Below are 129,722 nucleotides of genomic sequence, written 5' to 3' on the forward strand. Positions count from 1 at the left end.
TGTCCAATATATTTAACTTAAATTTCAAAATCTGATGTGATGTAGATTTAGTTTTTTTTTCAATCGAGCAGAATGAAAACAAAACAAATGAAATTCATCCTCTATCACCCTTTAATCACAAAAAACAATACAATTTCTTTTCATTTCTTATACTACCAACATAACGTCCAGTTTCAATATAAGGGTTATGTGAAGACAAACGGATCCTTGTTATTTGAGAAAAAGTACAGGAATGCATTTCTGTAAATTAAATTGCAAAACTACATTTTTTACCACATACTTATATAAACTACACTTTGCAGAAGAGTCTAATAAAAATAAAATGTAACTCTTGTTGGGCTTGATCAAACAAACGCTGTCTTATTAAAGGTAAATATGAGCTGTCTACATTCAACATCCACTGGTTATCCAACATATTATTCATACCAAGACTATAAAACAATCTTTTTACATATGTTGTCCAAATTAATACATTTTGAACAATTTAACACAAGCTTTTTATAACAAGACCTTATTATACAATTGTCACTCACTAAAATTTTGAACCAAAATTTAAGTATTCTAATATTACACTCATACTGCAGTGGAAATCTACCTAATTCAAAGTAGACCATCACATTTCAGGTCGTTATTTTGACAATTAATAACATTTTACACTAGCCCAAATGAACCTTTTCTATCATAGGAGATATGTCTAACCCCCATATCTCACACCCATGCATTAATATACTACTAACATAAGTATCAAACAGACTAAGCATTGCACATATATTTAAACACAGTGATGAAGTAGTTCTCCTCATACTGAACATAGCTTCTCTTCCTTGTTCTGCACAATGTTTCTGTGTATTAAGAAATTTACAATTATAAGGTAGTAATACACATAAATAACAAAAATTTTCCATAACATCTATTGTTCGACCGTTATAGACCAATGTCTTATTAGGTCGTACAATTCCACCCTTCCGAAATACAACAATTTTGGTTTTCTTTGTATTAACAGACGATCCCCATTTTTCTGTGTAAATGGACAAAGTTTTCAACATTTTCCTGTAAATTCTCTGTTGTTTCAGACATCAAAATCATATCATCAGTATACATCAACAAAAATAATGTTATATCTTGAAACTCTAAGGCACATTGCCATAACCAATAAATTCAATTTTCAAAATCAATCACATAGAAAGAAAGTAAAATAGGAGAAAGACCTTCCCCTTGCATTAAACCAAGGTTGTTACAAAAGTACTGGTAATCAGAGTTTAGCCCATTGAATCTAATACAGGTTCTAACATTACTATACATAGATTTTAAAACAGTTAATAGTTTTCCCATTGATACATATTTTGTTTATATTATTCTTTAAAATATTGTCACACCTTTAATTAAGAAGTGAAATATAATTCTTTTTAAGAAAGAGAGATAATCAATTTGCCTGCCCCACCCCCTTAGAATTAAATTGTAAGCCACTAAAATAAATTACTTGGAAAATAATTTAAACATTAAATCTGCCAATTCCAAACATTTCTGTCATTATAAAGGTTCTCACCCAATTGGTCCCTTTCATTGTTTAATTTGATCATTTTGAATATATAACTTTACCATTTTCAATTTGAAACAAATAAAATCCTAACTGTATAAAAAGAATAATAAAAAAGTAAACCCCCTATCCTTTTTCTTATACTTTGGAAGTTTGATGAGAATCTACAGATTTACTTTGTTAGCTATATACATGTTCTTATAATACCTTCAAATTGTTTAAAATATAGTTGAAACATTACATCAAAAATGAATGCACAATGTAATAAAAATTAGAAAGAAAATATTTTGAAATTATATGTATCACAAACACACACTTATAAAAGATAGAATCACAGTTATAAGTATATAACAAATTATCACAAGCTATGAGTTTTTCATCAAGAAGAGCAAAAATATCATATAAAAAGGATAAATAATTTATTTTCTCAAAGTAAAATAGTATGATTTAAATAGATTTGTTAGAATTCCATTTCTAATTCCAATTTTAGTACTATTTATTGAATAAAACTTAGTGTGAGAGAGATTAATATTTACTGATCTATAGGTGCAAATGAACAACTTGTCATTGAATTGATAATCTCTTAAATTTTTGCAAAGCTGATTTTAATGTTATTGAAAATTTCCTTCCATTTTTATATTATGTTATATTAACATTTCCACAAGTATGTTGTTAAATGTAATAAGCTATCCTGCAAAATCTTGAAGGAAGGTCATAAAAATGAAAGACCCCCCTTTTGTATTTTATGTGTATCCCCTATCCAGACCCTCGTGTATTTTATGTTTATTTGTTGGTTGTCCCCCTATCCAGACCCTCGTGTATTTTATGTTTATGTGTTGGTTGTCCCCCTATCCAGACCCTCGTGTATTTTATGTTTATGTGTTGGTTGTCCCCCTATCCAGACCCTCGTGTATTTTATGTTTATGTGTTGGTTGCCCCCTATCCAGACCCTCGTGTATTTTATGTTTATGTGTTGGTTGTCCCCTATCCAGACCCTCGTGTATTTTATGTTTATGTGTTGGTTGTCCCCCTATCCAGACCCTCGTGTATTTTATGTTTTTTTGTTGGTTGTCCCCCTATCTAGACCCTCGTGTATTTTATGATTATGTGTTGGTTGTCCGCCTATCCAGACCCTCGTGTATTTTATGATTATGTGTTGGTTGTCCCCCTATCCAGACCCTCGTGTATTTTATGTTTATGTGTTGGTTGTCCCCCTATCCAGACCCTCGTGTATTTTATGTTTGTGTGTTGGTTGTCCCCCTATCCAGACCCTCGTGTATTTTATGTTGATGTGTTGGTTGTCCCCCTATCCAGACCCTCGTGTATTTTATGTTGATGTGTTGGTTGTTCCCCTATCCAGACCCTCGTGTATTTTATGTTGATGTGTTGGTTGTCCCCCTATCCAGACCCTCGCGTATTTTATGTTGATGTGTTGGTTGTCCCCCTATCCAGACCCTCGTGTATTTTATGTTGATGTGTTGGTTGTCCCCCTATTCAGACCCTCGTGTATTTTATGTTGATGTGTTGGTTGTCCCCCTATCCAGACCCTCGTGTATTTTATGTTGATGTGTTGGTTGTCCCCCTATCTAGACCCTCGTGTATTGTATGTTTATGTGTTGGTTGCCCCCTATCCAGACCCTCGTGTATTTTATGTTGATGTGTTGGTTGTCCCCCTATCCAGACCCTCGTGTATTTTATGTTGATGTGTTGGTTGTCCCCCTATCCAGACCCTCGTGTATTTTATGTTTATGTGTTGGTTGTCCCCCTATCCAGACCCTCGTGTATTTTATGTTGATGTGTTGGTTGTCCCCCTATCCAGACCCTCGTGTATTTTATGTTTATGTGTTGGTTGTCCCCCTATCCAGACCCTCGTGTATTTTATGTTGATGTGTTGGTTGTCCCCCTATCCAGACCCTCGTGTATTTTATGTTCATGTGTTGGTTGTCCCCCTATCCAGACCCTCGTGTATTTTATGTTAATGTGTTGGTTGTCCCCCTATCCAGACCCTCGTGTATTTTATGTTGATGTGTTGGTTGTCCCCCTATCCAGACCCTCGTGTATTTTATGTTTATGTGTTGGTTGTCCCCCTATCCAGACCCTCGTGTATTTTATGTTTATGTGTTGGTTGTCCCCTATCCAGACCCTCGTGTATTTTATGTTTATGTGTTGGTTGTCCCCCTATCCAGACCCTCGTGTATTTTATATTTATGTGTTGGTTGCCCCCTATCCAGACCCTCGTGTATTTTATGTTTATGTGTTGGTTGCCCCCTATCCAGACCCTCGTGTATTTTATGTTTATGTGTTGGTTGTTTTACGTTTTACTAAATATATCACATATTATTTGATTTTTACAAAAACATAAGATTTGAAAAAAAAAATAATATTTTTTCTTTTTTTTTAGGTTTTTCCGACTTCAAGGAAGATTATTTGGCTTTGTAGCAACAGATTTAGAAGGAAAGATTGGTATTCTTGATACATGGCGTCGTCGTGATACTGATAATTACAGATCCGTTCAGTCAATGATCAAATACGAAGTCGAGTATGAAATAACGACTTTCAGAGGTCGTGGGCAGTCAGGTTCAAGGACATTACTTAGATTACAAAGAGCGTTGGAATTTATATTAAGATTTATAGACGAAATTAGTATGAGTGAGGACGAAGATAAAAGTTCATATGTTGCTCACACAGTATACAAAAGAACATTAGCCAATCATCATCCGTGGATCGTTCAAAAAATGGCGGGATTTGTCACGTTCATGTTGCCAAGCAGAAAAGAACTTATAGAAACCAAGTGTCAACAAAAATATGACTAAGTACTTATATTAATGCACGAAGTGACTCAGAAAGGGAACACACTATATGACAATACACAAAGTTTATATAAAAAACACAATTTATTAAACCTGAAATAAATTTGCCTATGTACAATTTTATATGTTTGCTTTTAACCAGATTTACGAAGTAAAAATCGGTTATTGATTTAGGGATGTACGGCGGATAGGCGGCTGTTAAACAGTGTCCGTGCATTTACTCATGAACCGTCCAACCACAGCTTTTCAAATGTGTATATGTTGTTACTGATGACAAAATAGAGGTCAAGTTTAATATTGACGATTTTCATTTCACCGTTCAGGAGGTATGGTTCTTGAAAGATTAAAAATGGTGTTTCCAGTCATGTCCGTGCTGTAACTCACGAACCGTTTAACCAAAGCTTTTCAAATTAATAGTATGCCTATAAATGCTTACACCCACTTCGTTTGAATTTTAGTGGATAGTTGTGGCCTTCAACAAGCCATGCCGCATAGTAAACTATAAAGTGTCCCGAAATGACATATGTAAAATCTTCCAAACGAGAAAATTAAAATATATTCCCTTTTAACGACCATATCCAAAAATAAAATAACACTTTATATGGCTATATATTATCAAATAAAGCATTTTCCCTTGAAGTCACATCCATCTACATGTTTCGTCAATGTTCCTCCCACACTCTACTCTGTACCGTCGTTTTGATTCTTTCTTCCTTTTCTATTTCATTTTGATCTACGTAACGGGTGAAGTTAGTCATCATTTTTCGTCAGTCACCAAATGATCGTTTCTTTTCAATTTTATGTTTTTTTTTTCAAAATTGTTTGAATAAAAGCTAACATAGAACACTCTTTCAACTGCTTTGTAAAAAAAAAAAAACAACTGCCGAACTGAAAAGCTGAAAAGTTAAAGATCTTGTAGATTGTCTACTCTGAAAAAAGAAGCGTCGTTTGGTTCTTTGTCAGACTTATTTGTGTACACTTCTAGAATCAAACTAACAATTGCAAGCTAACTTGACAAGGTGGATGATTGGAATGACTCAGAAGGTTAATGCTGATTGGATATTCATAATCATTCACGTAACTAATGATTTTTTTCTCTCATCAAAATAATTGCGAACAAAGAGTATGCATTACAATTCACTCGACAGCTAAAAAAAAAACAAACTCTTAAACTGAGTTTTACTGTGCGTACTGTTGTACGTTTGTTTTTTCTACATTGGCTAGAGGTATAGGGGGAGGGTTGAGATCTCAAAAAACATGTTTAACCCCGCCGCATTTTTGCGCCTGTCCCAAGTCAGGAGCATCTGGCCTTTGTTAGTCTTGTATCATTTTTAATTTTAGTTTTTTGTGTATAATTTGGAGGTTAGTATGACGTCCATAATCACTGAACTAGTATACATATTTGTTCAGGGGCCAGCTAAAGGACGCCTCCGGGTGCGGGAGTTTCTCGCTGCATTGAAGACCCATTGGTGGCCTTCGGCTGTTGTCTGCTCTATGGTCGGGTTGTTGTCTCTTTGACACATTCCCCATTTCCATTCTCAATTTTATTCCTGATCAAAAACGATTTGAAACAATTTGCAATTATTCATTTAAAAATACTTATTCCATCCTCCAAAACTATATACAATTGGGGAAAAGTTGCTTCAAAATAAAAAAAAATAAAAGAAATACAAAAAAAAAGAACAATAGTTTATTCAATTCCCTCTAAATAATTCATCAGTTAGGAAAGGACCATTCAATTTGATTTTTTTTTCTTCTCTGGAATAGCTAGAACAAACACCAGTGAAGGCGATACACGGCTGAAAACACATATTATATTCATAATTAATTTAAATATCAGCACAACGATGTTAAATTTCGGCAAATTTTTGTTTTTCCCTCGCCGGGATTCATGCTATTGAGATATCGGACACCACCGCCTGCACAATACATATAAAATGATTTTTTCCAATTATATTATATTTAGTTGTCACTCTCTATTAACATTTTTTTTTTCAATTCTTATACAATGTTTTTTTTTCAGTAAAGTTTAAATTTTCTCTTAAAGATAAAAAAACAGGAAGACAGAGTAAAGAAGTGCTAATGATGTTTCCCGCCATGGAAGCGTCTGTCATTCATAGTTGTTAATATTATTCATTAATGTTGTCATCTTTTTGAAGCATTTACCGTCGTGTGAGAACAAAAATCTATCAGAACAATTAAAATTATAACAGGGATGCTTACTATGCAATCATTGTTTTGCTCATTGTTGAAGGCAGTACGGTGACCTATAGGTGTTAATACTCATTCTCTGTAACCACTTAAACTTTTTCGGCACACATAGTCACCGATCTTTCTGAAAATTGGCTGATATGTATATCCTATTAGCCTAGTCAGAAAAATAATGCCAACCGATATATATATTGGTTGGTTACCATGGTAACAGCGGAGAAAGTTGGGAATTTTGAGAAAAATACAATATTTGGTGTAGTGTGGTGAAATTATGCGGCTACATCTATTAAAAAGAAGCACAAAAACAATTTATTTCAGCCTTGCTTTTATCAAAAATCAAAAAAAGTTATGGGGAATCTACCTAGAAACATCTGGAATTAATTTCTAAAAAATGGTCATTGTGCAATATTCCTCACAATACGAATTATCTCCCTTTGACGGGTTACACTAATGGCTGGACCAAGACGAAAATGCTAATAACTTTTTTATTTCTTAAAAAATTTGTCAAATTTGAATTGCTATAAATTTAGTCCATTTAATACATAAATATAAGAAAAAATATAGAAAACTTTTAAATCTCCATAAAACGTGACCTGACCAACGCTGACAATGACAGGACCAAACGAAAATGCTCATTACTTTTTTATTTCTTAAAGGATTTATGTTAAATTTGAAATATAATAAAATTTGATCATTTGATATATAACTATATGAAAAAATATAGAAAAAAATATTAAAAAATTCCGAAAAATTCCGAAAACGTGACCCTTCTAACGTTGACAATGGCCTGACCAACAACAGCAATGACCTAACCGATGAAAATTTCTGTGTTATTTTATATCATTAAAACAATAGGGTGAAAATATATGTTTTTGGCTTAAAAAAAACTTGACCTGACCAACGTTGACTGTGTCCTGATCGTTGTACTACCTAATACTCATTTATATCTGATAGGATTTGCTTAAAATTTATATAAAAAAAAACCCATTAAGATTGAATGGTAAAGTCTTTATCAAATAATAAAAAAACAGGGAAAAACAGTTTAGGGTACTGTGACGGGCACCAGGTTATTTAAACTTTTTATGGTATTGAGAAGTATATTGTATTTTACTGTGTTGTAAATTATGTTGTATATAACCGGTTATAATTTGACATGTTTGATCACAAATATAAAGTAACACACAAAAGGTGTGAAGTAGGCCAAAAATACATGTAAGTTGATAAATCCAATATAATTGTTTTTTAATATTTTCATAACAGTAAATAATTATTTCCACGCACAACTTAAGGCATGCCCGAGCCTTGTGTAGGATATCCTGGTAGTTTTAAATATTTTCATAAAAAAAATAAACATTAATAATATATTAGTAAACATATTCAACGACTTAGCTTGAGGTATGCCAAATGTTCTCGAAAGTCAATACATTTATCGTTTGCTAATATGTTTGAAAAGCATTTTATATTTTCTTATTTGATAAAATTAAGGGTTCAATCTAAGTGTTTCTATAAATTTGATGCAAAGCCTATTACATATAAATAGATATAAAGTAATTTTTCCTGGTCATGATAACGGTCGGAATATAGGACAGAAAGTCACAGACAGAAAGTCACAGACAAAAAGTCAAGGACAAAAAGTCACATGTATATATGTTATAAACATTGAGTCCCGTTTCAAAGTAAAATCTAATTTTTGTTTTTGTTAAAAGAAAGACAATATACTAATTTTGAGAAACATCTTTCTGTAATGGGCTTTCAGCATGGTCAGTGAAAATAAAATTATATGTACATGTATATAATTCTTTTAAAGTTACCCTTTCACGGTAAAGAGTTATCATAATTTATGGTCAATATTTTTTAATTTGCTGCTAAAAATCCATAAAGATAATTGTTATTTTCTCAAATTTCAATAATCCAATGCCTAATACTAATGTTAAGATAGTGCTACCATAGGCGGATCCAGGGGCCCTGAGGGCCCATCCCCTCCTTATTTATTGGAAATATTTGGTTGATTACATATGGAATCACTGAAGCATAGATGTAGCGGGCCATCACTTTAGGCAGTCAGTGCGACCCCTTATATGAAAATTGTCCAGATGGTATATTTCACCCCACTGCTCGTTTTAAGACAGGTCCTCCCCGGCCAGAATGGCACACAAAAAATGTGTCGGATGGATACCAGGGACCATCGGGTCAACGGCCGACAGTACCCGCCCTTGTTGGTTACGCCCTTTGTTTGCTAAAGAACCCTTGTGTTAATTCTTTTAGGGGCACCCAAGTTGACCTATTGAAATTTCTGTCCTTGTCCAATTGATCCCGATTTCCAGTGATATTTCAAATTGTCCGCCTTCATCCCAGCCTACCCATATTGCCGGACCTTTTTGAAATTGTATATTTTTTTCAACTTCACCTAAAAAATGATCTTCATGTAGATACTCATCATCCAATAATACAATAATATTCAAAACGTATAGCTTTACATGCTTTGCCATTTCAACATTGAGTTTAATAATGAATAAGAAAAATAAACAGCTCATAATATAGGTATTTTTTTCCTTTATAGAAAGAAAGGTTAGATGGTCAATTATCATTTTACTCTTTTTGTTCTATTTTGTATTGTGTTGAAGTGTGTCAAATTATTGCCTTTGATTATTTTGGGTCAGTAGACTAGCACTGGACCAACAATGTTCTTATTAAATTTATTGATTTTGTTCTCTTCCGAAATATGCATGAGATATTTGACACTGGACACAAAGCAAACCATAACTAATCGATCATTTTATTTTTACAAAATCCTACCCTCCCCCCATCCCTCCCCCCCCCCCAACGATATTGATTATTTTCATTTGTGTTTATTTCTGTGCCTCACACAAACAATTTTAAGCTTGGCCTTTCTTGAACTGTCAATGTTCTGATTGTATCTTCTTAATATTATGTATAAATAGTTAGGAGCTAGTAGCTAGTATAGCTAAAATTCCAAACTGTCAACACCAAGTGGCACTTTGATCTTTAATCTTCACTACAGCATTTGAATACTAGTTGATGGACTGACTTGTAAAAGCCATCATTCTTTGACACTGCATTAAATTGAAAACTTACAGAAGAGAGTTTTTGTATGAGAGATTTAGTCTATTTTCAAGCGTTTTCCAAGTTTATGCATATACATGTAATTTGTTGTTTCTATGGCAACACTATCACTAATAATGCCTGGAATATTATTAATTTTTCTCAAATACAAGAAAACCTGCTTATTGGCTAGAGGTATAGGGGGATGGTTGAGATCTCAAAAAACATGTTTAACCCCGCCGCATTTTGCGCCTGTCCCAAGTCAGGAGCCTCTGGCCTTTGTTAATCTTGTATCATTTTTAATTTTAGTTTCTTGTGTATAATTTGGAGTTTAGTATGACGTCCATTATCACTGAACTAGTATACATATTTGTTTAGGGGCCAGCTGAAGGACGCCTCCGTGTGCGGGAGTTTCTCGCTGCATTGAAGACCCATTGGTGGCCTTCGGCTGTTGTCTGCTCTTTGGTCGGGTTGTTGTCTCTTTGACACATTCCCCATTTCCATTCTCAATTTTATTATGTAAGCAAAACTGTATACATTCATTGTTATATGTATCGAAGTTCATTAAAACGCATTTGTAAAAATTAGTACTTATCCGTATTTTTGCAAATGAACTACTTGTTTCCATGGCAACACATTCAATGGCAAATATTGTACAATTGAATATGTAAATTTTGAAATGATTTTGTTTGTTTTTTTCTAGATTGAGTAATTGTTTTTCTTGCATATTTTTCATGATTATGAAAACAGACTGAAATTTCTTTATAATCAGCACTTTTATCCAGAATACAGAAATTGTGTTTGTTTCCTTCAAGTGGTAACACCATTATCGAAATACTAAACTAGCAAAATCATTCATATATACACATGTGTGTATACAGTGAAACTTAATAAGTGTTTTAGTTTTCCTACTTTTGTGCACATTTAAGAAACTAACTGAAACTTTTTTCAAAATTGTTTTAAATTTGTGTATCAAAATGAAATTGTTTCCATAGCAACACAGTTAAAACTATCATACCGTTATATATGAATATGTTTAAAATTTTGATGATAACAATAATTTCTACATATTGTATATTTATTAATTTTTTTCTGACTGCAGATTTAGGTTTTAAAACATTTTTTTTCAAAATTTAAAAAAAAAAAATTTTCTGAAAAAATGAAAACTAAGCATTTTGTATCCATGGTAACAAAATATTGAGACATACTTCCCCATTACTTTTTCGCATCATTGATAAGATAAGACTATGATATTTATGAATTCATGTTTGACTTAACCTCAGGTGTCCGCAAACAATTATGTTGAGCATTCAAAAATGACATCAAAAGGGTATTTTTTACCTAATGCAAACCACATAAAAAGGGGGGTATATGTGATTATGATTGAAATGAAATATGAAAATATCAGTTATTAAATTACATTAATAAAATGCATATATATAATGAAATCATAAAACAATATTCATTCTCTTAATTATTTATTATGAAAAATTATGTTGAAAATAGCCTTTTTCAGCTTAAAATCATAGATATTCAGAAGAGGTAAAACTGGTCATCGGTTGCTATGGCAACCGATATGCTTAGCAACCAAAATTTTGCCATTTTTTGTTTGTTTCATCAAGACTAGTAAGTGTGTGAAGTTTGAAGAAAATCCATGACCATGCGTGCCACACTCCCTATATAAGAGTTTAAATTGTTACAGAGAACCAGTATTAACTTCTACGTCATTTTGTCTCTGGTGGAGAGTTCTCTAATTGGCAATCGTAACACATCTTCTTATGTTTATGTTAGTACTTCTAAACTTACTAAGTACTACAGAACGTTATTTACACTAAATAATACATGACCACGTGTATTTGTTTATAAACAATGCACTTGTTGAATGTAAACAATAGGTTAAATGGTTACATGTAAATGTTTTCATTGGTTGAGTTAGAACTGATCATGATATTTGAATAAGGCCAGTAATGTTTCGTTAGATATTTTAGTTGTGTTTTTTAAGGAATTTTCATTTGAGTTTCGTCTTCGGTGGTGCATAGTTTCCTACCCTTCAACACGACAACATGTATTTGTCTTATGTTATGTTTTATTAAGAATGTGGGTAATTTTGATTCATAATTTGTTTTTGCGTGCATAATGCAATTTTTTTTTATACTTGTAGATTTGTTTTTGTGTTTGTTACCTGCAGCAGGCTAAAGAAAGCCTCGATAAACAATTCAAAACAGAAAAACGTCTTGATTTAAGCTAATGATATTGTACTTTTGTCTAGGTGGCACACTTTCTCCCTTGTGTGGTAGGGACGAACAGCTGATACATCTAGTATTTCACTCTCTTCACATATTTTATTATTTTGAATGACAAGAATAAATATCCTATTATGTGTTTTTTTGTCAAAAAATGTACCTGTAGCTATCGTGAGTATGACATCTCGTGGATAGATTGACACTATCTGATGCATTTATATGCATCTATGAATTACATGGGTCACAATGTTTTATTTAAATTGCAGGTGTATCCATTTGTTTTGAACTCTGGTGGAAAGTTGTCTCATTGGAAATCATACCACATCTCCTTGTTTTTACAATGGTTCAGTCTGATGAAAAAAACAAGAGAAATAACATGCACAGACTATCTAAATGTGTGGAAGAATAGGGACGTCAGATGTGAGCAGATAAAAGTGGCGAAAAGAGGCGGAAGATACCGAAGGAATATTCAAACTCTTAAGTAGATACAAATCGGACGCCATTGCAAAAATCCAAAAAGAAACAAAAGAAAAACACAACATAGAGAACTAGTCACAGAGCAACAGGAACGAACGGAACAATAAATAATATAAACAGTAATTAGATAAACTGTTATCTATATTGGTGCAAATGAAATATTTAGTATGTTATTTTAGCGGAAATGAATTATGTTTTGTGGTACAAATGTAAAGCGACACAGTTTTACCAGCTGTAATTACTAGATAGTGTTTCAGCAGAACATCTTTAAATAAATTGTATGTACGGACAACGGCACCAACTATGAAAAAAGGGGCCGATAACAAAGGACAATCAAAAAACATAATCACAATAAAAAAAACCAGATAACACCATAGCATTATACAAACCCAAACAAAACAGGGGCCACACTCTGTAAGGGGTCCAGGTCCTGCACACCTTGTAACAAGAGTTTTTTTTTCTCATGTAAGTTCCATTGAATTGTTTAACTTTTTTGTCGTGCCAGGGCCTTTTATAGCTACTATACGGTATCGGATATGGTCATTGTTGAAGGCCATACAGTGATCTTTTTAATTTAATAATATCTTATTGCATTAATAAAAAAAGTCCTCTCCTTATATATATGACGACATCAAGCACATTCATAATATAACTTCAAATTATAGAAAACAAAGGAAAGAGTCCCACATTGCCATTGGCATGGCAACAAATTTAAAAATAAAAAAAAAGAAAATCGGGCAGAAAAGGAAAAAAGACCAAGCGAAAACTGCTGACTTGGAATGTTAAAGTCTTTTTGGCTGTTTAATAAAAAAAACCCGAACTTCTTCAAACATTTTACAGTTAGTTTCGTAATTATATGCATCTTTCTAAACAATGGAGTTTCAAAAGTGACCGTTAGGAATAAAACCACTAATTCATAGCCACATTGCTTTCTATGTTAAATTCTTTAATTTCAAGCGCTCATTGAAATTTTGTCTTAAAAAAAAAATGACAGTCATTTCATGTCAAAACTATAAACCTTATTCTGCAACAGGGCAAATATGCCTTCTTATTTTAATTTAACTTTTTTTTTGTTATTCAAAAGAAACTTTCTACAAAGGTTTAACAGTGATATAAAGTCATTAAGCTTCCATTTGATACCGAAATATACCAAAATATTCTACTTATTGATAAAGCTATGCACAAGAACTACTTTGATCTGGTTGAGTTTGATACATGTAGTTGTCACGTTTAGTAACACATACACCCCAACATCTGTTTATTCTTAAATTGCAGCTTTGTATCATTTTCTACTATTTTCGACATATGCTGAACTCTTAGTGATATTTTAGTGAGACTTAATTTTCAATGGTATTTTTGCGTCGTCTGTAAATCTAAAGTTTTGTTATTCACAACTAAATGTTGAAGAAACAAATTATTGTTCTCGCAATGAAGCAGTTTTAGATGTTTGCAGTTTGCCTTGAGTCATGGATAACAGCTAAGTATGTAGTAATCATTTTCTAAGGATAGAAACTGGAAGACGTGAGAGAAAATACCACTCTCTTGGAAAACTACAACCATTACTCAGATGTGAACAGCTTTGTAAGTTCTGTGAATTAAACCAAGTAGAGGACGAGGTACATTTTTTACTTCAATGTCCTAAATATAACCATAGGAGAAAAACTTTACTATCTCAGGTTGATAACCAATTTCACTATGTAAAATATGTAAGTACAAATAACTTACATGGATATGGATAATGATAAATGAAGACAAAACATTTTTATCTATATTGTGTGAGTTTTTAAAGCTTAACATTGCAGAAAGAAAACAGCATATTTGTACTCAATTATAATGATCATCTACCTGGTAAAAAGAAATGTTTATTATAACAACCAGAGTTATCTCTTTTTATTCAGAAAATGGACTTTTATGAATTATACTTTATATGCTGACTTTTATGTATGTTCTAATGTACTGTATCTAATTAACATAATCAGAGTGAGCGGAGTGAGAAAGATTGGTATTTTAAAAAGTGTGAATGATCGTTTTAAATTTTGTAATGACGGAAAGGGCCCTGTGATTAGGAAATATAAAATTTGAATTTTGAATTTGAATTTGTAGATGCGAGATAAACTTGTTGATGCTAATTATAAACAACTAAAGATAATTAAGATAATTACCACATTTTTCGATTTGTTGTCCCAGCAAACACACGACGTACTCCCGACGTCGGTTAATGGTCGTCTGAACGTCATGTCTTGAGTTTACGTCGTACCAACGTTGTGGGAACGTAAAAACCCAACGTTGGATGCAGACGTACAGACGACGTTATAAAATTACGTCGAATTTACGTAAATTTAGTACCCTGTCAGGACGTAACATTTTATTACGTTGTGACAACGTGCTCATAACTGTCATAATCCGACGTAATATTTTGTTTCGTCATATCAACATTATAATAACGTAGTGAACAAACCCTGTGAATACCAGTGACACATTTAAATCTGGTTTTACGGGACGAATTTTGTGGGTATAAGTCTTCCTGGATATATCATTCACCTTCACTAGAGTATATTCACGATTTTTTCGATTTTCAAAATATCCCCCTTTTTTTCCGCACAGACATAATTAATTTGCACCAAAATGTCGAAGAAAATATTACAAATCCAATTTTAATGTTCTAATATATATATTGTATATGAATATTTATTGTTTAATATATCATTAAATTTTTCTCATCATTTATTATTTTAATTTCATAATCGTTTTTTTTACGATTGGTTATAATAGTGGAACGTTCAGCAGTACTCGGGTTTAACCGCTGCATACTATGAAAAGTCTGAGTATGCGCACTTTCACCGCTTGATTTTTAAAAACAGTGATAAAAAATTTGCAGTGAAATTTAGCTCGATCCAAATTCCAGAACAAAGAAAAAGGTAATATAATAATTGCTCATTACGCCAAAAAGGTTCTCCATGATAAAAACAAGTATGATTGAAGATAATAAAACATCTGTTGCCGTGTTGGGCGCCTCTTTCAAGTCTGTTATCCGTGACCGTGTTGAAATATGATACTTCTTCTTTTACTGTCAATATATTACACTGATACAAGATATTTTAGACAAAATTTGTGTTATTTGAATCCATTTTTCAAATTGCCCGATTAACTTCTGTTGTTTTTTTAAGATATATGCAATTTACTGTAGAAAGTAAAAAATAAAGGGGGAGGTGGGGGGGGGGGTGCACAGCCACTTGCACTTGTTTTCTATCCATGACAAGAGCTACTATCCCTATATATTAAGGCTGCAAGTGTCTTTTGCACTGTGATTTTTTGATAATGTTGGCAGCATAAAAGTCTGATCAATATCACAAATGCGAAGCTAGACATCTGGGCACAATACAAACTCGGCCCATTACAAACTCGGCACATTACAATTGATTGATTGATTGTTGGTTGCTTAACGTCCAGTGGCAAATATTTCATGCATATTCAGGACGAGAACAAGTTCACAATAAATACAATAGGTAGGTTCTGTAATGGATTAAGGGATTAAGGTCGGAGAAATTTAGACTGCCACGGGAAATGAGGGTATATTGGATAGGGACAGAAATTTAGCCTTGCAACAGGTCACCTACGGACCCCTCAAAGAGTTGTAGCAAGGGTTCTTAACGTGCAGAGAGCGTGGCATTCTCTCTACACGAGGCATCGGATTTAACGTCCCCATTCTGACCGGACGTGGTTGCGTACTTGTACATCCCGCACAGCCAAACGGACGCCCCACTTTAGCGAGGGTTTTACCGCCGGTCGGAGGAAGACCAATGGTGACCATACTTCTATTCCCCAGTCACCCTTGGGGAATGGCACATTACAAACTTGGCGTATTACAAACTCGGCCTATTTATGATAATACTACATGTATCACTGGGGGTCATCCTGAACATGCATGAAATATTTGCCACTGGACGTTAAGCAACAAACAATCAATCAATGTGTCACTGGGTCTGACATGGGAATAGACAATTGTGCCAATAAAGACTGTCGTAGATAGGCGTCACAGAAAAAAATTAAAATAGCCTTCTAAGACGTCATAATTATTTGGGACTAGGTCGTCGTAGGAAGGCGTCACAGAAAAAAATTAAAATAGCATTCAAAGACGTCATAATTATTTAGACTAGGATCCAGTCGGGAAAAGTTGGGTAAAATTTTCCTGTTTTCATGGTAAAACCCAGTTTACTGGTGTTAAAAAAACCAGTATATATATAGGGACGTCTTTTTTGCTGTTCAATTTATGGTATGAAATCTACATGTTTACCAATGACGAGCTATAATCAACACTCACTAAATATGTGATCAGAAACAATGTCGTAATCAATCATAAAACTTATGAATTTTGGAATGCATGTTTATTTGTCACTTACCTAGTTCTCCCAAAGATTTGTTGGACTGACACGAATGCAAACAGACGTAAGAATATAGAAGATAATTGAATATATTTATATTTTTTTTTCCAGAGTCTTTTATAAAAATACACATATCCAATGTGTCTGAGGTTGATGAATGCATTGCAGTAACACTTAAGCATGCACCAGCTAGCTCAAAAAGATGGACCAAGTTATATAAAGGAAACATCAGTTGATCAGCTCTTTTTATGCCCTCATTCACCGAGTGATATAGTTTTACTCTTGTACTGTACGTACATACATTGAACTCAAAATTGGTTTCTGTTCTCTAACTTTAGTTTGCCTGAACGACATGTTATGAAATTTATACACAGTGCTTATTATCATAAAACGCAGAGTTTGAATTTGGAGAGCATCTGTTTTACTTTGCTTTAGTTATGTCCTTTAATAACATCATTTGTGGCTCATGGACATATTCTTCTTTTATTAATTTTATTTATCAAATTATAATTTGTTGATTTTATAGATTGCGTTCATTGGCATATAATATAAGGTCTTGCTGTTTTGATGTAAATTCTAAATTTATTAAGGTAAAATCCTATTAATATCTTAAATTAATTGATAAATGACAATTTTGAGAAGCCAAACTTCCTTTTTTAAATTAACTACTGGTTGTTCCAGAAAATACTATGTCCCCCCAGGGAAGGCTCTTTTTTTTAAATTTTATGTGGGGGTGGTTGTATTTGAAATACCAAAAAGCAAATGGGAGTGTTGTTCTTATTTTTTTTTAAATCTGTCGGTGCTGGGGGTTAATAAAAAGGGCCGTCCCTAGGGGGCGGACATAATATTTTCTGAAACAGCCATAATTTCATTAACACATGTTCAATTTAACAACAAATTTATTTTTTAAATAAGAACAAAAGTTAACCAAAAGTTATAAATTATTATATACTGATGAAATCATGTTAAAATTTCTAACATACATTATCAAAGTGTGTATAATTGGCAAAGATACAAACATCTCAGTAACAACACAACATAATTATGGATCTACAAGATTTATTATACGACCAGCAATAGAAAAAATATTGATTATGTTTACACACAGGATATTTTTTAAGAACTGCTGTAATTCATAAGTTGGCATCAACTTTTTTTTTTGTATTTTATAATTGATGATTTATTTTTTTTTCAGAGACCTGAAACCAACAAAGTCTAGCTGATCAGAGGGCAGAAACCAAAATTTGGAATGACATGTATACAACCAACACAAGACTAAAATTTGGAATAAAAATAAAAAAAATTCAGAAACATGTTATTTTTTTATTGGTTCATGTAGCTAAGAAAAAAGAAGTCTTAACTTTTGGATAGGTCTATCTCTAGTTGGTCAATGGAAAAAAAGCAATAGTTAGTTTGATCGAATTTCAGGTATTTTCTTCATTTGGGATATTTTTAGAAGTGTGTATAAGTTGTGTAGAATATATATTTGTAAATTAGACAGTCAGCTTTTGAGCCTTTTTCCAAACTTTTTTACCTAGCTTGTCATTGTGTAGTGAATCCAGCTGAATGAATCTACAGTATATATTAAGATATATGTGGTAGTTTCACTTTGTTGTATTTCTGAATATTTCATTAAAAAATGTTTTCCTTCGTCAAAGTGAAATCTATATTCTAGAATTTCCACCATCATAGTGAAATCTATATTCTAGAACACTGAAACCCTAAACATTAAGAAGTTGCAGCATGTACCAAGATGTCATGTTGAAGGCTGCACAGTTACCTATAATTGCTAACATCATCAATATTTGATTTTAGGATAGAGGGTTGTCTCATTGGCCATCATACACAATCTCCTTTTTTCGAATAGTATTATGTGTTAAACTTTTTAAAGAAAAGTTGCTTTTGTTAATTGAAATGTGTAAATCTTGTATTTCAGTATTGCAAAAGTTAAAAACTAAGACTAAAACAACTGTGTGAAACATGAATTGGACAAAACTACAGGTTTAATGTTAAACATAATGCAAAGTTTTTGGGAAAACGAAATATTTATACATTTGACATTGAAACCTGGCAAAAAGGTAAAAAAAAAAAACCTTGTGACTATATTATACACAGCTGGCAGTTTGGAAATAGAGTACATATCGACATTGTGTCCATCTTTCCTACATAGACAAATTACAACTTGAAACAGGTCAAAAGAATAAAATATAGACCCTGTTTACGTCTTCAATGGAATCATATTACTCCTATCAATCAAATGAGGACAAGGGACATTTACAGTTGTGTTGCGACGTTGTCACAACGTCTTATGATGGTAATAAATTACGTCACAAATTACGTTGTGCCAACGTTGTGTGGATGGTTGTCAGCACGTGCCTTGGAGTCCACAAAATTACGTTGTACCAACGTAATTTTACTACGTTATCACAACGATAGTATTACTTTGTCACAACGTAATGTCAACGTTGGATTGTTTACTGGGGTATGAAAATTTCATTTTATGAACATCTAATGCCAAGTACATTATAGATTTTTTTTTCAATTTACGTTGCGGTTTATCTTTTCGTGTATTTTTATTGCTTTTGTGTACTTGTATTTTAGCGATGAAAAAAATATGAAAGAGAAAACAGTAGCATTCAACAAACTTTGAAACGTTCATTACTAACCGAGCAAAACGAACCAAATTAATGCATTTTGTCCTTTCTTTGAGTGTTTCTTTATTATTTACTTATTTGTATATTTTTTAAATTTTCGCTTGCTAAATAAATCTGGGGTACATACGCCAATAAGGTCGCAACCCAACAGACAACAGTTATAAGGGTTATTTTCAGGTTTTTTATGGGTGTGCTTTGGGTCGATCTGATGTATAAAACTCTTATGTAGTTGTTACACCACTGCCCAAGAAAAGACGATGTTTGAGAGCCCGCAAATATGTTTATCCCTACCAATTTATGTATGTATAAAAAAAGATGATGTGGTATGATTGCCAATGAGACAACTCTCCACAAGAGACAAACTGACACAGAAAATAACAAATTAAGGTCATCGTACGGCCTTCAACAATTCCATACCTTATAGTCAGCCATTAATGGTCCAGAAATGACAAATGTAAAACAATTCAAACGAAAAAAAAATAATGCCTATCCTAGGTCAGGAGCTTGTAATTCAATGATTGTCGGTTGTTGCTGTAAATCATCATATTTTCTTTGTTTATTGTTGTGTAGATCAATCAGGCCGTTAGTTTGCTTGTTATAATTTTTTGACATTTGCCATGTCCGGACCTTTTATATGTTTTTTATATGCGGTTTGGGTTTTGCTCACTAGTGAAGGTCGAACGATGACCTATAGTTGCTGAGACTTATGTGTCATTTGGTCTCTGGCAACCATTCCACATCTCCTTATTTTTATATCAACAGTCTTCAAGATAACATGAAAACTTATCTATATAATGTGACAAGATCCAAAAAAGTGAAAAACGCGAGATAAAAAGAAGCTATCAACCATGGGCCGTCAACGCATAACTAAAATTCTATAGTAAAAACAAACAAGAACAATTAAAAATTAAATGCTGCGCTGAGAGAAACCGCCTAATGCATATATTGAAATTATTTAAAAAAAAAATAGAATAAAAGAGTATAGATGAGATAATGCGAAAAGTACAAATGGGATATTCAAACTCAAAAACAACCTGTCAAATAAAGGCAACAGTAGTATACTGGTGTTCAAAAGTCATAAATCAACCGAGGGAAAACAAATGCGGGTTACAAACTAAAACCGAGGGAAACACATCAACTATAAGAAGGAAACAAAGGAAAAACAGGAACACTGAAGTGCAACAAAAACAAACGTCAACATACATAGAAACGAACTATTTGATAACAACTGCCAATTTCCTGACAAAAAGGACAAAAAGACAAACAGTACACAACACACAAAAAAGAGTTCTAAAGTCTGAATAACACGAACCAAACCAACAACCGGGCTGATCTCATGTGCTCCGGAAGGGTAAGCAGATCCTGATCCACATGTGGCACCCGTCGTGTTTATGTTTGTTAAACGTCCACTGTTTATCGTATGCGTTTTGAAATGTTTTAAGGTCACTGGTACGTAAATTGGTGATTTCATGGAATGGTATAAAAGTTTGCATACAACTAGAGCATGAGGTATTGCACATGAACATAGAAAAAATATATATAATTTTCACATTTCTTGATCGGTGTGAGAAAAATATTTCTCCTCACTAGTGAAATATCTGTTCTCGGCAAATGATTGGTCGAAATTTAATTGTGACGTCAAATTTTCTTGGTTTCTTCTGAATTTTCCTATTGTTACGTCATAAAAAAAGGCGACCATGCATGATGACGTCACATATCAAGAACACAACTGTTTGCAAATCTTTGAAAAAGAAGGATAAACATCATTTGAGAAACAGATTCCAACACTATAACTCGTGTATTACGACATTTCTCCACTCTCAACAGTTAAATTTTAATTATTTAAAAAGCTCGACAAGCCTCGCGCTTTAAATATTAAAATTTAATTGTCTCGAGTGGAGAAATATCGCAACACACTTGTTGCAGTGGTGGAATCTATATATGACGATCTGAAAGAATGTATTTCCTTCATGAATACAGCTTTAATTACTTGTCCGGGTTTGCTTTAAATAAACCATATAGATAAATTAAAACACATTCTAAATCCTGAAACAAAAAAAACTGGAAACAAACAAATTAGGCTCTTGTTGAAAAAATAGTCACTAAGACTGAGGGCAGGGAGTCCTTGAAAATATTAGATTAACCCTCTCTCTATATATATATACAAAGAAAAACGTGATTGCTGTAAGATGTTTATGTATTGTTTATTTTCATTGTTTGTTATATATCATAATGTATCTTTGTAAGCCACTTGACCTTATCGCTCCTCGGTAAACTAGTGACGTTATAATTGGCTTTACACCGTCACGTGGTGACCCCGATGGATCATACGGATAAGTAGATTTCATTAGGAGTTCATGACGTCATGTACTAATGTTATTGTATTTCATTGGTTATTGTTACACAAAACTTGACAGGAAAAGTCCTGTTTGCGATAAATTCGTTATGAGGTTCACTTCGGCCTTAACCCCTATGGATTTAACTCACCCTTTACGGATCCGTAGGGGGTCAGTAGCAAACCATATAACTTATAATATGGGCGTTAAGTGTATTTTCAACAAAGTAAAGTTTAATGTTGGTTTATTGGTTTGATCAGTTTTTTAACATTTTTATTAGGTTTTGAATTTTCAAATATTTTAGCCTCGAACATAACCTAAAGACATTCATTGTCGAAATGCACATCTAGTGCAGTAAAACTGGTACTTATATAAGTGCATAGCTTGTTATGTGGTATGGGTTTTCCTCATTGTAGAAGGCTGCACGGTGACCTGCAGCTGCTAACTTCTACGTCATTTGGTCTCTGGTGGATAGTTATATCATTGGCAATCATACTAAATCTTCTTATTTGTATAACGATACTGTTATTTGGCTGATGAAGACTGCAAGAGATAGAGAATATGCGTTAATTTTATAGACGGCTATCCGACTTTAATTGATTGATTGTTGTTTGCTTTACGCCGCATTAGCACAGAAAGGCTATATCGCGGCGAGAGCTAATTCGAATATTATAACAATTTAAGGTATATTTTTAAAATCAGACGAAAGGTCTTTCAATAAACTAAAATTCTAGACTAAAGCAAATTGATTATTTACAAATAAAAATCAACACTAAGATAACGTGATAAAAATTAAAATCGTTTTAAATATAACAACATTTTTATATTTTATAATATATTCCAATTTCTTTTAAGAATGAAACAATATTTGTAAATGGAATATTATTAAATAAATCATACATATTATTGACATTGAAATGCTTCTTCCGAATATCAGCAAAGTCAATACAATTGATTAAAACATGTTTAATAGTATACTTGCAGTTACAAGGTATACATTGTGGTTCTACTTCATTTTTTAAAAGATATTCGTGTGTTATTCTAGTATGACCAATACGACATCTAGAAATAACACACTGATCTTTTCTGCACATAAAATTATTGAAAGGTTTACATAAATTAGGTTTAATTTCATGTAATTTATTACCATCTTTTTTACTCCATTCATTTTTCAATATATTAAAAACATATTCTCTAATATTAGATTTAAAATCGGTATATGGTATATCACAGTTAGATAAAGGGTCACCCAGGGCATTCTTTGCCTCAAGGTCTACAGCTGTGTTTCCAAGGATTCCAACATGACTCGGCACCCATAGAAATAATATTTCTTTAAGAAGAATTTTTAAATTCCTCATTACATATAAAATTTTGAGAATTGTTGGGTTTTTAATTTTAGTATTTTGTATAGCTTGTAAGCATGAAAGTGAATCAGAACATATAATAAATTTGGATTTATCTGAAGAAGCAATAAATTTCAAAGCCAAAATTATTGCTTCTGCTTCAGCAGTAAAGATCGATGCATCAGATGGCAAACGGAGAGTTGCAGCTCTGTCCCTGAAGACAGCAGCAGATGCAACTCTATCACCATCTTTTGATCCATCAGTATAGACAGTTGAAAAATCTGAATAATTGGCTTTGATTTCAGCATAGTGTTGCTGAATTAAAAGAGGGTTTGTTTTATTTTTATTGTGTTCACGGAGATCAAATATCATTTTTGGTTTGGGAAGTTCCCATGGAGGACATTTGCAAGTTTCAACTTGAGCAACAGCTTTTAAATCAAAAGAAGCTAAATGTGATTTTAAACGTATACCTAACGGAGGAATTTTATGTTCATGTTTTGCAAAAATATCTTCATAAATTGGATTAAAAACACAGCTGTAGGCAGGATTATCTGAGTAGGCTTTCAGTTTGACAGCATATTGAAGTCCAAGCTTCAAACGTCTGTTAGAGAGTGAGTGCTCATCAGCCTCTACATACAGACTCTCAACTGGTGAGGTTTTAAATGCGCCAAGACAGAGACGCAAACCCTGATGATGCACAGCATCGAGAATCTGTATGTAGGACTTCCTTGCAGAGCCATACACTATAGAGCCATAATCTAGTTTAGATCTAACTAGAGATCTATATAAATTAAGTAAAATTTTGCGATCAGCACCCCAGTCGGTGCTGCCGACAACTTTTAAAATATCTAATGCTTTTAAACATTTCGATTTTAACATTTTGATATGGGGTAGAAAGGTTAACTTTTTATCGAAAATTAACCCAAGAAATTTGGTTTCATCAACCATTTTAATTGGGTTGCCGTACAAAGTGAGTTCTGGATCAAGATGCAATTTCCTTTTGTTACAAAAATGCATCCCGACCGTTTTTGAAGTGGAAAATTTAAACCCATTTTCCGAGGCCCATTTTTCAATTCTTCCAAGACATAACTGTAATTGTCTTTCTATGTTACTTATATTTTTGCCTCTATAACATATTAAAAAGTCATCAACATACAATGAACCTTCAATATTACTTTTTAAAACTTCAACAAGGCTGTTGATTTTAAGACTAAATAATGTAACAGATAAAATACTGCCCTGAGGGACACCCATCTCTTGATTATACAGATCAGACATGGTTGAATTTACTCTAACATTAAATTGTCTGTTAGATAGAAAATTCGAAATAAAATTTGGCATATTGCCTTTCAACCCCATATCAAAGAGATCTTTTAAAATACCATACTTCCATGCAGTATCATAGGCTTTTTCTAGATCGAAAAAGACCGACACTACATGTTCATTTTTCGCAAAACCATTACGGACAAATGATTCGAATCGAACAAGATGGTCAAGAGTACTGCGACCTTGGCGGAATCCACACTGGATATTGGCTAAAAGCCAATTGGATTCCAGGAACCAAACAAGGCGATCATTGACCATCCGTTCTAGTGTTTTACAGACACAACTGGTAAGAGCAATTGGCCGATAATTAATAGGATCCGTGTGATCTTTACTTGGTTTTGGAATAGGCACGACGGTTGCAAGCTTCCAGATTGATGGTAAATCACCAGATTCCCAGATGTTATTCATAAGCTGCAAAAGAGCTTCCAGCGAGGAATCTGGCAAGTGTTTTAACAGTTGGTAGTGAATATTATCAGGCCCACAAGCTGTATCATGGGCTTTTGACAGAGATGTTTTAAGTTCTTCAAGAGAAAAGAGTTTATTATAATTTTCACCATTTTTTGATTTAAAGTTTAATTTAATTTTTTCTTTTTGTTTTTTAACTTTTTTAAAATCTTCCCTGTAGTTGTTAGAAGAAGAAGATTTCGCAAAAGTTTCACCAAGCTTGTTGGCAATATCCTTTTCAGATGTTAATAAATCATTGCCATTTTTTAAATGTTTAACTGTGGCTTTAGAATTTTTACCTTTTATCTTTTGTATCATGTTCCATACTTTTGTCATCGGAGTGCGAGATGTTATCTCCGAGACAAATTTCTTCCAAGACGTTCGTCGTGCTTGCCTGCAAGTCCACCGTGCCTTAGCGCGAAAAACACGGAAATTACTCAAGTTTTCCGTCGTTGGTTGTTGATTGAACCGTCTTTCAGATTTTTTACGGTCACCTATTGCTTGATCACAAGCATCATCAAACCATGGTTTGCTGGGATGTTTCGGATTTGCCGAGGTCTTAGGAATAGTTCTGTCAGCAATTGACGTTAAAACTGTATTAAAAGTTAAAATTGGATCTTGTACAGTCTCAAACATCTTTGACTGAAGTTCCGCTTGACAGAGATTCTCAAACAAGGACCAGTCCGCCTTGTCAAGTTTCCAACGTGGTACTCTCTGTTGGGCAGAAGTAAAAAGATGTTCAAGTACTATTGGAAAGTGATCACTTCCACATAGATCATCATGAACACGCCATGAATAATCCAGAAGAAGAGACGGATCGCAAATAGTGATATCAATAGCAGAATAAGACCCGTTTCCAGGATGAAGATAAGTATTAGATCCATCATTAAAAATGCATAATCCTTCTTGAGAGACAAAGTCCTCAATGATCTTACCTTTGATATTATGAGACTTGCTTCCCCACAAGGGGTTGTGTGCATTGAAGTCGCCCATAAGTATAAATGGTGAGGGTAATTGATCAGTGAGGTTTTTGAGTTTAGCTTTATCGATAATTGAATTGGGTGGAATATATATAGAACATAATGTAATTGTTTTATCTAATGATAAACGAATTGCAACTGCCTGCAGATCCGTGGTGAGTTGGACTGTGCTATGAATGACGTTGTCCTTCACAAAAATGGATGATCCGCCTGCAGCACGTTCATCTACCTTAGAAAATGTGCTATACATGTTGTATCCTTTTAAAGATACATTGTCACTTTCTTTTAAATGAGTTTCTTGAAGACAAAATGCAGTAGGTCAAAAAGACTGAACTAGAAGCGTTAACTCGAGAAGATTTATTTTAAGACCTCGGCAATTCCATTGGATGATATTAGTCATGTTTTGTTAATAGACGGGCGAATGCTATCGAGTTTGCCAGCATTCTTATTTCGCTCACCCTGAGATTGCAATCTTTCGGGTGGCGGAACACTTTCGATTTCCATTTCTGATTCGTCGTTAAGTGTTGAAAATCTGTTGTGTGAGGAGAGTCGTCGATCTCCAGGACCATGCGCAGCTGGTTTTACTCCGCCTCGACCCCTACCCCGCGACCTCGAATCAGAAGACTTCTGAGAGGATGTATTTGCTGGCTTCTTTGGGACATCCTTCTGTTCTGGAGAACGAAGAGGAGACGGGGCTTTAGAAGACTTTGTACTAGATGCAGATGAAGGAGGACTATTGGAGATGGAAGAATCATCAATGTCACTGGGAAGATCCCAGACAGATTCACCGCCCCAACTGTCTGATTTAACTGTATCTTTTTTATTTGATTTCTTTTTTTCATTTTTTTTAAATGATGACATTGAGCTCTGTAAGGAAGATTGAGTTGACTGAGTACTGGTTTTAGAATGTGTTGGTTTTCTTGGAATTAATATTTTATCGTTAGGTTCTGTTTCAACAGGCAGCATTGTAAATGTCTCAGCAGCATCAATTGGCCAGGTCATGCGAGTTTGTGTATGCTCGTGACTGAATGAGCGGACAACTTTGCTGGCGTACGATGGTCTGTTCGAAACAAGGAGATCATTCGAAACAGAAGCTATCTGTTAAGCTTCTGGGTAACTGATGTTTCTTTCTGTTTTAATTTTGATAATATTTTTTTTCTTTAAGGTAAACAGGGCAGTCCCTAGATGATGAAAAATGGGATTCACCACAGTTTACGCATTTAGAAGATTCAGAGCTACAGGTTGTTCCCTCGTGTCCTTCGTCAGAACACTTGAAGCATCTCTGCGTACCACGACATTGTTTGCTTCCATGACCAAACTTTTGACAAGTGAAGCATCGAATTGGGTTAGGGATAAACCTGTCAACTCTGATTCCGAAGCAACCTAAAGTAATAGATGGAGGAGGAGTTGGAGTTCTAAATGTCAAAAGATATGTATTTAATTTGATTATATTTCCATTCTTTTTAATTTGAAATCTAACAACATCAGTTACACCTTGGCTTGAAAGTTCCTCACAGATTTCTTCCACGGTAAGGTCACCAAGGTATTGACTTCTGTCTCGAATGATCCCCTTACAGCTGTTCAAACTGTTGTGAGGAGAGGCAGAAACAGGAAAGTTTGTAATTGTTGTCAGTGTAAGCAAATTTGTTGGTTGACTTTTGTTGGAACATTCAACCAACAAATTGCCTGATCTCATTTTTGAAACTTTTTTTACAGTACCAGCAACGCTTTGAATTTGTTTGTGAATCACAAAGGGAGATATTTTGGAAATTGGTTTTTCATCTGTTCCTTTTATTACAATAAATCTGGGCCAACTGTCATCTTCCTGACAGGGCACTGAATCATCACATTTTCTTTTTTTATGTATTAAAGCTGATTTAGAGGGTTGGTTTTGTTGTGCCATAGGAAATGAGAAAGATTCACCATTCTTGTCATCCACCCACCTCGGAGTGCCTACAAGGGCGATGCTGTGTTTCCGTGGCGAGCCGGGGTCAAGTGCTAATGCTGAAAACGAGCTCCAAGTATAACATGTATAACGTAGCTGGTCCCCAAAATTAGCACCCAAGATCCACTGCGGAAAGCACCAGATGTTCCAAGAATAGTATACTCAAGCAGAGCGTATCCATCAAGCGAAATAGAAAGCGTACCACTTGATTGACCCATGTGCCATCGCCTTCTTCAGTTATCCGAAATATAAATAGCTTAATTTAAAACACATGTGTATATAATGAAAATTGTTACAAGAAAGCTTATTGTTGAGGATTAACTGAAGGGCTCGACATGACCAGCCGATTGATCGAACCGGGTCCATCCGACCTCCCGTTTAGATGATATTGGAGCCAAAGCAGCTTATTGAACTATAGTCTCGTCCGTCCGGGTATTTTCCTGACCGTAAGAAGTCTGGCTACAGCCCTCATCCGCAAGGATCTCGTCAACCACCGACACGGGTAGCAACCCACGGCCAACGGGTTGGAGAGCCTATTTTATTTAAAACATCGGGCAACTCATACGATGTTCGGATCACTTTAGTCTGGTCTCTACCCTTCGACCTATCCAGCATGGGTAACCCTACCAGGAGACGAAGCTCCAACTGGCATAGCTCTTGGGGTCACTGAGACACGCAAGCCCCCCGACCACGGCAAGGATAGCGATCCACCGGGGGGTATCCGACTTTAAAAAAAAATATAAATAGATCTTCATACGACATTTCACAATAGACTAGAGTCTTTATTAAATGTGAAGCTCCATACACCTTAATCTAGCCAACTTATGCATTTGAAGTAATATTTTCTGTAATGTAGAAATTTATTATATGATAAACTTCAGAAGTATTTGAAAATTAATGTCCAACCCCATTAATACATCATTCTTTATCACAGTTGTTGATTCTTACGGACGAGACATTATCTTTGTAAACAGGTCATTGTAAGGTTAAGACATAAACAGCTATACATATCAGTTAACACAAAATCTGCGACTTAAAACACAGGTAATCTCCATACACACCAAATCAGCGGCATTGAATTTTTCAACTTTCGTTTTTTAAGCATTTTGCTCTTCAACTGTTTCGGTACTTATAGCTGCTCGGCTTTCAAATATTTGGCTTTAGGCGTTTCTGTTGAATGTTCAATATTCGATGTCAACATCGAACATTCAATTTTCAACATTTAATAATTGACTTCAATATTCAACAATCGATTTAAATATATAACAATAGTTGTCAACATTTATCATTACTGCGTGAATGCTACATCTTTTGTTGTTGTTGTATTTGTTACATCTTTTGTATTATTTGTGTCTTAGGGGTAGTTTTATGGCGTATATGCAAGATTTATTTTTTTGTTGTTGGTTGTTGTCTTAATGACGTATATACCACCTTTTTTCATTATTTACGTTGTAGGGATACTGCCTTATTTATTCTTAAGCCACCTACCTTTTTCAATGTTGTAAGGATACTGCCTTATTTATTCATAAGCCACCTTTTTTCACTTTTAACGTTGTAAGGATACTGCCTTATTTATTCATAACCACATTTTTCACTATTTACGTTGTATGGATACTGTCTTATTTATTCATTAGCCATATGTTTTCACTATTTACGTTGTAAGGATACAACCTTACTTTTTCATAAGTCACCTTTTTCACTATTCTATTTACGTTGTAAGAATATTGCCTTATTAATTCATTAGCCACCTACCTTTTTCACTATTTACGTTGTAAGGATACTGCCTTATTTATTCACAAGCCACCTTTTTCACTTTGTACGTTGTAAGGATGCTGCCTTATTTATTCATGCGCCACCTTTTTCACTATTTACGTTGTAAGGATACAACCTTATTTATTCATAAGCCGCCTTCTTACTATTTACGTTGTAAGGATATTGCCATATTTATTCATAAGCCACCTTTTAAACTATTTACGTTGTAAGGATACTGCCTTATTTACTAGTATTCATAAGCTACAATTTCCACTATTCGCGATGTTAGGATACTGCTTTATTTATACATAAGCCACCTTTTTTACTTTTTACGTTGTAAGGGTACTGCCTCGTTTATTCATAAGCCATATTTCCCATTATTCGCGATGTTAGGAAACTGCTTTATTTATTCATAACACACATTTTTCACTATTTGCTTTGTAAGAATATTTTTAATTGACGTATATGTCACAATGTAATGATTGATTGATTGTTGGTTGGTTGCTTAACGTCCAGTGGCAAATATTTCATGCATGTTCAGGACAAGAACAAATTAACAATACATACAATAGGTAGGTCCTGTAACAGAGGCCAGCCGGGATGAAGGTCGGGAAATTTAGACTACCACTGAAAAATGAGGGTAAATTGGATAGGGAAAGAAATTTAGCCTTGCAACAGGCCACCTACGGACCCCTCAAAGAGTTGTTGCAAGGGTTCTTAACGTGCTGAGAGCGTGGCACTCTCTTTACACGAAACATCGGATTTAACGTCCCCATTCTGACTGGACGTGGCTGCGTACTTGATACATCCCGGACAGCCGAACGGACGCCCCAATTTGGCAAGGGCTTTACTGCCGGTCGGAAGAAGACCTGTAGTGACCATACTTCTATTCATTACATTACTTGTGTAAAACAATTCAAGAAGGAAAACCAACGGTCTAATCTATATATTGTTTGTTTTATTATTGATGTCGTCAGTGTATTGTGTTATTGACGTATATGACAAATGCGCTCTTTTAAGATATTTGTAGTTTTGGTATGGTTTCCCTGACGTAAATGTCACATCTCTTTTGTATTCGCGTCGTAAGGGTTCTGTCTTTCTGAGGAATATGCCGTTTACATTATTTGCGTTGTTATGATACTGCCTTGATGACACACAAGACTTTTTCACAATTTGCTGTGTAAGGGTACTCTCTCATTGACGTAGATGCCACATCTTTTGTTTTATCATGGACGTTGTATGACACATTTTTTCATTATGTGTTTCGTTGGAGTTCGGTTTCCTTGTCAAATATGCCACATCTTTGATTATTATTTTTGTCCTACTTTACTGTATCCTCGACGGATATGAACATATTTATTAAACACATATATGCCACAACATTGTTTTCATTATTTGTGTCGTTTGAGTCTTATAGAAGTATATGCCACAACATTGTTTTTATCATTTGTGTCGTTTGAGTCTTATAGAAGTATATGCCACACCATTTTACTGTTGTTGGAGTTATGTCTGATTTTCGTTAATGCCACATTATTTAACTACTTGCGTCGTTAGTGTACTTTCACGTTGGCGAAAATGCCACAGCTTTTTATTATTAGTGTCGTTGGTTTACTGTCTCATTAACGTATGTGACACAATTTTTTTTCAAATTATTTGTTTCATTGGAGTTCCGTCTTACTGCGTATATGCAACCTCTTTTTATTATTTTTGTGGTTGGGGTACTCTTTCTCTAGCGTCCCCAAGGGTGACTGGGGAATAGAAGTATGGTCACCATTGGTCTTCCTCCGACCGGCAGTAAAACCCTTGCTAAAGTGGGGCGTCCGTTTGGTTGTGCGGGATGTACAAATTTGCAGCCACGTCCGGTCAGAATGGGGACGTTGAATCCGATGACTCGTGTAAAGAGAGTGCCACGCTCTTTGCACGTTAAGAACCCTTGAAACAACTCTTTGAGGGGTCCGTAGGTGACCTGTTGTAAGGCTAAATTTCTGTCCCTATCCAATATACCCTCATTTCCCGTGGCAGTCTAAATTTCTCCGACCGTAATCCCGAAAGCCCCTAATACAGAACCTACCTATTGTATTCAGTGTTAATTTGTTCTCGTCCTGAATATGCATGAAATATTTGCCACTGGACGTTAAGCAACCAACAATCAATCAATCAATCTTTCTCTAGCGTATATGCAATATTTGCTTCTCTTGTCTCATTCACTGTTTGGCTTTGTGATGATTCTGTCTTGTTGATGTACAACTTGTTCCACTATTTTTAATGTACAGATACTTTTTTATTGACGAAAATGACACACGTTTTTTTTTATTATTTGCGATGTTGGAGTATTATGTCATTAGGGTTTATGCGACATATTTCTATAATTTGTTTCGCCGGATACTGTCTCGTTAACGTCTATGTCACATATATTTTTTTAGTATTGTCGCTAGAGTACTGTTTCTTCGACATATTTGACACATTTTAATTTGTTATTTATCTACACTTTGTTTCAGTTATTTGAGTCGTTTGAGTTTTGATTCATTGACGTATATATATATTTACAGATATATTATTGTTGGGCTGTTATGTAGACGAATTACATATACAGAATGTGTTTTCAGCCTTGTATCACCATCACTGGTGATCCGATGGATAAAATCTGTCGTAGAGTTATCACTGGATCAGACATACTTATATATATATTCGAAGGAAGAGTGGGGAATAGAAATATGGACAGTACATGTTTCTTCCGACCGGCAGAAAAATACCTTGCCACAGTGGGGCGTCGTTTAACTGTGCGGGATGACAAGTACGCAGCCACGTCCGATCAGAATGGGGACGTTAAATATGATGCCTCATGTCGAGAGAGCAGCATGCTCTCTGCACGTTTAGAACCCTTGCAACATTTCTTTGAGCGGTCCGTAGGTGGCTTGTTGCAAGGCAAAATTTCTGTCCCTATTCACCCTCATTTTCCAGTGGCAGTCAATATATCCCGACTGCATAGATGCCAACTCCATTGAGTGCAATCAGTAAAAAGATATTCACATTTCCGTAATTTGTGTTTTTTTCAGTAATATTAACGTAAAATTTTATAATAATCCTATGAACAACTGGGCACACAGTGATATGATTGATTATTGATCGCTAAACGTCCAGTGGCATATATTTCATGTATATTCAGGAAGAGAACAAATTAACAGTAAATTCAAAAGGTAGGTCCTTTAATAGAGGTTGTCCGGGATGAGGGTCGGGAAAATTTACACAGCCACTGAAAAATGAGGGGATATGGGACAGACATTTCGCATTGCAACAGGCCACCTACGGTCCTATCAAAGAGTTGTTTCAACGGTTCTTATCGTAGTGTGTGTAGCACTCTTTTTTCAAGAGGTATATGAATTAACGTCCCCATTCCGACCGGACGTGGCTGCGTACTTGTACATCCACCACAGCCAAACGGACACCCAATTTGGCAAGAGTAGTACAGCCTAATGTAAGAAAACCTGCAGTGACCATATTTATATTCCTTAGTCACCCTTTTGGGTGTCATTCAGTGACAAATCGATGTCAGTTATTTATCAGATCTACGATTCAAAGTTGATTAGCAAATGACCATCGCGTTATATGGAAATATTGTTCATAATATATACAAAAGGCATAATGGTCCGGCTTTCTAGTTTTCTTTCTTTGTTTCAGAAATTTAAATTGTTACACCAGACATTGTAAAATTAAAAACAAAGACTTGTTTCGTTCATTAATTATTCAATATTAGAGTATCGTTTTTTACTGGTAGTCCCGATTGATTGTTGGTTGCTTAATGCCCAATGGCAAATATTTCATGCTTGTTCAAAACGAGAAGTTAACAATAACTTCAATAGGTAGGTATTACAATAGAGGCTGTCCGGGATGAAGGTCGGGACAATTTAGAATACCGCGGGAAAATGAGGGTATATTGAAGAGGGACAGAAATTTAGCATTGCAAAAGGCCACCTACGAACAAAGAGTTGTTGCAAGGGTTCTTAACGTTCAAAGAGCGTTGCACTCTCTCTACACTAGGCATCGGATTTAACGTCTTCATTCTGTCTGGACGTGGCTGGCTGCGTACTTGATCCATCCCTCACAGCCAAACGGACACCACATCTTTCTTTAGTACTTGTGTCGTTAAGGTTGCATCTCTAATGCCATACCTTTTTTTCATTATATGAGTCGTAAGTCTCTTTGACGTTTTTCCGCATCTTCTTTTTTTTTTTTTCGTTTGAGTACTGTGTCCTTGGCGAATATGACACACCTTTTTTGTTTCTTTGTGTCGTTTGGTTACTGTCTCATTCACACATGTCACATCTTTTGTTTTATGTCCTTGGAGAAATGCATAATGACGTAGATTTTTTTAATATAATTAGTGCCGTTAGGGTACTTTCTCATTGACGTATATTTTCACATCTTTCATTTCGTTTGCGTATGGTGTCATTGATGTATACCCCTTGGGCTTTCTTGCCCTGACCTTCATTTTCGTTAGGACGTGAAATATTAATGGTTGGTTCAATAACGTCCAGTGATAAATATTAATTGTACAGTGGCAAAACTCTCCCTCATATTAAGGACCATACGAATAAGAAATTGATGTAATACGTATATTAAAGTCTACTGGAACGGACTGGAGGTGGGGTGGGGTTGTTGTTGATCTTATTTAGGCTATAAACTGGAGAATGGAAGTGATATATGAAAATTTTAAAGTTGTTCTATTTGCTTAACATCCGTATATAATCTTTTTATTTCGAGGACAGAATAAAATAGAGGACATACATATGATTAAAATTTAACTAATAATCTTTATTGCAAAAATCAAACCCCGACGGGATAAAATGCGAACATTATATGTTCACAAGAAGCATACAACACATAACAAAGTTCTAAACGAGTCAAGTTAATAGTATGTACATAAAACTACTTTTGTCGGTTTCCAAAAGCTTCTCTGAAATATATTGTGAGTTTTCACCAACCATCACAACCTAACCGTCAAATAGAAGTAAAGAAAGAACAACAATTTTTGGGTCTAAGCAAAATTTCTCTACCATTTCATAAACATAATTGTTTTGTTGTCGTACATAAAATTTCAGCGGTGATAATATAACGCATACACATAAAAATATACTTAAATAATATCGGAATACGGAATAACTTATAAGAAAGCAAGGTAGTAATTTTGTAAAATGAATCATAATTGGTTAAATTGAATTTGTATTTGGTAGATAGCACACAAACAAATAAAATCCATTTAGAATGACTTAATGCTAAAACACATCCGAATTCGAATGAAATAATTTAAGTTCATTTATGCAAGTTTCTTTATCACGTAAATGAAAAAGATTTCCGTTATCTCTATTACAAACAAGCAGAATATTTTCTTACATGATAAAATTAATTCCAAACGGCGAATTCAATGCATTTAATTACGTAAGAATTTTTTATCTAGATGAAAACGCCTGATAACATTTTTCTGGATAACATCCTTCTCATAAGAGTGTGAATTATATATAAAAGATAAAGAGCATGTACATTCATGACATTGTTTCTTACTCGGAAATTTTTTTTGATTTTCCATATTGAATTATATAGAACAATTGAATGTTCAAATGTTTTAAAAATGCGGAAACCATAATATTCGAACCACATTATTCAAATACAACAGCCTAGATGATCCAAGTTACATTTTCAAAATTAATCATAATCTTTCCGTAATTTTGTTTTCAATGGAAATTTAACTTGTTGTAGGATACAAAGTTATTGGAACACAGTCATATCAGTCTGTATGGTTGTTAGACCATATGTTATTTGTACTCGATTAACATCAATTTAAACCAAAAAAAAACTGTCATCAAATTAAGAAATAAACACATTGATAAACTTAAAAAATGTTATATAGTTTGGTATGAATAAAATAATTAATTGGTTTATCTGTTGGTTGTGTATCGTACAGTGGCAAATATATTATACATGTTCAGGATGAGAACAAATAAACGATGTATATATCTGAATTATTTGTATTTAAAATCTACATGTAAGACTACCGGGGTGAAAGAAGCAGATGGATTAGCAATGAAGGAAAAAGACAGCATCCCAACGACACAATACAATTTTAAATTTGTAAAGATTTTATTTACAACCTACACATCCGTAAAGAGAATGTCTATATTTCGAATAATTGTCTTAAACAATTTATATGTGGTTTTGAAAGATGTGATGATATATAACTTGAATTATAATTTTTTCTCCAACTATCAAACCCTAAATTAACGTGAATCAAAGAACAACATGTCTTTGTAACATTTCTCTAAATTTCAATATAAAGTTGATGTGTTGTCACACATTAAAATAAAAAGAGTTAATCACAAAAAACATGAACATAATAAATTGTTAATATTGTCCTTACTTTGAATACAGAATACAACTGCACAGATCATGACAATCAGTAATTGATAGTATAGAAAATAAAAATAAAGAGAAGTTACTTTATATGACAAAATGCACAAACAGATCCGTGCCCGAATAAACTCATTGTCTGAAAGAATTATTCATGTTTATTTATGTTGCTTTCTGTTTTACGTCAAAAAGAAAAGCCTGTCCGTCACGATAATTACAAACAAGCAGAATATTTTCTTTTTTGTCAAAATAAATTCCCCACGGCTTATCCAGTCCATCCGATCTAGTGAGAAGTTCTCTGTGATGTTTGCCATCGTCTGATACAACTATTACTGTGTTGGTGTTAAAACAAGTTTCAAAGACATTCCCCTCATTATCTGTTGTCACACGACGTAAATCTTGAAATTCATACTTTTTTAACTTCCAAATTAGTTTACCATCTAACGAGCAGCAGTATATTGATGTAGTGTCTATACAGACTAACCTGTCTCTGTCTACTGTAATGTCGTGGATACCGTATGAAGGTAAAGGTATAGTACGTATTACTTTACCTGTCAGGTCCATCACATGTATTATACTCAGATCAATAACAACGTACAGGTTATTATCATTATAAGTCATTCCGTAGCAGCGACCACTGGTGTTGATTGTACTGGTGACAGAACATGTAGATATATTTATTATCAGTATGGTACTGTCATCTCTAAAGGATACTGCTACAGTATTACTATTTACCACTGTCATATACCATGGTTTATAGGACAGAGGAATGTGATGGATATCAGTACCGTCTGAATCACAAATAATAAGTTGGTTATTACTATAGTCGGTAAACACTAATGTATTGTCTGTTTTGATACAGCTAGAAATGTCCGGATTTCCATTCTTTGACTTTTTGATATTGAACTGTTGACGCAAAGTGACAGAAACAGGAAGGTTGTATTTGACAGGTGTTTGAGCTTGAGTGAATGATTCTTTTGTGGTTGATAAATTTTCTGAAATAGAAAATGATGCATCGAATTTATTATTTTAAAACATAATTGGTTAAAAAATATAATGCAGTTAACGATTTAAAGAGATTGAAAGTTGAAAAATATTTTGTTGATGTGTACACTATATCAAATCTTTCACAACCCCAAACTTTAAAGGATTTTTTGAGGATTGATTTTATTTCATCGGTTGCTACACATGCTTATTACTATTGTGCGGCCTAGACGCGCTAATATTAACTTTTTTGTAGAATATATTTTTCGTCCTGTTTTGGGAAAAGATATTTATTTTGTTTTTCGGTCTGTGCGTCCGGTCGTCCGTCTGTCCCGCTTCATGTTAAAGTTTTTGGTCAAGGTAGTTTTTGATGAAGTGGAAGTCCAATCAACTTGAAACTTAGTACACATGTTCCTGATGATATGATCTTTCTTATTTTAATGCCAAATTAGAGTTTTTACCCCCAATTTCACGGTCCACTGAACACGGAAAATGAAAGTGCGAGTGGGGCTTCCGTGTACTATTGACACATTCTTGTTTTTAAGAATAACATACGAATTGATTGATTGATAGATTGTCGGTTGCTTGACGTCCAGTGGCAAATATTTCATGTATGTTCAGGACGAGAACAAATTAACAATAATTACAATAGGTAGGTCCGGAAAAAGAGGTCAACTGGGTTGCAGGTCGGGAAATTTGGACTGCCAATTGGAAAACGAGGGTATGTTGTAGGGACAGACATTTTGCCTTGCAACAGTCCACCGCGGACCCTTCAAAGCGTTGTCTTAACGTGCAGAGAGCGTCTACACGACGCATCGGATTTAAAGTCCTAATTCTGACCGCACGTGGCTGCGTACTTGATACCTCTCGCACAGTCGGTCGGTCGGTCGGTCGGGAAAGACCTGAAGTGACCATATTTCTTTTACCCAGTCACCGTTGGGGATAACATTTATTGTCTTTCTGTTTTTTTCTACGGAAATCATAGAGCCAACTGATAAAAAACCACAAGACACTGGGAAAACTTGAACACAATGAATAAAAGTAGAAACACAGAAAAGATACTGGATTGTTTTATTTTTTGATTGTTGGTTGCTTAACGTCCAGTGGCAAATATTTCATGCATGTTGCGGACGAAAACAATTGAAAATAAATACAATAGGCAGGTCCTTTAAAAGAGGTCATCCGGAAAAAACGTCTGGAAAAATTAAGACTGCTACTGGAAAATGAGGGTATATTGGTAAGGAACAGTTTGCCTTGTAACTGGCAACCCTTAACCCCTCAAAGAGTTGTAGAGAACGTTGCAATCCTTCTACGCAAGGCATCGGATTTAATGTCCCCTTTCTGACTAGACGTGGCTGCATACTTGTACATCCATCAGAGCAAAACGGGTTTTTACTGCAAGTCTGAAGAACCATATTTCTATTCCCCGGTCACCCTTGGGGCGATATTGGACAGAAGAGTGGATTTGAAATAAGTTGCATTATTGCAGTCATATACGAGTTTATTACTGTCTAGAACTACGATCAACGTACCATGCTATAGAGGGACTTCTGTTTGGTTTTGCCTTACTGTAAAGAACTAACGTTTTGGTTGTATTCTTACCACATTCCCGTCTTGAAAATGAACGAAATATTTGCAACTGGACGTATTAAGCAAACAACAATTAAACAATTGATCATTTATGAGCTGACCATATTGAAAGGCTTTGTGTTGTTCGTGGAGTTCAATATTTAGTTTAATGAAATATTCTTCATTAGTATTTTTTTCATAATAGGGATATTTAAATACTAGTATAAATATATACATTATGATGTCTTTCGGTTACGCACAGATCTAGTAGGGAATAAGTTTTTAACAAGGAGGCTTCCTATCCAAGGATAGAGAAATTGGTACAAATCTCTCCATCAAAGTAGCTTCGCCGAAAGGGACTTCAGGTGCATCTGTGGGATGTACAAACCCACATCAGATCACGATTGGGGAGTTTTATTAGTTACACTTATAGAACTTTCTGCATATTAACCCTTACAACGGTTTTGAGGATCCTTTTGTTGCCTATTGCGAAGAAATAATTTTGACCATATGCACCATTCCCTTATTTTGAAGCTGACAATATCTCAAAGCCATTTATACTAGTCGACCCTTTTTCAGGGTTGACCATACAATTTGTTCTTAGTTTGTGCTCTTTCTGATTAAGCCACTGATATTTAAACTAAAAATATAATCAGTTATTACAAATATTATGTTATATGATTACTCAAAGAGAAAATACAATACCACTGATATCTTATAATCTCAAAAACTGACTTTGGGTTAACAATATTGTCATCAAAACTTCTTCTGACTGGTAGTAACAACATTGCCAAAGTGAGGCGTATGTTTAGTTGCATGCGATGCAGAAATACGATGTCTTGTGTTAAGGTAATAATTTGAAGATATGGTATGATTGCCAATGAGACAACTCTCCACTTTCGACAACATGTCATAGCAGTTATCAACTACAGGTTACAATACGGCCTTCAACAATCAGCAAAATATATACCGCATAGTAAGCTATATGACAAATATAAAACGATTCAAACGAAAAAACTAACGGCCTGATTTATGTCTAAAATAATAAACGAAAATCAAATATGATTTATTACAACAAACGACAACAACTGAATTACAAGTTACTGACTTTGGAATGAGGCGTGGGATTAAACATGTTTGCTGGCGCCAAACCCCCAATCCCCCCCATCCTATCTAGTACAGTTGTGTAACTGTACAACATAAGACCAAACTATAAAAATCAATTGGAATGCCTCCAACGGTGGATTGGGAATAGAAATATGGTCACTACAGGTCTTCTTCCGACCGGCATGAATGATCGGTGACGGATGTTTGACTGATCGGTGATCGATGACCCATAGAATCCGTCAGATACGTCAAATAGGCTATGTGAGAGTTACCGTGACAACGGTCAGCGATCGATCAGTAAATTAATTGTATGCACGGATCGGACGGATACGTATATAATTAAAATTCTTATGTAAAACGAACTCCACAGTATTTACAGTCGATAAACGCGGACCTCTATGAAGACACCTTTACTCGTTAATTATGTACCACTAAAAAGCGATAAAATGTTATCATTTAAAATAAGTACTCTATTTGTTGTCGTTAGATGATGAAAATAAAAATAGTATAACAGTAAAGATACATACAGCTTTGTTTGGATTAATTAATTTAGAGTGTTGTTTAATTTTTGTTCTAGATTACCAATATTCCTTCTTCTTATAACATATAATGCAATGTTATTTCTAATTAGTTATTTAAAAGGCCTCAAGAAAAGTTTCTTTGATAGGATTTAAAAAAAAAATAAGTATTAAAATACTTAAACTTTAATTTGTGTTGATTAAAGATGCAATCATTTCATTATTTTGTTCTTTTTTATACATCAGGAATGGTCGTTTTTCATAAAATATGTTGAATTTCAGGAAAAAGATACTAAATGTTGGATCGAGTTGCTTAAAAATGCAAATATTTCTTCTTTTATATCAGAAATAATGCACGTCAATTGCAATCAGTCATAATTAATGCATTCAGATAATTAATTTTGTATAAGATATGAATAATTTAAGGATAAATATACATACACTTTTGTTTTTATTAAATAAGAATTCAAAAATTTCTCTTTTTTAATGGAAATTATTGGAATGCCTATGGTTTTTTGTACTTTTTATGGTTCAGGATTGGTTGTTTTTTATAAAATCAAAATAATATCTGAGAAAATATACTAAAATGTTGTTCGCATTGTTTAAAATTACCAATTTTTCTTCTTTTGATAAAAAATAATGCAATGTTATTAGTAACTAGTTATTTCAAAGTTCTCCAATAAGATGTTTTTTGTAAGAATTTTGATAATGTAAGGAGAATTTTACTTAAACTCTTGTTTTGTGTTATTTTGATAGAAATTATGAACCGTCATTTGATTTCGGTACATATTGTACATCAGGATTGGTTGTTTTTCATAAAATATGCTGAATTTCAGGGAAAAGATACTAAATTTTTGTTCGCGTTGCTTAAATTTGCAAATATTTCTTCTTTTATATTAGAAATAATGCAACTTCAATTGCAATCAGTCATAGTTAATGCATTCAGATAAGTACTTTTGTATAAGATATAAATAATTTATGGAAAAATATACATTAACTTTTGTTTTTGTTAAATAAGAATTCAATAATTTCTCTATTTTAATGGAAATTATTGACCACCTATGGCTTTTTGTACTTTTTATGGTTCAGGATTGGTTGTTTTTTATCAAATCAAAATAATATCTGAGAAAATATACTTAAATGTTGTTTCGTTGATTAAAATTACCAATTTTTCTTTTCTTCTTTTGATAAAAAAATATGCAATGTTATTTATAACTAGTTATTTTAAAGTCCTCCAATAAGATTTAGTATTTTTGTGAGAATTTTGATAATGTAAGGAGAATAATACTTAAACTTTTGTTTTGTGTTGAATACGAATGCAATAATTTCTTTATTTTGACGGAAATTATGAACCGTCATTTGATTTAGGTACTTTTTGTACATCAGGATTGGTTGTTTTTCATAAAATATGCTAAATTTCAAGGAAAAGATACTAAATTTTTGTTCGCATTGCTTAAAAATGCAAATATTTCTTCTTTGATATCAGAAAAAATGCAACGTCAATTGCAATCAGTCATTATAAATACCTTTAGATAAGTAATTTTGTATAAAATGTGAATAATTGAAGGATAAATATGCATAAACTTTTGTTTTTGTTAGATAAGAAAGCAATACTTTCTTAATTTTGATAGAAATTATGAACCATCATTTGATTTTGGTTCTTTTTTGTACATCAGGATTGGTTGTTTTTCATAAAATATTCTGAATTTCAGGGAAAAGATACGAAATTTTTGTTTGTGTTGCTTGAAAATGTAAATATGTCTTCTTTTGTATCAGAAATAATTCAACATCAATTGCAATCAGTCATAATTAATGCATTCAGATAAGTTTTTTTGTATAAGATATGAATAATTTACTGATAAAAATGATAAATATACATAAACTTTTGTTTTTGTTTGATAAAAATTCAAAATTCCTCTATTTCAATTTAAATTATTGACTGCCTATGGCTTTTTGTACTTTTTATGGTTTAGGATTGGTTGTTTTTTATAAAATCAAAATAATATCTGAGAAAATATACTAAAATGTTGTTCGCATTGATTAAAATTACCAATTTTTCTTCTTTTGATAAAAAATAATGCAATGTTATTTGTAACTTGTTATTTCAAAGTCCTCCAATAAGATTTTTTTTGTAAGAATTTTGATAATGTAAGGAGAATAATACTTAAACTTTTGTTTTGTGTTGTATACGAATGCAATAATTTCTTTATATTGATAAGAATTATGAACCGTCATTTGATGTCGGTACATTTTGTACATCAGGATTGGTTGTTTTTCATAAAATATGCTGAATTTCAGGGAAAAGATACTAAATTTTTGTTCGCATTGCTTAAATTTGCAAATATTTCTTCTTTTATATTAGAAATAATGCAACTTCCAATTGCAATCAGTCATAGTTAATGCATTCAGATAAGTACTTTTGTATAAGATATTAATAATTTAAGGATAAATATACATAAACTTTTGTTTTTGTTAAATAAGAATTCAATAATTTCTCTATTTTAATGGAAATTATTGACCACCTATGTTTTTTTGTACTTTTTATGGTTCAGGATTGGTTGTTTTTTATCAAATCAAAATAATATCTGAGAAAATATACTTAAATGTTGTTTCGTTGATTAAAATTACCAATTTTTCTTTTCTTCTTTTGATAAAAAAATATGCAATGTTATTTATAACTAGTTATTTTAAAGTCCTCCAATAAGATTTAGTATTTTTGTGAGAATTTTGATAATGTAAGGAGAATAATACTTAAACTTTTGTTTTGTGTTGAATACGAATGCAATAATTTCTTTATTTTGACAGAAATTATGAACCGTCATTTGATTTAGGTACTTTTTGTACATCAGGATTGGTTGTTTTTCATAAAATATGCTGAATTTCAGGGAAAAGATACTAAATTTTTGTTCGCATTGCTTAAATATGCAAATATTTCTTCTTTTCTATCAGAAATAATGCAACTTCAATTGAAATCAGTCATTATAAATGCCTTTAGATAACTAATTTTGTATAACATGTGAACCATTGAAGGATAAATATGCATAAACTTTTGTTTTTGTTTGATAAGAATGCAATAATTTCTTCATTTTGATAGAAATTATGAACCGGCATTTGATTTTGGTTCTTCTTGTACATCAGGATTGTTTTTTTTTCATAAAGTATGCTGAATTGCAGGGAAAAGATATTAAATTTGTGTTTGCGTTGCTTAAAAATGCAAATATTTCTTCTTTGATATCAGAAATAATACAACGTCAATTGCAATCAGTCATAAGTAATGCACCCAGATAAGTACTTTTATCTAAGATATGAATAATTTAAGGATAATTATACATAAACTTTTGTTTTTTTTAAATAAGAATTCCAGAATTTCTTTTTTTTTAATGGAAATTATTGAACGCCTATGGCTTTTTGTACTTTTTATGGTTCAGGATGTGTTGTTTTTCATAAAATATGTTGAATTTAAGGGAAAAGATTCTTAATGTAATGTTCGCATTGCTTAAAAATACAAATATTTCTTCTTTTATATCAGAAATAATGCAACGTCAATTGCTATCAGTCATTATAAATGCCTTTATATAATTTTTTTTTAATAAAATGTGAATAAATGAAGGATAAATATGCATTAACTTTTGTATTTGTTGAACAAGAATGCAATAATTTCTTTATTTGAATGGAAATTATTGACTGTCATTAGATGTTTGTACTTTTCATAGTTTAGTATTGGTTGTTTTTCATAAAAGTAAAAGAAGATCATAGAAAATATCCTAAAATGTTGTTCGCATTGGTTAAAATTACCAATTTCTCTTGTTTTGTTAAAAAAATAATGCAATGTTATTTGTAACTAGTTATTTCAAAGGCTTCAAAATTATTTTTTTTATAAGAATTTTAATATTGTAAGTAGAATAAGGCTTAAACTTTTGTTGGATTTCAAAATGAATGCAATAATATCTTCATTTTGAGAGAAATAATGAATCACCATTTGATTTCAGTACTTTTTGTACATCAGGATTGGTTGCATTTCATAAAATATGTTGAATTTAAGGGATCAGATACTAAATTTAATATTCGCATTGCATAAAAATACAAATATTTCTTCTTTTATATCAGAAATAGTGCAATGCAATTGCTATCAGTCATTATAAATGCCTTTAGATAATTAATTTTTAATAAAAAATGAATAAAGAAGGATAGATATGCATAAACTTTTGTTTTTGTTGACATAGAATGCAATAATTCCTTTATTTGAATGGAAATTATTGACCGTCATTGGATTTTTGTACTTTTTATAGCTTAGGATTGATTTTTTTTAATAAGTGTGGAGACTATCAGAAAAAATATACTATAATGTTTTTCTCGTTGTTTAAAATTATCAATATTTTTTATTTTTAAGAGAATTTGCAGCATTATTATTTTTATTTGTGATTTGTGATTTGTTATTTTAATGGCCTCGAGATAATTTTGTTTGAAGAGTTTTAATATTATAAGGATAAAATACTTAAAAATATTTAAAAATAATACATCGAAATTTGGAATAAATGATCATTTCAAGAGCATTTTCGGAAAATAATAAAATCACTGTAAATCGCGATAAACACCGTTTTAGAAATGTCCGGGTTTGAAAAAATATAACCTAAATTAAAACGAAAATGGCCATTCTTTAATAGTAATATTTAAATTAAGTTGTATATGCATATTTCTTTTCTTTTTAAATTCTTAAAACTGTGCTAAATAATTAATAAAAAAAGATGTTGATCATTTGTACTTGAATGTTTCGTATTTTCCATGTCGCCATTTTAATTAAATGAAACGAAACTAAGATTTCGTAATTTGTATTAGTTTATCATGTGACGTAGTAGAGTTCAATCCGTCAGAAAGGTCGATCGGTCCTATCCGTCCGATCAGTCAAATACTTTTACTATAAGTCTGACGGATTGGTGACGTGAGTTTGACGCGAACTTGACTGATCGGTGACTGATCGATGACCGCTGATTGATCGCTAAAACAGTAACGCCTAAGGTTGCAAGTACTGTAGCATGTTACAAGTCATTGTCGCTTATCCAGCTTGGGTTTATGCTTCTTCTTTTGTTGACAAATTTGGTGAAATAGATAAAATTAAAAAAGCTTCGTTTATATCATTGAACAAATAGTTAAATTAAAATGCTTAAGAGGTGTTTTTGTATTATTATCCACCATTTGACAGTACATTCTTATCAAATGCATTCTACATTTGTTCTGGTCTTGCAAATGAATGCAACATTTGCCACTGGTCGTAAATATCCCTAGTTTGGCTGGGGAATAGAAATAGAAACCCTTGTCAATGTGGGACGTCCGTTTGGCTGTGCGGGATGTACAAGTACGCAGTCACGTCTGGTCAGATTTGAAACGATAAATTCCTTGCCTCGGGAATAGAGAATGCCACGCTCTCAGCATTAATTCTTACAACTCTTTGAACGATCCGTGGGTGGCCTGTAACATGTCTGTCCCTATCACAAATACCTTCATTTTCGAGTTGAAGTCTAAATTTTACAGACCGTCATCATAGATGGCCTTATGCAGGACGTACCTGTTGTATGTATTTTTAATTTGTTCTCGTCCTACACATGCATGAAATACTTGCCACTTGTCGCTTATGAACTGTTTATCAATAAAAAAAAGTCCTATTATGTGGTTTGAGGTGAAATTTTAAATTTCATTAAATGCTGTTCCTGACTTAAATTTTTTTGTTTGAAAGAAAGCTAATTAAATATTATAAATATCAGGGGAAATTTAATAATATTATTATAGACACCGTTCGATGAGCTCTTGCGCCTTCGCAAAGATCTGCGAGGGAGCTACCCAGGACAAAAAAAAATCGTTTACATCTCTTTCTCTGAAGGTGAGGTTTTGTCGAAAAGTTGCTCCGCAGAATATTTGAATACGCATCCATCTAAGAATATAATAAGGAGGTTGAATAAGAAGATTCTTGAAGGGCAATGTCAAGCTTCCTGCATTTTAACCTTTACAACATCGCTTTATGAAAGCCGTAGTTCAAGGACTAACTTTTGACTATATAAATAAAGGCAACAGTAGTATACTGCTTTTCAAAAGTCATATGTTAGAGGCCATTAATTTTTGGCTGTCAAAATCTCATGGCCCTACATATCAGTCTACACACTTTGAGGTGTCACGTTTAAATACGTTCTTATTTTGTACTCTTTCAATATATGTCATTGATATTTTGTTAAACCAATAAATCTTCGTAGACTTCTTTAATATTATTTGGTGACTTATAGAACTTTGATCTTTTGATTTTGCCTTTCTATAAAGGACTTTCCGTTTTGAATTTTCTTTGCAGTTCTGTATTTTTGTTATTTTACTTCGTTTTAGGTGCGAAATTTAAATGAAAGATTTGTGTGAACCTATAGCTGTCCTTTATTTTGAATTTGTTAAATCTACATCCCATCGAGAGGCTCCTGACATACTGTAGTTGTTAAAAATCATTGTTATTGTTTCATTGGCAATTATACCATATCTCTTTATTTTTATATGTTGCAAGGTGAAATTTTTGTCGCATATGCAACTTACCAACAAGTGTTTTAGCCTGGGCGAATGTTTCTTCTTTTGTTGATATAGTTTCTGAAATAGAGAAAGAACCATCGAATTTATTATTTGAACAAAAAAACTGGTAACACTATATTTCATTTTAACGCAAAAAGGGATTAAATATTTTTTACATATATTTTGTTTTTCACGATATCTATGTTATATTGAATCTTTCATGATCCCAAACTTTCTTAACTGCACTCTTTTAGATGATATCGATTTCTTTGTGTGTTCTTCTTACTTTCAACGGAAAGTAGAATAAGTGTGACTTCTGTTTTGTTTATCCCCTCTTTACAGTACTTGCCTATTGAAAAGTTTGCCATTGGTCGTAAAGCACACAACACACAATCAATCCATCACTTATAAACTGCTTACCCCTCAAAAAGACTTTGTCTGCGGTTTGTGGTGTCTAATTTTTAGCTTTATCAAATTTTCTTTTTGACTAAAATTGTTTTGATATATTAATGAATATTATAAATATGCACACACTCATACCCTGTGGTAGGACGCAGTTTCTATTGATCTGCAGGATGTATAGGTACACACCCACGTCAGATCACAATTGAGACCCTTAATTAGGTGACACGATTTCTGCAGACTTTCCCTTTCAACATCGATTTTTGGGGCCCCCAAGGTTGACTGGGGAATAGAAGTATGGTCACCATTGGTCTTCCTCCGACCGGCAGTAAAACCCTCGCCGAAGTGGGGCGTCCGTTTAGCTGTGCGGGATGTACAAATTTGCAGCCACGTCCGGTCAGAATGGGGACGTTAAATCCGATGCCTCGTGTAAAGAGAGTGCCACGCTCTTTGCACGTTAAGAACCCTTACAACAACTCTTTGAGGGGTCCGTAGGTGACCTGTTGCAATGCTAAATTTCTGTCCCTATCCACTATACCTTCATTTCCCATGTGTCTAAATTTCTCCGACCTTAATCCCGGAAGCCCCTATTACAGAACCTACCTATTGTATTTATTGTTAATTTGTTCTCGTCCTGAATATGCATGAAATATTTGCCACTCGACGTTAAGCAACCAATAATCAATCAATCAATCGATTTTTGGGATCTTTAGGTTGCCTATCGCGAAGAAAGATTTTTCATTCTAAATATCATGCCCTGCTTTTGTAGCTGTTAATATCTTAAAACCTTTCATACCATTCAACCCACTTTCATGGTTGGCCATACATATGGTTCTTAATTTGTGCTCTTTTTGAAAATGCCACTAATTTTTTAACCAAAAAAAGGATACAATCAATCTTTACAAATCCTATATTAGATAGTTACTCATAAATAAAATGCAATATCAATAATATCTTAACAATCCAAAAGGGTGACTTGGGATAGACAGGCATGATTAACTAGACTTCTTCCTACCCGCGGTAACAACCTTTTCAAAGTAAAGCGTCTGTTTGGTTGCCTTAGATGCATAAATCAGAGTGTCAAGTTCTCTTTGAGTGAAAACAGTTAGTCACACAATATAATGGAATTCTATGCGACTGTCAACCAAGTGAGATGATTAACTAGCTATACAACAAGGTGTAATCCATCATTTTCTACAAAAGGAAATGCCTGTACCAAGTCAGAAATATGACAGTTGTTTTCCATTCTTTAAAGCTTTTGATTTTTCCTTTTGTTAAAGGACTTTCCGTTTTCAATTTTCTTTGAAGTTCAGTATTTTTGTTATTTTAAATTTTAAAAGTCTACGTTTCTGCCCGCCTATCCAACTTACCCTCAGGTGTTTGAACTTGGGCGTTTGCTTCTTCTTTTGTTGACATATTTTCTGAAGTAGATAAAACAAAAGCCTCGAAATCATCATTTGAACAAATAATTGTTAAATCAAAATGCAGTTTACCGACGTTACTGAGGAGGTGCTTCTGTTTTATTTTCCACCATTGTACAGTACTTTCCTATTTATTTTTTATTTGTTTTCGTTTTGAAAATGAATGAAACATTTGCCACTGGTCGTAGGCAAACAACAAACAGTCAATCGATCACTTATGAACAGCATATTAAGAACAAGTCTTTTTCTGATGTTTGCAGTGATATTTTCTTTAGTTTCATGAAATATTCTTCCCGACTTAAACTTAGTATTTTGAATTAGGGGGAAATTTAATATTATAATTATGGACACCATACATTGTACCATGATATCTTTTTTTTCGCAAATATATGGTTGGTAAATTTTGCGAGGAGCTCCCCTAACCGGGATAGATAAATCGGTACAAATCTTTCTGACATCCAAGAAATGTGAGCGTCAGAGAAAATATCTCTGGGTCAATTGAAAAGTTTTCCTTTTGAAGCATTTATACTCGTACAGACTAAGAATGCTTTAAAAGCTTTAAAAACCCATAAAACCGTTAAAATAGGGTCAAAAACACAAAAAATCATCAGCCAGAATTTGAAATTTGACCTTATGACCCTAATCAAGGGAATTGGTACCCAAAGTCATTGCAAAACTCCAAAACATATAAATGAACTAAAATTAAAAATCATACAAGACTAACAAAGACCAGAGGCTCCTGCTTTGGGACAGGCGGGTTAAACATGATTTAACTTATTTTGTGCCCTAACCACAAGAGAGATTTTAATAACCCGATACTTGGTACCACAGATCATTTCAATAATTAGCGTACTGTTTTTATACTTTTAACTTTGGAATTTGGCGGAAGAAAAAGAATAATAATAATTATTATTTAAAACCAATTGTTCAGAGAACAAGTGAAGGCCTTTCAACATTAAATTTCTAAATAATTGATTAGAAGCTATTTGCGGTTTACTCAAAGTTACTATTGATGTCCAATCATAGGTTTCTTCATACTTTTTATAAACAAATATATTGTTTCTATATACTTTTGTCTGAACTAAGGGATATAATTTGCTACTTCCGGTCTAGAAAATGTTACTTCTGGTCTCAGATGATGGCTTAAGTCACACTGATTCCAAAAATATAGTGTTTCTATATACGTTAGCTTGAAATAAGGATGATAAATTGCAACTTCCGGTTTGAAAATAATCACTTTTTCTAAAACCTGACAGGTTACATCACACTTACTCCAAAAATATATGGTTCTAGCTTATTTCAGTGCAGAAAATGGCTTCGTTTACACCAGGTAACTAGGTTGACTTTTAAGTTTATTTAAAGTCAACGTACCCTTTCAACCAAAGTATACGTGTTGCGACATGTGGTAACACACAATAGAATAAAAATATTTTGTCGATATTTTATATATTTGAAAATCGAAATTCAAAACATGACCTTTGACATTGACCTCATTTTCTTGTTGGTGGACCCTGTTTTTCATATCCGAAGACCCTAGTTCTCATCACTTATGATTTACTAATTACAAGTACATATCACTTATATCAAAAGATAAGGGGAAATACCTATTATATGGAGTCCCCGTATCGCTGCGGCCATACTTATTTTTGACATCCTAAGGATTTAACGAACAATTAGGTCAAATAAATATGTTAGTTTCTTATATGGTTGCGAAGGATTAACAATCACAAGGAAAACAGTGTTTGGGAAGATAACTCTTACAAGGAAAATTCTTCAGTTAATCGGTGTTAGTTTCAAAAGACAATAAACTGTTTGATATCATATACCAAATATATCAAAGCGACAACTTGTCAAACAAAACAAAACAAAAACAGTAACTTAAAGTGGCGGAAGAAAAAACAAACCCCCCAAAAAAAACAATTGGTCTTTGCACACCAATGTTCTGAACAATTGATAAGAAGCTACTTTCGGTTTACTCAAAGTTTCTATTGGTTTCCAATCATAGGTATTTTCATACGGTTTCAAAAAATATATAGGTTTCCATATACTCTTATCTGAAAAAGCAAGATTATTTGCTACTTCCGGTCTAGAATATGTCACTTCTAGTCTCATGTGATAGCTATATACACACTCATTCTAAAAATATATAGTTTTTATATTCTTTTGCCTGAAGAAAGGAGATAATTTTGCAACGTCCGGTCAAGAAAATGTCAATTGTGGTCTAAAATTAAAGCTGTTTTTACACTGATTCCAAAATATATGGTTTCTATATACTTTTGCATTTAAAAATGAAGATAAAAGCCATTTCCGGTTTATTGAAGGTCACTTCCGGATGATTAATATAATGTATGCCTAATAAAAAACAAAATATGGTTTTTACGAACTTTTCGATGAAAAAGTTAAAAAATGGCTACTTCAGGTTAACTAAAGAGCATGTGTCTCCTAACATTTGGCAAAAGATCCTATGGCTTTATCATGAACAAAGTTAAAGTAAAAATCAATTAACCTTCAATTAGAACGTTTCGGGGGCAATAACTCCTGTAAGATGTCATTAGAATGATTCAGACCAAATGTTTCATATCTTCATCACAATAAAGCAAACAATTTGCACTAGTTCTTTTATATATATCTTTAGAAATGCCAAAGGAGATCATAAAACAGGCAAGTCAAAATTAAGAACATGACCCTGCTCTTTGACCTCATTTTCAAGTTAACACCCAAGGAGCTCAAATTAAAAGAATAGGTTTATGAATTACCGAATCAACATAACGACAAATTTAATTGGTAAAGGTAGATTACCCCTACTTCACAAATAATACATGATGGTCATGGAGTGTAGATTATATGTACTGACGTTGTTTATCACCTTATTTACGTGTTATAGTCTTCTTTTATTTATCTTTGTTAATTAATAACCCTCACAGTTTAGTCCAATTTTAGTAATATCCTTTTTTGCATGCCTCGGTACTTATACATCCCGCCGTTTTGCCATGGTAGTTTTTTGAACTCTTGTCTTTCATTTTTACGTGCTTTGTCTTTTTGTTTTTTCCTTGCTGACATATTTGTTGGTTTTCATATTGATTAAGATTATAACACAATGTGGACTGCTGTACCCCTATCTTTGACATTTGTTTCCTATTATGTCTGTATTTTTTGTTCACACAATGTAATTATATGCGACTGTCATACAAGAGGTTTATCAAGCTATATAACCAGTTTTAATCCATCATTTTCTATACAAGGAAATGCCTGAACCAAGTCTGAAATATGACAGTTGTATTCCATTCGTTTTATGTGTTCGAGCTTTTGATTTTGACATTGTAAAGATGTGGTATGATTGCCAACGAGACTAAAGACCGCATGTCATAGAAGTTTACAACTGTAGGTTACCGTAAGGCCTTCAACAATGAACAAAAGCCATTCCGTATAGTGAGCTATAAAAGATCCCGAAATGACAAATGTAAAACAATTTAAACGAGAAAACTAACGGCCTGATTTATGTCTGAAATAATAAAGAGAGAAAAAATATGATGAACAGCAACAAACGACAGGCACATACAAGCGTGGCGGGATTAAACATATTTGCTGGCGTCTAATCCTCTTCCAAACCTGGGACAGTTGTGTAACAGTACAATATATATAAGAAAAAAACTATCAAAATCAGTTGAAATGGGCGAACCTAACGCAAACACTAAAGACACAAAATACAAATCTGAGAATACTCGCAGTTAACTTAAGCTAGTTCAATGCCAATAATAACTGATCTAAAATCATGTTGCTAGGACTAAATTTCTCTTTGAGTGGACAACAATTAGTATGTTACATGTCTTTTCTGTCGCCTATCCAACTTACCCTCAGATGTTTGAGTTTGTGCGCTTCCTTTTTCTTTTTCTGAAATACAAAAAATGTTGATTAAAAAAAGACTCGATTATATCATTTAAACAAATTATTGGTTAAATTAAAGTGCTTAAGAGCGGTTTATATTTTATTATCCACCATTTCACAGTACTTACACATTAATTGTATTATTAGTTTGTTCTCGTCTTGTAAATAAACGAAACATTTGATACTGGTCGTAAATAACCCTAGGGTGATTGGGGAGTAGAAATTTGTTCACTAAAGGTCTTCTTTCGACCAGCAGTAAAAATATTTCCAAAGAAAACGCCCTGTTGGCTGAATGGGATGTACAAGTACGCAGTCACGTATGGTCAGAATGGGGACATTACATTCGAAGCCTCGTGTAGAGTAAATGCCACACTCTCTGCACGTTAAGATTGGTCCGTAGGTGGCCTGTTACATGGCAACTTTTTGTCCCCATTCAATATACCCTCATTTTCAAGTGGAAGCCTATATTTCCCCGACTGCATCCCGGGCGGCCACATACAGGACGCACCTTTTGTATATTTTGTTAATTTTTCACAGGAGTTAGGTGTTGTCGTGGCAAGTTTGCTCCGCAGGATGTTAGTATATGCATCCAGGTCGGAACTAAATTGGGAGGTTGAATAAGAAGATGTTTGTAGGACAATGCCCATCTTCCTGCAGTTAAATTCTTACACCATTGCTTTACGAAAACCGTAGTTGGCCTATTCAGAGGCTTAACTTTTGACCACATGTCACATGCTGTCAAAATCCTAAAGCCCACCATACCAGTCCACACACTTTGAAGATTGATTGATTGTTGGTTGCTTAACGAACAATGGCAAATATTTCATGGATATTAAGGTCGAGAACGAATTAACAATAAATACAATTGGTAGATCCTGTAAGAGAGGCAATCCGGGATAAAAGTCTTTCTTAACACGAGTCATCAGATTTAAAATTCCCATTCTGACCGGACTTGACTGCGAACTTGTATATCCCACACAGCAAAACGAACGCTCCAGTTTGGCGAGGGTTCTACTGCCGGTCGGAGAAAGACCAATGGTGACCATATTTATATTCCCAGTCCTCCTCGGGGTCACAAACTTTGTAGGGTGACTATTAAATATGTTCTTAAGTTGTGCTCTTTTTTAATATGCGACTGATCTATCAAAAATATAAAACCAATCAATATTCGTCGAATTATCTTGTGGTTTTCAGAAACAATGCATTTTTTTTACAATTTGGATATCAGAAAAAGTCAATAAAAATGTTGCATTCATAATTAAAGAGCTTGTAATAAAAGATTTGTTAAAATGTTCTTGCCATATCTAATGTTTATAATGGCAATGATTGATTATCATTGTCTCCTGTAACGACGTCGGACCAAGAAAACTCGAATTAGTTTGAATTACAATTTAGGTAATTGCATAATAGGTAGGACCAAGTGATCCAAGAAGCTTAACAATATAAAACTGTTTGTTAGCATTAAATTATACTATAAACTTCGATCATGCTTTAGCTGATATTATTTGGGAGACAAAAACGCTGCTTTTGTTAATAAAAATATTGAACTTTGTGAACTGTTTGGCTTTACGATATTTGAAATATTTTTATAAATGCATTCTTTGAAGAGGCATTATCTGTTTTAAAACCATGTTCACTGATTTCACTCAAATTCTCATATTTGATCTAAAAAAACTAAAACGTGTATCCAAATTACAAAAAGTCTAAAATAAACAATAAACAATGCATGGACTTCATATTATGTATCTGCTTTTCGTGTGTTTATTTTTTTTGTGTCTAGACGTCATCAACCTCAAAGGTTGACTGGGAAATATAAATATGGCCACTACAAGCGTCCGTTTTGCTTTGCGGGATGTACAAGTACGCAGTCACGTCCGGTCAGAATGAGGACGTGAAATCCGATGCCTCGATTAAGAAAGTGTTACACTCTTTATAAAATTGAGAATGGAAATGGGGAATGTGTTAAAGAGACAAAAACCTGACCGAAGAGCATGTTAAGAACCCTTGCAACAACTATTTGAGCGGTCCGTTTGTGGCAGGTTGCGAGGCAAAATCTCTGCCCACATCCAATTTACCCTAACTATCCAGTGATAGTCCAAATTTCTCCTTCATTACAGACGACCTCTATTGGAGCCATTGAGGACCTTCCCATTGTATTAATTATTAAGTTGTTCTCTTCCGGAACATGCGTAAAACATTTTCCACTGGAGGTAAAGAAACCAACAATCAATCAATCATCTAGAGGTCATCTGATTAACCATCGAGATGACCACCAAAGACTGCTGACGGTCATATGACCCGTTATATGATCAAATAGAAAGCGACCACGTGCAATTGGATTTTTCTAGGTCTGTTTGATTTCATATTGTTGGTTAAAAAGTATGTTTATCATGGTTTATACCTTATTATTATTAATTAATATTATTATTATTATTACACACACTCCCAGTATCGCAATCCTTCACAGTATTTAACAGATGATGTAGTCGACTAACTTTTTTAAGCTTTCACTTGTTCTACGTATTATATTACAATAGATTGACGTTCAAAACAACGTGGATATGGATACCTGGCACTTTATTTTGCTTATACCGAACTATTTAACTTGATCATGTGTTCAATGGTTGTCGATAACATTCATTTTGTGCATTTACAGTATGTCAGGGGCCTCTAAATGGGGATGTCTAAACTTACTCTATGTACCATTTGTCATTCTTAAAATAAAAGGTTCTTTTAGTAAATGTTTATACAAATTTGTTTTACAAATATTTTTTTATAATCACATCAACACGTTTCTTTTCAACGAATAATAAATGTGCAGAGTTGATATCATAAGATAACTGGGAGAGAAAATATGATATTTTGAAAACAAATTTCTTTGCACGAAACTTACACCCTCTAGCCCATTTAAAAAAAAGGAGGGAAACTTCGTACGAGTTGGATATTTTAAAGTTTAAAATTTAAGTATGAATAGTAAAGTAAGAGATTTATCAGGGTTGATACATTCCACTAAAAAGAAACCTGATTACCGACTTTAATCAACGAGTAAACAAATGATCAAATGCTGTACATAAGCACGGGGTTTTGATTGTTGTAAAATATAGATATTAGAGGTGTCGGGTATATTTCGACACACATAACAAAGAGACAACTGAGCATGCTTTAAACAGGTCTGATCCACAAAATTTTGACGTTAGAATACATTCGTGTAACATTAATAATTAGAAATGATTGCTAGGATTACGAATTCTAAGTGAATTATCTGTATTATTTTCAATGTAGACAATATGTGGTATGTTATGTATTTTGTTTTACTATTTTCGTTGCATATCAAAGAGTTCTCAGAAGTTCATTAAACAAATCTGAAACCAACTTAGAAGCCTTTTAACAACTGTTTGAGGGGTCCGTAGGTGGCCTGTTGCAAATCTACATTTCTGCTCCTATCGAAGAGGGAAGAAATATACCAGAGGGACCGTCAAACTCATAGATTGAAAATAAACTGACAACGCCATGCCTAAAAATAAAAAGACAAACAGACAAATTATAATACAGCAGACACAACATAGAAAACTAAAGACTAAGCAACACGAACCCCACCAAAAACGGAGGATGATATCAGGTGCTCCGAAAGGGTAAGCAAATCCTGCATCACATGTGGCACCCGTCGTTGAGCTTATGTTATTACAAATCCGGTAAATAGTCTAATTTGGTAGGTCACCTTCGTGAAAAGGGAAGGGTATTGTAGTTACGACATAAGGAACACCCCAAGGGTGACTGGGGAATAGAAGTATGGTCATCATTGGTCTTCCTCCGACCGGCAGTAAAACCCTTGCTAAAGTGGGGCGTCCGTTTGACTGTGCGGGATGTACAAATTTGCAGCCACGTCCGGTCAGAATGGGGACGTTAAATTCGATGCCTCGTGTAAAGAGAGTGCCACGTTCTTTGCACGTTAAGAACCCTTGCAACAACTCTTTGAGGGGTCCGTTGGTGGCCTTTTGCAAGGTTAAATTTCTATCCTTATCCAATATACCCTCATTTTTCCATGGCAGTCCAAATTCCCCCGACCTACATCCCGGACGGCCTCTATTACAGGACCTACCTTTTGTATTTATTGTTAACTTGTTCTCGTCCTGAACATGCATGAAATATTTGCCACTGGACGTTAAGCAACTAACAATCAATCATGGAGGTAGGACAAGTGTTTTGCAACATTTGGGTCTTCAAAATACCCTCATTTTCCATTGGCAATCCAAATTTATCGGTCCCCAAGAGTGACTGGGGAATAGAAATATGACCACTGCAGGTCTTCTTCCGACCGATAATAAAACATTTGACAAAGTGGGGCGTCCGTTGGCTTTGCGGGATGTACGAGTACGCAGCCACTTCCGGTCAGAATGGGTACTTTAAATCCAATGCCTCGTGTAGAGAGAATGCCACGCCATCTGCACGTTGAGAACCTTTGTAACAACTCTTTGAGGGGTCCGTAGGTGGCCTGTTGCAAGACTAAAGTTCTGTCCTTATCCATTATACCCTCATTTTTAGTGGCTCTATTACAAGACCTACTTATTGAATGAATTGTTAATTAGTTCTCATTCTGAACATGCATGAAATATTTGCCACTGGACGTTAAGCAACCAGCAATCCATCAATCGAAATTCTCGCCCTCCATTCCTGTCGACCCCTTTTAAGGGACCTTTATTGTTGATTTGTTCTCTTCCTGACAATGCCAAAATATTTTTACCAATGGACGCTAAGCAAGCATTCATCAATTAATACATCATTGTTACAGTTTAATGTTGACATAATAACCTTCAAATTATCACGTGTTGCTGTTGATCAGTTTAATCTTGGGTAATCTCGATTTATTAGACTATTACAAAGATATTATAAACCAATTATTAATTCATTCAGTTAAAATTAGGGGAGGGACAAGTTAATTTTAAAAAATGAACTAGTTCTGCATGAAAATAAACACCCACGCGGCAATGTTTCATATAGTCGTGCTCGAATAAAAAATTCAAATTAGATCAAACTAAAATGACTGAAATAACTACCATAATTTTTGTAAAAGAATATAGATCCCGTAACATTTTTTTTACGTTTAAAGTTGATAATTAATGCCAAATAAGTATATCGTTATAACAAAAGTTGCTCATAGTAACTTAGAGGAAAAGGGGAATTTTACAAAAGAGAAATGCAATTGACAATAATATAATATCCATCTCAATTTTTTTCTCAAGTTTACTTCAAACGAAGGCAAACACTTTTCAATTTGACATTTTTTAGTTTTGATCTGACGGAATTATGATATGTGTTTTAGTTAATTGTGCCGATGGAATGCTGTCTCATTGACATATATCCGACATCTCCTTTATTAAGATTTTACAGCAATATAAACTCTAAGTTATTTTCCATAAATTGTATAATTGTTATTACAACGAAACAAGTTAAATATAAAGAACCTCGATTTGTGTTCTTACAAAACATTAACGTAAATTGTGCACTTAAATGACCGGCATCATATGCTACTTGGATGATATTTCCACGAATTAAATATTGTTAGAAATATATTTGAATATTTAAAAAAATCTGATCAGTGGAGTATTCAATGTGACTTCAAGTTTGTTGTGGGCTACAAATTATCTAGACGCTAGGATATAAATGATTTTTATGATGGTAAGGGATTCTTTTCACAAAATCTCAAGACGAAAATTGATTGTAGATTACTCTAAAATATTTAACAAATACGAAGTAGCTCGAAACAAAAGTTGGAAAGCTAATCCAATACAAACTTCAGCATTCAAAACCAAAAATTCAGAAAAGTTGTGCCAAATTCGGCTAAGCCAGTCTATATTTGAAACCCTTAGTGTTTTGAATATTTCAACATTTTATTAAAAGTAAATTTACTGGAAATTGATATTTCAATAATATTTCATGATAGCACAAACATATTATAAAAAGTGTTTTCTACTTGGTTGGTGATAACCTCTGGGAAGAAACGTACAACACAAGTGGCTGTAAAAACTCAAAATTACCAGACTTATAATGCAAGACATACCTACTGTATTATTTGAAAATGTGTTTTCGACCTAGAAACACAAAAAATATTTTCGTTAAGCAATCAACACAAAATCAATGTGGGTGGTGTTTTTCATCCGAACAAAGTAAAATAAAAATCCATCATTAAGGACTTTTAAAACTTTTCCTGAAGAATTTGGTAAAAATGCTGATGTTAGTAGATTCGATATATGTTTACCAGTCTATCAAATTGAAATGCTTTTGTTGTTTATGATTAAACAAGAAGTACACATTAGACAAACTTCCCATTGGGCAAAAACTAGAACAAAGTGTCACTGATTTTGTTTTTTGATTTATGAGATGTTAACATCGAAATATTGACTAGAATTGAACGATCTGTGTCCTTTGCATAACCATGTTTACATATTAAATAATTGTCTTTCGTTATTTTTTAAATATAGATAAATTAGTCGAAAATTGCTAAAAAGTCAAGTTGTGTTTGTCCTATATTTTAAACCCACTTAGATGAAGTTCATGTTACAATATATACAATGTTTTTAATTTTTCAAGAAATGTCAGTAGAAAGGGAAATCAAAAACTCTTCTGTTCAAAGAATAAGGAATAGTATAATTGGAAGATAATGTTGAGAAGGTTTGCCATTTTATGGCATTTCATGGGAACAACCTGCGAATATCCATGTGCATTTCGTTTTTATAATCTTGCTGCAGAGGCATTAACCGCATCTATTGGTAAATCGGCGTATGTTTGTTTTATTTATTTTTTTAAGTCTTATGAACTGATGTGAAACTCATTTATTCTAATGTCACCCGAGAGTATAAATAATGCATTAGGCTTACTAATATTAAGTAAACTATCAATCTTTAGTCTGAGAAAAATAAAAATAAAAAGATGACTCATTAATGTTAGAATCGTATAATTGTTGTTCGTTTTTACTTCATCAGATGTCATTAGTGACACAGAAAGGGTTCCCCCGTCAGTAAACTATCGTAATTAACTCCGGATGCGAACTCCAGGTTTGTCCATCACTTTAGTTTAAAAATATGGAGATGTGGTATGAAAGCCAAGGAAATAACTTTCAGCAAAAGGATATGAACAACTACTGATCACCATACAGGGTTCAACAAGGAGTAAAACTAATACGGAATAATAAACACGTCTCCGGGGTGATAAAAATGAAAAAAAAGGAAAACCCCCCAAAAAAAACAGATATTCATATTTCTGCCTAAATGATAAAACTGCTTCTTTAAATAGCTTGAAAGGAATCGTTTTGACCATTTAAACTATAATTTAATATTCATTAACATTTCTCTTACCGGATTTAACGAGTTCTGCATATACATCCGTTTTCCCCAGTAAGTCCTTTCCATTCCCTTTCATAAGGAGGGTATTAAAAAACCCTTTTAAGGTTCTGTTTAAGCTGTCAGGAGAGTGGAAGATCTTATTTTTTACTTCAAAATTAACAACCACGTGTCCTTTGTTACCCATCAAGCATTTTCTTGTGACTTTTTCCGGCAGGTTAATTCTTGGCTCTTCAAACTCTTCTGTAACATTGAAAAAAACATTATTCATTAAACCATAAACTTTATAGTTATTTGTAGAAACCAGTTCAATAAAGGTCGACAGGACAGAAAGTATATTGAAATCCATCTTAACATGTGAAAACCTTAGTTTTATCTTTTCAGAATAAAATTCCTATTAACATGATTAACCTAAGATAGAAATCACACGGGTAAAAACAATGAAAATAGTTGCCTGCTCAATACACCTTAATTGAATATTTATAGTGAATACAAGGGGGATGGGAAAACAAGGGGGGGGGGGGGTATCAAAAGAACAATCGATTTGACAGTATTTTTACATTAAATCGAGATCTCGGTATACACAGAAAAATAAAAATACGAGGATCAATTTAAACTCGTCATATGCATAGCAAAACAATTGAACTGAACGTCATATGACTATCTGCCTTGTTGTTGCAAATCACCATGACTTAAGCAGAATGTATTCGCGAAACAAATTTATCTATTGTAAACAAGTTAATTGTTTCTAAGTAATATCCCACCTTAATAACGCTTATTTACCTGCTGCAATTGCAATAACTGCATATGTTTGTGTACGGAAATAGCATGTCAATTTACAAAATTTGAAAAGTTTTTGGATGAAGGTGCTGACTTCACTCTGGAACAGGCCGTCATCTAGAACTACTCTGTTTTTAATATCAATAAAAAGTATGATACTGCCTTTCTCGACTCCTTTGAAATAGATGTTCTCACTGTTGATATGGTTGAGGTCTATTAGAGAATTTATACGATGAACTACTTCTTCACTATCGTCTACTTCATGAATGATTATTCTCAATTGTGTATAGCTCTCCTTTAGATCTTTAATAAAATGTGCACATTTTTAGAGATGAATTTATTCATTTGCAATTCTTTTCATCTAAATGAAGAAAACAATGTGTTTTATCTAATACTGACGACCGATTTATTTTTTTCAAACGTTGCCTTATAAGGGGAAATAACTCATGAAGTAAAATTTATTAAAGAATGTGTTTGAAATTATACATATTTTGCTTTGAAGCAAGTAAACATGTCTTGTGACCTCAATTTTAGTTCTTTTTTTCAGAAGTTATAAGAGCCATCTTTTCATGTTTGTCTTTAAGTTATATCATATAGTTTTCTTTTTAAGATCCATAGTTGGGTTTGTCATGTATAACCTTTACAAAATCTTACTTTTTTTGCACAATCCTCAGCTTGATAAAAATCCTGAATCTATACTTTTTACTCTAATTTTGCAAAAAACATGATATGAATTACATTTTGTCAAATTATCTTATTCCATCAATTTTAATTTAGACCCCTAATCTTTCTTATTTTGATTTAGTTTGATATAAACACGGCAAAGTTTCCTACAGCAGCATCACGTACAAAAGATATGAATGGATTTGAAAAGAAATATTATAATGTAATTAGAACTAGTATTTGTCGATCTAATCCTGCATCATGCTATTGACACATAACACTATAATGTTTAAGCAAAAACAGCAATGTAACAGCATGCCTGAAGCAAGTTACTAATTCCTATCACACTTTGTAAAACTCAAAGGAAAGACGAAGAGTATGAACTATTTCGTGATTAATGATTTTTTGATTAAAATAAAATAATGTTCCGAGAAGAAATGATAATAAAGTTCTTGTTTTCGAACTCAATAATTGAATGATTACACGTTAATACACAAATGAAAAAACTAACTTTTGCTGTGTATGAAGAATGAGGTAAACTAAATATATATTTGGATTAAGAGCAATAAAACATCATGTTTAATTTCACCTTCTTCTGCTCTAATTTTTTCAATTGCTGCTTCTGTCGATTTTCCTACAAAAATATGAATTTCTTTTCCTGGATTTCCAATAACAAACCTGTACTTTTCTACAAAAGAGAACTATGATTAAAAAAACAAATCAAAATGTTCATTAAATCAATACAACCGTTATCGTATCACAAACGTTATGTATTCACTTATATAGAATTGACTTCTGTATAAGACAGCTTTTATTCACATAATAAAAAGATTTAGAAACCAAAAACTAAGAGATCTTAGTGACCTACCAAACCTTAAATTGCCACATAAGTTGGATTATAATATTTGTTTTCATAAAAATCATTATTTTAATTCTTTCCATTCTGGGCATCATACAAGTGACGAAGTTTTGAAGGTTGGCAATGTTTTATATCAATACACTATTTTAAATGCTTTTGCATAACTTTGATTGTCATGCTCTGAAACAAATAGGTTGATTAGGTCAACACACTTTTAGGAGCACACAAATCAAGGCGTTAAAAAAACCAAACATACCTTTCAATTGTTCAATATCTGCTATTGCATCGAGTAGTTTATTCTCAACTTCAGGATCAAGTACACAAGTCTTGCATTGCTCGACATCATGTGCATATCCATTGTTTGGGGGTTTATTCAGGAAAGCATCTATTCTTTTTCCGATTTCGATAAAGGTAACGAAAAAATTGTCAAACAGAGCTTCCGATATATTAGCATTCACTCTATGAACAAAGGTATTCCGTTCCCGCCTTATGCGTTCAATGTCATCACCTATTCCTATCTCTGTGTTAGTCGGATTCGCCCCCCATTGTCTAGACGGTGGCGGTATAGAAAGCTGAAAAAAATTGACAATCATTTTGTAAGATAGACTCACATCAATTTTGGTATATTCATCGGTCATTAATGTATCTACCATATCAAGCTCAATTTTGTTTAGGTTTCTTCTGAAAGGATTATTCCTCATAATATCGTTGTAGAGGGTTTTTCCTGGAGTTCCGGTATGTGCCATTAACTCTTGCATTATCATTGGAAATACTTCCATGACCACCATGCTGCACTTTGCACATCTGTTCTTGTCTAGTGATGCCATATTTATGGTTGCATCTGTAAAATAAAACGTAAACACCAATAACCATGATTAATTAAATCAGTTAAATCTAAAAAAAAATATCAGAACAAAATGGTTTGATTGACAAAATCAACATATCAAAATTGTCAGACGACTCCTTATAAGAATAGGTGCCATACATAAACAAATGTAAACCATTAATAGTTTTTTCCTCATTATCTTGAAAAGATAACATACGGGTAGAATCTGTATATAACAAAAATGATCAACTTGACAAAATCTACAAAGAAGTGAAATATCAGAAATCAGAAATCGTCAGAGAACTTATTCTGTGAGTTAATCCTCCGAAACGACGATTGTTATTATAATTTTGTTTCTTTTATTATCCATTATGTTGAAAATTATAATACATAGAGGGCAGCCTTAAACGAAACAAATTATCAGCAAGTTAAGATCTATAAATAGGTCAAATGGTAAAAATCGTTAGAATATGGTTAAAATATATGAATGGCTAAGTTTTATTATGACACAAGTGTTAGTGAACTTTCTTGTAAAATAAAATCCTTTATATTATCAACATGATCAAAATCTTCATAAACGACTGGTATTGAAGTATCATCTTCCCGAACACTAATTCGTCGATATTTTCCCGTATGCAGTAAACTTAACTACGAGACCTCTCATTAGAACGTCGGCCATCGCATAGCGCAAGTGCGAGGGGAAACCGTGATAAAAGAGTGTATACAAACGTGCACTGAAAGGTAAATAGTAATAACTAATTATTACAGAACAAATTTAATACAAAACATCAGTTAACAACTGTTAAGGAAAAGTTTAATAACAAATGTGACCGCATGGAAAATATTGAAAATAAATATCACGGCTCTATCAATTCACTTATTTGTCATGTGCTCCACGTGTACTGTGTGGATCGTTTATCAATGTCACGATCCGGTAAACGTCGGCACAACACTCGAAAGTTGATAAGCTTGCCATAAACGATCACTGAATGCCATATAATTATGTCAGTATCGTAATTCAAATGTAACGATATTATATTTAAAAAAAAATATACCTTTGAAATTCAAATTTGATTAATTTATGCAGAAAACTGTTCACATTCATGTGAACCGGATTTATGGTGAGAGAAAATTGAAAGAAAATATTTTTATCGATTGGTTCATCTATTCAAAACTATCTGGTGACCTAGATATTTTTGTGTAAGTTACTTTTTTGAGTAAAGATCTCATTGACGTCTTGTTTAACATGTTTCTAATCAAATGCAACGTAAGGAGATGCTTTATGTGTTTATTCTGTAACATATTTCTGTCAAAAAAGATATGTAGCATCAAGAATTCTGTTAATCATGAAAATATTACGTTTATATATTTAAGTTATTTCCTTCTCCTGAACTTCATGGTATTAAGCGTCAGCAGTTTTGAAAACTTTATAAAATTTTGACTAAAGCGATGAACAGTTTGATTTGGTATGTTCATTGTATTTTCTATTGTTCAAGATATAACAACTCAAAAAACGCTGGAGTAATTACATCTAGATTTATTCTACAATAAGGCATACCATTGACTGCTTGCATCAGTGTCAGTTCTTGAAGCATATCAGATATATTAATATCAGAGCTGTGAATCGTTTGGTACAATTGTGAACTAGTATCTTGACAAAGATATTCATCCACTCTCTTTAGCACCTGTTGTGTTCTGTTGTGAAATTCTCCGTAATAAAGCTCTGAAATTTCCTCCGACTTCCTACTGATAACGTCATTTGTTGCATTAAGTATTCTCTGAACATCATCACCGATTTCAACTTCTGTATCGTGTGGAACATTCCCCCACTTACACGACGGTTCATGCAATACATTTTCGTACCGCAATATTTTATAGCATAGTTCGATGGTGAAGTCATCTATATTTGGAAGTTTTTCCATTAAGGATATTTCATTCTCTGTAAAATCAATAGTTATGAATTTCTGTTTATATTTCCCTTGCAAACCTCTTGGACTAACACATTCTTTAAATATGTGTTGCATTACTTTTGGGAATAGTTTCTTGACAATATTGCATAGTCTTGCTTGTCTTTCTTTAGACGCAGTAGACATATTACCCGTTGTGTGTTGCTGTGTTCCAATTATATACTGTAATAATAAAAAATCAAAACAAATCAAGTACTTTACAATTAATAAATGTATGGTGAATTTGAAAGTCCATTTGAGTAGCTGAGATAATACAAATAATTATAAAGAAATATGTTATTCAATTGTAAAACATATTGAAGAATTCATAAAGCACACGAAGGATGTTTTGTTGATCATAAAATCGGCTTTTAACTACATTTTTTGAGTAATTATTGCTGGCAGTGTAATATTGACGATATGCTGCCTTTTTTTGAATATCAATGCATCAATTTGTTTACAAACATAGTGGTTTGATACATATGTAGTTTATTAAGATATCTTGATGAAATATGATATATATAGATTTAAAAAACATTTTCAAAAGGAAATCATATGTACGTCAAATTGATACATTTCAGTGTCGAAAAAGACAGATAGTGTAAAAATGTCCAGGTTGAAGACGAGTTTATTTTTTTGATGGAATGCACTGCATTTGGTTGATATCCAGTGAGTCCTGAAAATGTTAATGTATACGTGACAAGATTTATTAGTACGTGTTCTCAAATAAGAGAAAATTTCAATTCCAGTGACTAGATATACATGTAGTAGTGATGTAGTTCATGTTCTATGTATTACAATTTTTTTTAAAAGTTTATACTTAATCTACCTCTTTGGTATCTAGTTTAAGAAATGTGTTAAATGATCCCGCCTTCCAAGCAAAATGGCGGATATGGCCGACATGGCTAAATCATTTAAGTTTGTTTATTATCGTGAAATATGATATATATAGATTTAAAAAACATTTTCAAAAGGAAATCATATGTACGTCAAATTGATACATTTCAGTGTCGAAAAAGACAGATCGTGTAAAAATGTCCAGGTTGAAGACGAGTTTATTTTTTTGATGGAATGCACTGCATTTGGTTGATATCCAGTGAGTCCTGAAAATGTTAATGTATACGTGACAAGATTTATTAGTACGTGTTCTCAAATAAGAGAAAATTTCAATTCCAGTGACTAGATATACATGTAGTAGTGATGTAGTTCATGTTCTATGTATTACAATTTTTTTTAAAAGTTTATACTTAATCTACCTCTTTGGTATCTAGTTTAAGAAATGTGTTAAATGATCCCGCCTTCCAAGCAAAATGGCGGATATGGCCGACATGGCTAAATCATTTAAGTTTGTTTATTATCGTGAAATCTGCTGTGAATAGAGAAAATCTGACGGGGAAAACATATTCAAGATGTTGGAATCTACCTACTGTCCATTTACGTCAAAACTGTCAGACGACTTCTTATAGGAGTTGTTGCCCTTAAATTACAGATTCTACCATTTTTTTCATTTTTGTCTATAAACTTGACAAATATAATAGACATAGAGAAATTTTTGAAACCATAACAGGAACAGCAAAAAAACACCAACAAATAAGTTCAACATGCCTGAAATTGTCCGATGACTCCTTGTTAGAGTTATTGCCCTTTTAATAACGATTTTTATAATAAAAAAAATTGGGGGTCTACTGAATAGAAGAAATGCTTATGAAATCTGTTTTGTTTTAAATTGTAGGTTTATACCTACATCAATCAAGTAAGTCAAACGAGTGTAGAATATTGTAACTATGTTTATGCTTATGTTTGAATAGAATATTGAACTGTACAGTAGTATTTTCTTAAGAATCAACCTAACCTTATCACAACGCCAAGTACACAACTCAAAACCTAACATTGGTGCCGTGACTAACGGAGAGAATGGACATAAGTTGATTAAAAATCTTTGAGAGCGGGGAACAGAGCAGCGGTGACGAAAGTTTTCAACGAACTGGAGGACGCCATCGGTGATACGCCTTTCGACCCGGAGGAAATCTGAACATTGCTGAAAGCAGTTGATAAGAAAAAGAACATACTAATGTACAGTTCAATATTCTATTCAAACACAAGCATTAACAAAGTTACAATATTCTACATAGATACAAAGTATCAGATTGTCGCTCAAAATACGACTGTAGAATTTGCCATCGTAAACATCACGCATCATTTTGCAAGAAAAATACAACTACGTCTCTATCGGATATTAAGGACAAAACAGAAACTTCAATATTGTACACATCGGCAAGTCAAGCAACTTCAATAGTTTTGCTTAAAACACAATACCCACCATAGCATCACCGCTTCAGAGCCTGAGTAGAAAAATCACACAGGAACTACACTATTTACGTGGATTATCTCTAGAACACCCCGTTACAGACGCAGAGTCGTCTGAGATTTATCTTCTAATTGGAGCAGACTTTTATTGGAGTTTATTGCAAGATAAAGTAATGCAAGAAATGGTCCGACTGCTGTAAGTTCTATACTCGGATTTTGTTGTCAGGTCCAGTACCAGTCACGAAAATAACAAGTCAACTTCAATGACGAATGTCTTGATGTCGCATAAACAGGAAAGTTGTGATAAAGAGAAATTTTGGAGAAAGAAGTCTTTAGGAATTGACAGAAAGAAAGTTGATACGCAAATGATGAATGTCATGGAAACTTTTGCTGAATCGTCCATTACAAAACAAAACAAAACAAACTGCCCGGAGTTTTCAACAAATAAAGAGACCGTCAAAAGAAGAACAGAAAATGTAATACGTCGTATTTCAAAAGACAAAAATATGTTCAGAATGTACAAAATATGTATGAATATATTATATCTGACCAAGAACAGAGAGGTTTCATAGAAAAGGTACACAATGAGACAATTTCTGGAAATTAAATTCATTATATTCCGCATCATGCTGTTCAGAAGGATTCAACGATCACACTTATACGAATAGTATATAAATGTAGCTGTAAAGCAAATTCTAACAGTGCAAGTCTTAACGATTGTTTGGCAAATTATCCGCCTTTGATGAACGACCTTACTACAATTTGGACACGCTTTAGAATGGAGAAATGTGCAGTGTCAGCTGATATAGAGAAAGCATTTTTGCACATAGAATTGGACGTAAATGACAGAGATGTAACGAGATTCTTTTGGTTACAGAACCCCAACAATCTGAACAGTCGATTGATAGCTTACAGGTTTAAAGTAGTACTTTTTGGTGCAATCTGTTCAACGTTTATTTTGAGTGCTACATTGATGACACATTTTAGAGAAAACCCATCTAACACATCCACAGAACTGCAAAGAATAAAATTGAGAATGTGTCAAAGAGACAACAACCCGACCAAAGAGCAGATAACAGAGATCATGGAATTCTAACAATGAAAACTTACAAAATATTGTAATACAGGAAAAGGCAGGAGACGAGGATCAGACAGTTAAAATACTAGGAATGCGCTGGAACACAAAATCTGAAAATATTATATATAATCAACTTACTTTAACAAAAAATGATGACATACCATTAACAAAACGAGAACTGTTGCGCCAGAATCGTTGTTCCGCTAGGATTAATATCACTATTTATTGTGACATCAAAACTATTTATGCAAAGATTATATTTATGGAAAGAGAATGTAAATTGGGACGAACTATTAACTCCCACTTTAAAAGAAGATTGAAAATCGATCGCTGTTGAAAAAGAAGAAGCAACAAAAACAGAAGTTTCCGTCAATTAACACTTGAATCTGATACGCAACCGGAGACTGCACTCCATATATTTACAGACGCCAGTCAACAAGCATATGGCGCGTGTGCCTATCTAGTCAAAGGGAACACTTCCAGTCTGATCATTACAAAAAACAGAGTCGTTCCGGTAACAACTATAACTCTGCCACGTTTGGAACTAATGGGTGCGTTGATAGGAGCCAGATTAGCGAACTATTTAGTTGGATTTATTGAAACACAGAAGACATTATTTTTGAAGTGACAGTCAAATAGTGTTGAGTTGGATATCGTCAACAAAAATGTTACCTACATTTGTATCTAATCGTCTCAACAGTGATGGGAGATATTGCCCGACAGAACAAAACCTAGCAGATTATCCTACCCGCGGATTACGCCAAAACAGCTGATAAATAATGAACTTTGGATAAAGGGACGCAAATGGATCGCCAACACAGCAGAATGGCAAACCTGGACAAGAAATGTTGAATACTATAACACATTTTCAACGATAACCGAGAAATCTATGGATGTCGAGATACATGTACCAAAGACAAGTTGTATTCAAATTGAAAAGTGTAGCTCGTTAAGTAAATTGGTTAGAATAACAACATACGTATTAAGATTTATTCGCAATCTGAAGACCCCTAAAAGCGAGCGAACGATTGGAATACTCAGCATTCAAGAAATTGGAGAAGCCGAGAATACACTTATTCGTAATGTTCAACGGACGACCTTCGAACTCGAGATTGATAGTTTGAACCCATCATTACAACAGAAAATTGCTATCGTTAGACAACTAAGACTATACATGGACGACATTACTGCAATGCGGAGGAAGACTAAACAACGCACCATTAGATTATAATACCAAGTATCCAATTTTGTTAACAACTAAACACCATTTTACGTCGTTCGAAGTTTTGGATCCCTAGAATTCGTCAATGTGTAAAATACCACCTTAGAAAATGCTCACAGTGCAATAAAATAACAGTAAAACCTTACCGCGCACCAGAGCCACCGCCGCTTCCGAAAGATAGACTTTACGACGATTACCCCTTTTTTGTTAACTTTACAGGTGCTTTGTGTACAAAAGGACAAAGTAACATTGACTGCAAAACTTATATTTGCCTGTTTACATGTGCAGCAACACGAGCAGTGCTTCTTGAAATTGTACCGGATCTGACAGAGGAGTCGGTTATGTTAGCTTTTAGGAGATTTGTGGCACGTCGTTCACTTCCAAGAATTATGATGTCAGATAACGTTAATAAATTTAAAGCTGCAGTCGCATCAATTCAACAAAAAGTGTTGGATCGCAGAACTGAATGAAAAAATATCCCAAATAGAGCCCCATGATTTGGTGGATGGTTGGACAGATTAATAGGACTTACGAAAAATGCAATTAAAAAAGTATTAGGTCGATCGTTTGTTACTATTGACATGCTTCGAACAATAGTAACTAAAGTTGAACGTATGCTAAACATGCTAAATAACCGTCCGATTACGTATACATCAACAGACATAACCGACCAACAACCACTTACTAGTACGCCATCACACTTACTTAACGGGAGGAGATTGAAAACCTCCACAATTATAATCATTTGTTTTGTAACAAAAAACCTCAAAGACAACATCAACTTATTGAACATTTCCGAACACGTTGGAGAAATGAATATTTAACATCCTTACAAGAATTTCATCGTGCAACTGGTAATAAAATTCAAACTATTGAAGTAGGGTACATCGTACAAGTTCACAACGATTCAAAAATAGACCTATGTGGAGGTTAGCCGTCGTGAAAGATTTATTTCGTGGAAATGGATTTCTACGAACTTACAAACTGCTATCATCAAAACTGATACTAGTATAACAAACCGACCAATGTTTAAATTATATCTGTTGGAATTACAAGGACCAAATAGTAAAAATTGTAAAACGCACTATTCTCTTCGTTCCCGCCAAAAGTAAATTCCGAGTTTACAGAATTAGGGAGGAAAACAAAACTTTTACGATTGAAATAGTGATTATGGACTGTAGAATCTGTTTTATGGACTGTTCCAGTGGTGTTCACTCTCAATGACATTCAATGACCGAGGGGCAATTTTATAGACAATTGTGATTTTAGTTCAAGTATAATTTGCATGTATCGTATATTACAGAGACAGTAACAGTAGAATCTTTTTCATTCTTCGGGATTGTAAATTTTATTTATTTATTGGTAATTTCCATTTTCGGTGGCCCGCAGGATGTCGAGGATTGCGGGAACGTAAAGCGTAACTATATGTGCCGTCGCCACTAACTATAATGACGTCGCGTATCTATGTATAATATTATAACTATGTTTATGCTTATGTTTGAATAGAATATTGAACTGTTCAGTAGTATTTTCTTTTTCTAATCAACTGACCCCCAAGGGTGACTGGGGAATAGAAGTATGGTCACCATTGGTCTTCCTCCGACCGGCAGTAAAACCCGTGCTAAAGTGGGGCGTCCGTTTGGCTGTGCGGGATGTACAAATTTGCAGCCACGTCCGGTCAGAATGGGGACGTTAAATCCGATGCCTCGTGTAAAGAGAGTGCCACGCTCTTTGCACGTTAAGAACCCTTGCAACAACTCTTTGAGGGGTCCGTAGGTGACCTGTTGCAAGGCTAAATTTCTGTCCCTATCCAATATACCCTCATTTCCCGTGGCAGTCTAAATTTCTCCGACCATAATCCCTTAATCTATTACAGAACCTACCTATTGTATTTATTGTGAACTTGTTCTCGTCCTGAATATGCATGAAATATTTGCCACTGGACGTTAAGCAACCAACAATCAATCAATCAATCTAATCAACTGCTACCAGCAATGTTCAGAAATATCATGAGTTTTTTTTTTTTCTGTCATGAAGCTGAAATTGTTTTGGTTTTTTTTTTTTGGAAGTGTTTTTGAAAACTTTTTAGATTCGTCTTTTCTCTCTCCATTCGACAATTTGTTTTTCTCTGGATATTTTAACACCTTTGTGTAGAAGTTAGACAGACAATATGTTGAATCTTTTTATCTATATAATTGTTGAAAAAGTAATAGCATAACCTTATGTATGTGGTTGATCAAACAAGTATATAACTAGCCAGTGTATATCCAAAACTCCACTGACTACTGTGTAATAACAAGAATGAAAATGTGAAGAATTAAGTTAAGAACCTTTTTGACAAGGAGCTGAGACAAATTTATAGACATTAAAATATTTTGTAAGAGTACTACATCATTATTCTAAAACTAGTCTAACGTGTACCTGTTTATAAAACAGTATTTAATTTGAAAATGTTAAATTGTGTACTTTAAACATGAACAAATTTACATTCCTAGCTGAAAATAACCTTATGATTTCATTTGCCTTATTAAACTTAACTGTATGATGGATCATTTTTATATTGCAACACCAGATAATAGAAAACTACTGAACCATCAACATTGAATGAGTTTAAAAGTATAAATATGTAATATTTCATCTGCTTGTTTATACATGCTACATATGCAATTATATAGGGCTACGTTTTAAATGTTCTACATAACAAGAAACATTTGTTTGTAGGACTGATTATAAAATGATAAATTTAAATCATTTTTTTATTTCGTGTCATACTTGGCTCATTTCAGTCTTCCAACAAATATTACTTGCTTTATGGTTATGTTTTCTTATACCTTATTTCTCATTTCTTTCTATATGTATTTGTTTCTATTGACGTCACACAGAACAGGAGAGGGGCACTGTTTTTTATATGGTAGTTATACTTTACCATTCAAGAACAGTGTTCTTAGTACGCTAAAGAAAAGGAAAATTGGAATAGTCTTTGCAAGTACGAAATTGACCGTCTGTTTTCTCATAGGGAATTTGACAAAATTGTGGAATATTTATTTTAAAACACTTAATGTCTGGTTCATTCTTCTTTTTTTGGCGTGGTTCATCTCGATTAGATCAGTGATTCTAATATTTCCGTAAAATAAACAACTTCAATGTTTTCACCATTTTGAATTTCTAAAGGCCACAACACTTCACCTGTGAAAAATATGATTACATGAACGATAAATCCATAATGTAATTAATGTCACCACCTAGGTAAACATCTGCTCTTTTGACCATTTTTAAATCTTTCTATTTATCAATTTGATTCTCAATGAATACTCATATCAATAACCATTCGTAACAAAATAGTTGAGATAACTCTATTGGTTGTAGTGAGTTAAAGAAAACAAAAAGGGAAGATTTTTGTTTAAACCATTTACTAAAACTAACATACAATGTGAACGATTATTAAAAATTCATATGCCGTTTATATACATGTACATCTCTACTTTTATATATACCAATACAAAACCCAAACATTTCTTTATATCATACTTTCAAGTAAGTTCGCTATAGGAAAAATACATTATCTTTTGGTAAAATTCCTCTCCTTTCCATGAATGAATAATATGATACCGTCGAACTTTTTTTTATATAGAAACTCACTTTCTTTACTATTAATACACTTATCTAATCTTTTCTTGACTATTTATACACTAATTTAATCTTTTCTTGACTATTTATACACCAATTTATTCTTTTCTTTACTATTTATACACTAATTTAATCTTTTCTTGACTATTTATACACTAATTTAATCTTTTCTTGCCTATTTATACACTAATTTAATCTTTTTTTTACTATTTATACACTAATTTAATATTTTTTTTACTATTTGTGACAGTCAAACAAATTTGCATCATTGAGATACGTATCACATTTGAGATAAACTAAGAAATAATAAAAATTCTAGAACTATAATAATTGTTAACAATATTTAAAGGATAGCTTGGAATCAATGTTACCAATGGATATTGGGAGAATTTACTTTTTAATTCTTCAAAGCTGAGAAACGTCTCCCGCTAAATTTTAAATGCCAGCAAATATAACAAACCAACAAAAGCAACGAAAAATATGTCTATGTGTCATTACTACAGACATTTTTTCACGATTTTTTCAGTTATAAAGATTCCCACATAGGCCAAACTAGTAATAACTTGACATTTCATATTATTCGTACTAAATCACTGTTTATAGAGAGGACGGCATTATGTGCACTTACATAATATTGCGAAAGAAACCTTTTTATTTATATATCCATAAATTAGAAAATCGTAAGGATTGTTTAACATTAAATTTTTATGTAATTAACGTTTAAAAAATCACAAATTAATAATATAAACGTGTTTTGATATATTGTTTTCTTCATGTCTTGAAGATTGCATTGCTATAGTATTCAAGTTTCTAAATAAATATATCTATTGATGTTGGTCACATTTGCTAATGATCATGCTTAACAGCAGTGGGAGACCTGATATGACATAGTTTAGACATAGATTTATAAAACATGGAAGTATATGAGAGACAAGTTTGTTTTAAGCCTTTTTTACTACAACACAGTTAGAGGAACAGTGATTATATTAAACACTACTGAATTGTGTTGCTTCCAACATGCATAATAAAAACATCTTGGTATTCAAATCATAAACATATGTGTCATTGTCCTAATCGTACAAACTTGAACAAAGTATAATATTTATTCTGGTAACAAACATCAATAGAAAACTTCTGATCCATAAACATTGAGATAGTTTAAATGTGTATTGTAATTATTTTCTACCGGGATGTTCACAAATAAAATTATCTAGAGTATCTATTCTAATGTTCTGCCTAACAATAAGCAATACTTTCATCATAATTATTCTGAAATAATAACATTTGCTTGAAACTTGTTTTTAAAGACTTCATCTTATATAATATATAACAAATAGAATATAACAAAAATGAAGATATATAGAAGAAAGTTTAGAACCTTAATAATTAGGAGCTGAGACAAATTCATCGACATCACAATAAGTTGAAGAGTATAACTACAACATTATTTAAAAACAATGTTAATATATAAAAGTAAACGTTTACGATAACAGACTAAAACGTGTAACGTTCGTTTGATATAAAATATGTAAAATGTGTAAAAGAGTAAATGTTTACGATAAAACAGGAAGATTTGTCACTTTCGTTTGATGAAAAATATATACAATGTGTAAAAGAGTAATCGTTTACGATAAGACAGAAAAACTTGTCACGTTCGTTTGATATAAAACATAAAAAATGCGTAAAAGAGTAAACGTTAACGATAAAACAGTAAAAATTTTCACGTTCGTTTGATATAAAACATAAAAAATGCGTAAAAGAGTAAACGTTAACGATAAAACAGTAAAAACTTGTCACGTTCGTTTGATATAAAACATAAAAAATGCGTAAAAGAGTAAACGTTAACGATAAAACAGTAAAAATTTTCACGTTCGTTTGATATAAAATATATAAAATGTGTAAAGGAGTAAACGTTTACGATAAAACCGGAAAGTCTGACAATATACAAAAGAAGATGTGGCATGGTTGCCAATGAAACAAATCTTCACAAGAGACCAAATGACACATAAATTAACAACTATTGATCACCGTACGGCCTTCAACAATTTGATATGGAATATCTAAAATGTGTAAAGGAGTAAACGTTTACGATAAAAAAAAAGTAACACTTTTCACGTTCATTTGATATAAAATATATAAAATGTGTAAAAGAGTAAACGTTTACGATAAATCAGTAAAACTTGTCACATTCGTTTGATATAAAATATATAAAATGTGTAAAGGAGTAAACGTTTACGATTAAACAGTAAAACTTTCCACGTTCGTTTGATATAAAAGATATAAAATTTGTAAAAGAGTTAACGTTTACGATAAAACACGTTTAAAAGGAATCTAAAAAAAAATTAATTAAAAAAAGAGTCGTCATGTGGATTGGCACAAACGTGATTGTGGAATAACCGTTATCAGGTCATTTAAAATTTGGAAAGCAAAAATAATTAAAAAAGAGTACCATACAACTTAAAATCCAAATCGTTGCCTTTAACAAGTTTCAATCACAGTAAAGCCATCCTGGCGTGTGGAAACTTAACGTATTTTTACCGACAAGGATATAAACTTCTTTCTTATTAAATTCGTGCGCGTGCAATTTGTTGTCTTCCAGCATTTCATTTAAACACGTCAAATTCTGCTGCTTTAAAAATCAAAATAAATTTAATTGAAATATCCAAGTTAAAATCTTATTTTGAGTGACCTTGTAAAAACACTTATATAGAAATTTACTGAGTCAATTACATTGACATGTAAGGTATAAAAGGTTGAAATATCCCAAGGTTTTTATTTACCACCATACAGTCATTGAGTGTTATTTGTCATTTATACATCGTCCTTTAAGTTTTGAAATTTGTACAATAAAGTCAATATATTTCTGACTATATCATATATAAATATTATAATTAGTTAAAGTTTTCAAGTGTAAGGTCTGCATTTTTGGGGAATCGTGAATGCAATGAAAATTAAAATTTCAAACATGTGATTATCAGTAAAAAACAAACTAAGGAAAAAGTAAGAAAGAATGTTATAAGTATGCCAGCTCTAGATCTCTGTTTATTGAGTAGATGGCACCGAAAGGGGGAGGGATGTACAAGGCGCTTTTAAAATGAAATATTGACATAGAAACCTACAAAGATGTATTATGTAATCGTATTATATATTTAACTTAATTTTAAAGTGTTCATGCAATGATTATTTATAGAAAAAAAAGTAAGCCTAGTATATACGATCAGTGTATTGTTTAAGATAGTCTAGTGTTTCTTGTTTCGGCATGTATTCCTTTAATTTGATAACAAGAAAAATCAAATATGTCAAGAATAAATACACTAAATTTGATTTCATTTTCATCATTGAAAAGGTTAAAGGTATATATATGTACGATTCCAGCAGGTTGTTTACGCTTGCTACATATCCAATTATCTAGGGTAACGTTTTAAATGTTCTGCATAGCAAGAAACATATGTTGGTCATGATTTTAACATGATAAATTTAAGATAAATGTTCATGTTTATGGGGTTAAACATGTTTTTTTGAGATCTCAACCCACGACCTATACCTCTAGCCAATGTAGAATAAACTCACACACAGCAATACGCACAGTAAAACTCAGTTTAAAAGAAGTCAGAGTCCAATGTTAGAATGTGTAACAGAAGAAACTAAGCAAAATTACAATGATCAACATAAATTAATAAAGAACTACTAGCAGTTACCGACATGCCAATTCCAGACCTCAATAAAAATAAACTCATCATAGATACCAGGATTAAATTTTGTATTTACGCCAGACGCGCGTTTCGTCTACAAAAGACTCATCAGTGACGCTCGAATCCAAACAAGTTAAAAAAGACAAATAAAGCACCGATTGAAGGATTATGTATTCATCATATGAAAACCAAGCACAATCCCTCTCGTTAGGGGTTTAGTATCATACCATTAATTAATTTAACGAGAAGAACATAACCCGTGAAAGGATAGTTAAACATGTTATACTTTAACAATTCAAGAACAATGTTAAGGTTTTAGATAGTAGACGTACACTAAAAAAGGAAAACTTGATATGATTGTTGCAAAATAGAAACTAACCGTTTGTTTACTAAGAGACACATTGACAAAATATTTTTAATTTATTAAAAAAAAAAAAAAAACACTTACTGTCTGAAGTATTCTTCCTTTTTTTGTGTGGTTCACCTCGATTTGAACATTTAATATGATGTCCCAGTCAAATATAAAACTACATTATTCACTATTTTTGCCATTTTGAATTTGTAAAGGCCAAAACACTTCACCTGTGGAAATTTAGATCACATGATCGATAAGAAGAATGTAAGTAATGTAACCAACTAGGTAAACTGTTTTGACCAGTTTTAAATCTATAAAAACTCATATCCATACCCATTTCAATTATTAATTGTAAATTTAAATTGTCTCTATCTGTTGAAGTGTGTTATAAAGTATACAAAAGAAGAAAGAAGATTTGTTTAGCCTTAAACTAAAACGAACATAAAATGTAAAAGATCATTAGAAATTTATCTTGTCTTTTTAAATCGAATTTTTTGTTTTGCCATTTGCCCTAGATTACCGACATATGCTCTTTAGAGATACGATTTATAAATTGATTGCTGTTTGATTGATTTCCAGTTTCATATGTTTCATGCATCTTCAAAACGAGACTAAATTTACAATCAATGCAATAAGTATGTCATACAATAGAAATCAGTAGCTGGGTGGGAAATACTGTGAAAAGGAAAGTCGAGCGGTTATTTGTATTATCAATTATAACAGCAGTGAACAAATTTTCGAAAACCAAAATCAGGCGTCGTTTAGACATGAACTAATAAAACATTGAATAGATATAAGAAGATGTGGTATGAGTGCCAATGAGACAACTCTCCATCCAAGTCAAAATTTATAAAAGTAAACCATTATAGGTCGCAGTACGGTTTTCAACACGGAGCCTTGGCTCACACCAAACAGTAAGCTATAAAGGGCCCCAAAAATTATGCATATTTCAGACAATCGTATTTAAATATAAAAATAAGAAGATGCTGTATGATAACCAAGGAGACATTCCTCCACCAGAGATCAAATCGTATTTGAAGCAGAATTAACTGCACCAGATTATGCAAAACATTAATAATTTCGAATTTTAACAAATCTCAAAAGTGTTGCTTCAAACATATGAATCTGCTAGACTGGCTTGTATAACATAAATATATGTTTCCATTGGCCTAATTGTAAAAAACGGAATAATATATCATTTTTGTAATGCGAACATAAGTCAAAAGATTATTGATTAGTAATTTCTTTACGCCGCATCAGCACAGAAATGTTATATCGTGGCTAGAGCGAATTTAAATAATTTAACAAAAGACAGTTTTTTTTTTAATTCAGACAAAGGGTCTTTCAATTTACTTGAACTTTAGTTCAAAGCAAAATCATTTATGTACATATACAATTCAGAAAAAAAGATAAAGTATTAAATCTTTAAAATCATATTACACTTATTCAATATATTAAAGTTTGGAATATACTCCAATTTCTTTTAAAAATGGATCAATTTTTAAATATCTCTTTACGTAAAGGATTTTTAGAATTAACGAGTTTTTAAATTTGATATTTTGTATTGCGTGAAGACATGATAGCGAATCATAACATATGATAAACGTTGATTTCTCAGACGTAGCAAGGACAGAATTATTGCCTTACATTCTGCAGAAAAGATGGATGCAGCAGTAGGTTATTTTTGACTGACCTAAGAACATAAACGATCAAATCCATTTATCAAGATTGACTACACATGTTTACTGAAGTCGTGTGATTGTCTTTTGTTTATGGTAACATTTGAAAGATATTAAAAGTAGGTTTTTAGGATATATAAAACGTAGAAAGACAATGTTTATTAAACTTAATATGCTTAACTGAAACTGCTTGATACAGAGTTAAATAACACGAAGATGGTGAAATGAATTCTTCATGTTGTCCATTATAAGTAATTCATTTGAAAGTACAGAGTAACCATAATACAATACTATCACATATTCGTCATTGTAGTATAATTTTATTTGATTTCAATTCCATTTTAGCGCAACGGATTTCGCATTTGAATTTAAAAATTGTATTTTATGATACGTGTGGACGAATCCCAATATTTATAGTTGTATTATATATACATTTGTCCCGTAATAGAGTCTCACTTCACTGTACAAAGCACAAATCCATTGGCATTTACTGTTTCAACAAGGCGTTTTGAACCAAACTCATGATACATTTGTATATCAAATCTTAAATGTAAAGCAGTAAAACTGTTTTTGGTCACAGAAACAATTGACTCAACAATTGCCAAGCATTTATGCAATTTCTCTTGTACCATTTATTGTTACATATTTAACATATCTGGTAGTAATTTAAATCAAAATTAGATCACGATACCTGATATTTTTCAATGGAAAACTGACAGACCATGCACGTGATATTTGAACTAAAGTTTGTAGTCTGGTATTTAACATTGACCTAAATTAAAATTGTAAAAATGTATTTTAACAATTCGATTTTAGGCACTGAATGTAAACTTGATAAAATTGATTTCAGAATCGTCCAGATCTTAAAGTTTAAGTGTTTTTTTTTTTTTTTTTTATTAACGAAAACTTCCGAATAAAAGCATACTGAACAACTATGTTCATTATTAAGTATATCAACAAGTAAGAGTAATGACTTAACATGTTGAAAACAGATCATGTTCTAGTTTGTGTAAAATAAATGATTTTCAGTTGAAAAGGTGTTTATAACTATCCCAGTAGACACCCGATGTTGTACAGACGTGGATATTTGGTTGAAAATAGATCGCAACGTCGGCGACCTAAATTGAAAGTCGGTTCAACATTGGCTGACAAACATCTATCAGACGTTATAGAACAACATCTGTATAACCTTGTTTTCTGGTCGCAACATTATACAACGTCAACACAACGTCGGATGCTATATGTTGGTGGGACGTCTAAATTAATCGTACATATTGAAATCACACGAACATCAAGTCTTAAATTATATATTATCCTTTCACATTACTATACGTATCTTATTTCGTTATCTAAAAATAAACTATAAAATAAAGTGTAGTATAGATAAACAACATCTTATTCCAATGTTTATTGCAAACTCCGATTACCACCACACGCCTCTTTTCCCAAGGAACATTTGCGCCCCTTTAGTTGACGCAATAATCAATACAATGTTTAAATGATTTGATTGATCATATTTAATGTTCGTTTTGTAAGTTTTGATGTTCTGATAATTTGTTTCTAAATAAGGTCAGTTCACAGGTCATCATTCAATGGACACTTTTACAATACATTTTTCTCAGTTTTATCAAAATTTCTGCAAGTTTCACAAGTCTGTTGATGCAAGGGAAGTCTCTTACTAACAATAATGATATAGTCCTAGATTACTTGATTTTTTTTAGATAGAAGTCAATCAAAGAATTTATATATTCTCAAACTAATCAGCATATTTTCCCAAAATTTCATTGCATGCCGACTAAAAACATAAAAATGTCCCACAGAAAAAATGTTTACAATAATGTTTCGAGAATAATAAAAAAAAAAGGGGGGGAGACGCTGCTAATATAACTGATATGCAACGATATACTAAAGAAAAGTTTAAACAACGGAATTGAACTGGACAATTTAATCTGAAATTCACACCAGGTGACCAAATACAGGTTGAAATTTGTTGACTCCACGCTGATATCTTTAGAAAACATGATTATCAATCAATCTATCATGTATTATACAATGAGTTACATTATAGTAAAATTGCCTTTTGTTGAGGAGTAAAGAAAAAAGAAACAAGATGTTTATTCTTTTAAACTTTTACTAAAACGAAAGACATTTTTTCTCGTTTTGACAATCCTTTCAAAACATTACTCTGCGTGTCTATCAGCTTTATTACACAAAACCGACTATTGTATCATATTTGTATTACGAACAGAAGTCAATGGAAAACTACTGAGCCAGTAAAATTGATTTAATTTAAATGTATACAGATATCATATTCCACCAGGTTGTTTACGCATGCTATATTGAAATTATCTAGGGTAATTTTAAAAAGATCTTCATAACAATAAAAACTCCCCAAGGGTGACTGGGGAATAGAAATATGGTCACCATTGGTCTTCCTCCGACCGGCGGTAAAACCCTCGCTAAAGTGGGGCGTCCGTTTGGCTGTGCGGGATGTACAAATTTGCAGCCACGTCCGGTCAGAATGGGGACGTTAAATCCGATGCCTCGTGTAAAGAGAGTGCCACGTTCTTTGCACGTTAAGAACCCTTGTAACAACTCTTTGAGGGGTCCGTAGGTGACCTGTTGCAAGGCTAAATTTCTGTCCCTATCCAATATACCCTCATTTCCCGTGGCAGTCTAAATTTCTCCGACCTTCATCCCGGACGCCCCTATTACAGAACCTACCTATTGTATTTATTCTTAACTTGTTCTCGTCCTGAATATGCATGAAATATTTGCCACTGGACGTTAAGCAACAATCAATCAATCAATCAATCATAACAATAAACAATGTTTTATATCAATGATTTTAGACATATTTTAATTTTGGGTCATACTTGCCTCATATAGCCTGTAAAAGAACATTACTGGCTTTCTGGTTCTTGCTCTCTAAATATCTTATTTCTGTGAATTGTTTGATATTCACAGACCTGTACTATACCAAAAAAGAATGTTCATGGGATTGTTATCCCTATCTGAACAGTGAAGGTGTATTGCCTTAAGTTCATAATCATCAATGTGAGAGGTTCGTGCACTGACGATTTGTATTAACACAAAAAAAAAAGAATTTTAAGTTTTAAAAACCAATTCTGGCGGAAAGCGGAAACCTAAATTCATTATAAATTTCTTAACGTTTTAAAGGGTATATCTTCTCCATCAATTCAGAAACAACTGATGATCCAAAAACGATTGATGACTTTTGAGCAGCGGTATACTACTGTTGTCTTTATAAGGTTTTTTTTAGAATTTACGTGCACGATAAAATGGAAAACTTGGTATCATCGGTGCATCATAAAAAACCAACTGTCCATTTTACCGTAAACAATTTGACAAAAACATAAAATATTTAAAATGTAATTGAAAACAAGAAATGATTGTAACAGGATGCTGTTACGATGTCTCCCAAACGAAGCTCCCATAATTCGTAATTCCCAGGGTCGCCTGACATTGGGCAAAGTCTAGTGAAAATTGGTTTGGTCCAGTAAAGTTATATGCATTAGTGATGCCTGGGGACTAACCCTGAATATCATTCAAATCATCTTGGCATGACAAACCAGAATATATGGTTTAGGGGTGGGGATCTCGACCATTTACAAAATATTAGAACATTGGGCGTGGGGGGAACCCCTGGGGACTGGCCGTATACATCATTCAAATGTTCGAGACATGACGAATAGGAATATATATGGTTAAGGGGTGGGGATCTTGACCACGTACAAGGTATTAGAACTTTCTTAAATGGCAGGGGGTGGGAGTGACCCCTGGGGACTAACCCTGTATTTTATTTAACGGGTTTTATCATCTGGAACATTTTCAATTAAAAAGATTGTGTCTATCACAAACGGTTTTCAATTTATAATCATTTGAAAATTTTAAAAAATAAAATCCCATAGGGTTCTTTAGTAAAACCCTCTTTTCTTTTTGCCCCTCAAAGTACCCCTTTATAAACCACATTGCACAAACAAAACCCTGATTGCAACACTAGACATGTTAGTCTAACAAGCGGTTTTGGAGAACGGGTGCGGACAAGTTCAAATTTAAAAGCGGCGGAAGAGGAAGAGGAAGAATAATAATAATAATAATAATAATAATAATAAGAACTGAGCAAAAACAATAAGTCTTCCCAAACTACGTTTGGGAGACTTAAAAAAACTTTCTGTCTGAGGTATTTTCCTGTTGGTATGAATTTAATATTTTAGACAAAAATACCTACATAATTATTTTGCTTCACAATTTTGATTTGTTAAGGCCAAAATGGTAATTAAAGTCATCCGTTAAACATAAAATCATAAGGTTAATAAACAAAAGTCGTTTCATATTTTCTTTTCATTTAGGTTTCTCCTAGAAGATAATGTGTTAATGTATTATGTTTTAATCTATAAGATTAATATACTCGTTGCTTACATGAGAGTTCTTTGAAACAAACCACTATACAAGCAAGTATAGGTATCAGTATCTATCGATTTTTTTTAGAAAATACCTTGAGGTTTGTTCCATTTTGTGAAAAATTAAGAAAATGTCGAGATAAAAACTAAAAAAATAGGTATCATAGATTCAATAATTCTTAATTAATCATTTTCTTTTATTTCCCTTGTAATAATGCAACCACACTGAGTGGAATAAACAACTAAACTATTCATAGCACTGATTTATATTAAGTTGAGTTTTTTTTTATTAAGACAGATATGCGCGTGTATAATTCAATTAGTTGTCTACGACCATTTCATTTAAAAATGTCCCATTCTGCTGCTTTAAAAATGAAAATAAATTAAAGTTAAATATCCAAGTTAAAATCTTATTTGGAGTGACCTTGTAAAAACACTGATATAGAAAACTACTGAGTCAATTACATTGAAATATAAGGTATAAAAGGTTTAAATATCCCAAGGTGTTTATTTACCACCACACTGTAATTGGGTGTTATTTGTCATTTATATATGGATCTTTAAAATTTTAAAGTTCTACAATAAAGTAAATATATGTCTGATTATATGATATATAAATATTATAATTATTTAAATTTTTCAAGTGTTAAGTCTGCATTTTAGGGGAAATCGTGAACGCAATTATAAAAATTTCAAACATGTGATTATTTGTAAAAACATGCAAAGGATAAAGTAAAAAGAATGAAGTAAGCATACGAGTACCAATCTCTGTTTATTGGGTGGATGGTACCGAAAGGGGGAGGGATGTACATGGTGCTTTTAGAATAAAATATTGAAAAAGAAACCTACAAAGATGTATCATTTAATCGTAATAAATATTTAACTTAATTTTTTTAAAGTGTTCATGCAATGACTATTTAAAAAAAAAAATTGTAAGCCCAATATATCCAATGAGTGTATTGCTTAAGATAGTCTATATATTGTTTCTTATTTCAGCATGTTTTCCTTCAATTTGATAATAAGAAAAATCGAATATTTCAAGAATATATACCCTTTCTTTCGTTTCATGTGCCTTATTAAACTTAAATGAATGAATGGATTATATTTGTATTGCGAACAAAGCTCAATAGAAAACTACTGAACCATTATCATTGAAAAAAGTTAAAGGTAAATATATGTAATATTCCATCAGATTGTTTACGCATGCTACATATCCAATTATCTAGAGTAAGGTTTTAACACCAGTTCTCCCTAAGGATCAAACTCATGAAGACATGAATGTTCACAGATTTTTAAAAAAATTTGTAGGGACACTTCATCTGGCAATAGTAATTCAAAAATGTGTTCAGATCTGAAAGAGTTGCTATGGTTGCTATGGAAACAGCATGTCATATTTCTAATAATGTAATTTAGACTAAAAAATCAGTTTCTTGATAAAAGATACAAATTGCAAAGACATTGTTCAATTAAATGAATATGCACTAAATAAATAATATTGAAATGGTCATATGAAAATATTTATTTGTCTTCATTTACCTTGGAGGTCCGATTGATAGTATGAGAGCTCATTGTATAGGACCCTTCGATGTTTTTCTTAAAAAACTTAGGAATTTTCACAGGAAAAATATATTAATTGCACCAAACATCATTAACTGTAGTATAGATATTTTAAAATAAGCAACCAAAGACAATCAATTAAGAAAAAAAAATTGGTGGGGTAAACATTATTTTTTTTACAATAACCATTGAAATCTTTCAATTAAGCATCATTTTTGTCAGAGAGTTACTTCCCTTTTATTGCCTCTTCTAATAAGAAGCAAAAACAATCCATAGCCATAACAACATAACAGACGACACAAGATGATAATATGTATGCACCTAGTTTAGAAATAATCAGATAAGAGTGAGATGAATTGTAGTTTCAGTTTTTTTGACACATCTGTGTGTTGTAGTAGTTCATTTGAAAGCCTCTGTGACATAGATAGGGAAACATCAGACATATTATTGTCAGAAGTTGGTCTGCTTTTCTGTCAAAGAACAAGAAACTTTTCAGTTTGCAATGTTCATTTGGAGAAAATGTTGGTTAAAAACCGGTCTAAGAATAAATCTGTTCGATGTGCTATTCCTACACTGCTTTCACACCATAAGAAGACAGTTCCAAGGGCGGAGAGAAACATAACAAAGGATGCAATGATGAAGATCCACAGCAGTACTGGTATTGTACTGGCTATTGGAACCCGTAAGTATTATAAAAATTCAACACCAATCAATTTTTGGCTGATCAAAATATTCAAATAATAATATATATGGATGATCTGCATTTTAAATAAATATTTCTTACCCCATTTCATCTTGCAACGCCAACACGGCAACAGATCTTGAAGAATCACCAAAAATATTTTCGGAAATTATGAATGAACCGACAGTGATACTAACACTTATTAAGATACTAGATGATAAATTGTAAAACAGTACTTAAGGCTTCAGCGTATTGATTAACACACCTGACAATACTTCCACAAACATAGATATAACATTTTTTAGAACAAATTACCTCCCTTTAAAAAATTGTTAGGCTAACAAAAGTTGTTGCTGCCTCCCTTAAATTTTGTTATATAAAAATATTCTGACTTTTAACTGACATAAAATATATTGAGCAAACTTCAAACCATTGCATTTGATAAAAAAAATTATTTTTAAAGAAAATTTTGCTAGAATATTATTCTAGCATGCAAATATAATTTACCTTAAAATAGTTTCAGATAAAAAGTATATTATAGTTAAACTTCCATAGATGTGATTATGTGCAATTCTAATGAAAAATATCATTATCTGCATCACAAAACAGTGAGTTGATGAGTTTCACTGATAGACAATGTAATTGTTAACATTACCATAGCATTTGGCAAAGCCATCAAGCAATCAATCTGTCTTCTGTATTATATAATGAATAAATCCTTGTAGAGTTAGTATAATTGCACTCAACTATTAACTGAAACACAAAAAGCTTAATTAAATTTATTTGTTGCGCCTCCTGACATACTATTACTTTTGGGCTAATCCTCCCGCCCCCTATATTTTATGGAAATTTTTGATAAAAATGTGTAAAGTCCAGATATTCTTTGGTAAATCACCATTAAGGAAGCAAATTCCCTTATTAAATAATTTTAAATCATTAACATACTTAGTGCTTTTACTTTTTGATTTTTTATAGCAATTTTATGTATGTGCATATAATATTTTGAACTTTAATACAATAAGAAGCAACAATTTATCAAGTCAACTTTCAACACTGCTGAGTTTTATTGCTTATATTTATTAACTTTCAATAAAATGTATCAGAATATATTATATATGTTTCTTAAATTATTGAGTGTAACATGTTTTTTTTTTTTTTTTACAAACAGCTATCTGTTCAAACTGCAGAAAACACTTATCATCAGGCAAACCAGATGAACATGTTGAAGTTTCAGTGCCAAATGAGCAAATCCCTGTAGAGCCATTGTTAAAGGTATTTTGTATATTATTATTATAGTATATTATATATATTGATAAATAATTTTTGATTTAATATAATTGCATTTTATGCTATTAAGACAACATTAATTCAATTAGAAAACCTTCTGATTAAGTATTATTATTAGACCAAAACATATAGTAAAAAATATGGATGAGCTTTAAAAATACTTAATAATGTTATCAATATTTTATACCAGACATAATGACATAAACTCAGTATTTGGTTGTATCAGTTTCGCTTTTGATATTTATTTACTCAATAATCTTGATATTTGAATTCATCTGGAACTTGAAAGAATTAGTGAATGAATTGATGTAGATATTCAAAGAGACAATCATACCACATCTTCTTATTAATATATATATATATTTCTTAAAGTATCTTTGCTTCAAAAGTATTACAGTAACAGTACAATAGAATTGTGATAGGATTGCAAAAGAGAAAACTTACCACTTCAAACCAAATGTCTGATAAGAACATTATATTTAGTAAAGGTTATACTATAAGGCTTTCAACACAGAGCAAAATATTACATACAAGAAAAATAGACAGATTTAAATAAAACATATATATATATATATACATATATATGTAAATGTTTTATGTTTGTCTGATTTTACTCTATACCATTAAACTAGTTAAGGTGGCTGGGGCGTCTTAATTAAAATCCATAGAATATTTTAATAATTTGTCAAAATGAAGTTTTTATCATGCCTTTTTCAAAAATATAATAAAAAGTATAGGTCACTGGACTTTTTTTCACGCTACAGGTTGTGCATAATTGTCAGATTTTGTATAGATTATGCATGGAAAATCCAATTTTGTGTGATAAAAAGAAAACTACACCTGTCCATAGAATGTTAAGATAAAATGTGAGAAGATAGCTCTTATAACATGCTTTCAGATAAGAAAAAGAAAAAATGGGGTTACCGAACTTGTTTTCTTGCTGCATATTAAAATAGGTAAATTCACAACACTTTCTATTATAAAACTACTTTATCTGAGTTATCTCCCTACTATCTGAGTTATCTCCCCTTATTTGGCAAAGTTGAAAGAAAAATGAATCAAACACAAATATGGTGTTTTTTTTTAGAAATTATACAGCCCGTAAATATGATAAAACACATAATTTTCTATATTTACATTAAAAGTCTTACACATGAATTACATACTACTCTCAAAATTTGCACATTTCATTAAAGATCTAGACCAATTGTTATCTGCTTCTTCAAAATCCAAGATGGAGGAAAACACCTGAGCTACCTTAATGTAAAAATCAATAGCATTAAACATAAATAATAATGAAAACTGAAAAAATGAATATAGCACAGACCTTCTAGAAACCCAAGGCAAAAAGGTTCCTTGTCACGTGCAGCCAAGTCAAGTTTTTCATGAACAATACCAATAGCAAAACAAATATGTGAATAAAATTTTGAGTACAAATATGTAGAGTTTTTAGTTCAATTATGTTAATGAAGCTCTCATTTCATTATCACTGTTATATGTAATTTTATCTTTTCAGATTGACTATGACAACAATTTAGCTTTAAACATTAATAGAGAGAAAAGAGAAGACAAATGTTATAGTTCAGATTCATGTAAAAAACTTTTGAATGATCACCAAAAGGTACTTTTCATTTTAACATTATATCAGATTATCTAATCTTTAACATTAACAAATAAATTTTAAAATATTGAATGGAAGTGTATTGGATTAACACAATAAGATGAAGTCATATCAATGATACTACATAACCATTACAGAGAAGAAAAAAAATAAACAGACACATATATAAACAATACTCATTTAAGATTTTATGATTGTCAGTCTATTCATATTATAAGTTTCCAGAAGTTTTCTCTTGCATAAAATTGAGAATGGAAATGGGGAATATGTCAAAGAGACAACAACCCGACGTAAGAGCAGACAACAGCCGAAGGCGACCAATGGGTCTTCAATGCAGCAAGAAAATCCTGCCCCTAAATAAAATTGTGTACTAGTATATAAAACATATAAATGAACTAAAATTTAAAAGCATACAAGACTAACAAAGGCCAGAGGCTCCTGACTTGGGACAGGCGCAAAAAAATGCGGCGGGGTTAAACATGTTTTGTGAGATCTCAACCCTCCCATAAACCTCTAGCCAATGTAGAATAAAGAAACACATAGCAATACGCACAGTAAAACTCAGTTTAAAAGAAATCCAAGTATATATACTTTTAAAGCTAGAATATTAAAAAAAATGAAATGTAATTTTTAGACCACTAGCAATGGCAGCTAGCTAGTCATTAAATTAATAGAATTTCGATTTTGTGAATATATTTCATGTGTCTTTAATTATTATGAACATTATCAATCTAGACTGATTGTTATGTCCTGCCTATGATAGTAGAGGCTGACATTATGTTTTTTTGGTCTGTGCATCAGTCTGTCTGTTCATTCGTTTGTTCATCTGTCTGTTTGTTTGTTTGTCCTTCTGTCTGTCTGTCCATCCAGATTCAGTTTTAATGACATTGAATTTTCAAGATTTTGAAGCTTAGTACATATGTTCCTAATGATGTGTTCTTCCTTAAATGTATGCCAAATAAGGGTTTTGACCCAAATGTTTTGGCTCCCTTATCATGAAAATAAAAGATGAAATTGCAACCAGGCATCAGTGTACTCACGGTGGACATATTTTTCTTGTTATATGGCATTTGCAAAAGTGTTTCAAGGTGAGTTATCTGTTGAGTTTTTTATGTATGATTAGACAACCAATCCAGAATATATATAACTTAAAGCATATTTTTCTTAGGAAACAACAACAGATGGTAATAGTCAAACAGAGAGTGAAAGTATGTGCTTTGAGACAGGTGACAGTCAATATTCGGAGGCATCAGTTTGTATGATGGACAAATTACAGAGGCTGAATTCCTTCCTGGCAACATCAGATGTATCACCTGTGAAGGAAAAATTGATTCCATTATTAGAATCTACACATAAAACCAAGCAGAGATGCGTGTCAAAAGCACTGCAGTGTATGTCAGTAATATGTGAAACCATCTGCCCTGGAGAGGGAGACACTTTGAAAGATTTGATGTTTAAGTCTGTATTTTCGGCACATAAACCTGAAAAGTCCTCTACACTTGATGAAACAGCACTAATACTAAAGGACACATATAATTCTGCAGAAACATGGACATTAAGAAGACAAATTCTATCAGTCTTATCCAGAAATTACAGCTTTGATGAGGTCAGAGAGGTATGCTGCATCTTTTTTGCAAGTAATTTATGTCATTTAAAGCCAAAATATTTATTACATGGAATTTATTTTAATATATAGCATTAGAATGGAGATAAATGTATTGTATTTTAAGCTTGGCCTTCGTAAAACTTAATTTTACTGTCGCAAATATCCGTTTACCTAGCTCCTCTACACGTTGCTAGGCAAACTCAATTTGCAACAGTAAAATCTACATTTTACGAATGCCAAGCTTAGGATACAATACAGTTAAGCCTCTAGCCTATGTTGGTCTTGTGTTATTTTTGGTTTTGGTTTCTTGTGTGCAGTTTGGTGTTTGGTGTGGCGTTCATTGTCACTGAACTGGTGTATATATTTGTTTGGGGGCCGGCTGGGGGGCGCCTCCGGTTGCGGGAGTTTCTTGCTGCGTTGAAGACCTGTTGGTGACCTTCTGCTGTTGTCTGTTCTATGGTCGGGTTGTTGTCTCTTTGACACATTCCCCATTTCCATTCTCAATTTTAATAGTTATCACCAAATTTTTCAGATATTTTTTTATTGATAATATTTTTGTTGCTTTTATATCTATTTAATTTTTATTTTTTTTTTAGATGATACCGGATCTGACAAAGTACAGATTTTATGCTGCCAAACAGCACAGTGATGAAGTAGGTTGTGGCCTCCCAGTGTCCAGAGAAAAACTAACAAGAAACAAGATAGACGTAGCAGAGTTGGAACACTTCATAGATTTCATCGTCAGCTCAGATGTTGTAAAAGATCTGCCTTTTGGTATGAAGACTATGAAGCTAACATCTGGAGAAATAGTCAATGTTCCAAATTTGATACGAAGCCTTGCACCGTCATCCCTTGTTAACCAGTACATCCAGTTCTGTGATTCCGAAAATGTTGGTCATTTAGGTAAGATTATCAAGATAAATAAACACTTTTAAACATACAATTTATTTTGATTTGAGCGTCACTGATGAGTCTTGTACAGATAAAACTCGCATCTGGCGTAGGAAAAATTATAAGCCAAGTACCCTTGATAAGTATTTAACACAGATACAGCTGTTAAATAATTAAAAATAAAGGGCTGAAAAGAAATTGACAGTCATAGAAAAGTAAATTGCATATGCATGTAACTAGTACTCTAGTATTGGTGGCTACAAGAAACATGGGGAAACCTTGACAGCTAATGTGTGCTGATTTGAAAAAGATAATATAGATTTTTCACAGAAAATAATGATGTCGCAGTCATTAATATATGATTTTATTCATAATAACATTAAAAAAATTGGTGTGTTATCAAATTGAAATTTATATGTGTATATCAATTAAAAGTGTACATGACTAATTTGTAATTGTAGGAAGAAGTACAATGTATAAGATACTTAATGACTGTGCTGCTTCCGTTAGAAAATGTGTTGAGGGACTTGATTATTACGTTGCAGAGGGTGGAAAGGCATTTCAAGATCTTGAGATAATCATAGAAAAACTTAGTGCATCAAGTGAAAAGAAGAAAGAATTGAAGTCAAAATTGCTGAATGGGAAGAGATACATAAAGTCAGATTTTAAGGTATTTGAAAACACATTGAATGTCTAAATTATGTTATTGGAAACGTTATAATTAAACAAATTGTCTGTGACATTTTAGCTTAAGTGAACTACAGTGTGAGCTAGCTGTAATTGTCACCCCTCACTGTCTATATATTGATACCATAAGGCACATTTGAACCAATGTTGGATGGAATTACTTCTTTGAAAAATAAAAAAATATCCAAGTTCACTTCAACTGGTAGGATTGAAAATAACTAGGACTTTTAACCAATGCATTGTTCAGTTGAGCAATAGAGACTCCTGTTTTCGCTATTGATGATCTATGTGTTTAATAATTTAACCCATATGTTACTCAGTAATTTACATGTGATCTCTTTATTTTTTTGGATGTATCAATGATATAGATACTAAATTAAACATCACAAGATTTATAAATGTCATGTAAAGTTGTGTATTTTTATATAGTTATTGTTGCTTTATGAGACAAATTTTTATTTTTCAAACAAGTACATGTATTCAGGATAATTTATTATTATCTCAATTCCTAATATGCATTTATTTCATTTATGTTAACTGCTCAGTTTTAACAAACTATTAGATCTATTTGTATGTTGTGCATGGGACAACAGATTTATGATGATTTTGTTTATCCTTTTTCTTTCTTCAGTTTGTGACAAATCTTTCTAATGGTTTAGATTTTTTTTTATCAAAAGGTACATATCCAAAAAGAGAATGCTGTTCCAGATCATTGCCAAATGTTTGCTCTAAGTGATAGTGAAAAGTGCTTCTCCCAAAGTTGTAACACCCAGCATAAACACAGTTGTGTACAGTGTATTGACTTGGCAGATTTGTTAGCTGAAATAAGTACTCTAACACAGGATGGTACATGGGACAATAAAGATTCCATTGTATTCCAGGTAATTTTTATCAATTAATTTCCACTTCATTGATTAAATGGAGAAGTATACTAAGAAATTTTTATTTGTCTTAGCAAATTATTCAATACTTTGGCCAAAACAAATACATTTTAGTACAAACAATAATTTAAAAACTCCTTTTTCTCCAAATAGCCATCATAAAATGCGGTTACCTCCCTTGATAGACATGAAAAGAATATATGACCAGTGGAATTGCCCTGACATCAATAGTATACATGTATGTAAGGGCTTAGGTTGTTGAATTGTATTAAAAGAGGAAGACTGTGTGTAAATTAAGTATTAACCACTTTTCTTTATACCATAATTAAATTTTCAGGTTGAAAATGCTGTAGAAGCTATAAAAGATTGGAAAAGTCATGCTATGAGAGCTAGGAATCAAGAAGGTGCAAGGCTAGATCTATTAAAGAATTTAAATGAAAATCAAGCACTTATCACATGTGACTGGGCAATGAAATTTCTACCACGCAAATTTAGAGAAGGACAGAGTGACTGGTTTGCCAAACGTGGAATCAACTGGCACATTTCAGTAACTTTGTACAAACAAGGGGAAGAACTAAAGACAATAACATATGTACACATTTTTTCATCCCAGGTAATAAAAAGATATTGCTAGGTTTTTTGTAAAGAACAAAACTATTAAGGGATATAATTATCTATTATTTCAAGTTTTCAGCTTTTGAAAAAGAATTCCTTCAGATATTTTATTAACTTTCAGAAATCTTTTGATAATTGGAAAATATTCATTGCATATAAGTTAGGCTAATAGATATTTAATTTCAATATCAAAACTTTCAAATAAATTTTGTAATCTATTTTAATTTCGGTAAATTCAAAAATTATTGCAAAAATGTGACCGGGTTATTTTATCACAATAATTCATAATAAAAGCAGGCAATTACTTTCTGAATTTACAATAAATTATTTTTGCTGCAATCAATTATAAACCCTGATTTCCCTTTTCTTTATTTCTGTATCAAAGTTGCATTCTTTTAACTTATTTCAAATACCAAATTTGAACCACTGTACAACACAGATTAAGTTTGATTCAAATGGCTTGTTACAAGTAATATAACATTGTCATGATCTATTTTAGATATCTCAAGATGGTTCTGTTACTGCTTCTGTGTTGTGTGATGTAGTCCATGATCTGACAAAACAAGTACCAAACATACAGGAGGTGAACTTCTTCTCAGATAATGCAGGATGCTACAAGAACACAATGATGATGGTAGCCCTTAGAGCTGAACTGGGGGATAAGTTGAAAACGTACAACTTCAGTGAAGCACAGGATGGCAAAGGTAAATTGTCATAGTTTGCAACTCAGTTATTCAAAAGAAAAATCTTTCAAGTCAGCTTTTGATTGAAGGATTTTTGTGTTTTTTGTTGTCCTCAGATGGGAAAAGAATAATCAAAATTTAATTTTTGTAACCTGCAAATGAATTTTGTACTGTCCAAATGGTATACATGTACAATGGCAATTATTTTAAAGCAATTTTAAAGGTCTTGCCCTCTGTTTCTGATATTTGGATCATTGCATTTGTATAGAAAGGCTAGTATGCAGAAAAACTCTTTTTTTTTTAGTAGTTTCTCACATACACAATAAATGTATATAAATATTGATATTGCAACCATTGAATTCTATGTAGTGACAGTTTACACATTTTTGCAGGTCCATGTGACCGCAGGGCTTCACATATCAAGGCATATGTTAGAAGATACATTAATGAGGGTCATGATGTCACATCTGCAGAGGAGATGAAACAGGTAAGTCTGAATAAAAGAGTATTTTAAAAAATTTAGTAAATGACAATTTATATGCAAAGCTAAAGAGTAAGAAGTATATCAATTACAAAAAAATATAATGTGTTGTGATTGTATTGTCAATGAGACAACTCTCCACCAGAGATATATAAGCAACTAAAATCACTGTATGACCTTCAAAATAGAGCTAAAGCCATTAAGGTATTGCATGCTTTAACACGGCTGAAGCTTGTATAAAAACATTTTATAAACACCTTAAGAAAACTTACAACCTAATTAATGCACAACACCAAAAAATAGCAAAATAACAATGCATCTGACTTGGAACAGGCAAAAATAGTATGTAGCAAGGTTTAACATTGCTTGCTAGTGCGAGTTCATCCCTTAACCTGTTACAGCTCGTATATAACACAGCTCATCAAAAGTGTGTACACTACAGTAAAATTCAATTAAAAAGGACATACCTCATCAGAACAACATAATGAACAACAAACAATACACTAAGGACACAAAGTATCATTTGAGATTTGGTATGCATTAATTCTAGCCAAGACTTTATTCATAGTTATATGATAAGAGAATTGGTATTCATTTGGCAAACCCAAGAAGTTATGCACAGTTATAAGCATAGCAATTCTATTTTTCATTTCTGTTTTTTTTACAGGCTATAGAGGTTAAACAGAAAGGATCATTCAGGGTTAGAGTCGTTGACATTGTAACTAATTTGGATGCAGAGAAGTCAAAGATAAAACCAATAACTGGAATTACACAATTGCATAATTTTTCATTTGATGTCAATGGAATAACAGTTTGGAAGGCATATGGAATAGGAGAAGGTATTAACCAGAATTATGAATCAGAACTATGAAACTAACAAGTGGAGTTTTAGGTCCCAATGGATATTATCTGCTTGTTTACCATGGTTAACATGGTTAAGGTGTACGTTTAGTTAATTGTACTTTTTCATGCTTAAACACAATATAGTGGTGAAACTTCATCAGTTTACTGCTTGGACCTCGGTGGCCAGTTGGTCTAGGTTGCTACTGTAATCACTAGACAGTCATCACTAAGGTTTTGAGTTCATACCCCGATCATACAGGACTGCATTAGACACCAATCTATTGAATAGGATCGTCAGTTTTCCTATCGAAGGTCAGTGGTATTTTCAGGGCACCCCTGCTTCTTCCATCAATTAAACCTGGTCACCCCAAAATAGCCCTAAAGTGGTGCTTAAGAGTGGCGTTAAAATACCAACAATCAAAAATTAAATCAAAATCAGTATACTGCTCTTGTATGCATGTCAATTTCTTCAATACCAAAACAACATTAGGTTATGAAACTTATCAGTGTAAGCAATTTGATCTATTTTTTATACTTTTAAAGTAATGTCAACTAAAGTGGTTACTTTGTTTTCATCTTGATAACTATGGAGCAACTGTTCAAATATAAATTGTCTTTCATGAGTGATTTTCACAAATTTTGTCACAGTATTTCTGTAACTGAAGTTTGAACTAGTTCTTGCAATACAATGAGATTGTAACAATTTGACAATAGGAAATTGTGACTAATTAGTATATAATTTTTTGTAGGAAAGCGAATATCATGGGACAACATTGGAACCACAGAGCAAAGAACCAATCTGTTGGTTAAAGTTGATTGGACAATTGCAGCTCCTCAGTTGTTGGAAATAGAAGGTAATGCAAGTTTTAATAAAATGCTCCGCAGGGCGCAGCTTGATACGACCGCAGAGGTCAAACCCTGAACAGTTGGGGCAAGTATGGACACAACATTCAAGCTTGATACAGCTCTGAATTTGGATTGTGATTAAATATTTGACACAGCATAGGTTTCTGACACAGAATGAATGTGGTCTAAGAACTTAAAAATTTTAAATTGGACATTCACCTATTATGGTCCAATATCCAAAATCTAAATACATGGTTAGATTCAGCATATCAAAGAACCCCAAGAATTCAATTTTTGATGAAATCAAACAAAGTTTAATTTTGGACCCTTTTGACCTCAATGTGGAAAAAGTTGATAACGGGGCCCATAAATCAAAAATCTAAATACATGGTTAGATTCAGCATATCAAAGAACCCCATATATTCAACTTTTGTTGAAATCAAACAAAGTTTAATTTGGGACCCCGATTTGGACCAACTTAAAAACTGGGCCCATAATCAAAAATCTAAATACATGTTTAGATTCAGCATATCAAAGAACCCTAAAAATTCCCATTTTTGTTAAAATCAAACTAAGTTTAATTTTGGACCCTTTGGACCTTAATGTAGACCAATTTGAAAACGGAACCAAAAATTAAGAATCTAAATACACGGTTAGATTTGGCATATCAAAGAACCCCAATAATTCAATTTTTTATGAAATCAAACAAAGTTAAATTTTGGACCCTTTGGACCTCAATGTGGACCAATTTAAAAACGGGGCCCAAAATCCAAAAACTTAATACACGGTTAGATTCAGCATATTAAAGAACCCCAAGAATTCAAGAATAAAACCCCATTGAAATTGATCAAGAAATAAGCAATTTATACGAAGTATCTTCTTTTGCACAATACTGTGCAATTGAATATTTCTTGCTATTGCGCAATACTGTACAATTGACAATTTCTTGCTATTGCGCAATAATGTGCCATTGGATATTTCTTGCTATTGCGCAATACTGTGCAATTGAAGATTTCTTGCTATTGCGCAATACTGTGCAATTGAAGATTTCTTGCTATTGTGCAATACTGTGCAATTGAAAATTTCTTGCTATTGCACAATACTTATTATATAATAATTTACACATCCTGTTTGGTGTGTATCTCCTACCATATCATTATTATTTGCTTTTAAATATAAATCAGAAATAACCAACTTAAAATGGAAAATTTTAAAAGAAAAAAAAAAGGAAAAAAAGAAAAAAAAAAAAAAAAATCCCCCCCCAAATTTTTTGAACCCCCTTATGATTCATCACCCCTAAACTCAATCCAAGCCTTCCCTTTGTGGTATGGTACCTTGCAGTACAATTTCAGAGAGATCCATACACTTGAACACAAGTTATTGTCTGGAAACTAGAAAAATGCTTATTTTTGACCCCTTTTTGGCCCCCAATTCCTAAACGTTTCTGGCAATTACCCCCAAACTCAATTCCAGCTTTCCCTTTGTGATATGGAACCTTGTAGTACAATTTCAGAAATATCCAAACACTTACACACAAGTTATTGTCATGAAACTAGAAAAATGCTTGTTTTTTGCCCCTTTTTTGGCCCCTAATTCCTAAAATTTTGAGGCAATTACCCCCAAAATCAATTACAGCCTTCCCTTTGTGATATGGAACCTTGTGTTACAATGTCAGAGAGATCCATACACTTACACACAAGTTATTGTCTGGAAGTTACAAAAATTCTTATTTTTGGCCCCTTTTTGGCCCCTAATTCCTTAACTGTTGGTACCATAACCCCCAAAATCAATCCCAACCTTCCTTTCTTGGTATTGAACCTTATGGTAAAATTTCATGGAGATCCATTCATTTAAATTAAAGTTAGAGTGCGAAAACCAATGTGTCTTCGGACAACGCCGGACGACGCCGGACGACGACGACGACGCCAACATCATACCAATATACGACCAAAAAATTTTTAATTTTTGCGGTCGTATAAAATAACCGGTTATTCAACTTCCAGCTAAATTTAATTTTATTTTTTACAATTCATTTAAACAATTTAAATTAACTCAGTAGCCACAGTAATTAACTGTTAAACATAAGAGTTGCATATTTGGAACATGATTTTTTTGGTTCTTTTAGGTGTAATACCACCAAATCATAGTACGTCACATCCGGTTGCATACAAAAAAGGGTAAAAAACAAATATTAAATTGAATTTGACAGTTGTAGGAAATTTATCCTACATTTCATTGCAGTAAAAAAAATTCTGTGTCATAGACATATATTTTGGGTGTTTCAAAGTACCATTGTTTTTTTATTTGGTGTTTCTATAGAATATTTTGGAAACTTAAGGTTACATGGTTATTAAAGCTTGTACACAGGAAGAATAAGGGTGAAAATTTGATTGGTTAACTTCCAGTGATGGTTATTTTCTTATATGCAATGAAATGTTACATGAATTTTTTTCTATAGTACTGGACATGATACATCACCTGTTTATTGTACTTGTAAAAGAGTTAACTAATAATTAAAAGATAAACACAAATTTAACCTCAAATTCAAGCAAAAAAATGTAATATTGTGGAAGAGTCAGAACAGAAAATGATCCAGACAACAGTGGGCATTTTGAATGCTTATGATTTCTTAATCTGTATATTCTATGGAAGGTTGGACTGAACAGTTAAAGTAAAGGCTACACATTTTGCATGTTTCTCAGTAAGAGAATTACTGCAGTTGACTGTGATTATTTATTTTTAAAAAATTTATCATATTTATACACTAAATAAAATGATAAAATTCTGTTTGAAAATAATAAGTATTTTTTTAACCATTTCAGTTATGGCACAAGAAGAAGAACTTGTTGAACCAATTCCAAAAAAACAAAAGAAGAACTCCATAAATCAGCCATATGATTGCCCAAAAGATGGCTGCACAAGAGCTTTTAAAACTCAATGTGCACTGGAGCAACACATCATTGTTGGTAATTGTGATTATCACAATGAAAAAACAACTCAAGATAAAGCAAAAACAATGTATGGACAAAAGGTTAACTCTTTGTTTGACGGAACAAGGGTTCAACTTGATTGCAACTTAAGTGACTGCCGTACTTCAGAATCGGGAAGAGGATGGGCACTGAAGAGTAAAAAGAAAAGAACTGTTTTTAGTCAATCCCAAGTGAACTACATGAAGGAAAAATTTGATATTGGGAAGGTATCGGGTAGAAAAGTGGATCCATTTCAAGCAGCTGATGAGATGAGACAGTTGCAAGAGGAGGGGAAATATGTATTTTCCAGGAAAGATTATTTAACTGGGCAGCAGATAACAGCCTTTTTTTTCAAGGTTGGCACTTAAAGACCGAAAGACCGACCTTGAAGATTTCAGATCTGCCGAAGAGGAAACTAACAAAAGATGCCTTAAACAAGAGATTTTGGACAGTGTTTCTTTATAACTGTGATCAATCACGACAATGAACAGTTCCTCCATAGAATTATGCTCAATCATCTACTTTCAATCATCAAATATTGTATCACATGTTTTTAGATAACACATATATATAATTCAGTTTTAATATATGTACTTTTATGTTTTTTTGTTAATTCTAGTATGAACATTTAACGCCAAATCTCATTTTGTCAAGGCAAAAACTTGTTGAAAATTTTACCTTGACCTTTTAACAGTTGATCTGAAAGTACGATTTGAACCTTTCTTAACCTCTAAATGACATATCCTAATTTGCTGACTAGCTAAATTAAAGAAAACAATTCAATAAGACCTGTTATAATACTAGACTAAGACTAGACAAAAATTTTTCTATATTTGATCATGTAATTTCACCTTAACCCTTGACCTTGAATTTTGTGGAAATGACCTTGGTATTTGACCAGCTTGATTAATAAAAACTAATAAATATAATGTCCTTCAAGTTATCCTTGATTTAATATTATCCTATTAATTGAAGGTAACATGAAGAAAATTAAAACATGTCGGGAAGTGGAGTAATTTTTTTTGTTTTTTTGTTTTTTTTTATTTTGACCTTGACCTTCGATCTTGATTTTTTTAATCTGGCAAGTTTTATTTGGATTTCTTTCTTTATAGCAATAAACAATGTAAATATATATTATTAACATTAAACAACAGCCAGGAATATCATTGGAAATCTACAAATTTTGTCAAAATTGTCAATATTTTAGATCTTTGACATTGACCTCTGACCTTGACCTTTAGAGTATTGATCTTAAATTCCTTATCAATCTTTTGCTTTTCATATCACTCATTTGCCTATCCTTTTTGAACATTTTGGTTAATAATTGAAAGTAAAAAAATAAAAAAACATTACTTTGATATGTGTCAAATGCAGAAAATTTGCAACTGGGTGGGGGCTTTTTGGGGTTCATGTTTCACTATAAATACTTCTTACCCCACTATATTTTTTTTTATTTTGGACAGCATAATAATAATGTTCTTTGAAAAGAGTAATAACTTTATCAGTGATTTGGTGCATTTTTATATATTAGCCTTAGAAAACCATTCAAAATTTGACATTAAAAAAAATGAAAAAAGGGGGGTGACCTTCTATATTTTTTTTATCGTAAGGAAATATCGAAATTTATCAATAGATATATTTATGTCATGATTAAACTTTATTAAGTTCATGTTTTCTTTGTTACTGCCCTATCAGTTATGCATAATGAGAATTGAATTACAGAAAATGGCAAAAAAAAAGGTATTTTTCCATGTAAAATGGACGAAAATAAGCATGAGTGGTTACCATGGCAACCATACTGAAACTTTGAATTTTTATATCGTTTAAGTTATTGTAGGGTGGTAATATATTCTGTCTACAAGTATGACCCAATTCTGAGACTATGCATGTCTGGCCCCTTCATTAAAATTCTGGTCCTTACAGAGAATTCTTCTTAAATGTTCTGAATAGCAAGAAACATATGTTGGTCAGGATTTTGAAATCATAAATTTAAGTCATATTTTCATATTGTGTCATACTTGCCTCATTTAAGTCTGCAAAAAGATATAACTGGCTTTAGAGTTATGTTTTCTTCATACTTTATTTCTGTAACATTCGTTTCTAGTGACGTCCCTGAGAACATTCGAAGGGCGCTGCCTTAATATCAAAGCCTTTCTTATCTTTATGTTCATTTTTACATATCGAAAATGGTTCGTGCAGCAACTATTCCAATAGTAAGACAATATGTCACCAAACAAAGAATGAAGTTAAAAAAATCGTTTGAGACTAGAAGCGGTAAACATTAAAAATAAAATTGAGAATTGAAACGGGAAATTTGCCAAAGAGAAAACAACCCGATCAAGAGCAGAACACAGCCCAACGCAACTAATGGGTCTGCAACACAGCTAAAAAAAAAACCTGCACCCGAAGGCGATCTTCAGCTGTCGTCTGAACAAAAATGTATACTAGTTCACCAAACATGGACGTCACACTAAACTCCGAAAAAAAATGTAGCGGGGTTAAACATGTTTTGTGAGATCTCAACTCTCCCCATATACCTCTAGCCAATGTAAAATAAACTAACACACATCAATATGTACAGTAAAACTCAGTTCAAAAGAAGTCCGCGTCCCATGTTAGAATAGGAAACAGAAGAAACTAAGCAAAATGAAAATGATCAATATTAATTAACAAAGGACTACAAGCAGTTACTGACATACCAGCTCCAGGCCTCAATTAAACTGATTGAAAGATTATGTCTTCATCATATAAAAATCAAGCACAATCCCTCTCGTAAGGGGTTTAGTGTCATACCATCATAAAATTTACGAGCATAACATAACCTGTATCATGAAAGGGTAGTATTCATGTTATACTTAAAAATTTCAAACACAATATTAAAGTTTTAGAGAGTAGACGTACACTAAAAAAAAAGGAAAACTTGATATGATCGTTGCAAAAAAGAAACTAACCGTTTGTTTAAGCAGAGACACATTTACAAAATTGTGAAATATTTTTGATTTATTTAAAAAAAAAAAAAAAACTGTCTGAAGTATTCTATCTCTTTTGGTGTGGAACACCTCGATTTGATCAGTGAATATAATATCCCAGTCAAGTGTAAAACTACAAAATTCTATATTTTCGCCATTTTGAATTTTTAAAGGACAAAACACTTCACCTGTGGAAATTACGATCACATGATCGATAGAGAGAATATAAGTAATGTCACTTACTCAATAAATACCCATATTAATTACCAAATGTAGACTTAAATTGTCTTTTTTTTCTTTAAAGTGTGTTATAAAGTATTCAAAAGAAGAAAGAATATTTGTTTAATCGTATACTAAAACGAACATAAAATGTGAAAGTGAAATTTAGAGTCAAGACATATATTTTTCCTAAATACCCCCTTCATAACATGATATATCTGTTTAATTACACCGAATTACACCGAATAGATTTTGATTGAAACTCTCTGTACAGGTGAAGGGAAATCCTTTTTTTACTAGTAAGCTGTAATCAATAAAAGTGTTTATGCATAATTTTGAGGATAAGTATAGCCTATCATAGTACCATGGGAATTATACATGTACTTATACGCGTTAGTGCTGTCTATTTGTAACGTCAGTGTCATTCCATCATTCTATCGTTCATTTGTATAGACATTGTTTTCCACTTTATATACACAACACATTCTTCAATATACGATCTAGAGATTGGTACCGTGTTGTCTGGCATTTTGTTTACAGTTTTCGGATCACCTTCATCAATCAATATTACTTAATCATGTTGCCTTAATAATCGGGATAAGGTGAGAAAGGTTCCGAATAATTTTGGCGGTAAGTGGCTCGCGATGGTAAAACAAAGGAATATCCAAAATAGCAAATACCACGACAATCAAATGTATTTAAAATTATTTAGAAGGATTGTCAATAGACCCTTTACACGTTTCAAATGTTGGCCAGGTATGACGAACAAAACCGGTTTGAAAATACTACCATTTACCATAGTATAAATTAAATCCTTATAACAAAAGATGCGTTGAACTGTGATCTCTTCATTAAATTGCTTTACAAGTTTAAAAGATCTTTATGTATACGTCTTCTACCCCAAGGGTGACTGGGGAATAGAAGTATGGTCACCATTGGTCTTCCTCCGACCGGCGGTAAAACCCTCGTCAAAGTGGGGCGTCCGTTTGGCTGTGCGGAATGTACAAATTTGCAGCCACGTCCGGTCAGAATGGGGACGTTAAATCAGATGCCTCGTGTAAAGAGAGTGCCACGCTCTTTGCACGTTAAGAACCCTTGCAACAACTCTTTGAGGGATCCGTAGGTGACCTGTTGCAAGGCTAAATTTCTGTTCCTAATCAATATACCCTCATTTCCCTTGGCAGTCTAAATTTCTCCGACCTCAACCCCAGACGCCTCTATTACAGAACCTACCTATTGTATTTATTGTTAATTTGTTCTTGTCCTGAATATGCATGAAATATTTGCCACTGGACGTTAAGCAACCAACAATCAATCAATCAATCATGTATACGTCTTGTAATTGATGAAGTAGGTATATGTCTTTAGTGCACTAAGAAAAACATATCGTGTTCCGCCTTTGTCATTCTAAACAAAAACGTAACGATCTAAAATTTTGAAATATGATCACGTTTTAGAATTTTACACAAATGATAATATGACCATACTAAAAAAAGTTTGAAGAGAAAATTATGGATGTATAAAAGATCTTTAATATAATCGTAATTTATATATAACCTATAATTTTTTTCAACGTTTACAACATTGTATGACAAATATAGAGATTTATTGTGGAAATATATTTACAAATGCAAAATTTCGTCAACCGTGCATTTACGGTTTTATATGTAAACATTGTATAGTTTTAAATGTATACACCGTACCGAATGGTATGAGGAAGAACGACTGAAATGTTACGGTCACAAATACGAATTAGATGTATCAATATTCTAGCAAGAAGTTTCGCGGTCTAAGATCTTTAGATATCAGAACGATCATCTGAACTGTAACTTTACAGGACGTGTCTTTGTAGATTGTGACATTTCAGTGAATGTACATTCGCTTGGCGGGTGAATCATGCATAGAAAGTGACGCTTCTCTGTCGACCCACCTGGGTTCGTTCCTTTTGAAGTTATGCGATATCTGCAGTGTTTGTTTGCTACCTTGATTTGTTAACCAATTAACGAGATTTGAACATCGGAAAACTGCTATGGTCCCTAAATCATAGACACTTATTTATGATTGAAATTGTCTCTTGTTGTGATGTTGTTTCATTTGCATTTACCCAAGTGATCATGTTTTTCAAGTTGGTTTTATTTTATAAAACGAGTACAAAAATAATAACATGCATTATTTAAATGTATGGCTATCTTCCTTTCACTGATAATTTAAAAGAAAATTAGTATCCGACATTTTTAATCAAAAGAAAGCCTTTGAAGTTTTTTTAATTCTAGAATGCAAACTCATATAAAGAGGGCGTGTACACATTCTCGCTGAACGAACAATTTGAACAATAGAGTAAAAGGTGTCAAGGACGCCGTAATATCAATATAGTCGCCAGGAAACTTATTTGTCTTCGTTTGTCATTTAATCAAAAGCAATTTCATTTGCACCATGCGATTTATTGGTTGATAAAAAAAAATACATTAATGTTACTAACATCATAAATATAATTAAAAAAAAATGTACTTGATCACTACTGTCTTTTCAAGATAATTTTTTCTATCAGAACTTTTCCCCTCTTATCATTCTTAAAGAATCAACAACTCACAGCTTAAAAGCGACACCGGTTATATTTTTGCTCTGTTATTGGATCGTGTAGTTTTTTAACACTATTTGTAATAATGAAAATACCTTGCATAGAGAGTTTAATTGTCTTTACTTGGTTTTGACATAATTTTAGACTGACATGAGGACATTTACAATCAACAAAATTTATTTAAGATAAAATATTGAGGTTTAGTGAAATCGGGGAATTGACTTTTGTTTGTGAATACATTTCAAAGATATTAAGCTGAGGTTTTTAAGATTGATAAAACGTAGAATGACAATGTTCATTAACCCTAATATGCTTACCTAAAACAACTCGATTTAGAGTTAAATAAGAACAAGATGATGAAATGAATGCTTAATGTTGTCCATTACACGTTATTGACTTGACAGTACAGAGTGTCCATTGTTCAATATCATCACGTATTAATCATTGTACTGAAATGTTATTTGATCTCGCTTCCTTTTAAACACAACGGGTTCTGCATTTGAAATTAAAAATTATATTTTTTGATTCATGAGGGGACAAAACCCATATTTCTGATTGTAATATGTACATTACATATCGACAGCTTTAGAATAACTGATTATACTTAGAATCAATTTAAACGTGATACCTGATATTTTTCTATCAGAAAACTGACAGACCTTGCAAATGATCTTTGAATTAAAATGTAAAGTCTGGTATTTAACATTCACCTAAATTATAATTGTAAAAATGCATTCATCATCAAGTTGAATTTAACCAGCTAAAAGTGAATTAAAGGTTTGTACACTTATCGTATAGTTTCATGTTCAATTGCAGTTGATCGTTTCCTTAGAATCACTTGAAAAATGATTGAAATACCCACGGGATCAGAATTTAACGGACTAAACAAAATATATAACTGCAAATTATCCTCATAGAAGTAGAAAATTAAGATAAGAGCTCTTCTTTTAGAGATTAGAATTCATAAAGATATACACCACACAAAATTCATTTACTCTAACATTAAACAACACATGTACCATACATGTACATACAACTGTCAACTAGAACTCATTTGCGACAATCAAATGTATCTAAAAAAGGATAAGAAGGTTTGTCAATAGACGCTATATAAGTTTTGTATGTTGGCCAGGTATGACGAACAAAACCGGTTAAAAATTATACATTTAAAACACTACTATTTACTAGTTTTAATACACTCCTTATAACAAAAGAAGCATTGAACTGTGATCTCTTTATTGAGTCGATTTGAAAAATTGTATTGATCTTTATGAATACGTCTTGTATCTGTTGAAGTATGTATATTAACAAATGCATTAAGAAAACATATCGTGTTCCGTCTGTCATTTTAAACAAAAACATAATGATCTCAAATTCTGAAATATGATCACGTTTTAGAGTTTTAAACAAATGATAATATGATCATACGAAAACATGTTTGAAGACAAAATTATGGATTTATTAAAAAATGACAAAGAATTTTGATTTTTGATATAATCGTAGTTCATATACAGATGGGTGCAGTCCTAACCTGTACAGCTAGTTAACTTAATAAGCAGACTTTATGACTGGTTAAAGTTAAATTAGGGCCGGTTTTATGACTGCTGTGACAGAATTTGTGTTAACTTAAAAAGCAGACTTGGTCCTATGACTGTTTTATGATTGCCCGAAAAGTTAACTTCAGGACAGGTCCATATCCAGAATTGAAGTTAACTTTGGACGAAGTTAACTTTGCCACAAGCAGTCCAACACACAAGTTAACTTATGACCAGGTCTGCTATCAAAAGTCAAACCAGACCTGTTTTTATTAAAGTTAACTTTGGTTTGGTCCATGATAAAGTTAACATGATCCAAAGTTAACTTTGGTCTGGTCTGCTCCTCTAAAATAAAGTTAACTTGATCCCAAGTTAACTTTGGTCTGGTCTGCTATTCCAAAATAAAGTTAACATGATGCAAAGTTAACTTGTAAACAGGACTGCTTTTATTGTATGTATCAACGTGGTAAAGAATATCCATAGGACCGATTAAAAAGCAGACCTCTCCCCATGACTGACAAGACTGCTCTGTTAAATACCAAACTTGTCCACAGATCTGGTCTGGTCCGGTCAAGCAGACCTGTCCATAGGTCTGGTCTGGTCAAGCAGACCTGTCCACAGGTCTGGTCTGGTCAAGCAGACCTGTCCACAGGTCTGGTCTGGTCCAGCAGACCTGTCCACTGGTCTGGTCTGGTCAAGCAAACCTGTCCAAAGGTCTGGACTGGTCAAGCAGACCTGTCTACAGGTCTGGTCTGGTCCGGTCAAGCAGTCCTGTCCTCAGGTCTGGTCAAGCAGACCTGTCCACAGTTCTGGTCTGGTCGAGCTGACCTGTCCTGGGAACAGGTCTGCTCTAGCAAACTTGTCCTTAGGTCTGGTCTGCAGCAGTCCTATAAAAGCAGACATGAGTACTGGTCTGCTAGGGATAAAGTTAACTTACAGGTCTGCTAAAATTGTCAAAAGTTAATCTATAGAGCAGTCGTAAGGACTGCTTTAAGTTAACTTGTGTACAGGTTAGGACCGCACCCATCTGTATGACCAATAATTGTTCTTAATGATTAAAACTTGTATTACAAATATAGAGATTTATTGTGGAAGCATGTTCACAAATGCAGAATTTCATCTCCCGTGCAATTACGATTTTATATGTAAACATTTTACAATTTTAATTTTGAAGATTTAACGGAATTGTATACAAAATCTGCTCCAACAGAATTATGAGGAAGAACGACTGAAATTGTATGGTCACATTCACGAATTGAATGACCGATATAATACGTCCTTGTCTCAATAATCTACCGACATGCTGCGAGGTCTTAGTTCTTCAGATATCAGATTAAGTGTCTGTACTGTAATTTTACAGGTTGTGATCTTATCGATTATGACAATTTAAGTGCTTGTAGATTTACATGGTGGGTGTGTTTGCTTTTAAAATGCCGCTTGTCTGTTGACGCACATGTTTTCGTTCTGTTTGAAGTTCTTGCGATTCCGGCAGGTTTTGTTTGCTACCATGATATGTCTCTTTTCACTAATTTAAATTTCATTAATTTGAACATTGGAAAGCTACTGTCGTCATTAATTCACAGATTTATATATGATTGAAATAGTATCATGTTGTGATGCTGTTTTATTGGCATTCACCCAAGTTACCATGTTTTTCACGTTAATTTTATTGTATGAAACAAGTACATAATTATGAAAACAACTAGCACTCTTTGTATTCCTTTCACTGATATTTCTCATTATTGTTGACTTTGCTTCCAAAAGATAGTCAGTATTCGAAATTTTATAACAAAGGAAAGCCGTTGAAAACAAGTTTATCTTTATTTAGTAATTTAAAATATTAAGAGGGCGGGTACATAGTATCGCTTAACGAACGAATGAAACAAAAGGATACAAAGTAAAACAATGTATCAATAACGTCGCTTGAAAAATAATCGGTGTTTGTTAGTCATATTATCAATATCAATTTATTTCCACATTCAATTAATTCGTTATTAACAAAATTTACATCAATCTTCTCAAAATCACAAATATAATCCAGAAAATGAACGCGTTCAATACTGTCTTTTTTGTGATAATTTGATTTATTTCTAATCATCAGTTATTTCATCTCTTATCATTCTTAAAGAATAAACGATTCACATCTTACAGATGATAACGGTTATCCTGCTTTGTGATTTAATGGTGTAGTTTTAAACAATATTTAAAATTATGTGAATACATTGCAAAGATTTTAATTGTCTTTACTTGGTTTCGAAATATTTAAGACTAACCTCAGGACATTTACAATCAAATCAATTTTTTCAACATTGGGTTAACATATTGAGTGAAATCGTGTTATTGTATTTTGTTTGTGGTTACATTTCAAAGATATTAATTTGTTTTAAAGATTGATAAAACGTAGGATGACAATATTCACTAAACTAATTATGCTTATCTGAAACTTTTTAATCCATTTACCAATGTAAATAAAACAAAGATGATGAAATGAATACTGTATGTTGTTTATTTTGAGTTATTGGCTTGAAAGTACAGAGTGTTTATTGTACAATATCATCACACATTCGTCATTGTTGTGAAAGGTTATTTGATATACCTTCCATTTTAGCACAACGGATACTGCATTTGAACTTAAAAGTGATATTGTGTGATTCAATTGGACACACCCCAATATTTATATTTGTTTTATGTATATGTGTGTATCTTATATTGTGACATATTTTAAATAAATCTGCTTACCCTTCCGGAGCACCTGAGATCTCCCCCAGTTTTTGGTGGGGTTCGTGTTGCTTAGTCTTTGGTTTTCTATGTTGTGTAATCTGTACTAATATTTGTCTGTTTGTCGTTTTATTTTTGGCCATGGCGTTGTCAGTTTGTTTTCGATCTATGAGTTTGACTGTCCTTCTGGTATCTTTCGTCCCTCTTTTAAATAACTTGTTCAATTTGAGAAAATGAACGTTTAAACAGGATACCTCATATTTTTCAATAAAAAAATTGACAGATCATGCAAATGATATTTGAACTTAAGCCTGAAGTCTTGTATTTAACATTGACCTAAATAAGAATTGTAAAATAGTAGTTTAACAATTCTAGTTAAGGTACTGAATATTTTTAAACTTTAAAAAAAGATTTAAATTTCGTGTTCAGTTTTTGCTATTTAAAGGGAAATCACACTATTTATACTACTAATAATAATTCATTGAAATTTTGCATGTAGAAAGATCATACTTATTACGATATTTTAGGCGAAAAAAAAATTGGGGTCACCGATGTTGTTTTCGAGATATGACGTCATCAAAACTTAAAGAATCGCGTTATAACGAAATATAGAAATAGCGCTCTAAATTGCTAAAAATAGACAAACTTATTGAAAAACGATGTTTAACTGGAATAACAAAAACAGTCAAATGTAACTTGTACCTTATGAACATTTATTTGTCTCGGTTTCCTTATTTTTGAAGGCCTTTGAACATTTCCCGCCATTTTTAATTGCTATTTATAATAGATTTTTTTTAAATAAAAAAAACCTACTAATGTTTTTCCCTTCAAACTTCTGCATAAGTTGCAGCTTCAGGGAAGATTTTAAAAGTATAAATAAAAAAGGGGGGTCACCGATGTTTTAAATCCACTAAAACGGAAATAATCTTATTATTGAATTTTGGCGGGAACTATAACCTTTTCTGTTTACGTTATAGAACGACGTTGCTGGCAAAACAGCATGTCTTGCAACTTGGTGTGAATTAAACCTTTTCACTACAAAATATAATATCATGTTTGAACATTTTTTAAGGTATTTTGATTATTCATTGATATTTTTATCAATCTATCGAATCGTTAAACATAGATACAATAACAGTTTATTATAAAGAAATTGTCAAAGTTGAAGTCATCTCATTTTTTTAATTGCATTTGTTGTATGGGGAAAACAAATGTTTGCCTCATGCCGTATTATAGAAATAATTTTCGGCTTCCAGATAAAGAATCTTCTACCTCGGAAGACTGAGGGTATCCGGGCTGAAAAGTAACACGTTCCTTTTAGACTGCAGGCAGAATAATTTTGTTACCATAATTTCACTAGCTTGTCCATTCGCACCGGGAAGATAAAACCTGAAATGCCGTGTTAAAAATGCCACAAACTCAGCACGTTAAAAGAAACATATTTTCGGTAGGAATTTAAAATTGGTTAACATTTCCGTAATTACACAACGCTTCATAATTTATTCGAACTGTGGAAACCAAATTTTTTTCTGAGTTCTATCATCCCACACGCATTTTCATACATCGTTTCATGTTCATTGTACATAATATGTTCAATGTTCATCGCCTGTGTATTAAAACTTTATGTATTACGTACATTTTATTACCGTTCCATTAATCGCTCAACTTTGGTATGTTATGAGAAATACAATGCATCTGATAATTTAGAGTTAATTGACAATAAAATACACATCGCCATATTGATATCAGGAACATATAATGTTCCCACTTGATATGTAATAAAAAAATCTTTTAATTTGTAATAAACGGATCTAGTTTTTTTTTCTTGTTCTGCTACATCTATCCGTGTTTCTGTGGACATGTTGATATAATTTATCTAACTCTAGTTTTTTGTCGAGCCTTCGACTTTAGTCGAAAAAGCGAGACATAGCGATCCTACATTCCGTCGTCGGTGTCGTCGTCGTCGGCGGCGTCCACAAATATTCACTCTGTGGTTAAAGTTTTTGAAGTTTTAATAACTTTCTAAAACTATCCTGGATTTCTACCAAACTTGGTCAGAAGCTTGTTTATGATCATAAGATAGTACCCAGAAGTAAATTTTGTAAAAAAAAAATCTAATTTTTCCGTATTTTACTTATAAATTGACTTAGTTTTTCTGGCAGGAAACAATACATTCACTCTGTTGTTAAAGTTTTTAAAATTTTAATAACTTTCTTAAACTATCCTGGATATGTACCAAACTTGGACAGACTGAAGCTTGTTTGTGATCAAAAGCTTGTATCTCGAAGGAAATTTATTTCAAAATTTTGTACCTGTTTATCCGTATTTTACTTATATATGGACCTAGTTTTTCTTCCAGTTAACATTACATACAGTATGCAGTTAAAGTTTTTAAAACATTTATACAATCCATAAACTATCCTAGATTTATACCAAACTTGGACAGAAGCTTCTTACAATTAAAAGATAGTATCGAGAGGAATATTTTTATTGATTTTTTTCCTCATTTTTGTTGAGCCTGCGATTAACAGCAAAAGTAGGCGAGACACTGGGTTCCGTGGAACCCTAACGATTTATTTTATCAGATGACAAATGAGAGTGTGGATAACCTTTGAGGTAGAATAAGAGTTCGAGTTCCAGCTAAATTTTGAGTTAAAGTTCCAGTTTTATTTTTAGTTCGAATGTTAATTCGAGTAAGAGTTCTAGTTAAGACTCGAGTTCCACTTAGAAACTTCCGAGTTATACTTTAAGATAGAATAAATTCTGGTAAGAGTTAAAATTTTGAGATCCGATGAAATTAAAAAGAAAGATTGCAGTTTCTATTTTCTGTTGGTGCACTCTCTTTCTTGAATTGTATATTCTTTTATCACATTTATGTTTCAGTATGGTATAGCCTATATACTTTTTTTTTGCCAAAACTGATTAATGATAGGTTATTTGAAAATAACTGATTGATTGTGTGTGCCACTTTCAGCACTCTGCTATATCATGTTGGCCATTTTTTTTTAAAGAACCAAGTATTAAGAGCAAATCAGCTACCTTTGTATTAAACAAATGGTCATGATCGGAATCACATTGAGTGATCTGAACACGAACCTACATCTGAACTACTAGTTTTTGTTTTGTTTTTGTTTTCGTTTTTTTCTTGATTTTTGAAAAACTTTCAATGGCAAATATTACATGAATATCAGCACAAATTTTTTTTCTATATGAGATGAACACTCTATCACAAGACGGACCTAAATGTGATGGTTACAGTTTAGCACTCTGTAAGACATGTTACTCTACATAAATACATGTGTGTGTGTTCAATATTTCTCTTGTTGGAGACTTGTAAAGCCAAATATACAGTGTGGGTATTTTGTTGTTGTTGTAGGCAGTACGGTCATCAATAGGACAAAAATAACTAGGCATAGTGTTTGAGATTCCCATAGTGCTCTGACGTCTAGCGGCCTTATTTTTTTAACTTACTGGTCGTACAGTTCGCTATAATTGACAGTTTGAAGAAATACTACAAAATATGATTTTTTTTTGTGCCCAAATTATGTAAGCCTGTATAAAGCATTAAAGGAAGATTGAGTATAATGTACTATATAATACGTGCTAAATTTTTTTTGATTTCGACAGCCAGCAACCGATGTAAAATTTTGTATGCTTCTTTTACAGTCATGTTTAACTGGCGTTATTCTTAAATAACGTTTGATATTTCAACAAATATGATTACTCTACGAATCACTCGTGTTTATGTATTTGTGCCCATGCCCCCCTCCCCCCTTCCCCCCAAAAAAAAAAAGAAAAAGAGAGAGAGAGAGGGGCGTTTGACACCAAAGGAACATCGAAACTCATTGTTCTTATTTAAATCCCTCTTTTGGACAGAAAACTACAAATTCCGGAAGCTGTACGCTTACATGCTGTTACTCTTGGTATATTGTTATTTTTTTTCCAGTATATTCCCACATACCGCATCGCGACGATACGCTGCCAACAGTTGGGTTACACTAATGACAGGACAATTGCCCGTATTGACCGGATGAGATATAAATAGTCAGAACGTTTTTGTTATTTGATAGATTATTTTAATATTTGAAGACCTTAGAAATACTAGACTATATTTTATGAAAATCTAACAAAAAAAGTTGACCGGACGGATTTCACACTCACTGATGTACGCTTTACATATATTGAACTGATCGACAAAAAGTGTTACTAGTAATATCTCTTTTGTTTTACAATATTTTTTCATACAACTAAGAAATCTTCGAGATTAATAGTTATCTTATATGAAAATTTAAACTTTATAGTAAAACAAAATGTTTTTCTAAAAAAAAAAATGTTGACCGGACGGATTTCACATTCGCCGATGTACGCTTTGATTATACTGAAATGATCGACAAAAAGTGTTATAAATATCTCTTTTGCTTTTAAATATTTTTTTTCTTCGTGAAACTAAGAAATCTGCGAGATCAATAAATATGTTAATATATGAAAATATAAACTTTACAGTAAATAAAAAAAGTTTTTCTACACAAAAAAAGTTGAGCTGACGGATTTCGCTACAAATAATAAAGACCAGATCAACAAAAAATGTTGATATTTCTCATATCTAACAATATTTTTCGGTGAAATTAATAAACCTTTAAGAAAAATAATTGTATAAATGGTATTGTATGTAAATACTAACTCAATAATAATAATAATAATAATAATAATAATAATAATAATAATAATATCTTTATTTAAAGAGAGTAACTCATTTGAATTAAACCCAATCGTAAGGTAATTCATATCAAGACCTTTTTCGGCTATTTTTTGCCATACATTTTGTCCGTTTCGAGTAGCATTTTAATTTTTGCACTTAAATCAGTCATTTGCTTTCTCCTGCTTTTGTGAACGCCCCTTTGAGCGGGCCGCCATTTTAGAAATTAGCAACCTTTACGACGGACTCGAAAACGGCGACGTCATAATACGGTCACGACACTATAGCGGCGCCGAGAGCGATGCGTATAAACAATAGTGTGATTTCCCTTTAAGTAAATTTTTGAATAAATGCATACGGAACGATAATGTTCATTATCTATAATCCAAACAAAGAAGTACTGACCTTACATGTTGAAAAAATATCATGTTCTTTTTTGTGTAAAATAAATAAATGTTCTTTTTAAAATGTGTCTAAGGCTACAGTCCTCAAGATCAGAAAACAAACTATGGATAAAAAATGACCAAAGTTTGCCAACAGGGATATAGACATACATATGACATCACATATACAGTATTGGATTTTAGTAGTAACAGTCTACTGACAAAAATGTTATATATACAGTCGTTTTTACGAAATTTAAACATCGGATAAATATTGTCATCATTTATTCATAGATACATATTTATGATAGAAATGGTATCATAAGTTATTGAATGGAAACGAAATAAAATGCCAGTTTCCAATAAATCAAGGACAACTCCTGAACGGTAAAAATCAAAATCGTATATATCGAACTTTATCTCCATTTTGTCATTAGTTTCAGCATATCACAATTTGAAAAGCATTGCTTGAACGGTTTATAAGCCATTGCACGGACACTGTTGGCAGCCGCCAGTTTCCAATAGATCAAGGGACATAAGGTAACTCCTGAACGGTAAAGGTGAAAATCGTCTATATTGAATTTAACCTCCATTTTGTCATTAGTATTAACATATCAAAATTTGAAAATCAATGGTTGAATGGTCCATAAGTTATTGCACGAAAACTGTTGGAAGCCGTCCGCTACTTTCTCTCTCCGAAAAAAACCAGTTTAACTTAGGTTTTTAAGATAGATAAAACGTAGAATGACCATAAAATTGAGAATGGAAATGGGGAATGTGTCAAAGAGACAACAACCCGACCATAGAGCAGACAACAACCGAAGGCAACCAATGGGTCTTCAATGCAGCCAGAAACTCCCGCACCCGGAGGCGTCCTTCAGCTGGGCCCTAAACAAATATGTATACTAGTTCAGTGATAATGGACGTCATACTAAACTCCAAATTATACACAAGAAACTAAAATTAAAAATGATACAAGACTAACAAAGGCCAGAGGCTCCTGACTTGGGACAGGCGCAAAAATGCGGCGGGGTTAAACATGTTTTTTAAGATCTCAACCCTCCCCCTATACCTCTAGCCAATGTAGAAAAAAACAAACGTACAACATTACGCACAGTAAAACTCAGTTTAAGAGAAGTCCGAGTCCGATGTCAGAATAGGAAACAAAAGAAAATAAACAAAATGACAATAATACATAAATAACAACAGACTACTAGCAGTTACTGACATGCCAGCTCCAGACCTCAATTAAACTGATTGCAAGATTATATCTTCATCAAATGAATATCAGGCACAATCCCTCCTGTTAGGGGTTTAGTATTATACCGTCAAAAAATATACGAAAAGAACAAAACCCGTGTCATGCCAACAACTGGTTTTAGAATTAATATGTTTAATTCCGATGCAAAGACCATATAAGTGAATCAATATTAAAGCCAAAATATGCAATTTTTAATGACCTGACAAAAGTATCGTAACTATATCCCTTCTTAATAAGTCTGTTTAAAGGTTTTGTTAGCTTTTGAGGTGAATACTGACATTTTTGTGCTTTGTAAAGAATATTACCATCAAAGATTGGATGTGAAATACCCGAACGTATAAGATGTCTGCATGTTGAATTATATTTACGAATGATGTCCTTATACCGATGATAAAATTTAGTAAATATTTTGACTAGTTTATGATATCGAAAACCTTGGTTGAATAATTTTTCAGTAATATATAAATTTCTCTCGCTATAATCTAATACGTTGTTACATACACGAGCGAATCGTACAAGTTGAGATATATAAACACCATAAGATGGTGTAAAGGGAACATCACCATCTAAAAATGGATAATTAACGATAGGAAATGAAAAATCATCTCTTTTATCATAAATTTTTGTAATAAGCTTCCCGTTAATGATATATATATCAAGATCGAGGAAAGGACAGTGGTCATTGTTAGTATTAGCTTTATTTAAAGTAAGTTCAACAGGATAAATTTCTTTAGTATACATACTGAAGTTGTCATTATTGAGAGCCAATATATCATCCAAATATCTAAAAGTATTGTTAAATTTTTGTATCATGTTTATTAAGCTAAATATGCTTACCTGAAACTATTTCATCCAGAGTTGAATACGACAAAGATGATGAAATGAATGCTTTATGTTATCCATTATAAGTAATTGACTTGAGTGTCCATTGTGCTATATCATCACATATTCAGCATTTTAGTGAAACGTTATTTGACATAAATTCCATTTTATCCCAACGGCTTCCGCATTTGAACTTAAATATGATATTTTGCGATTCCTGTGGACAAACTTCAATATTTATAATTGTATTATATATACGTGTACCTTATATTACGACGTATTTAAATAGGTGGTTGTATTCGAAATCAAACTTGAAACAGGATACCTGATATTGTTCAATAGAAAACTGACAGACCATGCAAATGATATTTCAACTAAATTTTGAAGTCTGGTATTTAACATTGACCTAAATTAGAACTGAAATTTGTTTTTTTAACAATTTAAATTGAGGTACTTTATACATGTACTTTAAAATCATATTTTGATTTTTCATATAAGGAATCTTTTGAATGAAAGAATACGGAACAATGATGTTCATTATTTATATTCCCATAAAAAAAAAGAAATAACCTCACATGTTATCATGTTAGAGTTTGCTTTAAAATAGACGAATTTCTTTTGAAAATGTGTTAAAACTACTATTATAGTAATCATACGACATTTCTTTATTTTATATTTTAGCCTGTTGGTGTGTCAATATCTCATAAAATATTCGTAGGTTAGCTGTTTCTGCATAAATACGAGGGGTTGATAATTTCTAGCAATTTAGTATATTCATACAAACAGTCCTTTATAATGTCAATGTAAACACTGTTTTATATATGTATCTATATATATATATAGAAGTCTATTAAAAGGACCAACCAGCAAATTTAATATGTACCGGATCGTCTAGAACAGACGATACTGCGCAGATAAGGAAAAATTTATATTAGTCTAAAGATTTGCACAACGGTACTAATATAATATGGTATTATACGAAGATGATGTTATAAAATCGTGTTGACAAATATTTCGGCTTAACAAATAGCCTTCGTCGTTGTCAATATATATATACAGTGTCGAAAAATAGCAACAGTCAACATTTAGGCGTGGATCATCTTGTGAAAATAAACTGATACAGTTACTAAATTGAAATTATGTAATTCTCTAAAAATGTGACAACTCAACGACAGATCCATCTATTGGATCACCAGTGAAGGCGATACACGGCTAAAACAAATAATATATTCATAATTACTCTAAATATCAGCTCACCAATGTTAAATCTGCAAATTTGCGGAAGCAAATTGTTGTTCTTCCCCCGCCTGCACTGTGTCTAGCGCTCTCTATATATATATACTGATGAAACTCTCAATGTAATGTGTAAGTCACATTAACATGACATTTTTCCAACACAACAAAAAATCGCTTATCGAACACAAAATTACATGACTGTAACATGTCTCTGTGTAACGTTTAATTCCTTAATTTCCCTCTTTTACATAATCTACATTTCTGATCTTTTCTTATTGTTGTTGACAAAGCTAGCTGCTTTTCATAAAAACACACCATTTGTTTCCAAAAACAACCCGACTCAAGGACAATAATCTAGACCCAACATCCATAAAGATAAACTTTACGAGTAAATTGTAGTCCAAGTAGGAGTTTTTGAAACTGTACTTATTTATGGAACTGTTTCATGTCAGACAGTTCACATGTATTTAAACGAACATCATACTTTTTAGTTGTTAACACTTATTAGTTTGAATCAAGTAATAAAGAACATAAAACATATTTCGAATTGTGCTATAAGCTGGTTTGTATAATAGGTGAAGAATATGAAAGGCACACTGTCTTCTGGAAGTATTTGCCCACACGTTACATATCGGTTTTATGCAGCAATTCTTCCTTTTTTAAACTTCGTTCCACATTTGGTTGTCAACTTGGTCTGTTGTTAATCAAATGATATTGATCATTGATGTAGAATAAACATTGCAAATGTAATTAAGAAATACAGAACTCCAAGGCAAATTCAAATAAGAGGAAGTCCATAAAAACTAACAAAATCACACCCGCCTATGCGCAGATCGTTTTCAATAGGTTTTCAGTTTATTAATTTGGAGCGACAGCATATCATTAATATTCTATGTTATGGGTCCATACTCCTTTAGGTGAATGACTTATCTATTATAAAAAAGGAGAAAAAAAAGGTTTTCTTTCATATTACTAGACCAATCACATAAATATACATTGTATCAACTAGTGGAAATCATGCAACATTGATAAATGACTTACATTGTTTTGACGTTATTTTCAGTATTCTGAAATTGAAAGATCATCTAGTGTTATAATTGATACTTTTGTGTTTTAGGGTTAGGGTTAACCCTTGCCCTTTTGTGCTTGTCGCAGACTAATGGATGGCTTGGGTGGCTTTTTTGAAGTCTGTTTATTTCTGAGGGCAAGTTTTTAACGATGCAGTTTACTGACTGCATTGCCACGTATAGTTAAACAACATTTACAATGTCTTCAATGATGATTAAAGCATTGCTATTAGCTGGAAAAAATCTTTTTTTGGTGTTGTGTTGCACAAAAAATGCATCTATGATCTTTTCTTTCAGAGAGTCTTTTCAAACGGAAATTGCTCTTAAATTATTACATTTTGTCGAACAACAATTTCCAAATGATGGACCAAAAGAAAGAAATTCTCTGTTGGATGCTGGAGGCCATCCCGGTCTTTCTTATCTGTCCATGACTTATACTTGCATATAAACGTCTGGTTGAAAGAGACATTGCACATACTCTGCACATACGATACGTTGTCTTCTTTTTGAGATGGTTTCAGTCAGGGATGGGGTAATTGAAAATATTATGGTAATTATGTGTAATGCATTTCAATATTGCATGTAATTGAATGCAATTTATAATCGAACATTTTTAAATTTACATGTAATGGTAATTTAATTAACTACATTGGAAAAAATAATAAATGCTAAATAACTATTCAATTACATGTACTTTGTGGTTGTTAATGATAAGAAATTATGTTAATATTAATTGTAAAATCAAATTTATTTCACAAATATTATTATTCAGGCACATGTGTTTGTAATACACAAATCTGTAATTGATTCCTAAGTTTTGTTATTGTTTACTTGACTTACAGAAATGTTTCCTTAATACTTTAATAAAATAAATGTGTGGGAATCATATCTAAATGTTGTTTAGTGTTTAAGAAAGATATTTATCTAAATAGATTGATTAGTAATTAATTACCTGTTAAAAAAGCCCTATCCTATACATATATATGTATATATATATCAACAATACATGTATGTATGGTCAAGAAATAGTGTGAAAGCTGTTGAATAATTTTTCTTAAACGGGTCATTTTTTTTATTTAGAGACATAAACAGATCCTCATGAACATTTTAGAGCAACTTTCCATCATTGTTCTTCTAAATTTCCTAGAAGTTTGAAGTGACATCAAATTGTTTGACTCACATGCAGGTAAGAATTTTTATTTTTATTATACAGAATTCGAATATAAATGTTTTAAATCCATGCACACAATCATTTTGTTAAATTGGTATACACAATAGGTTTATAGAAATAAAAATCTTACGAAAAAAAGCTTATCTTAAAATTGGCAAATAAGTATATGCTTCAAGGCCTGAGTCGCAATCATTTAAATATCAAATGGTTATGATTATATCCATACACCAAATGTTACTATCTTTTATTTGTTTAAAGCAGCTACAAGAAAAACCAACAAAGACAAATACGACATGCAAGTTTAAAATTTTGAAGTTGTAGAATTTCTACGGAATGTCTTAACCCACCCAGGAGGAAAGAATTGTGTCAAAGTTAAGATTGTTATATTCTTGAAAAAATATTAGACTTCTTATGTGTATGCAAAGAACTGCCAAGGACTACTGGTCCCGGATGTCTTTGGTGGAAGCCCAACGTGCTGTATTTTAATATTGCAATTTGAGCTAGAAGTCATTTATACTTTAGATGTCACTGTTGCAAATTATACAACGGTGTTGGAGGAGGTAACGGAACCACTGGGTCGGTATTTGACAATGAGGAACATGACATTTTTTTTTCAGCATGGGAACAGGAGCAGCAGGAGGATAGTTGAAGTTTCAGAATCAGATGTCCTATCCAGGAATTGTAGTGAAGTAGGACGAAGGTTCAAGAGTGATGGTTAGACTCCGCAGACGAAGTATGTTACCTCCATAGTTTTATTTAGTCCAGTGGGTAAAAAGGGAGATGTTTTTAGTGGTATTGAGGATCTATTTTTTAGATCTTCAGCAATGAGTATGGTGGAGTTAAAGTTTGGGATAAGGGGCCCGATTAGTATAAGCAGGTTTGGTTCATGAGGCATTTCATGAAGAGATCTAGTCTAAATAGTCTTTGGAAGACATTAAAAGAATAGTCTCCGGTGCTATGTTAGATGGCGTTTCTAAAATGAAAACAAATGTAGTTTTCATGATGCTTTTTTCACAATTGAAATTAACAGTATGGGTCACATACCTTTTTTTTCAAGTACAGGTAGTATAACATTAATGTATTGTATGTTCAAAGGATAGACAAGAAGTTTCATTAACAGAGACGTACATTAATCTTATCTTGTTACGACTGGTGTTGATTGTACTGGTGACAGAACCTGTGGATATATTTATTATCAGTATGATACTGGCAACTCCACAGGATACTGCAACAGTATTAATATTTACCTCCGTTTTAAAATATGGTTCATAGGACAGAGGAATGTGATGAATATCAGTACCATCTGAATTACAAATAATAAGTCGGTTATTCTCAATGTCGGTAAACACTAATGTATTGCCTATTTTGATACAGCTAGAAATGTCAAGATTTTCATTCCTTGACTTTTTGATATTTAACTGTTGACGCAAAGTGACAGAAACAGGACGGTTGTATTTGACAGGTGTTTGAGCTTGGGTGAATGATTCTTCTGTGGTTGTTGTGTTTTCTGAAATAGAAAAAAAGCATTCAACAAATACCTGAGAAGATGGATTGAATGTTGTAACATATCTCTTGGTTAAGTACACTATGAAATGTTAATAGGGAAAAAGGGGGGCGGGAGGATTTTTTTGCGGATTGTCTTCCTTTTCATCGGTTGCTACATGCTTATTATTGTCCGGCGGCTTTATTTTCACTTTTGCACACTATCCTGTATTTTGTGTTACAGAATATTCCTTTCATCCGGTTTTAAGAAAAGTTATGGATGAAATTTGAAAAAAAGGCAGGACAGAAGTTTTGAGTTAAAAAAAAGGCAGGACGAGCAACTTGAAAAAAAAAAAGGCAGGATGACAAATTATGTATAAAAAGTCAGGATAAAGTAATAAAAAAGGCAGAACCGAATAAAGTGAAAAATAAAAAGGCAGGACCAAGATTACCTAAGGATACATATGAGTTTATTGTCTTTTTCGGTTTTTTTTTAAGGAAAACACAGGACCAACTGATAAAAACCACTAGACAAAGGGAAAACTTAGTCACAATGAATAACAGTAGAAACACAGAAGAAATATTGGAATGATTGATTGTTGATTGCTTAACATCCAGTGACAAATATTTCATGCATGTTCAGGATGAAAAAAAAAATGACAATGAACACAATAATTAGGTCATGTATAAGAGGTCATCTGGGATAAAGGTCGGAAAAATATTTAGACTGCCACTTGAAAATGAGGGTATGTTGGTTATGGACAGGCAATTTGCCTTGTAACACGCCACCTACGGGCCCCTCAAAGAGTTGTTACAAGGCTTCTTAACTTACAAAGAGCGTGGCACTCTTTCTACACGAGGCATCGGATTTAACGTCACCATTCTGACCAGACTTGGCTGAATACCTTTACATCCCGCACAGCAAAACAGACGCCCACGTTGGCAAAAATTTTATTGACACTGGGAAAACTTGTCACAATGAATAAAAATTGAAACACACCAGAGATATTGGATAGAAGAGTGGATTTGCTATAATTTTTTTTTTAAATTTCATCATTGCAGTCATATATGAGTTGAGAACGGTATAGAACAAGAATCAACGTACCATGATATAGAGGGGCTTCTGTTTTATAGTGACTTACTTTAAAGAACTGACCGTTTAATTTTATTCTTAACATGTTCCCGTCTTCAAAATGAACGACACATTTGTCACTGGACGTATTCAGCAAACAACAATTCAACAATTTTCACTTATGAGCTTACCATATAGAAAGGGTTCGTATTGTTTTCTCTGTTATTCTTTATGACTGAAAGTATTTTTTTTTAATAATGGGAGAATTTTAATACAGTTCTGTGCAATTTAGCACAGGATGTCTTTCGGGTACGCTCATACCTCTCAAGGAGCAAGCTTTTCAAGGGATCATCTTAACCCATCATGGAGAAATTGGTACAGATATTAATATCTCGGTCTGAGGGGCTTTGTCGCAAGTGGTCTCCGGTGGATCTGCGGGATGTATAAATACGCACCAACATCAAATTAGAATTGGGTGAATGAATTAGATCACTCTAATACGACTTTCTGTAGTTTTGAGGATCCTTATTTTGCCTATTGCTTTAAACATATTTTTTGTCTAAAGGCACAATACCCGCCTTTTGTAGCTAAATAACTCCAAGTTTTTCACACCAGTGGATCAACTTTCAGGGTTTAATTAAAAGTGTTCTTATTTTTTGCTCTTTCAAAAAATGAAATATGATCTCAGCGCAAAAGAAAATGAATGTTTACAAATCTTATGTTACATGGGTACTCATTGATAAAATGCAATACCACTGATATATAATGAACCCCCTTGATGATTGGGGGTTTAGAAATATGGTCACCTGAACCTCTTCCTGGCTTCTGTCAAAGAATGTCTCCTCCTTTTTTCTAAATAAGTTCATCGGAAGATACCAAGACCTTGTTGATAAATATTACGTATCAAGTTATCACTGCATGAAAGTATTAATTTAAGGTATCAATAAACTACTTGAAAATCAGTCGTAATTTCCGAGTTAATTTTTTTTCTGGTAGTTTATAGTTCAAGTAAACGCAATGTTTAATAGTAGTTTACAAATAGTTTACTTGACGCAGTAAGTTCATGAATTGACACCTGATTTACTGTCCAGTAATTTTCGAATTTAACCAAGTTGAATATACATACAACATCAAATTTAATGTAGAGCAAATCTGTATAACATGATTTACTACAAATTAAAGTCAATAATATTCCAAACAGTAAGCTGTTTACTGTGGTTTTAAATCTGATTCAACATCGAGTTACAAATTTAATACAACGATTAACTTTCATTTAATGCAAATTGAAATCAAATTCAACTTCAAGTTTAAAGATTTAGTGTGTGAAATAACTTGATTTACTTCAAATTTAAAATCATTTTGACTCCATTTACTATCGAAAATCTTTGTAATCTCCGTGTTTGGTGCACCAAATATACGCCAATTGACCTGCAAATTCACGACAGAAAACAGTATATACATGTATTTACAGCTTTCATTCACATATGACCAGTAACAGTTCTTACAATCGAACCCTATTATAATGCAGGATATATTTGTTTATACAAACATACTTCAGTATAACAAACAAAGCCATAATTGTACACCCTAAGTTGCCACAACCCATAATTCGAATTAAACACTAATGATTGCCTCAAAATATAAGATATTACAGTGAGAGGAGCAACTGAAAATTCATAAAAAAAGCTGCCCGTAATGGAGATCTAGACTATGGCGAAATCCTGAATAAAAAAAACCCAATTATCTAGAATCTTAGCTAAATTTGTTCATTATTTTGAATTTACAAATACATGACAAATTAAAGTACTAACATTCCGTTCTATAATAATTTAAAAAAAAAACATCTACATACATAACAAAATAATAAAACTCTAATTTTGTGCATTTTTGTTTGTTTTTGCTAAAGCTGTTTTTAAGGAACAAAAACATATCAACTTCATGATGTAAAAGGACTGAGTATTTAAATATAATAATCAGTAACATATTTGCAGAATCCTTTTTCTTGTGGTTGTTTTGATTGTCTGACCTAATTACAACTAACAACTATTTTAATAGACTGAGTTATTTTCCTTTGAATACAAAGATTCGAGCTGAATAATAAAATCCAATGTAATTTGGAGGGTTTAACAAGCACCCAATTATATACAACCCCTTTCTTATTAAAATAAAAAAATCAAGATCTTAATACTTATTTTTAATAAGAATATTAATAATTATAAACGTGTAAACCTTTAAGCTAAAAACAAAAACAACAAATTTCTTCAATTTGTAAAGATACGAAAAATATTCTTATTTTAACAAGAGTTGTTTCCCTTTCATTGCTTACTGTTTAATCAATTGAAGAAAAAAAAGATTCACATATAAGATCCCAGTTACATGTCTATATGTTTTATCAGTGCAATTAATTTCAAAATATATATTTGATTATGCTCGCGTGGACATCAATATAATATAAAAAATACACAATGAAGAGCTTCACCACTAAAACAAGGATTTTAAATGTAAAACCAACTGTTGTATACATGCATTGTATGATTGCTTACATCAGGGTTCCAGATAAAATTTACTGCTATCTAGCCTTTTCTTGTTTATATTGTATAATTACGCACAAAAGAAATATTTAAAACATTGAAATTTAATATATACCAAGTTTCTTACTATTTCGAAGAATTACATTTTTGTCTTCTTTTTTTTACTACTATGTGCAAATAATACACTGCTTATTTTCTCGGTATCACTTCCATATTAAAAAAAACAAGATTTTCCTTTTAAAAATGAAGATTCTATAAAAAAATATTTTTTTAACATTTATTTTCCGTGATGCTAGGTTACAAATCAAAAAAGTTATTATATTTTGTTTTGCCAATGAAATGTACATTGTTCGTGTTATTTTTAAATAGTTTTGCTCATTACGACAATACTGTTGTTTCAAGAAGCACTTTTCTTTACTATTTTTATTAAAAACGTTCTCCTTCGAACCGCTTGTTGTTGTTGAAGACGGTATGTTGACATCCGACATGAAGATGTATTTTTTCTCTTTCTGTTCGCATCTATTTGATTTCGTGATGACTGAAATATGTTAATATAAGAATAGAACGATATATCAGATTTTTTGTTTTTTTAGTTTGGGACAAATAATTGTGTAAAAATCAGTATTAACAATTACATGTAGCATTTACTTTGGTCGGTAAAACTTGCATACTTAAAACGTTAAAACGAATAAAGTTTAATCACTGACATTATTTTTAAAATATTTAAACACCCATTCATGTCCTGGCACGACTTCTGGTTTTATCCTTGAGGAAACTGCCCCAACCTTTCGTTTATGGTGCTGCCGTCTGCTTCTCTTGGTTAGTTGACCATCATGTTTTTGGCCTAGTTTTTTTACTAAATTTATCAACATCGTCAGACCTCCAAGGCAGAGGTCTGACGATAAACGATCCTTCGTCTTATGAATCTGTTTGTTCATAAGACATGTTCTGCACCACTGCTTTTCGAGCCCTTTTCTTTTTGTTCCTCTGGTATACTGGACTTTTACTTTTAGGGACTTTTTCTGTTGTTTAATTTCTAAAAAAAAGAGAATAAAGCCCAAATCAAAATTCCTTGAATTTCATTTTGAATACATACAAATAGATTCCATATATGCCGTAATAACACTCTTTCAATAAAGATATTATTATCATTATTATTATTATTATTATTATTCTTATTATTATTATTATAACCTCAGCAAAAAGCAGTCTGTAAAAACAATACTAGTGATTACTGTGACAGAAAGCATGCTGTATATTATTTATGAATATAATATAATCCAACAGAACACTCAATTCCTAGCATTTAATTTCTCTCTCTCTCTCTCTCTCTCTTGAAAAGCCCGGCCGGCGAGAGAGGGAGAGAGAAATTCTACCGCTACATCAAGTGAAGGCCTGCCGAGCTTTTTGAGCATTGAAAATTCAACTGTCGAGAGTGGAGAAATAGTATATTGCACGAGATTCGGTGTTGGAGTCTGTTTCTATTTTGATTTTTAGACGTTACGTAGACAAACTTTTTCACTGATCTGCAAAATGAGGTATTTATATATATGTGACGTCGTTAGATATGGTCACCTTTTTCCTTTTTTTAGTGTAGCGTCACAAAAGGAATTTAGTGAAAAGCAAAAAGAAAATGAAGTTAAAAGGGGGTTCCCTGTTTAGAGTGATATAAGTATATAATATTAAATAAAACTCCCGTCTAAATCCGCTTCTTATGTTGACTGTAATATCTGAATTGTTCACCATAATAAAAAAATCAGTTCTTACTCATCTTGCTGTACACAGCCATTTTCTTGTTATGTTCTTCTTGTTTATCAGTTTCGTCTCTTCGTTTCTTTGCTTTGAACGATTCAAAATTTGTCTTTATCCCTTCTACAAAAAAAAATCTACTTAAGGCAATTTAAAAGAAATATTTTTTTAACATACAATTGCTTGTCTCCATTTGAGACTAAACAGTGTCACTTGGTTAGTCCATGGTAGAATGTTTTGATGTGATATGATCGAAATCAAAATAGATCTATTAAAGTTATATGATAGTATGCATTTGCTAGTAAGTGATCCATTAACATAAAACTTATTTATAATATGGAAATTATATGGCGTTTCAAAATATTACTGAAAGTGTCTGCTTATATGCCCGTGCAAATGCGTAAATAAAGTAATAATATAAGGAAAGAAATAATATGTATATTTATTTTTCAAAATCATGAGCAAGAAAAGGAGTCCAAATTTTACGTCGCAGGAGATTCAAAAAGTTTGAATGCAAAATGGAGAAGAATAAATCTAAATATTTTGCCGACTGAGCAACACAACTATTATTTTTATTGTAATGTACATTGTACATGAAATTATATATGAAAAGTAATTAGAATTCTAGTTGATAATCATAAGACCATCATAAGTCATGTCGCGAGCTAGTGTCTTAAGTTTACGACAAAAGTTATGATATATGGACACTTACGAAAACATATCTCACGACTATGACATGTCCTAAGACCATCATAAGACATGTCTTAGTCATATATAAGATACTTTCGAGAAACAGGCCCCTGGTTATGGGGTTACTCATTTCAACACTTGGTCCGAAATCATATAAAGTGAATTCAATGGTAATTTGGAACGTCATGTTTCGAAATAAAAAGAGGTAAGATACAGGTGTGTAGCAACAAGGGATCGACCATGTGATTTCAAAGAGGGGGGGGGGGGGGGTATGGTTATTTCCTAAAAAAGTAATCTGATACCAGATTTCCCCCATACCTTATAGTGTTAAATTTTGCAAAAAAAAATGTTCGCGCTTTGGGCGAAAATAAAATTCTGACTCAGACAAAAAACCATACCCCCTTCCCCCCTTAAAGTTAAATGGTTGCTCCCTAAAACAGCACAACAAAAATACCCTCTTGTATAAAAAAAGCCGACAGTATCAATGTAATGTTAACATAAGCTAGGATTTATTCAGTAACGTAACACTCTTTTCCAAATAAAAAAAGTATCAACTGAATTTGACTACTTTTAACTTTTTAGATGTCATTCTTAATATGACAGTTAAAGATGCCTTCTAGGCCAAGCAATTGTATTGCAGAACTGCAATTTCGACTATTTTGTTTTTGGGGTTTTGGGAGGGGGGGGGGGGGGGGGGGGTTAGCTGGGGCTACAAACCTCTTACAAATCCCTCCACTTCATCAGGATATTGGGCCTTTTACAAATTCTATGATGAATCCAGACTTCTCTTTGTTCTCTGCAGAATTACATCTGAAAAAAAGTAATTTGAAAAATAATCTTACTGTAAATCAAAGCTTCCTTAAATAAGAGTGTAACAAATGTCGGTAAAATTATCAATTTGTTTGAATCTGAATAGAACTATGATTACCAAATACACATATATATCCTGCAAACTTTTCACTTAAATTGACCCAAAAGCTGTGTACAAAATTAAGATTTATACTCGAATAAGTAGAATTTCATAATTAATGATTCAAAGTAGATAATTTATATGATCAAAATTAAATCTGTTTCAATGTCGTAAATCACAAGTAATCGAGCATTTTTCCTAAAACCGTATCGTTTAATGATGAATGTGGACATACATTACATATTAAATTAAATTGGTTTGAATAACAAACCATGATATTTTTTCAATTTCCAAGGAAACTTTTAAATCATTTAATTTCATATACATACTTTAAAATACTGCCAGTTTCGTTCTTTATTCTCCAGATGAAATCCTTTTCAGTAATACCCTGCTGATAACCATCCCTTCTTGATTGCTGAAAGGAAAAAGATACGCTCTTAAGCATTTAAATTGCATGCATCAAGAACAACTGAGAACTGAAATTATATAATTATATGTGTAGAAAGTCGCAAACATAAAATATATATACATGTACATTCTTAACTTCACGACCTTATTACGTTCTAATTAAAACACGACAACATGTAATCAAAGTGTGTAAAATTTTGCAATATTTATACAGTTAAAACACAAAATGTAAGTGTGCAATATGTATTCGAATCTTGTGATGACCACAATTACTTCTTAGTACATAGTCCGAAAATAAAATTGTAATCCGTGAAAAAAGGAAATAAATGACATTTTGCTAAGTATTGAATTTTTAGGTTCGCAAACTTAGTGACAATTGTTATGATACAATACATAAAAATGAACATTGTATAAACTATCTCCTACAACATGTACATTATGCAATATTTTGAAAAGGTTAATTAAAAGTTGAACAATGAATAATTACTTACTGCAATTTGTGCAGGGACGTTAATCTTTTGGCTTCGCTTTTTTCGTTCATTTGTTTTTGATTGTAGTATTTGAATCATAATATCCACTTTCTTTTCAACATTAATTTGTTTTTCTTACACTTTTACCAGTTGCCTTTTCATTTAGATGACTTCTTTGTTAAAGTGTCAATCTAAAAATAACAATTATAACTAAACCATTTTAAATACATGAATTACAAAACTCAATGAAGTTCATCATTTTTAAAAAAACCAAAAGACTATTAAATCAATCCGTCATTCAGAATATATATGTACCTAAAAATTTTGGTGAAAATATCATATAAGATATGCTGATTAGATAGGACATAATAAATAATTTTTCCTTATCCATAATTAATCATTATAGTACTTATTATTCAAAACCTTAAATGCTTTTTTATTTATTCATTAATTGATAGAAGCAGTATTTCACCATAATATAAGACAAAGTATATCTATATGTCAATTGTCCGACTCAGAGGCGCTTTCATTTTTCTTTAATCTGATAGCTTAAACTATTTCTACGCGTACAGGACAAGTTGTAAAAGAGATTTCGTTTCTTTTTATCTTCGTGGGGAATTATTTTCTGAGCAGATTCAATTACCAGGAATGCTTCATCACATCTTATATCAATGAAGTAGATAAATATATACTTTCATTCACTATATATAATTGATTTGTCCAGATTTCAAATATCAGTATTGTTAATTTGAATTTAGTTGCAAAACGAATTAATGACCATTTTATCCTGTATTTTTGCACACCGTTGGTTTCGAAATCAGGGAGTGGTTGAAACCTATGAAGATATGAAAACTTAGGAAAAAAATATACAGGAACATCGTTAACCAAAAACAAAATGAGTATTAAAGCTATGTATCTTTTGGGTACAAACAATAGATCCAATTTGGTTAATGATGTCTTGCTGTGTGCAATTTCATTTTATC

General features: G+C 32.5%; 2 protein-coding genes and 1 long non-coding RNA gene across 3 annotated transcripts; 1 reads left to right on the forward strand and 2 right to left on the reverse strand.

Moving 5' to 3' along the window:
• Window positions 1-34,294: 34,294 nt before the first annotated feature.
• On the reverse strand, window positions 34,295-116,222 carry LOC127707292 (uncharacterized). Its single transcript, XM_052211824.1, has 10 exons — window positions 115,969-116,222; window positions 64,352-64,922; window positions 62,224-62,808; window positions 61,698-61,796; window positions 60,449-60,748; window positions 59,681-59,908; window positions 52,296-52,334; window positions 48,393-48,443; window positions 46,648-46,698; window positions 34,295-36,900 (listed from the first exon to the last, which is right to left on the reverse strand). The coding sequence occupies exons 2-10, from the start codon at window positions 64,884-64,886 to the stop codon at window positions 36,068-36,070; spliced, it is 2,721 nt and encodes a 906-aa protein (XP_052067784.1). The 5' UTR covers window positions 64,887-64,922; window positions 115,969-116,222; the 3' UTR covers window positions 34,295-36,067.
• Window positions 88,082-100,441, forward strand: LOC127707307 (uncharacterized). The gene is made up of 11 exons (XM_052211834.1): window positions 88,082-88,270; window positions 89,439-89,885; window positions 90,473-90,779; window positions 91,229-91,437; window positions 92,132-92,335; window positions 92,673-92,948; window positions 93,450-93,654; window positions 94,026-94,120; window positions 94,782-94,953; window positions 95,707-95,811; window positions 98,626-100,441. The coding sequence occupies exons 2-11, from the start codon at window positions 89,481-89,483 to the stop codon at window positions 99,138-99,140; spliced, it is 2,493 nt and encodes an 830-aa protein (XP_052067794.1). The 5' UTR covers window positions 88,082-88,270; window positions 89,439-89,480; the 3' UTR covers window positions 99,141-100,441.
• A 10,054-nt stretch (window positions 116,223-126,276) lies between the features above and the next one.
• LOC127707299 (uncharacterized) lies at window positions 126,277-129,170 on the reverse strand. Its single transcript, XR_007984753.1, has 3 exons — window positions 128,761-129,170; window positions 128,191-128,276; window positions 126,277-126,384 (listed from the first exon to the last, which is right to left on the reverse strand). It is a non-coding gene; the product is annotated as an uncharacterized LOC127707299 (long non-coding RNA).
• Window positions 129,171-129,722: the final 552 nt, after the last annotated feature.

This window comes from Mytilus californianus, unplaced genomic scaffold (assembly GCF_021869535.1).
Source record: "Mytilus californianus isolate M0D057914Y unplaced genomic scaffold, xbMytCali1.0.p SCAF_62, whole genome shotgun sequence".
In the NCBI taxonomy this organism is placed as follows: domain Eukaryota; kingdom Metazoa; phylum Mollusca; class Bivalvia; order Mytilida; family Mytilidae; genus Mytilus; species Mytilus californianus.

What these genes read in the sequence shown, in the direction of transcription:
- LOC127707292 (XM_052211824.1), bottom strand. Translation starts at nt 64,886, where the DNA reads ATGTCTACTGCGTCTAAAGAAAGACAAGCAAGACTATGCAATATTGTC. An exon ending in ACTGATGCAAGCAGTCAATG is followed by an intron (nt 62,809 to 64,351) that starts GTATGCCTTATT and finishes TTTATTTTACAG; the next exon opens with ATGCAACCATAAATATGGCA. An exon ending in CCAAGTTCAAACACCTGAGG is followed by an intron (nt 46,699 to 48,392) that starts GTAAGTTGGATA and finishes TCTCTATTTCAG; the next exon opens with AAACTATATCAACAAAAGAA.
- LOC127707307 (XM_052211834.1), top strand. Translation starts at nt 89,481, where the DNA reads ATGTGCTTTGAGACAGGTGACAGTCAATATTCGGAGGCATCAGTTTGT. An exon ending in CGAAAATGTTGGTCATTTAG is followed by an intron (nt 90,780 to 91,228) that starts GTAAGATTATCA and finishes TTGTAATTGTAG; the next exon opens with GAAGAAGTACAATGTATAAG. An exon ending in CTGCAGAGGAGATGAAACAG is followed by an intron (nt 94,121 to 94,781) that starts GTAAGTCTGAAT and finishes TTTTTTTTACAG; the next exon opens with GCTATAGAGGTTAAACAGAA.